Here is a 138,539-nt window from a genome sequence, read left to right on the forward strand (position 1 = left end):
TAGTGTGCCAGTGTGCAGACTTGGATGCCTGAGAGTAGGAAGTTGGTTCTGCATCATTCAGACTACCATCTGCAAGTAGCCCTTCAGGTAAGGGATACCTTGTGACAGTCTACGCATGGTGGGAACTCATGGAACGGGTAGTCATAGAATGTGTTCGTACAGTCGGAGCAGAAACAACAGGTGTGTTGTCGAGAATATCTTGAGTTAGCCGCATTCTCTATCGTGGCTGAGCTATTTGATTATCATCATGAGACAAAGACTCATTAGTTTCAGTGGAAGATGAAATTGCAGTTATACCTTGTTCAAGAAACGGAAGGTCATGAGAGGTGATATCATTCTCTTGTGCATTAGTGACTGAAGGAACCGGTAGTAGGGTGACTGGTGCCGAATTCAGAGGTTCTGACAAATTTCTCTCTGGAGAGAGTCCCAGAAACTTTTTTCTCATCGAAAACCACATGTCTTGCAATAATTTCTTGTGAAGTAACCGCATTATAGCACTTGTACCCTTTATGAGAGGAACTATATCCAACAAAAATGCATCTAACAGGTCTATAGTCCATCTTATGCTTGTTATATGGACAAATGAAAGGATAGCAGACACAACTAAAACTTCGTAATATAGAATAATCAGGTTTTCGACCAAACAACTTTTCATAAGGAGAGAGATTACCAAGTGTTGGAGTAGGCAACCAGTTAATGAGAAAGATTGCAGTTTCCACTGCTTCGACCTAGAAGGATTTGGGGAGAGAGGAGGATGCCAGTAGAGAGAGAGTGGACTCAATAATATGCCGGTGTTTCCTTTTAGCATTTCCATTCCGCTCATGAGTATGAGGACAACTGACCCTGTGTGAAATTCCTTCACTATCCAAGAAGGGGGCTAATTTCTGAAACTCTCATCCTCAATCACTTTGAAACATCTTAATTTTAGTGGAAAATAGATTTTTAGCATGTCTATTAAATTTAACAAAATCATCAAACACATCTGATTTCCTTTCAAGTGGATAAATCTAAGAAAACTTTGAATATGCATCCATAAACAAAACATAATATTTATAGCCTTTTGTAGACAAAACTGGGGCAGGTCCCCACACATTTGAATAAATTAACTCTAGAGGCTAAGAGACATTACTAGAAGAAATTAGCAAATTTAAACGATGTGCTTTGTCTAACTGGCAAGCTTCACAAACAAACTGGTCATTTACATGTCCTGAATAAGGTAAACCAAATTTAGAAATTACTAGTTTAAATGTTTTCAATGATGCATGTCCTAAGCGATGATGCCAATCTTGGAAAGTGGCTCTTTCTCCAACAAGTGCTTCAACTGATTTTTCTCTGTTATCAATGGCTCCCGGAAATTGATAGAGTCCATCTCTATTGGGTCCTTTGAGTAAAATTCTCCCCATATGATCCTTCAATAAAAAGAAATCCGGGTGAAATTTAAATACTAAATTATTATCTCTTGTAAATTTGGTAACAAAGATCAAATTCTTCGTCAGGGCAGGAAAATGATAAATATTTTTCAGATTAAACTGATAACGATCATAATTTAATGAAGAAGAACCAATACTTTTAATTGTCAAACCTTCACCATTAACAACTTTCACTTGGTTCGTACCCAAAACTTCAGACTTGTTCTGTAAGTTATCAGCATCTGGAGTCATGTGATGAGTTGCTCTACTATCAGGGTACCAAGTAGGATCAAAATTAACTGTTGAGCCATTTTAAGAAGACATACTACTATGAAACGCAACCACAGGATCTGGAGAAGTATGGTTATTTTCTCCTTGGTACAAGAGGTTGTACCGTTTGTAGCACTTGAGTGCACCGTGGCCAGGTTTGTTACATACCTGGCAGATAATTGTATTACCTCTACCTCGACCTTGTCCTCATCTAAACTAATTGCCACACCCCTTTCTTCTGCTACGACCATAGTTCCCTTTGCTATTATGAAACTGAGAATTATTTATTGCTATTCTTGCCATTGTTATTGTTATTTGCAGCTATATCGGCATTGAAAGCTTCACTGGAAACATTGTACTAAACAAGCCAAGATTCATGGCTAAGCAGTAGACCAAGAACATCATTGATGCCTAATTAATCAGCATCAGTTCTATTTGTAATAGCAGTGATAAGAGATTCATATTCACTTCCTAGTCCAGATAGGACGTAAAGAACAAGGTCTTCCTTAGCTACCGGTTCAGAAACAATAGATAGATTGTTTGCAATAATTTTTGCTTTCTGAGCATACTCACTTATGGACAGATTGTCTTTCTTAAGATTTTGTAGCTGCCACCTTAGTTGTAGCAACTTAGATCGTGAGTGAGAAGAAAACGATCTTTCTAGGGAACTCCAAACTTCGGCTGTAGTAGATAGTCCAACAACTTGGGCTAATACATCGTCTGTTGGAAATGTAACAAGCCAACTTAAAACAAGTTGGTCCAATTGTACCCATGAAGAATAGTTTGGTTTAAGAATTTTCTTACTACCATCATTGAGATCTGGAATTTCCTTTGGTGGTGCCTTGGCCGAACCATCAATCTAGCCCATTAGTTTGTAGGCCCTAAGAACTGGTAGAAGTTGAGCCCTCCATAGAAGAAAATTTTCTCCATTCTGCTTGGTGGTGAGATACGGAGAAATGTTGGGAATAGAATTCATGACTACTGTAGTAGTCATGTTCTGAAGACCAGAAGAGTTGGAGCTCATAGCTTCAAAACGAATCAGCACTGTGAGATGCCATAGGCTCTGATACCAAAATAAAATTGTAGAAGAGAGAAAATAAAAAATAAGAATTGTTGTATTGCTTGACCTGTCGACCAGGCTGAGATGGGTACAACATATGTACACAAAGATCAAAGAATAAATAGAGAAACTAAGAATAGAATAGGCAGTTGCCTATGTACAAAGATTTATAAATAATTATTCTTTCTAATTTAGTGATTGCCAAATCTGTGTAAGAGCCTTCATTGGTAACTGGAGGAGATCTCTCATTTACAGCTGCTAAAGATCCTTTATTAGCAGCTGCTATTCTAGACTGAGAGCCTCCATTGGTAACTGTCAGTCTTGTGGAGTTACCTTCTAGAGAGCTTTCCTTAATACGACAACGTAGCTCGGGCTCGTCTTTGCGACAACAGTGGTAGTGAGCACTCGGCGGAGAGGAACTTGAATGGCATTGACAGAAATCTTCTTTTCCCGTTCGGAGGGTGACTCCAGCACTCCATTATCTTCTTCAAGAAAAGTCACCCATTATCGATGAGTCAGTGACGAGGAGCTGATTTGTCTCTACCACTTGGGATGAAATCGGGGAATGGAAAGAACATGTGCAAAGTCCCAGATCTATGGTTCAGGAACCCCATCTGGCCAGCTGTTTGTCTTCGTCACACCCTTCAACAATTAACAGTAGCAACAGATGAGATTCACGAACATCGCGGTGGTCCATCCGAAGAAGCATGGACTACTACAACAAAACAGTCCTATAGTGGCGGAAATAATCGCCGCTAAATAACTAGAAAACCGCTACTATAGGTTTATGCCGCTACATTCGCCATTAAAAATTGTTACATCTACCACTATAATAAATCTATGTTTTTAGATATAATGACGGATATTTCTGCCGCTATAAATAATTTTCAGTGGTAATTTAAGGTTATGGTTAGATATAGTGACAGATATATCCGTTGCTATATGTCCAAAGATTAGTTTTACCTGCCACTGAATGTCTGAAGGTTAGTTTTTTAGTAGCGGATATATTTATCACTATATGTCCTATTATTATTATTATTTCCACTATAGCCTTTTGAATTTTCCAACTTATAACATGTTTAGCTAAGAAAAGGCTTATTATATATATCTTTGCATTACATCAAATTTGCAAATAAACTTGTACAAAAAAAAAATAATATATTAATTAAAAATATACAAGAAAATATAATCTCCATACATTAATGTGGAAAAATATGTCACAAATGTAAATTTGTCTTGTATGTTACATATAATAAATCACAATAAAAATTACAAATATTGAATTGAACTCTCTCTTTACATATGCATTCAACGCGAAAGGACAAAAAAGAGATAAATTATTAGATTCTACATAAATCAATGCTCACACAACACTTGCAAGGTTGTTTATGGGCCATCCTATGAGGATGGCATCCACCCAATTACTACCTAGTAAGTTGGCTATTGAATATAGTCCAAAACAGATTTGATCTATCTGGTTCAACAACTATTGAAAGGTGAGCATTCTGTGACAGTTTAGATGCATATGAAATTGACATAGTTTAACATGATAAGGATATAATGAGGTTTCTCTCTATAAAGTCAAATAAAGGAACTGGGTTTTGAGTAGTTCAATGCATATGTAGTGACATGGCCCTCTAGTGGCACCAACTAGATTGTTTTTCCAAGGTTTCCTAATGGCTTCTTGATGCTGAATTCATAAAACTAAAGAGTAATAGAAGACAAAACAACAGAAAAAGGTGAAAGAAGCTAAGAATCATTCTTAGGCACTCATAAATCCAAGGAAATAGAAGAGTCTAAATCAATTACCAGGAATTGGTCTCTACATATAAAAAGGAACCAAAGGAATTGGACTTTGCAAAGGTAGATAGCCATATATGATGTTGGATCGTCCATTCATCTCATCCTTCTACTCTGTAGGAACTTTATAACATTCTACTTTGTTCATGATGGAGGCCCATCCCAAGGCCCATCTCACCCCTAGGGGCGGCAGTTCCTAGGATAAGGTCAAGAGTCCAAGATAAGTCAAGAAAGGATAATTCAAGATCCATTAAGACTTAATCCAAGACTCCAAGACTTATCAAGAATTCAAGATTATCAAGACTCTTCCAAGATTATCAAGAAATCAATATTAGAATTCCAACAAGACTCCAAGAAGCATCAAGATTAGCAAGATAATCCAAGATTCATGCATCAAGGGAGATCGGACGGTGGAAGCTCAAACCAAGAAGAATTCGATCCTATCAGATTAGATATTTGGATCTATCCTAGTTGTTATTTCTTAGTTCTTTTACAATTTCTAAATGTATTATAAATACTGCTATTCTCCCAGAATTATTCATCAATTCATACTTTATAATTTCAGAATTTCTTCAAGTTCTCTTCTTCCAATTTTCGCCACCTTTTCTCTCTCCTAGAGAATTCGGTGTTCTTCGCTAGAAGCTAGCGATCACCCGGTGCTTGCATAGTCAGCCCGGTTTTTCATTGCTTCCACGCTGCGTCAGTTCATTACTATAGGTTCAACAAAGTACTTAATTGCTCTGTTTTTACCTGTATGCATGGCTCTATGTATCTTTTAAAAGCAGCCAAACAAGCCCTATCGATCTAATTAAATCTTTATGAAAAGATCTCTTAATTTTTCATTTTCTATCAGTTATTTGGTTTTTCTCCTTATTGGATCTTCAAAGTCAAAAGCATTAACCAAATAAATCACAATTATTTAGGAAACGAGACACAAAAAAAGAACCACATTACAACTAGGATGATTAGAACAGTAAGAGACAAATGGTTAAGTTTTTTTCTTTCTTATACTAATATACTACATGGTAAGGGAAAATGAACCATCAACTTAAGAACCATTAATAACAGACCTTGAGGTAAAAGGGCCCAAATTAGCAGGAAAAAAAAATTATACAATCTGATATAGATCCAAATACACTTTATATTAAAGTTATATGTTTTCATTTAAAGGGAAAAACAAGGAAGAAGAGAAAATGAACCCACTTACACACTTACAGTAGTTAGATTTGCTTTGATCTTGAACTACAATTGACTGTTTTAAGTTTTTTTTTTGTCAACCTTTTAAGTGAGTCACTATACATTTTTTCCAGCAAATAACATTATGATATATATATATATATATATATTAAGAAAACAAAACATCAAAATCAAAATAACAACTATGGAGATTCATGAATGGAATGTTTCTAGTATCCGTCTAATTATATCTTCTATGGAACTTTGTTTTTTCTGTTGGGTCATTTGCCTAATTATTGCCTTTATATTAGGCCTGAATAGAATTGAAACTCCATAACTCTATTGGCCTTGGAATTTGGGTTTTGGTAATTGGTTATGAACTTAAGCCAACCTTCCCAAGTTGCCTCCACATGACCAAGTTGATTTTACTCCTATGGTCAGAACAGGGCAATCAAATCAACTATAACACCTATCCATCAAGAAAAAAAAAAAAAAAAACACAAATGCAACATCCATATTAACATGTGAATCTTAAGATTCTCTAAATAAACAGTAACATGGTTTGAGTTTCATTGGCTTGTAGATCGTAGGCTGTAGGGGTGTCAATTAGACTGGATTTGGTCCAATCTGATTCAGTCCAATGTGAACCCATTATAAATGGACCAGGTCCAATTCAATCCAATGAATGCTTTGGACCAATTTGGACCAATCCAATTCAATGTCTGGACCATCCAATCTGTTCAAATTCACTTTGATTTAGATTGGTGTCAACCCAAATTTGGTCCATTGACACATATATTCTTATCTTATATCAATGGACCGGATATTGGCTTAATTCAACCCAATCCAATATAAATTTGTTACAGACAAACCAGGTCCAATCCAATCTAATAAATATTTTGGAGCGGATTGATCTAATCCAATATGTCTTGTTACAGACACCCATAGTAGGCTCCATGGACCAAGTGCTTCCCCCTGTACTGTACCTAGTGTGGCTACCCTAGGCTCCCACAAATATCAATTCCACTCATTTTATGAGCATTTATTTCTTAATTTTCCAACATTTTCCCTTCATATGATTGTTGGTAAACATTTAATACAAATCTCCCTTCAATTTTAGTGATTCATGTCAATCACACAACACTCAAAACACATCTTCACTTCACATCTCCAAATTCCATGGACAAAATGAACATATAAATCCTTCTTGTCAATATGGATGGTTGAACAAATATAATAATAAAGTTTGATATATAAGAATGTAAAAGTTGAAAAAAGATATATGAAACTCATAAAAGATAATAATTGTTTATGAGACAAAATAATTAGCATGTGCAAGATGCTATCAATACCGCTGTTTTAAAAACAAGTGTCAAGCACAAGGATAAAAACGGGTTTATGTTATTTGATTCTAATTCTTATTCAATTACTTCCATAGCTCCCAAGATAGAGGACTATTGAGAACCATAAAAACATAAGGCAAGGTATATTGCCACCTGTTTTAGATTGAGGAGAAAATTCCTAGTTAGATATGCTTGAACAATTTCATGTGCATTAAAAAAAGTAGTTGATAACCATTTTCCTACATTTGAACACGGCTCAAAATCAATTCCAATCTCAAACTATAAAAGGGGCACATTTGAAAAGAAATTGAACAAGCACATCAAATATTTTTTGTTCTCATTATACATACTACCTAATGCAAAACACAAAATACATATAAAGACTTAAAAGAAATCATGTGTTTGGTTTTTGAATATTGTTTCAGTAAAGCATTTCATATTAAAAAAAAACACTTGATCATACAGTGATAGTTCTGAGTTCTACTTCATATCTATCCTTTGTTTCACATCGAGAACTCCCAAATGAGATAATGTGTCTTGAACTGAAGTGTTTGAAGTAGTAGGATCTTACTGCACACATAACCGGGTCAAAAGATCCATATATAGATAGCAAGTATTGTGTTTTAGGGTTAGAAATAGATGAGTGTTTGCATCATTATGAATTCTGATGCATGAGTTTACAAGATGATAACAATAATTAAACTAAATAAATAATTGATATATATCATTCATATACATTATACAATCAAACCAAATTAACCAAAATTTATCTGTCATGGGTGGTGTGCAAAGGACAAGGATAAAGAATTTGAATAAATTAATTATTCAAGGATACTCGAGAACAGTGAATTGGATTGTTGCATGGGAGAGAGGCAACTATATGGTCTTAAAGAAATGAAGTTGAGAAATTCAAATGGTTGACTAGAGATATGGAAGTGAGATTCCAATGGGCAATGTCGTAAGGTGCAAACTAGCTGGTTGGTAACTGTAAATTATACATGTTTTGCATGAACAACTTAGGGGCAATGTTGCAAGGTGAAAACTAGCTGGTTGGTAAGGTCTCTTACTGGTTATAGCACAGATTTGGGATCGAATCCTTGTACAATGGTGTTTTTCTTATACTTACCCCCCCTTTGGTCGACCCATTCAGGAGTTCTTCCACCCTTTAATTATGAGCCAACCCATTTCAAAGAGAATGAAAAAAATCTTATGTACCCCAAAATTAAAATTGTTTCTATGGCTAGGTATAAGAACTAAGTTGCCGGCCAAAAAAAAAGACTATAAGAAAATAAGTTCCACATTTTCCTAAAATGTCAATGAACAGCTACCCAATAAGTTTAGTCAGTCGTGGGGAATCAGTCCCTTGCTCCGACTTAGATACACATCAAAATGTAATTGATTGGTGGCCGGGAAGAGGTTATTCAAAGTAAATTGGATGAAGAAGTTGACTATTTTTGGGAAATTATATATATTATGGTATATTTGGAAAATTATAGAAATGAAAGAATTTTTTATCAATAAAAACTTCGGCTGCCCGGAGATGATAAACAAAACCCCCTAAAGCCCAAAAAAGGAGAGATCGGCTTCTATCAGGGCAAATCTGTGCCTACACCATTCTAACAATCTTTTATAACCTTACATTGAGAATATCTCCCTATGAAATAAAGGATACAAGTGCCGAGTTATTCTCAGTGCAAGGCAGTAAAAGCTGCCCGAATGAACTTTGCCCTGACTGAAGCCGACCTCAAAAGAGGATGGGCTTAGCTGAGTTAGCTCAGATCAAGGAAAAAAAAAGTCCTACATTTATCATAAATAGTGGAAGTTGGGAGGATGACTAGAAGGTAATAGTCATTGCGTTCTTTAAACGCAGATTCTCATAATTAAGCTTTTAGTTCTTAGTTTTCACATCAGAAATTGACATTTATAGTGTTCTGTTCTGATATTATATATATATATATATATATATATATATGGTTTGTTAACTACCCAATTCACATTTTTGTAATAGTAATAATTGGAAGTTGAGTATTAGAACTTGTGGTAATTACATGAAGGATAGAACTAAATAAAAAATGATAAATTCAATTATGAAAAGAAATGACCATATTTTAAAAAAAATGGGAACATTTTATGATTTTAATAAAATATTAAATAAGAATTAAAAACAGTCAATTTTTTTAACTAAAGGGGTGTTTGCCAGCATGTGTGATTTTGTTTTTCAAATAAAAACATCACCAAACCCAACAATCTGTTCATTTTGTATTACATGTACAAATGGCTTCAGAAGAGGATCCCTATGTACATTAAGGATACGAGGGAAACGTATCGTATCCTCATTAATTTTGGAATCTCTTAATCTATCTATCTTTCTTTAAGAGGAATCTCTCAATTTCTCAACCTAATTTCCTTGTGGAAAGATTTATTCATTTATGTACCTTTTTTAGGAATAAGCCTTTTTATATATAAGCCTTCTTTTAGGAACAAGCCTTCCTTATTAAACGCATCTAATAGTGCTTTAAATCTTCTTTATATATAAGGATATATATTCCTTCCCAAATGATCAATAGAATCTGGGGTCCCACTATTTTTTTAATCTCCACCTTCCTCCCTTGCTTGGATCACTTCTCATTAACTTCTCTTTTTCTAACCCATTACCACTATATTCTATCTTCTTTAAACAAACAGAAAATTCCCAACTATTTGACTGATCTAAAAACATTTCTTGATTGACTTCAACTTCTAGTCTGACATTTCTTGAATTGTTTTTGGTAACTGATCAAACAGGAAAACAAGATGTTAATTTCTCGACTGCCTTCAACACAGCATTTGCTTGAAGCTTAACAGAGAGACAGAGAGAGAGAGTCATATATACGCACAGACAGAGAGATAGAAAAAAAAAGAAAAAAAAAAAGACTGTCTCATCATGTATAGAAGCCAAAGTCTTTACACCATTTATGCAAGTAAAGAATATAAAGTGTTTCTTCTTTGTTTGAAGCTAAAGAGATAAACTGAGAGAGAATGAGAGGATTGACGTACCTTGGAGGAACTCTTGCTTCTTAATTCTGATCCTCTTTCTTTATAGATAATTACAAAGATGGGTGAAGTGAGAACTGAAGGGTTCGCATCATATTTTGGGAGAAAATCGATGAATGTTGGTAGTTTTGGGGAAAATGCATTCGTGTTTGGAGTTCTTTTTGATAAAACTAGTAATTGTGCACATGCATTGCACGTGGGATGTTGTCAGGATAATGATTAAAGTATGACAAGTTAAAAGGAGGTTCGAATGGAGGTTCAACTGTTCAATTAAGAGATAGCAAAGAATGACAAATTTTCAAATTAATGAATCTTGAAAAACTGTTTAAGATTTATTCCTGAAATTATGCAAGTACGATTGAGTTACCGTGGCCATAATTCACCAACAATTAATAAGATTCAGGTCTTTCCAATGTTCAAAGTATCGGAAAAGCCAAGTATATCGGAAAGGTAATTTTAAGAGACATATCAGGATACGCCTTGGATACGCATGTGTATCGGAGAAAAACTAAGGTAAGCATAGATACACTTGGAAACACTATAGATACTTTAATAAATCATAAAAATATATCAATAACACTAAATATAAAACCTCAACGAAGTCTATATACATTAAATTAATAAATTTTAATGGTTTTATGAAGAAATACATTGTAGTTAATTATAATTTCATTAAAAGTCCTATGCTTAACTATAATTTATAAATTATAACTCTTAAGTTTTAATGTTTTATGGGAGGGGAAAAACCCAACTCTCCTATCCAACCATACAACATGCATTGGCACAACTTCTATGTGAAAATATAATTAATAATTATTTATTATTTAAATAAGTATTATTTATTCTTCATTTCCAAAAATTATAAAAAATAAATAAACATTATATAATATATTCAAAAAATAATTATTAAAGAAGAAATTTCAATTGCTTTGTGGATATGATATATCATCCATAGAATTATAATGTAATCAATCATTTTGATCAAATGATTAAATATAATTAATTAATTATTTTTAATTCTAAAAATCTAAAAATAAAAAAATAATTATTAAAGGAGAAATTTCAATTAGTCTATGGATATGATAGATCATATAGAATTATAATATATTCAATTGTTGTAATCAAATGATAAAATATAATTAATTATTATTTATTTTTTAATTTTAAAACTATAAAAAATCAAACAAAATATTAAAGAAGAAATTTCAATTGTTATATGGATATGAATGATAAATCCATAGATCTAAAACATATTTAATCTTTAAAGGTAGAGAAAAAAAATTACATTTTCAAATTTTTTTGTTAATTTATATTTTCCCCAAATATCTTCATGAAATTTCCATAAATCTACTGATAACACAAAAAAAAAATTGTGATTTTGAATGTAAGAAATGTAGATCAACATAAATTTAAACATTCAAGAAAAATAAAGAAATCACAAGATATTATAAAAAATTGAAAAAATTTACCTATTTTTATCATATTTTTTCAAAATTTGAAAAATCTTCAAAAAAATTAACGATTCACATTTTTTTCTTGCAAACTTTTGCAAATCTAGCACTCTAGGAATGAAGTTTGGAGTTTTAGTTTTTAGTTGTATCTTTTTCGTCAATACGCAACCGATACACCCCGATACACCTTTAATATGCCCCCGATACGAGTCCGATATGCACGAAAAAAGATGAAACGTCTAATTTTCATGTGTATCCTGTATCTATTTTTCAAAGATATGATATTGGGCATATCATATCGAAATTTTAAACCTTCGGTCTTCCTTTATCGTAATCATAGCCACCAAATATGAAGGCTAAAATTGTAATAAATGAGGCATAACAAAGCACCTCTATAACAAAGAAATGAAATTGCCTTCTTTAATGTGTTAATTGGGGGGAGGGGTGGCAATAAAACAACAGTTATTTTCAGACTTTTGAGGTTCTTGGCACATTATCCATTGTACATATTCAACATATTCTTCAATCACCAATTAATATAGTTAATAGTTACCTATAAAAAAAATGATACTCTAAACTAACCACTTCCAATACTTTAGATAATCATCTATAATGATGGAGAAATAAAAAAAAGATGGTGTCGCACAAAATTAGTGGACAATGGTTTAACTGGAGAGTGAGAGGTGCTTTTGTGTACTATGTATCTAGTTAATACCGCTAAAGGGTAAGACACCATCTGATAACATGTGAAGAAGCTGACTAAAAAGCTTATTACTATGTCTTTTAGAGAATAAGCTTTTAAGGAACTTGTGAGCTCATGAATGGTTGAAGCTGAAGTTGGATAGATTATTATACCCTTGAATATTTTATCCACTAAAAGACAAAGTAATAAGTTGTTCAATTCAGCAACTTCAGCTGTTATCAAACAACCCCTAAGACAAAAAGAGAAGTTTTATAAGACAATCATAAGAGCAACATTATTATATGGAACATGGTATTGGACAATCAAGAAAGAAAGTGGTTAAAATTATGGCATTAGTTGAGATGATTGAGTTGCAAGACTACAAAGGAAAGAATCAGAAGTGAGCATATAGAAAAAGACTTTGGAGTAGCTCCAATTGATGACAAGATGAGGGGAAGTTGGTCATCCATATTGCATCAATGAGGAGTGACTTGGCACAAGTATAAGGCTCTAGAAAAGAAAGAGGAAGACCAAAGAACATATCCTCCAAAGTGGTAAGAAATGATCAAAAGACTGTATTTAGGGTCAGTTGAGTTGAGTAGAAGATGAACATGGCCTCTTTTCTCAAATGGTAACAAACAGAAGATGAATTACTTCCAGACATCAACCTGAAAATATTGCAAAATGCAAATGAAAATTGCGGCCTGTTGGCTAGATGAAAATATGGGCATACAGAATTTTATGAATCTCCAAAAACTATATTAAGTGAATTAAAAGTTTTCAACATGATAACCAAATATCAATAATGTATGACAACTAATTGACTGTAATACAGAAGATGTTTGAGATCATGAAATTGCTTTAAGAAAAAGATGACAAAATGAATAGCAAAGAAATAAAAAAATATGACATTTTGAATTCCAAATTTCTCCTATGAAATAGAGCATCTGCAATCGTAGGGATTAAAGGAAGAATCAAACCCATCTCTCTAGCATATTCAATCATTCCAGGAAATACTATATCAAACCCAATTGGAACATGCTTCTTCTCACCAGTCAATGAAGGAAGATTGGAAACAATAAAATTGATACCTGTCAAATAGAAACCAAATTCAATTTGAATGAACACAAACAAAACATGAATGCAAATTACTGATGGATAGAACAAGTAAGCAAAGCGGCAAATACTACCTTTCTTTATGTAGTTGTTACCAATGTTCCATCGTTTTAGTGCAAGAACACAAGCCAAAGTGGATGATAAAGCATCCTTAATTACTAAGGGATAGGAATGAGAGAAACACCATGAACCATCAGGAAACTGATTCTCCAACAACCACTTTACACATTCATGGAAATAAGGGGATTGAGGGGAATTTGGATAAGGAACCATTGCTACTCAAGTACTGTCATATGCAGAAACTAAGAGCTCAATCTTGGTAAACAATCCCCCGATTCTTTCTTTATGCTGGTGGAAGTACTACAGTATGATTCAACTTCAGCTTGATTGATACATTTGATGCACTTGAACATGAAAAAAAAAAAAAAAGAATGGAACAGAAAAGTTAGGTTGCCATACCTTAGTGGCATTGCTTGCTCTATTACCTGTTTTTTATTCCATATATATATATATATATATAATGGAAAAAAAGGACAAAAAATGGTACACAAGAGAATTAAGAGACAGAGCATGTCAATCAACATCAGGACAATGGTGTAGAAAAGTAACAAAGTCCAACATAAAGAAACCACACAGGACAAGTAAACTGCCCCTTTTTTTTATAGAAAGTAAACTACTCATTGAAGCACACTAATCAATGCATCAATGGCTTAAAGTTGTTTGTAAAGCATCTTAATTTATAAATGAAAAGGAAGAGGAAAACTAAGATAAAAAATTCCAAATGCTGAAATTCAATAGGACAAGGTTCAAAAGCACAAAAGTTCAATTAAAACCAGGATTCATCTGAGCCATGTCGCTTTGAGTTTAAATTAAAGAGTCCTAAATTTATACATGAAAAGGAAGAGGAAAATAGAGATCAAGAATCGTAAATGCTGAAATACAATAGGACCAAGGTTCAAAAGCACAAAAGCTCAAAAGCTCAATTAAAACCAGGATTCATCTAAGTCATGTTGCTTTGAGTTTTAATTGGAACTTGTGAGCCATTTGGGAATTTTTCAACAAAAGAACAGATATGTAGTAATTAATTAAAGGAGTCAATATAAGTGGGTGAAATTGGTGATAAATGTTTGAATACGAATTCAATGGCTAAAATGCAATAAGAAAAACTTGACTCTAGATAATTCAAACTGAATCATAACCAAACAAATATTTCCAAAGAGAAATTCAATGATGATGAAACCTTGAATGGATTTTAAATACCTCTAATCTGTTTTGAACAATGAGGATAACTAAAATAAAGAAAATAAAACTGTAAGTACTAATGCAACTAAAAAAACAACCATATCATGCCTGAACATTTTAACAGACGCAACAAATTGTATGATTCTATTCTTTGGCACCATGTAAACACATTGTAATCCTACCCTAACTGAAGAAGCAAGAAAAGAAACCATCACCAGCATCGAAAATGCTTAGAAAGAAAAGAAACCAAGAACACAAATTGACACAAAACAACATGGTATGTTGCCTGTACATCAGCAAGAATTACTCCAACACACACAAATAGAGAAAGATAGATCAACCTGAATGGGTCAAATTCTGCCACCTCTTGGATTTTTGGAGGAGATTGTTGGGGTAAATGAGAGACATCATAGTAGAGAGAGAGGGTTGAAATTGCAAAAGACAAACTTTTACGTGAGGGAGGGAGGGGGACAAGAAGAGCAGAGACTCAGAGTTTCAACTTTGTATTTTTTGTTGAATCAAGTCATAAACCAAGTTGATTTCAATTGAAAGTTGAAAATTTATAGTGGCATTGCTACTGGCATATCAATTGAAAGTCAATTCACAAGGCAAGCATGACTCAATTTCTCGTCTCCATTGTTAGGGTCTCTCTCACTACCTTCTCCACCCTCCAAATCCAGAAAGCCTCTAATAAGAACATATCATGATCAACAGAGCAAATGCTATAAGACCCAACATGGCAGTAACCCCCCAAAGAGGTATGGCACTGGAGAATGCCACGACGATTGAGTGTTGTCCCATTGCCATTATTGCAGACGCTGGTGCTGTTGTTGTGGTTATGATTGTGCTTGCCGAGTTTTCTGTGCTGAGAGTACCAATTGTCCTCATTTTCTGCAATCTGATTTACAGGAGGGAAATTTCAGAGATTCAAGAGGGAAGAATGTAAGAATGGTAGAAGTGGAATAGTAACTGTTCACTTGTGGGAGATAAATCATGTGGGAGTGTCGATCTCTTTGAATGTGGGAGATGAAACTAGTTGTAGGAAAGGTACTCAGAAGTCGGAGATAAACCACTTGTAGTGAAGGTACTCAAAAGTGGAATAGTTTGTGGCAGATGAAACCGTTCAAGTTGATGGGAGAGAGGGCATTGTTTTCTGGTTCCTATTACAGTGAGAGTAAAAGACATATATGCCCCCTATATGCCTATGCATAGACAAGGGTAGAACTTGTCCAGTGAAAACTCCAGAAATAGGGATATTTGCTCTTTTATAAGTAGTATAGATATAGATTTGGTTGGCTAGCTAACGTTCAGTCTCCCAAGAGGAACGAATGATATTCAGTTCCCTTCTTCCCTTGATATCCTATTGAATTGAAATACATGATGGTAATAATAGGTTTTGATTATTCACTATACACCTACAATAGTTCAAAACTTCCATACTTCCCTCCCATGGGCTTTCGATCATAAATCGAACTGATTATATTGATTCTGGTTCAGAGATTACTAATTAAGACCCTAATTGAATATTGAGTTAATAATGTATAAAGGTTTTTTATTTTTTTGTAATGTTTATTATGTTTTATATCTAATAGGATAAATTTGATAGATAATATATAAGATAATTTTAGTTAGAACCACCACATGTGTATTAACATAGATAATTATACATGTCAGTATAATAGGGTATCGTCAATCATCTGTTCTTTGAGTGCTGGTTTACTCAAGTTATATTTTTCACTACTTCGTGGAATATTAACTAATTACAAAACTTGTTTTGAGGGTCTTGGCTGAACTGTTTGCTTGCTCTAATGGATTCTTTGCTGGATTGCATGATGATCACTTTAGTTATAGAACTAGAAAGGGGTTACACAGAATGAGGGGTAGCATGCCCCCAATAATCAAAACAAGCGATTACACTTAGAGGCCTAGGAATGGATCTGATAGATGCTTTATTGGTGTGCACATAGTTAGATAGTTAATTTGCACCAATATTTCCTTCTCTATAGATGTGATGATAATCATTCCTTCTAATCTCTCCCTTAAGGCCATGTTTGGTTTGAAGGAAAAGGTAGGGAAAGGAAGGGAAACATAGGGAAAACTATACAAGGTTTGTAAAGGTTTCCCTACCTTTCCATTCCTTTCCCTACTTTTTCCTTCAAACCAAGCACAACCTCAAAGCTTTTCACTCTTCACTAATTGGACGCACTTTCCATGGGGGGCTGGAAATCCTTTTCAGATTATCAATAAATAGCTTCGAGTCTCCTTCAATGATGATGTACCTGTTAGGAAAGTTAAGACCAAAATTGTGGGCCTCCCACGCAACCCATGCTTCAGCTACATTAATTGTAGTTTTGCCTAGCTTGTAAGCCTTGAAATCCAGAATATGACCCAGGTGATCCTTGGCAACACAACTGAGCAGTCTCCATTGATACACAAGGAATCAAAATTAATTTTAATAGCCTCAAAATCAGGACTATTCCATCTAACAGGAATAATTTCCTCCTTTCTCAAATTACTTTTATCTCCATCATTCACCCCTTGGATATCCAAAAATGTATTATAAGCCCTTTCAATGATAATAGAGGGTGATATATTCCTAATTTTAAAGACACATTCATTGCGATTCTTCCAAAGTTGCCAGAGGAGGAGCACAAATTTCTCCTTTCTATAGGAGTCGCTCGGGTCTATTCCATTATTGCTCGAGATGAGATTCCACCAATCACAAATATTACCATTAAAGTCATTGGGAATCCAGAGGGAGTCTTTAGCAATATCCCACACTTGTTTAGCAATAGGGCAACTTATAAAAATGTGATCTGTGTCTTCCTCCTATCCACACATCACACAGGAACCATCAATATTCAGCCCTCTCAAAATTAGCATTTTCTTTGTGGGAATCTTTAGGTTGAAAAACAAGAACAAGAAATATTTGTACTTTGGAGGGGTTTTCATACCCCACACTTTTTTGGAACCATTCCAATTTCTAGGGTTATTGCCATTCATTGTGCAAGCTTTATTGTAGGGTGATTTAATTGAAAAACTATCATTCAGGTTGGGTCTCCAAATTTGTTTGTCTCTAGTATCACTAGACGGGATAAAAATTGCCTTAATTTTATTCCAAGTAAAACATGGACCAAACTACAGGTTTTTGCTTTGATCCCATGTGAGTTTTTCCTTGTCAATTACCTCACTAACTTTGAGATTAATATCAGTAATGGTGTCTTCATTTACCTCATTAATAAGGGGTCCCCAACCCAGTTATCCAGCCAAAATCTGGTTAAGTTACCATTTCCAATGATAACTCCTATACCACGTTTAATAAGGTTTCAAGATGAAAGGATGCCTTTCCATGCCCAAGAACAACCCTTCTTGCTGTCTAGGTCCCAAAAATCCTTCTTCCTTAGGTATTTCTATCTCACAACCTAGACCCAGAGATTATCCTCTCCATTCAAAATTCTCCATCCAAGTTTGGCCAAGTTAGCTTGATTAGTGCACCAAAGATTCCTTAGTCCCATTCCTCCCCAATGTTTTGATGTACAAACTCTGTTCCAGTTAGCTAGATGAATAGGTTTTCTATCATTATTACTTTTCCGAAGAAACTCTTTGCTTCCTGTCCATCTCCTCTATGGCAATTTTGGGAATTTTGAAGGTCCTCATGATATACTGAGGGGTCATACTTGTCGAAGACTTGAGGAGCGTGATCTTTCCTGGAAGAGACAAAGTGTTTCTTTTCCACCCTACAAGTCTTTTCTTGATCTTCTCATTTAGGAAATTAAAGGTCTTCTTACATTACTTGTTAGAGGAGATTGGGGCTCCTAAATAAAGATCACTTTTATTGCCTAGTGAAATTTTTAAAATTTCTTGACAGAATTTTTCAAAATTCTTAACTTAGTGAAGTTAGGATCCTGGCTAGAGGCCTTCGCAAATTTATCCAAAATTTCTTTGATAGTCAAGCAAGCTTGAACGTTGGCCCTTGTAAAGATTAGACAATCATTTGCAAATTGAAGGATTGGGATGCATGGGCCATATCTTGAGGATTTACACCCAATGAGATTCCTATGACTATGGGTCACTTCCCGAAGATTCCTTGTTACGGAGAGAGCGGGTCTCCTTGTCTAATACCTCAAGAGGGAATGAGTTCCTTGGATGGAACACCATTAATAAGAATCTGGTATGAAACCGATCGGATACATTCCAACACAACCAATCCATTTCAGGTGGAAACCATATCTCCTAAGGATACCCTCAATAAAACTCCAATCAAGTCTATCATAAGCTTTCTCCATATAAATCTTACAAGCTATAGCCCTAGCCTTGCCTTTCTTATTCTTCATTGAATGGAGAATTTAATGGGAAATTAGAACATTGTCAGTGATTTGCCTACCTGGGATGAAGGCACTCTGGAAAGGGGAAATGATGTTGTCCAAGAAGGGCTTAATTCTATCAACAAGAATCCTAGCAATGATTTTATAGATAACATTACAGAGGCTTATAGGTTTGAACTTGTTAACTGAGTCCACATTCTCAGACTTCGGGATGAGAGTGATAAATGTTTTGTTTAAAATTCTATTCATTTTTCCCAAGTGAAAAAAAATGCTTTAATCACATTACATATAGAATGACCAATGATGGACCAAAATTTTTTAAAAAGAACATTGATCCCATCATGCCTTAGGGCTTTCAAATCCTTCATGGAGAATAGAATCGATTTAATCTTTTCATCAGTCACTTCTCAGATGATGGAACAATTTTGTTCATTAGAAATGCATAGGCTTATTACCTCAACAAATTTATCAATGCCCTCCACATCCACAACTTTGAATCTGTCTTCAAATTTATTACATATATGTTCATCAATCTTCTTTTGGTCTTAGATACATTGACCTTCATCATCTTAGTGTTTAACTATTTTATTTTGGTTCCTTCTTATAGTTGCTGATGAAAGGAAGGGTAGGATCCATCGTATGGATGCCAAAACTGTTGTGGAATGGGTGGGCGAATTTCAAAAATTTCCTACATTCCTTCCAACTGGAAATCCCATTCCCTGATTTTAAAATCAAAATTCAAGGATCCTATTTGAACCAAACCAAACCAGATTTGAACCAAAAGACAAGGGAGGGATTATACCTGATCCAGAGAAGCAGTATCTCCCAAAGTTGGTGTTCACGCCCAAAGAAGATTCCAAGATCAGCTCCCACTGAAGATGACACAGTGATGAAGGAGCCGAACCAGCAGTGTTCGTCCCACGAACCAGGCTCTTCTGAAGAACTCGGTGGAAGACTGTGAGCACCACACGAACAACCAAGAACCTTTCTTGATCTTCTCTAACTGAAAACTCGAACTGGTAGAAAAGGGTGGTGGTGGCTGCTAGAGGAGAATGATAGAGAAGAAGATGGCGAACTGCTATATTCTTCTCTAGGGTTATCTGAGATCCTATCTCAAAAATGCAGAGATGTCTGCTAGAACTCCTAGGGTTCGAATTCAAGTAATTCGAATTAGGGTTTTTCTCCTCTTTCTTAATGATTAAGAAAACCTCCTAATCATATCAGGAGTTGCCCTTATCCAAATATGTATTTGGATTAGGACTCTTCTTAATCTTATCTGCAGATTAGATCAGCTTTTGGGCTTAACCTAATCTCAGATCTGCCCCCTTAAGTGACTGATCAAATCAGCCCAGATCGAAATGGGCTTTAGGCCCAATATGTATTAAGTGCTCAATTGTCTTCCAACCTGCTGCCCAGTTGGGCTTCTTTGTATGGCGTGGGACCCAAGCATTGATCTACACACCAGCCACATGGGTTCGGCCCAGCCTCTGTTACAAGGCCTAGCCGAATTCACTAGAAAGCCCAGTGAACCCCTTGAGCCCATCACATGGACCCTATGGGCCCAACACTTACACTAAGTGGTCCCTGGGCCAAGCCATCTTATAAAAATCCAGGGACTGTGGGCAGATGCAAGATTAGCCTATCAGGTATTATCCTAAATGGCCTTACACTCAACCTCTCAGCCCATAATGATCAAGCACTGCTCGACAAGAGAGGACCTCTCCCTCGGCTGCAAGGAACAGTGTTGCACTCTTTACTCACATGGATCCCGGGAATTAAAACCATTTGCAAATAATTTAAAACCATATATAGGTATATATCATATATACAAATTTTGCAAAACAAATTCCAACGATTGAAATCAACTGCTGGCAGTTTGGTTTCCATCAGAGAGATTGCATCCCCGATCATTACCTTTGTCCGACAAAGGGGTTGATCCCGTCACTATGATCACCCACTTAGATGAATTCTCAGACTGTCCCAACATACCCAGGTTTTGACCCCCCGCTAAGGATCTCACTGATTGGCATATCAAAGACAGCCCGATCCGACACCTAGTGCAGTACCATAATCGGGTCTAGGGGTCAAGTGTAACTTGGGTCCAGGGCAATATTGGAAATACTAGAAATCTGGAAATCTAGTCTGGTTCAAGGGTTCAAGTAATCCTACACTGCGTGTGCCTTGGGTCTCACCTTGGTAGTTGAGACAAGCCACCCTAACAGTTGGCAGCACACCAGTGTCAGCCTTGGCAGGATAAATCTCCCCAAACTCATCCAATGGCTGTGAACATTTAAAACTAACACAAGTTTCATTAAGTGTCCAGTTTTTGGGTCTTACACAAAAATATACCACACAACATGAATCAAACATGTACTTTATTTATTTACATTAAAATATCAAAAGTACATCAAAACTGATTGAAGCTAAGGGCATACAAAAACTGTCCAATGGTTGAGGTATCAAAAGTACATCAAAACTAGACTTTTGGGCCTAGTATATCTCCTCACGGGCTAAAATAGCATTCAACCTCTTATGGAGAAGTTGAGACAAAGCATTTTGTCTCAAAATATTTTATTTTAATTGGAATATGTTACCAAACTTTTTTTATTCCACTTTTTCAAATCTTGAACCAAAATGTTTCTTTTTTAATGAATTGATTAGTCCTAGAGCCTTCGAACTCAAGACTCCAAGCCCTCTGAATAACCTGTTCCAACTCTAGATCGAGACACCACATGGCCTCTAAACGGAAAGGTTTAGGACCTAAATTCATGGAGTCCTTTGTTTGAAGGAGCAGGGGAGAGTGATCCGACTCCAAGAAATGCAAATTTGTTAGGGAAGCCTCAGGAAAGTAGGCATTCCAAATAACATTAGAGAAAACCCAGTCCAGATGCTCCCTCACATTCTTGTTTTTCCAAGTAAATTGCATTCCTTTCTTGTTCAAGTCAATGAGACCACAATGGTTAATACAATCATTGAAATCTTTAGTTTGGCTAGGCGAGACATTCTCGCCTCCCCATTTGTTATCTCCCATCCTTAAGGCATTGAAATCCCCCATAACACACCATGGGTGATTCATGCCATCTGAGATATTATTAAGCCATTCTAATACTATTTTTTGTTCATTTCTATTAGGTGGTGCATACACAAAAGTACAAAACCAAGATTGGTTTTGATTAAGGTCATCAATTAAGGCGTACACCATTCTATCATTAGAAAAGATAATATTTAAATTGCATTGCCTTTTGTTCTACATGACCCAAAGCCCACCAGAAAACCCAACTTAATGAATGTAAGTGGTGCTTCTAGAGGAAACCTGGGCCCCTGTGGTGGAGGGGATATTATAAGAGATGGAAGAAATGATTTTATTTGTGATTTCACTAACACTTATGGAATTGATACTAATTTAGTTGCAGAAGCTATGGCCTTGTTGGATGGTTTACACCTGGCGGTTGCCCTTGACCTAAATAAGGTTATGGTGGAATCCGACTCCAAACTTTTGATCAATATCCTCAATGGTGATTGTACATCCCTGTGGAAGCTTTGGTTTTAGTTGTCTCAGGTACAGGAGCTTAGGAATAGATTGGACTTCTTCTTTTGTGTTCGCATTTATAGAGAAGCTAATCAATCGGTGGATGCTCTTGCAAAACTTGGTTGCTTAACTTCTCAGAAAATTGTTTATGATTGTACAGAAAATCTTCCTTCACACATACAAAATTTGGTTACTACAGATGGTCCAGGTCATCCTTTTTTGATAATTCGTTGATTTTAGGTTTCCCGGACACTTGTTGTTTATATGAGTTGGGTTTCCTCTGTATAGTGTAAGGGCTTCACGTCCCCCCCTCCAAGGTTCTTTGCATATGAATAAAGCTTTGGTAGCCACCCCTCCACGGGAGTAAATTTTGGGGTTCAAAAAAAAAAGAAAAAGAAAACCAACCTGACTCAACAATAACCAACTCATCAAAAGGAAGGGAATTAACAATATTCTTAGCTCTTTTTGGACATACCCTAGTCTCCATTAGAAAACATACATCTATATTGTGAGATTTAGACAGAAAATAAACTTGTCGCCTAAGGAGAGGTCTACCAACCCCTCTAACATTCCAACAAAGCAACTTAATTTCTCATAGTGCTATTGTTCAAGACTCGTATTGTCCATCATCGATTCAACTTGCTTCCCATGGTCATTCATTTTTTCATCAAGAAGGTTATCATTCTTGAAGGAGTTCCCTCAGTCAGCATGTCTTGCCCTTCCTAGTCCTCGTCTAGAGCATTCTCATCATTCACGACATCTCCCTCCCATGTGTCCATTCCTTCATCTTCACTCTTCCCTTCAATTGGATTACAATTCACTACTTTGTTGGGGAACTTCTCCACATTAACATTTTTAATGATAGGAGCCATTCCTTTTTGGATCCAGACCTGTTTCAGATTAGGGGGATGCATTGGTTCAACAACCACATGGTCTAGGTTAATAAATCTTGCACGGCTACTGGATTTAACCCATTCATGTCTCAGGTTCTTAGCCTAAGACCAGCTTTGAACCTTGTAATTCCATAATTTATTCTTTCCTTTGCTGCAACCAAACTTTTTTATCTTCAGACATTTTCTTAGTATTGGCCACCTTCTTTCGTTGAACAACAGTCCATTCATTTTCTTTCGGTTTTTGGAAATTCGGACAATTAGTAGCCTTATGTCCTCTCCAGCCACAACTCAGACATAAGTCAAATATGTTATCGTAGAAGATTCTGATGGTGTGCTCCTGTCCACCAAAAGTAAGAGGAATCTTCAGTTTGAATGGTTTAGAGAGATCCACACGCACATAGACTCTTGGGTAAACCATCCAATGAAATTCCTCTGTATTGGAGTCAAGCTTTATAACCTCCAAAACATCCCAAAGCACAACCTCCAAGTCATCCCTGAACCAGCAATCGAGTGGTAGTCTAACCCAAAGATTAACATAATCGAGCTTCGTTGAGAGAGGATTGAAGCCACTCCTCCACTTAAAAATAACAAAGTATTTCCCATTTACAAACCATGGACCTTCTTCAAGCACAAGGTTGTAGTCATCTGAGGAGGCACAGGATATCAAGAAGAAGCCATTACCGATCGACCTGATATCTATTTTTCCTTTCAGACCCCACTCCATCATCCGATTAGTTATAGACTTAATGGGTTCAAGCTCTCCCAGTATTTTCCCGATCAGGCATTGGGACAACCTATCTGAATCACCCTTTCGATCCTTCCTGATCTGATCTAGGTTCACTGGTCTGGTCACCATTGAGCTCAGTGTATTGGTGCAACTAGACCCCTGCTCCCCTCGACCACAAGCTTGATCTATTTGCTGAGCGAAATTGAGGCATCTCTTAGCCCTTACTGGACTCGCCTTTTTCAAAGGAGCTTCTGAGTTTTCTATCCATGATCTCAGTATCCACTGGGTTAGAGCTCAGAATGTTAGTCAATTTCCCTTGAGTGTTATTTATACTTATTCGGCTTTCTCGCTCTTGTGTTCCCGAGCCAAGCGTAACGTTAAAACTATCCTTGGTCTCCACGCCATTATTATTGCTCATGCATGCTCTCAGGGAATAATGTTTGAGAAGAGCCTCCCTAAAATTAAGTTTGGCCAAGTTGGTTGTGATAAAATCATAGTTTTGCCCTTGTCGGTTCGCCTCCTTATATCGACTTAATGGTTCGTTTGTAGAATTTCTGCATGAATTTCCCATGCACGTGGTTATCATCAAGACTTTGGAACTACCATCCATAGAGTCTATCAGATGAGTACTGCCCCTTTCTTGGATTTATTCTCAAGACTATAAATCTCCACAGCAAATTCAGACCCACTATAAGAATCAGACACCTCAGATTTAATATTTCCAAATTTCGAGAAATCCTTATGAGTAGTTTCATCATTATTGGAAGGACAATTCTTAACCACAACTTCACTATCTGTGGGTAACTAAAGAGTTACTTTGGAATTAATGGCTTTGTTTCCCAACGATAGGAGGGGAATCGTCGCATCACCTCTCATAGATTCAAACATAGGGGAGAAGTTGTCTTCAATGGATTCGGTTTTGGAATTCTTCTGGTGACCTCACATGGGCTTCTCTTTACCAAAAGGACCCAGAATTTGTCTTTCTGGTTGGTTCTCAAGCTCATACATCCCATAGAGAAGATCCTCTCTTCTCCGAGGCCAAAAGAAACGGCAAACACCCTTCCATAGGGAATTACCACAGGACAGGCTAATCTGTTTGTTAGGGAGCACTTTAACCAAATGCAAAGTAGTGCAACTTTCAGTTTCAACTTGCCGCAAAGAAACCTCCCCGTCATTGCCTTTATTTTTCTTAGAAAACATGCCTTTGGGGAATCTGATACCAGCATTCAGTTCAATTTTGTCTTCCCTTTTGTTTCTATTATTGTTATGGAGGCAGTTTCCAGATCTGCTACCGTTGTAAGGATTTTTCAAGTAATAATCCTTAGAGATCTTTGGATCCAAGGATTGAGCAGACCAGTCATTTAGAGGGCGTCCGGTAGCATGTTCATCTCATGGATGGACCGTTTTGGTCCACGCCACGGGATGAACTCACTGTTCGGTTCGCTGTGGACGGTACCGGTCCATACTATCTCATGGACCAGCCCTGTCCACACCCCAATTTAGCGCCAACGGCATTTTATCGTGGGGGGGGTTGGTCCACGATTTGTTCTTGATATCATGCTTCACGCGCACTCTCCGAACCCAACATTTTACCGTTGAAGACCGCCAAAGATCCCTGCTCCACCACTATTTATTGTGTTCTGCCGAAGGCCTCCACCGTTGAAGACCTCTGTTGTGCTCTGCCGAAGGTCTCCATATCCAAAGACCTCTGTTGTGATCCACCACAGCTCTCCTCTGTCCAAGCTCTTCACCGTTGGTATGTGAAACTTGATCAGAGATTTGTTAGAAATAGTTAACTCGAAGAACTCCAATGCCAATATTGTTGATCTAAAATGGAAAAGGCATTGCCCTTAAGCCTTAAGGGATGCCCTTTTCTTTCAAATATTTGATTATACCTTTCCTTCCATATTCTTGCAATGCAGAACCAACAATGGATTCCTAATGCATATGGCTCTGGAGTCTAGTTTGCATGATATTCCCCCATAGTCCTCTCTATCTTATTGATCTGGAGGATCATGATGTTTTTCTTTCTCATATATGTGGATGTGCTTGTTAGGATGTGGACTCATTTGCAAAAGTTGTTTGGTGTAGGCATTCTTTGAACCTTGGAGGCAGTCCACTATAAGATTTCTACTTTCTGAACATTTGCATAATCCTATATTTCTTTATATCATTTTCATACAAGGATGTACAGAGGATAACAAGAAGCCAACCACATAAACCTCTGTGGAGAAACTACTGATTTTTTGCAAGAGAAGATGGGGAAGCCATCCAGAAGAAACTAGAATAGCATAGGTGGAGGATGATCACATGAAGTTCTCTCTGACATCAAGGTGGAGGGAAAATTTAGTTTTCATTAGAAGCTAAATCCTTATGAACGATTTAGCTTTGCATAGGCTTGTTTCTTTAGTCTTTTATTTCTAATCTATGTTTTGTCCTTAATTATTGAAAAAAAAAAAAAACAGAGTGCCCATCTAAGTTCATTCTTGTTGATGAGTATTCTATTTGTCATACAGAGTGCCTATGCAAAGCCCAAAGCCCGACCCAAGAATGAACATTTGCACAATCCTATATTTCTTTATATCTTTTTCTTATATAAAATAGCCCCTCTTTATCTTGCAGTATGCTTGAGCAGAGAGCTTATTCATCTGGAAAATATGTTTTTTAATGAGAACCAAACATTTTTTTTTCATATGGAGTATACACAAGCACACACAGATAGTCTGTTTTTCATACATGCAATGTGTTCATTAGCATTTTTTGACCACTTGACACAAAAGTTGTCTGCATGAGCATCTTTGAACATGGGAGTAAAACGACATACCCAATGCTGGTCCTAGCTGTCTGGTGTCTTAGGAGGGGTGGATTGGACAAGAACCTAGGATGGTTGTGATAGAGTTAGTGTCTTGGCCTTTGTGGAGATAAATTATTTATTTATTTTCTACAGGTTATGAGAAATTTGCTAGCAAAAGAAGTAATACAGAAATATGGATTGCTTTTATCCTTTGGAGCTATGAATAAAATTATTTTCCCATGTATTTTGGGTTAACCATTGTGTGTAAAATTATTTGGAATCCAGACTGCTAGGTGGTTAGCAGTCTCAGTATGTTTCTATACTTCCATGCTCCCACTACATTTTTCTTCACTTGTTAAACCTGTTGATTACAACATTTGAATATTGTTAAACCTGGAACCCATTACAATAGTATTGTAGAGGCTGGTTGGCTCTTGCATTTTCTTTTACTTTGAAAGACAATCTTGTACAAGATTGGACTCCCCCTTATTATGGCTCCATCAAGCTCAAGTTTGATAGGTGTTCCATGAGAAATCTAGGCCCTTCAAGTGTATGAGGAGTTTTTAGGAATCATGAGGTGAGATCTTAGAGGTTTATTTTCGAAAGAAAGAACTCTTTAAAGGAAGAAATTCTGAATAGGATTATGGGAATGGTTTGCTCTTGGTTGGAAATACACTCTTTATTTAGAAATAGACATATTTCTTCCTTTTTTGATTCAGACTTCCTTTTTGTAAGGAATTTTTAGTTATTTTGAGGGATGGGTGTATTGGGTTGATGGTTTATCTCTGCATAGCTTCTCATTGCACAGTCTTAATTGTATTTTGGCCCTTTTTTATTCTTTTTGAAATGAAATACTTTAAATTGAGTATTCAGGAGTTATTTTTAAATTTGTTAGTGTCTAAATAATAGGGTAGGTCACCTTAGTGAGTCATATAATTTAAGTGTGTTTCAGAGGTTTGGGGTTATTTGAGATTCCAACTCCCATGTTCGTGTCCATGCAATACTTTATCATCCATGCATACTATAACTTTGCATTTCTCCCTCTTTATCATCCATGCATACTGTAATTTTGCATTTCTTACTCCAACTGACCTACACTTGCAAATGCCAAGTTAAAATCATCCATGATCAATGTACAAAGAAATAGGCTGAACACTCATCCGATATAGGGTTAAGTAAATATCAACAACCAATATCCATTGCACAAGCATAAAATTATTTTACAAGGCATTCACTTAATGTGATAATTTTGGAATATTCACTCACCCAGAGTTTACCAAAATGGTTCAAGTTTGATCCCATGGTAATCGATAAAATTTCATGTTTTCCCTATTCTTGTATACAAGCTATCATCATCATCATCATCATAGCCTTGTCCAACTATTGTGGGCCTTTAAATTATATCTCACTACTTCAACCCATGTCCTCTTCATAATCCTGTGATCTATATAATCATTGAACAACTTTTTCAACCAGAATGAGCAATTTCCCCTCATGCATTTCCAAGCCTGGGGATACCATCTGGTCTCAAAGCATTTTCTGACTCCATCTTCATTATCATATCAATTTCTCCATGGAGGTCTTGGATCCTTTATGTTTTTGATCTTCCACTCTCTTAGACTCTTTAATGCATTAGGAGGCAGAATATAGAGAAAACCCATTTCTATCCTATTCTAGTAGGTAGGAACTATTATAAAGAAAAGAAATAAGAACTACTACAAACAATAGATAGGAGGTTCGATGAAATTGATTCAAGTTGTTAGAAGTTGATTGTTTCACATAATCCATTTCTATCCTATTCTACAGACATATATGGCCTCTCAATCAGAAGTATTGCATGAAGATAAGACCAATGAGTCTACCACATGGAGTGAGGCCGAAGAACGTATATTCATTGAATTGATGGTAGATCAAGTGAAGGATCACAATAGACCAACCTTGACATTTAACAATGATGATTGAAAATATATTGCTGAGAAATTCAACAACATTCATAACGAGGCATATGCCCGTGACTAGTTCAAAAACAAATTCCATCACTTGAAGAAGTGATTTAGCAACTTCCAATAGATATGCAACCATATAGGAGTTACAATAGATCCACTGACAAAAAACCAACTGATAGTGAGAGTGTTTGGGACTTCTTGATTACGATATGACTATTATACATCCCTTTTATTTGTGTTTAATTGAGGGGTTTTAATTAATAGGATTCTAAAACTAAACAACTATACTTCATGTAGAAGTATAAGTGGGAAAAGTAGATAAAGAAAAAGGGTCGCCCTTATCTGGATGAGTTGGAGATCATCTTCTCTGGAACTAGTGCTACAGGAAGCACATCTATTGGGAATGTTGAAGCGTCGTCAGATGAAGAGAATGACTATGTCACACAAACCCAAGATCCATTTGTTAATCACTCTCCTAATGATGTTAATATGTCTTATGCATCCATGCCTGAGACCCTACTTGTTGATTCTGAAATTGATACTAACCAGAAAAATGACAGACTTACAAGGACTGGTTCTCCCCACCTCTCTCAGGAAATGGAAGAGGACCAGGCAGGGAACTAATTTCTTACATGCAATGGGTGCATGGGAAGAGTTCAGCAAGGCTAGAGTGAAGTTACTAGAAATTTAAATAGATAAAGAGATAAAAAAGGATAAAGAGAATGAAGAACAATGCAAGAAAAATGTATCTGCAACAGAATGCATGGATGTTGTGAATGACTTTCTAATGATCGGAGCTGTTAGTGTCCAACAAGTTTTAAAGGCAGCTGAGATATTTAAGGAGGAGTATTAGAGACAAAGTTTATGACATTTACATTTGAATGTCAACTTGAGTGGTTAAAGAAACTATAGCTTTTTGCTTATGTTTTAAGTGCTTGGATATCTTATCAGTATGGCTTTTTGCTTATGTTTAATTTTTTATTATGATAACTTTTTTTTATTATGTTAATTATTTTAACATAAACACAGATTATGTTAACTTTTTATATGTTCATTATGTTTCATTATAATGTGTGCATGTTCCTAGGATTTCTATGGACATCAATGAAATAGATGACAGCGCTTTCAATGAATGGGATGAAGATGATGACGAGTTCATTGAACTTGTTTTTGTTAGTGGAGTAGTAAAATACTACAATTTATACTTTGTTAAACAGCCATATTGCACATCGAGGATGAGTGGGCATGCATTTGTCATGGAATGTTTGGACGACTTAAAGCATCCTGACAAAGTGTACGAGACATTTAGGATGGAGAGGCATGTATTTAAAAGTTTTGCTAATCTCTTGAAAGACCATGGCCTTTTATCCAACAGTCGGAATATCACAATGAAGGAATCACTTGCTATTTTTCTTATGATTGTTGGTAACAATGAAAGATATCGGTTAATTGCAAGTAGGTTCCAACCCTCCAAAAGTACTATTAGTACTCACTTTAGGAGGACTTGCAAAGCAATTTGTAGGCTTGGGAGAGAGTTCATTCAACCACCACCATTTGAAGAAGTGCAACCATATATCAGACATTCGGAGAAATATTACCTGTGGTTTCAGGTATTTTATTACATATATCTATATATGTCATGTATTTTTTATATATTGACCATGTATATGACCACTTAGGATTGTATTGGGGCAACTAATGGTACCCATATAAGTGTGTGGGTTCCTTTACACCAACAAATCCCATATAGTGGGAGGAAGTCGCATTGCACTACAAATGTGTTGGTTGTATGCTCGTTTGACATAAAATTTACTTTCGTTTATGTGGGATGAGAGTAGACCTGGCAAAAAGTTGACCCAACCAACGAACCTGACCCAACCCAACCCGAAAAAATAGGGTTAGGGTCTCATATTTAGCTACCCGAATGTGAAAATGACCCGACCCAAAAAAACTAGGTTGGGTTGGGTTGGGTCATGGGTCAACCCGCTGACCCGATTGCCAAGTCTAATTCGGACTATTTATGCATTGTTAGAAGTTTCCACTCTTTAGTTTTTTTTATTTAGTCTTTAATTTTTATGGTTTACTCTTTAAATTGTTAAATGTTCAAGTTTTTTATTTTATATTTGGAATTTTAAGGTTAATTCTTTTAATTTTGACTTTTTTCATGTAATTTTTCTTTATTTTTTTAAATTTCAATTATTTTTTGGGATGACCCGAATTGACCCATGGGTCAACCCTAACCCGAACATTTTGGGTTTGGGTCTAGCATTTGACAACCCAACCCGAAATTCAACCCGACCCGTAATCAACTCGAAGTACCTTGACCAAACCCGAATCCAACCCAACCAACCCAATTGCCAAGTCTAGTTGGGAAGGATCTGCTCATGACTCTAGGGTATTTGCAAAACCTATTTCTTGACCACATTCAGAATTCCCACATCCTCTCGCAGGTAATTTATTTCAAAATTTTTAGTTAGTACAAGCCTATTTACCTATTTCTAATGCATTCGATTGCATATGGCTTTTGTAGGGAAATATTATTTTGTGGATTCTGGATTTTCATGTGGGTCTGGATATTTAACACCTTATTCTGGTGAACGATACCATTTAAATGACTTTAGAGGGCAAAGAAAAAGATTTCGGTCAAAGAAGGAATTATTTAATTATAGGCACTCATCACTAAGAAATGTTATAGAGAGGTGCTTTGGGATATTGAAAGGAAAATTTCTTATCCTACAAAATATGTCATCTTTCAACTTACGCAAAGATACATTTTAATGGAATGTTTCATCACCTACAATTTTATTAAGAAAGAAGCAATTCACGATAAAGACATCGATCGATGGGCAATGGAAAATATGACTATTGAAGATTCAAACAAAGCCAATGAGAGTGATTTTGATGAAGAGAATGAACAAGCAAATATACAAATAACCAATATTAGGGACAGTATAGAAGATATGATGTGGGCACAACATGAAATTGAATCATTTCAATTTTAGTTTTAATTTGAATTTTAAACAACATGGTTAACATATTGGATATGTTTGAAACATTTTGAACTTATTTGTGGTACATTGGATTTGTTTTCTTTGTTTGTGTGAAATAATACTATCTCATTATTATATTTGTATTGATAAATTGATGTAGTGATGGTCGGACATATACGCACACCATTGTGCTCATGTGGCAAGGGACCAATAGAAGTATTCATGGAAAAAATCAATGCCAATTATGGATGGTGGTTCTTCCGTTGCCCAAATTTGGAGAATCACCCAAATTCATTTTATTGGGTAGATGAATTAATTGAACATGATGCTCAGGTAGCCCCACATAGAGATTATATGACCCATCATCAACATGTAAGACTTCATGCAATACGAAGGTAATACCGAATTTCACAAGTCGAATATTATGTTGCTTGCATGTTGTGGGTGCAACATACTTTGCACTATTCTTCTTTTTTTTTCTTATAATTGTTGTTCTATTATTTTTGTTTAAGTACTAATTGTAATATTGGTGGTTTATCCATACACCATTCCAGGAAACCTGTTGACCAATATTTTGATGTTATGTTTGCATTACAATTAGTATGGGAACCAATGGATTATTAGTTTACCTGAATAGTTTGATGTTATGCTTAACTTGCAATAATTTGTTATTTACTTTGTTTAAATATTAATTTTTATTTTTAAATTAATTTATTACAGTTTTTCTTGAAATTAATATTTTTAGTTAATATTCAATGGTCGAAGCCTTTTTTTCAATTTTTATGCATCATATATATTATAAAAATTGGACATTTATGATCGATTGTATAGATTACTTCATAAATTGTATATGAGACACATAGAATCAAAAAGTATGGTGTGGACCAATCCACACCACGCTTACAAAACACCACTATAGGTGTGGACCGGTCCAATCCACACAGTTTGCCCACAGTTGATTGGTCCTTGCCACAGGGTGTGGTGTGGACCGGTCCACACCACCCAATTTCTCGTCCATACTATAGAACACCCCCTTTAGTCTTCTCCGATTGTAGGCAACTTTCCCACATTCACCCAATTTGCTTGGGTGTTTTTCCTTCCAGTGAAGTAAGGCCTCAAAGAAATCATTCCTCCACTTTTTCTATCTACCCTTGATACCCATTCGAAGGTGTCAAGGAGAATAAAACATGACAATAACACCGAAACACAAACATGAGAATTGGTAGGGAATAAACTAACACAAGAATGAGAAGAGAATCGGAAAAACTTCCCTTGAGTCAGAATAGTACGAGGCTCGAGCTTGGCTCGCCAAGGTAATACAAGGCTTGAGTCAGAAACTCGTAAGCTCGAGCTCAATTTGAGAAAAAAATGTTTTATAAAAATAAAATATTTTTTATTTGATATTTAAAAAATTAAGAATTATAATAATTAATTATTATTATATATGTAATATTAAGAATTATAATATTTTTATTATATATATTATTTCTATTATTATTATTATTATAACAATTCAAGAGCTTTATTAGTAAACGGGCCTTTAAATTGAGTTCGAGTTCATTGAAACTGAACCGGACCGAGTTTTTCACAAGCCGAGCTCGCCACCCCATTACCCGTACCTTGTTCTTTTCAGCTCTCGTAAAAGGCTGATGCTCAGGTATGAATAATTAAAAGGCCTTTTTAGTTTTTAATGTGAAAATAAATTGGATCGAACACGCAACCTTCTGATCTGGAGTCAGACGCGCTACCATTGCGCCACGGATCCATCGTTGTAATCCTTTGATCTGTTTTCAATTGTAGACATCGTTATAGAAAAATAAACGATACTTATAATCAATTAGTTCTTTGATGAATATATCTCTCAATCTCCAGTTTAACTCTTTTTCTATTACCCATGTAAATAGGAATTACAATATTCTAGCCCATCTGATAGCGCAGAGGGCTAAATCCATCGACCAGGATTACTTTTATTTGGCAGATTACCCACAAGGGATCCCAGATGTTATGAACTTTGTTAATATCTTGGCTTTATAATATGGTTTATCATTCAAAAATATCAAGTCAGACCTAATTGTCCCAATTAATTATCGATTCACAACTAACACCTTATCCCATGCCAAACCGGACCCATTGACAGCTTACTCCCAGAACCGATCGACCTAATTATTAATGGGACTATCGGGTCTTTTTGATAGATATGGGACTATAAGGTCTGATCTGATTATATTTGAACCTGTAATTTAAAAGGGTCCGTTTGGTTTGTAGTCGGACTCAGAATTAGAATCAAAATCTTTTAAAATTGAAATCAAAATGGTATATTTCCATAATCTGATTCAAACAAGAATGAGAATGAAAATTGGAATCAACAGGAATGGGATTTCATTCATAAGGGAGGGTAAAGAATGGCCATTCCCTGAAATGGGAGAATGCCATTCCAGTAAAAACGGAAATGAGATTCTGATTCTGTCCAACCAAACAGTTGAAATCGGAATAAGTCATTTCAATTCAAATTCCAGACCCATTTTCCCACAAACCAAACGGGACCTTATTTTTATCAAATCGACATATTTGGACGTGATTATAAGTATATCATGATAAAAGTAGGTTTTAGATGGGGATTTTTTTTTTTTTTTTGTAATTTGCTAATATATATGCATATACATAATCGTATATTCATATGTTAGTCAGATTAAAATAATTAATCATGGATGCTTGATATATCAGTTTGGTTTTGTCAGATTTTCCCGACCCATTGACAGCCCTACAAGTGACTTGTAGAGGCACTTTCCTCTTACGCATTATATAGGCCAGCCCATGAGAGGGTGCAATCTGGGTGGGCTCAACTTTACCCATTGAGTTATTGACAGTCCATGCTTGGGCTTTATATTTGGGTGGGTGCCTCTAGGTAGTCGAGAGCTGGAACGAGAATGACCCGACCCGAGCGTATCATGTCAATTATATTCTATTCCGAAGAATCACTTTATGAAATGACTTGTGACTTGTGAGCAAAGAGTGATCTTCAAACAGTGAGAAAGAATTAGTTCTAAAAAGATTCCTAATTTTTTAGAGTGGTTATAGTGCCTCTCTCTCTCTCTCTTTGTTTTTAGTGCTAAGTACAAACATTAGAGCCAAATTATAAACAACTGTTTTTCAGATTTTAACGTTGATGGGCACCAAATTATTTTCCCTGTATAACCATTTCCAGCTCCTGCTTCCTTTCTCCACGTTTGTGTCATCAATACTTAACGTCTTTAAAAGCCCAAAGGACACACAGAAAGATGCCAAATGAACCTGATCTTCTTCCTAATCCTACATGTTCTTCCCAAAAGAATAAAGCCTTGGGTCCCACCATTGTTTTGAATCTAATTCTCTCTTTACCTAAGATCTACATTTACATTTTGAAACATTATTCCTTTCTCCACTCAAATCTTGGGCACTAATCTCTTTATACCATCCTTCAGTCACAAAACTGGATGTGCTTTTTCCTTTTTTGAAAAAAAAAGAAAGAAAGAAACTGTATGTTTTTGTGTCCTCTATAAGTGCTCACCTTCCAATTTATTGCATCCCACTAAGAGCTTTCACTCTTCAGCTACACCTCTCCTCTTTTCTGAATTCCTCAGAGAAAAATCTTAAAGAGAACTTGATGTCCCTGTAAGTTTTTCTTTTCACCCTTTAATTTCTACAAAAAAGAAAAAAAAAAAAAATCTCTGCATGGTTTCTCAGCAACAAACTGTTCAATGGTTTTGCGTAGTTTGTTGAGTGTATGCAATTTTTTTTGTTTTTACATTGAATTAGCGTGGAGATGATTTGTAACGGTTTGCGTTGCTGGTTTGACAAATTACGAGGAGCACCAAATCCGAGAAAAATGGACAGCGAAAGAAGACCAGAAGGTGAGCGACTGCGTAACATTCTGGTTTCTGAAAATCGAGAGAGAGAGAGAGAGAGTTAGCTTTTTATTAATTTCCTCCTCCTATGGCGTATGCAAAAATTATTTGAAACATGGGTTTTTTTTTATTCTATGAAATTGATCAGTACAAGCAGATACTTATACATCACCAACCAAGAAAGAAACCACCAGAAGTACTGAAAATTATTCGGCATCGACTACATCCAATAATGCGCTGACCATGGCTTTACTCGGAAACACTGGCAACGGCGTGAGCGCCACTGGCAATAGCATCCTTAAAAAGCCTGCCTTCGAATCAAAACGCAGCTCGGGTTCAGTTACATCCACTTCTGAAATGAATGATGCTGTTGTAGATGGCAAACTTGTGAAAGTTATCGACACTCCTGGTACCCCCTATAGTAGCTCGATCTCTTTTGCTTTAATTATTGATCTCTGTCTCTGTCTGTGTCTGGTTTCTTTGATCATGCAAGAAAACCCATTATTTTTTCTAAGTTGTTTTTACCTTTTTTTTTTTTTTCTGGGCTTTCGGATGTATGCTTGGAGTTGGAGTGTTGCATGATAAGCAGAAAATTGAGCTGACTGGATGAGTTTTTGCAGGGCTTTTTAACTTTCTACTTAGAGCTGATTTCGTGGTCAAAGAGATTGTAAAGTGCATTGAATCGGCAAAGGATGGAATCCATGCAGTTGTGGTGGTTTTATCAGTGAGGTCCCCTTACTCAAAAGAGGAAGTAACTGCAATTCAAGGCCTGAAGATTCTTTTTGGAGATAAAATTTCTGACTACCTGATCTTTGTTTTCACTGGTGGGGATGAACTTGAAGATGATCAGACATTGGATGATTATTTGGAGGATGAGTGCCCTCAACCTTTAAAGGTTATGTTTCATTTCAGAATCTCTTTTCTCAATTCCTTTTGGTTCTTGTATTAATATTATTTGGTTCATCATTGCTAATTGCCTTAAACTATGTTTGGTTTGACAGAAAATAAGATAGAACCAAGAAGTTGAGGGAGGGAAAGTTCATTCTTTCTTCAACCTACTGTATCTCTCTTTTTTTATGTCAAAAGAAACACAGGATTAGTTATTATTACGGTGACTGTAGTTGCAGGAGTCAATGTTAAACGAATCAATCATAGAGGAATTAGACCTTAAGAGTGGAAATTCTTGATCCATATATTCAACGAGTCCAGATCTCCTGCCCACGTTTATCGCAGCCACACATGGAGAACATCTTATCCTCTGCATAGTATTATACAGGGGAGATGTTCCCAATTCACGGGGTAGTGTGTTGTGGGTAGACGTGAGCAGGGTACTTGTGGGTAGGAGATCTGGATTCATATTCACCCCGCTTGATTATTTGTCCAGATTGAGTATATGGTTGAGACTCGGGATTTTCTACTCACTTTTCCTACCCACTCTCTACCCGCTGTGAATTGGAGCCACACATCTCTAATTCACGATTAATTCACAGCAGGTAGAGAGTGGGTAAGAAAAGTTTGTAGGAAATCTGAGTTCATATGTTGATCCAGATTCTAATAATCAACAGTAGGGTTACTGGAGTTAAAGGAAAAGAATAATACGTCACACTCCACCATGGTTTTCAAACCGCTATTGACCTGGATGGTTGGACCATTCGGTCCAAGAACCGTGCAGGCAATCAGTTTCGTTTTATTCCAAAACTGGTCTTTAAAAAAACGTTAAATCGGTTAATGACCCGTTGACCAGTGCGGTCAAACCGTCGATCCATTCAATAGTTTTTGACAATTTTTTTTTTTTTAATTTTCATTATCAAAATAGACCATTCAATCGAACCATCGACCCAGAAACCGATGGCCAGAACGGTTCCGTTTCTGGATCGTTTTTTAAAACCATGCACTCCACACTCCACAACGAATTAAAAATGAAAATTAAAGGAATCTTTTTTAAGGGGTCGGGATGAAAAATCCTCTACATGTCTGAAATAGATGGGATATCATCTAAGGAGATTCCTTTGCTTTTGCTAGCCTGAATACATGACATGAAGCCTTTATACCTATCATCGTTTGATTAATTTGAGAATTTCTTGGAGTTGTCAAGGCATTAAGGTTGTGTTTGGTTTGTTAGAAAATAAGAATGAAATAAAAAGTTGAGGACTTGAGAGAAAGCTTTTTAGGTTTAATAACTTTCCCACAAGTTTTTTGTACATCAAACCAAACACAGCCTAATTAAAGATAAATATACAGAAAGTTGAGGAAAAGTTCTAAACAAACTTCCTAAAATTCTTTGTGAACTTTCCTTCAACTTTTAGGCTATCTTTGATTTGCAGGAAAACGTAGGGAAGATTATCACCCTGATACAGATTCTGGGACAAGAGTCATAGAGTTAGAAAACAATGCTAAAGAAAAAAAAAAGATTAGTAGAGGACTAACTACTCATGTGGTAAATCCGATTTAGATTTCTTGTTTAATTAGGAAATTATATCAGTTTAATTTATAATTGCTGAACTATTTCATTTCATGGAATGAGACCCACACTATTAAGTCTTCATATTTTCTTTGAATTAAGAAATTGAATTAAAAAGGTTAGTAGAGGCTTCACATCATATGAAGTGGGTAGATTTTATTTTATTTTATTTTGATAGGTAGCCATAGGTCTGAAGTGAATATTATTTTTTAAAGAGTGGAGTAATTATTTCTACATTTTTTAAGAGTGAAAAAAACCACTCTCTAGATATTCTTTCTTGAAAAAATAGGTAACCACTCTCTAGATATTCTTTCTTTAATCTTTCAAGATTAAAGATTAATGAAGAAATAACATTTTCGGTAAACATATATAGTTTCATGTTAATTTTATTAAAAAATAACTTATTCTGAAGCATGAGAGAGGGAGAGAGATTTACATAAAACAACATCAGAGTATCTAGACCAGCAACATCCTAATATCAATAATAATATGAAGAAAAAAGAAAAGAAAAATATGGCTTAGCGATCCCAACAAAATGTGATCCGTGTGGGTTTGCCAGGGGTGCAACTCGAACAGGTTGGATTGGGATGAAGGTCAACCCAATCTCAACCCTAAAAGTGTAAATCGGGCCTGGCCCTACCTGAAGTTAGCCCAAGTTTATCAACCCAAGCCTAAGATGAGCTTAACTCAATACAACTTCAACCAAACTCAACTCTAAAAGTGCAAACCTCTGGTATGGGCCTGACCCAACCTAAGGTTAAGCCCAAGACTATCAACCCAAGCCCAACCTGAGCTTAACTCAACATAACTCAGGTTGGGCTTGAACCGGGCTAGGGCAAGTTGGTCAAGTTTGTCCAAACAAAGAAACTACGATAAATTTTAATTCTGGTTTTATCTTCTAAAATCAAATATAGGCACCCAAATTGCCATTTGGATCATTTGAAAGGTCTTGTAAAGGGCTTTTAGATACATCTGGTTAGGGGTGATCATTTCTAACCGAGCCCACCCAGCCCAAAAATTTTTATGCTGGGCTGGGCCTACGTTCTGTGTCCTGACTCGGTCCATGCTCACAATATTATAACATAATGTATTTAATGGCATTGGCCTGGCTTGGCCCAGCCCATGATCACTCCTACATCTAGTCTTTTAAAAAGAATATACAAAATACTCTGCTCAATTTAATATAGAGAGATAAAAAAAATGAAAGGAAATTTTAGGATTTATTTGATTCACAATCAGAATTGGAATCAGAATAATCTATTTCCATAGTTTGTTTAGTTCAGACAGGAATAGAAATGGGAATTAGAATCAAAAGGAATGAGAACTCAGTCCCAAGAGAGGAAGGGAATAACCATTCCACCAGGATGGGAATACGATTCCGATTCCACCCAACTAAACAGATGGAATTGAAATAGCCCATTCCGATTCCAAATCGCTATTCCTGATAACCAAACAGGGCTTCGTAGATTTGAGGACCCAAATACCCAATCACCCAATTTGAAACTACACCATATTTAGCTTTTAAATTAAACTTCATTTTTTTTCTTACATTCCCACCATTTCATTCATAATTATACACTGCGAAGGATCAGCTAGGAAAGGAACAAAAGAGGATGTCTGTAGGTGGCCACACATATGATCCCCACACAATAGGTGGGGCCTACACCTATGACCTCAAAAACTGAGACCATCAAGTTGGACCCACAAATGGACCCATCTTTCAATTGTACTTTCCATGTATAACCTCTTATAGATGACCAATATAGAGCCTTAACAGCAAGTTTTTTTTTATATATATTTAGTAACCTTTTCACAAGTAAAAAAATCATTAAAATTTTTCAATAAAATAAATTGTATATTCTACTTGGATATATTGCAACGTAAAGTTATAAATAGAACGAATTTTCGTTATGCCTCTTAGAAATTTATTCATTTATTTTTAACTTCTAAATTCTAATTAAATAAATACTCTTTTTCGGTGATGTTGATGCAGGAGTTTCTCAAATCCTATAGAGATCGGACTGTGCTCTTTGACAACAGGACAAAGAATGATGAAAAGAAAGATAATCAAGTCAAGCAATTTCTCTCCATTGTAGACACGGTTGTGGCCAAAAATGGTGGAAAACCATACAAAAATGATTTTTTTGTTCAATTGCATGAGCGGACAGACAAGACATATGAGGAACGGCTCAAAGACGTAAGAGATAAGGTAAATCTTGAATCTTGATCCCTCTTATTCAAAACTCTGGGTAGATCAGATAGAATGACTGGTGGGCCACAATGTGGATCAGGTTGGGCAATGGGTTTTGATTACTACAGCCAAGACCAACTCTGAGCCCAATTAATAGCCAGCCAGGCTGGGCTGAGAAATGACCCATTGACGTTGGATCTTCCATGTGGCAAACGATTGTGGAGCTAGAAAGCTGGTCCTCAAACTGTATCTGAGGATATAGAATAATACAACCATCACCTTAACCTAATTCCATGGTTGAGTTTGTATCCCAGGCCCAATGCCCAGCCCAACCCAAATCCATTCTGGCTAAGAAATGGGGTTTTGAAATTTGAAATTCTGCTGATAGTTGATGAATGCTTAAATGCTTACGTGAGAAAGAAACTTCATGTTTGATTCATTAATAATGTAAGTTTTGCAGGTGGCATCAAAGCTTAAACAAACAATTTCTAAGCTACAACAACAGCTAGCAGAAGAGAAATCTGACCCGGAGCTTGCCAGGGAGACAAAGGCACTACGTATGAAGCTCAAGGACTGTGCTATTTTATGAGGGAACCTGTCATGCTTCTATGTCCTTCTGAATTCTAATATCCCCCAGATAAACTCTTTCTTGGAATTCTGTCTGATCAGTTGAGAAGGGAGAGGGAGTTGTTTTGTGGCATTTGCTGAACTTGTTGATCTTGTCTCTGGGGTAGTTTGATTCTTTTCGTCTTCTGCTGGTGTGTTTGTTTAGTAAATGCTTACTTCGCCAAATGGTGGCCATTGGCCACCTAACTTTTATCTGCCGGAACATATACATAGTGTTACATCTGAAAATTCCTGTTATCTCTCACTCACTTTTTATGTTTAAACGTTGTTAGAGAATAAAGTGGTCGAATGGTTCGTCGATATGTATTGGTCCGTATCGGCTGATACGTATTATATCGGAAGCTTCCCGATACACCTCTCCCAAGGGATGTTTTGGGGTCAGACCTGGTTCAGGGAGTAGATGGTCCTTAAATCGATCCCTCTGAACCAGGTTGAAAAAAAAAACTAAAAAAAAATAAAGGGGAGTGACAACCGATACAGTCTGATACATCCCTACCAGCATATCGGACTATATCAATATTTTGAACTTTGGTTTAATGTTTGATCTTTGTCGTCACATTATAATTAATTAAATTTCAGCACAAAGTATTGGTAGGCCTGTGTTTATCGGAATGGACTTTGCCATGAGGGGGCGTGTAAGAAAATAAAAACCTATTTAGGGATCTCACCTAACACCTTAAGCTTTTAGATTGAATAGTTCCTTGAGAATCATCTGATTCATAGGGCAGTCTTTATACAAATTTATGAACTACTATGTCTTCAAGAAATAAAAAATGAAAAATGTAGAAAAGATACATCATGTGGCAACAATTCAATTACCCCACTATTAATTGTTAAAAATGGACTGGTGCATGGAGAAGAAGACTTAGAGATGGCAATTTGACCCATCCCCGTGGGGCCTTGCCTCGCTCTGCCCTAGTCAGGGTAGACTTTTTGACCACTGATTGGGGTTTGGGGAAACCCAAAACTCTTGTCCACCCCACCCTGACCCCGGCCATATACACACACACATATATAGTATAATATGTTATATTATACTATATTATATTACATAATGTAAAATAGTTCTAGGTAGGTTTCAAAAAAAATAAAAACTAAATAAATTTGTAAGTATACAAATACGAATTACCGAAGCAAGGTAGGGAAAATTTGGGGATCCCCGTTCCCGTCCTCGCCCCACCCCATTGCCACTCCTAAGAAGCCTCCATGCAGACCTAGTGGTTGGATATTTTGGCAAATTTGCCCTAATGCCCTTAAACCCTCTTAGGATGATACCAGACAGTGTTTTTGAACTGTCATTCACCTAGATGGTCAGACCGCTTGGCTCAGAAATCATCCAAGCAACCGGTTCCATTTCACCCCTAACCTGTCCTTTGGCCAAAATTTGTTGACTTAGTCAATGACTAGCTAACCCAGGCAGTCAAACCGTTGACCCATTTGACCTAGACACTAGTTTTTGCCATTATTTTATTTTAATTACTTTTTAATTTGGAACAACCCATCTCTTCAAATTGGGTGGTTGAACCACTGAACTGGAAACCAGTTGCTGAAGCGATTCCAGTTCCAGGTCGGTTTTTAAAACATTGGTGACAGATAACAGATTCTCAAAACTGAAGAGATGGTGTGCGTTGCCTCTCCCTGCAATTTGTTCTGATTGAGATCAAGACTTTATTAGGGATGTAAGGTAACTGTACCCGATGAACTTTTGGAACCCAAGTACAGGTATTAGGTATTGAAGCTGAAGTTGCAGAAGGCCAAAGATGGCGTGAGATTTCCAATCTCCGGAGGTATTCTCCCAGAGAGATTGTTGGAAGATAACACCAGCCTCTTAAGCTTGAGTTTCTCAATGTCAAAGATGGTGTTGCAGAAAAAGTACAAATCCTCAAGCAGTCAAGTTTCTAATGTGAAGGTATAGGACCAATGAATTCTTTCCGATCAAGGCCAAGGTATTGCAGCTTTGCCAATCTCCGGTGAAATCTTTCTCATAAGGGAATTGATGGTGCGCAATCCGGCTGGTCCTAACTATCAATAATCTTGTCTCTGACTGGAGCAAAGGGGAAGCCTGAAACAGAGAAGATGAGAGAACTCCGGGGGGAACCCAGTGTGATAACTCCAAAGCTCAATTTAGTATTCTCTCAAAGGCAAGATAAAGACCAGATAGCGCAAAGTTCACATACCTTGTTGTTTGGGAGTAGGGGGCCTTTTATAACCACTTCGCGCACTCACTTCGAGGCCTCTGCTAGGTCGGGTATGATTACTTTTGTGTTTCTGCCAGTTCGGGTGTCATCCTTTCTACTAGGACAGAACCGACACTACTCCTGGTCAAAGCCGTCTCTATAACTAGAGATGGCAGTGTCAAGTGGTGGTGGTAGGTGGCCGTTTGAAGTGCGGCTGTCAAGCGTCAGATCCCAAGTCAGTCAAGTGCGCCACCCCTGGGTACGAACTTCCTCAATGTCAGGCATAGTACGGTTTGTTTAGTTTGGCATCCTAGAGGCGAAGTGCTGGAGTGGTGAGCGAGGCAAAGTCTTGAGTTCGCAGGTATGTCCCGAACTGATATGGGGCAGGTCAGTTCGGTGAGGTGTGTCCCGAACTGCTATAAGGCAGGCCAGTTCGGTTAGGTGTGTCTCAAACTGCTATAAGGCAAGCCAGTTCGGGTTTGGCTCGTGTCCTAAGGGAGAGTTCAGGTTCCCAGTAGTGAGTTCAGACTACTGGTAGGTAGTTTGGACCGCTGGTTCCTTCGCGCCTTAGGCGCGCTATTGTGTCGAGCTATTGCCTTTGCCACGTGTTGCATAATTACGAGGTCGGGCCAAATCTTCCTTCATCAATTGCCCCCCACTCCTCGTGCTAAGGGTCTTGCCCTGGCGCGGGGAGTTTGCGAGGTGGTAGGTGGATTTGTCCCGTACTTCGAATCTTGATAGCGTGAGGTGTGTTGTCAGGGTTCTTCGGGCTTCTCAAGCACAAAAAAGGCGGGAGATGCGCCTACCTACTTACGAATGCTAACAGACGTGGCAATGCGCGCTTATTTCGAATTTCAAAAAAGTGTGTCGCTGGGAGACGTGACAGCGGGTCTTTTCGATTTTGAAAATACGCATCGTTGCCGTTTCGAAAGGAGAGGAGACGTGAAAGACGTGCACCGTCGTTTCGTCAGTTTCAGAAAGACTTGCGCCGGCTTTTCGTCAGTTTCAGAAAGACGTGAGACAATCACGTCTCGGTCTCAGGGGACGTGCAGTCAACGCAAATGCGGGCCGTCGGATTTGGCTCTGATCTCCACTGTTGGTTCTCGGTTACTGTGGGTATAAATAGTAGGGAACCCCAATCGCTTTGTCACTTCTGCGCTTTTGCTTCTTGAACTCGCGTCCAAGTTTCAGCTCGCGTCCAGGCCTTTCAGCTCGCGTCTAGGCTTTTCAGCTCGTGTCTAGGCTTTTTAGTTCGCCTTTGAGGTTTTTTGCTTTGTTCCAATTTCCAGAGTCTTCAAACATTTTTTCGGGTGAGTACTTTTTTGGAATCCACCTTTCTCCTTGATGTCTAGCTTGGATAGCTCAGACAGTTCTTCAAGTGGGTCTGACGTAGGTTCTATGAACCGAGTCGCATCCTCCAATGGCCTTAGTGAACCTGAGGTGGAACTTGAGGATGAATTTGAACCCGTAGGCCGAGCCGCTTCGGGCAATTTGGCGTCTACCTCTCGTCGAGGTCGGATGCTAGACAGGTTTGGTCCTTTGACCATGACACCCGAGGGGCTCCAATCTCTTATTATCTCTTACAATTTGCCTGGGGGGTACGCCTATTTCATTCCTTCGGGTAGCTTTTCTTGGGAACACGGTCCTAATGAGATCGTGATATTTCGGGAGTAGCTCGCTACTCTCGTTGAGGTCATAAACCACTTCGGCGTTACCGTTGGCCAGCTTCACCCGAACTCTATTCGCAACTTGGTGGAGACAATCTCCCTCTTTTGCGAGCAAGGCTTCCCTTTAGATTTGGAGATATTCTCCTCCATTTTAATGCTCAAGAAACAAGCGGGTTCTCTTCCCGGGAGTAGGCGGGCATATTACCTGTCTCATCGCCCGGGTTTTAAGCTTTTGCACGAACTTCCCAACAACGTCCCGACGTGGAAGCGGGACTACATCAGGGTGCGAAGTGCACAAGGGTGGCCTTTTCAGACCGGGTGGGGGACAGCTGCCCCTGATTCCGGCGTCACTCTTGATAAAGAGACGGTGAAGGGCCTCCGGCAAAGGGCACGGGTAGGGCTAAAATGCCATCAGTACCTGACGGAGGCTAAACTCATTACAGTCGGCCTGAGTTTGAGTAGGTTCCTTGCTCAGAGGTTTCTTGTTTTGCTTTGTTCTTTCATTTTTTCTGATGTCGAACTCTTTTTTGCAGGTGTAATGGACTCAGAGAGGACTCGCGGCGGGAACCTATTCCAAGGCATGAAGAGGAGGAAGCGGGTCGCCAAGCGAACTCGTACCGAGCTGCCCCAGGAGGCGGAGCCTCAAGTTCCAAACTATACCTCAGATCCGCCCAAGGAGCCCGAGGTGGCTCCTTCAATGCAGGAAGCGGCAGGGGCCCCTTATGCCGAGACAACTCACACAGGTGACCCCGCCTACTCTAGTGCTCCTGCTTACTCTGGGTCCGCTCATACGCGAGCTGGTCCCTCGGGCTCGGGAGCTCAAGGGGAGTTCAGGAGCGTGTTGTCGCCGAACTACGATCTTCAGAAGAGTAGGGTGGTCACTTTCCCCGAGGAGATCGCGGCGTTGACCGATCTTCCCTTGAACCAGATCGCCTGTCGTGCCACAACTCATGCTATGGTGGTGAGTCAAATTTTTTGTCGGTCCTCTTTGTTTTTATCCTTTTTGCTGTCGTTCTCTTAATTAGTAATTCCTTTTGGTAGGTGAACTCTTCTATTCACGCCTTACCAGCCCAGGTAGAGAGGAGCTCGAGGCATGCGCGAGCTGTAGAAGAGGTCTTTCGTGCTACCGAGGCAACTACCTGAGCTGCTGAGATGGTTGCTCATGCTTCTGAGGAGGCTGCTCATGTTGCTATGGCTATGCAGACGAGGTCTCAGAGGGATGCCGAGGCCATGGGGGTGGGTGTGAAGCATATGGCAGACCTGAGGCTGGATCTGTAGCATCAGGTCGAATACCTTCAGGAGGACATAAGGAAGAAAACGCAGATCTTTTCCCAAAGCATCGAAGATGCCAAGAAGAAGGCCGTTGAGGACTACATCATCTCGCCGCGCTTTGACGATCTGATGGTGGATTCTTATAGAAGGGGATTCAAACTAAGCCGATGGATGATCCGGAACACGTACCCCAAGCTCGATATCAGTGTCATATCCACTTTGCATATAACTCAGGAGATGGCCAATGATGCTGATGGCGAGCCAGATTCCGAGGGCGAGGCAGGACCTTCGGGTGTCGTTGAAGTGCCTTCTGATGAAGAAGAAGTAGCTCCGAGCTTGTGAATTTTTTTTTTAATGTACCCTTCCTTATCTTGCAATTGAATGGACTTTTCTTTTGGTTAAGTGTTGGTTGTTCTTTCTCCCGAACTGGCATATTTGCCGAACTGATAATATGCCCGATCTGTTTCTTGCCCGGGTTATTACACTCACGCGACCTGTTTCGGAGTTTGATACTTAGTCTTCGCTTGGCCTGAGTCTTTTGGTCGACTTTCTTTGCTTGCCTATGCCGAGGTTCCTCCGTTAGCTCGGCATCCTGGCCCTTGGGCTATTGTAGTGATTTCGTTCATTTCGCTTGGCGGACTATAAGTAGTATCGCCTTAAGTTAGCGATGTTCCACGCTCGGGGAACTTGTTTTCCCTCTAAGGTTTCAAGCTTGTATGCCCCCTCGAGCGCTCGTTTTACTCTGTAGGGCCCTTCCCAATTTGGTCCAAGTTTTGCCCACGCCGGGTTCGGGCACCATAATCTTACGGAGAGCCAGGTCGCCGACTCGGAAGCTTCGCTTCTTTACTCTGGCGTTGTAGTACCGAGCTACTTGCTGCTGGTAGACCGCTGTCCGGATGTGCGCGAGGTCTCTTACCTCATCCAGTAGGTCGAGGTTGGTACGCAACTCGTCTCTGTTTGTCTGATTGTCATATGCTTCTAGTCGTAGTGTAGGTACTTCGATTTCCGCTGGGATTACTACTTCAATGCCGTAGGTGAGGTTAAAGGGGGTCTCTCTTGTGGTGGTTTTTTCTGTAGTCCGGTGAGCCCATAAAACACTTGGTAGCTCGTCCGCCCACAACCCTTTAGCTCGGTCTAGTCGTGCTTTCAGTCCGCGCAGGATGGCTCTGTTCATCACTTCTGTCTGACCGTTCGCCTGCGGGTGTGCGACCGATGTGAAGTTCTGACGAATTCCCATATTCTAACACCATTCTTGGAACTTGATATCCTCGAACTGCTTGCCGTTGTCGGAGATTAGTACCCGAGGTAGCCCAAAGCGACATACTATGCTCTTCCATAAGAAGTTCTGTATGTTTCGGGCTGTAACTGTTGCCAGAGGTTCAGCTTCAATCCATTTTGTGAAGTAATCTACTGCCACCACTAGGAACTTTCTCCCACCTGTTGCTGGTGGGAATGGCCCCAGGAGGTCGATCCCTCATTGCGCAAAGGGCCATGGGCTGGTGAGGTATTTGAGGTCGGAAGCAGGCTGATGGTGGATGTTGGCATGCTTCTAACACTTGTCACATTTCTGACAAGCTCGACAGCTTCTGTCTTCATCGTTGGCTAGTAGTATCCTTGTCAAAGTGTCTTTTGGGCGAGGGCTCTGCCCCCCAGGTGTCTGCCGCACAAACCTTCATGAGTGTCGCGGAGTACGAGCTTGGCTTCGGCAGGTCGCAGGCAACGCAAGTAGAGGAGCGTGTAGGACCGTCGGTACAACTGTTCGTCTATTATGACATATTTGGCTGCCTGACGCTGCACCCTCTTGGCTGCATTGCGGTCCGCAGGGAGGGTTCCATCTAGCAAGAAGCTCGCGAGTGGGTCAATCTAGCTCGGCTATGCTTTAAGGACGGGAGCGACCTCCTCTGCCCCACCGAGAATGCTAGGCCAAGGTAAGTTCTCTATGTACACTGTTCTCATGGCGTTCTGACTCGTGCTGGCTAACCGAGATAGGGCATCGGCCTCAGTGTTCTCTGACCTCGGGATTTTCTTGATGAAGTGTGACTGAAAGTTGAGCAGAGCTGTTTTTACTTTCGCCAAGTATGCGATCATAGAGAGCTCGCGTGCTTCGTACTCACCCGTAACCTGGTTGACAACGAGCTGGGAATCATTGCAGATGACTATGTGCTTTGCTCTTACCTTTTGCAATAGGTTCAGCCCGGCTATCAGTGCCTCGTACTCTGCTTTGTTGTTGGATGCCGTGAACTCAAAGCGTAGTGCGTATTCCAATTTTGTGCCACCCGGGCCGCATAGGACTATTCCAACCTTGCTGCCCTGCTGGTTCAAGGAGCCATCTATGTGAAGGATCCAGGGCTCCTCATCCCAGTTCGCGCTTGGCCTAACCAGGAGAGATGCCACACTGGCTACTACTTCACGGGGTTCATACTCTATTGGCTTGGGAGCTCCGGGTTCATCCGAACTGGGGATCTCGTGCTCAACCGGCCCAGGGGCTTCGAGGCTGAATGTGCACTCGGCGATAAAATCCGCTAAGGCTTGGGCCTTAATGGCAGTCCGTGGCTTGTACGGGAGGTCGTACTCACTGAGCTCGATGGCCCACTTCGTCAGCCGACTAGAAACCTCGGGCTTGAGTAAGACTTGTCTCAGAGATTTGTCAGTCAAGATAACGACGGTGTGAGCCTGGAAATATGGGTGGAGTTTCCGAGCTATAATCACCAGTGCGTACGCTAGTTTTTCTATCTGCGGGTATCTCGTCTCTGCTCCCTGCAGAATTTTACTAACATAATAGACGGGTCGCTGGACCTGATCTACTTCCTTTATTAGTATCGAACTGACCACCTCATCGCTCACCGAGAGGTATAGTTCCAAGACTTCACCCTCCTCGGGCCTGGCTAAGGTTGGTACAGTGGGGAGGTAGGTTTTCAGCTCGTCGAACGTGAGCTGGCAATCTCGGGTCCATTCGAACCCTTTGCCTTTGATTGCCTTAAAGAAAGGCAGGTAGCGGTCTGCCAATTTGGACATGAAGCGGCTGAGGGCGGGTATGCGGCTGTTTAGCCTCTAGACCTATTTTACTTTTTGGGGTGGTCTCATATCTAAGATGACCTTCATTTTGTCCGGGTTGGCCTCAATACCTCGCCGGTTGACAATGTACCTAGAAACTTACCCGAGGTCACACTGAAGACACATTTGTTTGGGTTCAGTCTCATGCTATATTGACGCAAAATTTGGAAGACAGAATCTAAGTCTTTTATTAATTCCTGCGAGAACTGCATTTTGACGACCATGTCATCTACATTACACTCTATTTTTGTGCCAATTAAAGGCCGAAAAAGCTTATTTAAAAGTCTTTGGATGGTCACCGAACTCGATTATGAAGTTGTTTTTTTCTCATCAAACTGGTCCATCTTGATTTGGTTATAGCTTGAGTAGGCGTCCAAGAAGCTTAGCAGCTCATGTCCCGAGGTCGCGTCCACTAGGCGGTCAATTCGGGGCAGGGGGAAGCAATCTTTTGGGCAAGCGCAGTTCAAGTCGGTGTAATCGACGCACATGCGCCACTTGCCGTTTACTTTTTTCACCAGCACCGGGTTGGATACCCAGCTCGGGTAATGAACTTCCCTTATGACATCCGCTGCAAGAAGATTTTTGACCTCTTTGTCGACCACCCTCCAGCGCTCTGGGGCTAAGTTGTGTTTCTTCTGTCTAATGGGTCTAACTACAGGGTCAGTGTTAAGTTGGGTCAATACCGGGCACATCCGTCGTAGACCATGCAAAAATATCTAAATTTTGAAATAAGAAACTCACCAGTTCAGTTCGTAGAGGCTCTTTGACGGAAGCACCGATCTGTAGCGTTCGAGCCGGATCTATAGTCGAGGTCGGGATCGCGACCGTTTCCTCTGTGGGCGAAGCTCGTTCCTCGCCCTGCTTAGTAGGTCGCTCCAGTTCGAATCATCGGCCACCTTGGTTTTTCCCTTCAAGGCGGCAACATAACACTTGTGGGACTCAAGCTGGTCGCCCCGCGCTACCTCCACACCGAAGTCCGTGGGAAACTTCATTGCCAGATAATACAATATAGATTTTTGTTTCTCTCGTTTGGATTACTCTTTAGGCGAAGTGGCCATTTTACGTATGGGGCGTCCTTGATCGCCATCAAGATCTCAGTCCGCCTTATGTTTAACGGCATGTAATCCATCCGAACTGCTAAGGGAGCTCGGGACGGCTGGCTTGGCTTTGCCTCCCGGGCCTGGTTTCTTCTGTCGCCTGGGTTGGAGGGCTCACCTTCTCTTTTTCTTTTCTCGACCCCGCCTTCGGTTCTTTGGTTGATTTCTTCCTCCGTTCTCATGAACTTGTCCGCGAGCTTCAGGAAATCGGCCACGGTTGTGGGTTGGCTAGCCACCATGTGCCATTTGAACTCCATGTGCGTTACCCCACTCTTGGCCGCCACGAGCTGTACTATGGGGTCTAATCGCGGTATCTGCAGGCATGCTTCATTGAACCGCTTGATGTAGCCCCGGATGGATTCTCCCTCCCTCTGGATTACTCCAAAGATGCTTTCCTCGGTCATGGGGCACCGTTTGCTAGTAATGAAGTGCGCGGTGAAGACCTGCACGAACTGGGTCTAACTTCTTATTGACCCGGGGGCTAGGTTCCGGTACCAAGTGCGGGCCACCCCCCTGAAGGTGGTGGTGAAGGCCACGCACATGCATGACTCACTGGCCCTAGCGAGGTGCATTTGTGACTGGAAAGCGTCGACGTGGTCATTGGGGTCAAAAGACCCATCATACTTGTCCAAAGATGGAAGCTTGAAGTCTTTGGGCATGGGGACTGCTAGGAGTTCTGAAGCGAGGGGGGAAGGAACCGAGAGAATTGGGACAGTTTTTACCTCATCCGATCTCGTCTCTTCCTTGCCTCTGAGCTCGGGTACGACACGGGTAACAGTTCGGTGACTTCATCGGCGCCTTTGTTGAGCGGGCCTGGTGCTGGCACTGCTGGCCTCCGTGTTGCCGATCTCGATGGGCCCGGAATGTTGGTCCGCTGCTAGGGCGCTGAACCGGTTCTCCATGAGTGGGAACTCAGGCTTGAAGCGCTGAGGTGCATACTTTGTGGGCAAGGAGCCCGACCCACCTACGAGTTGCGAGGCGGGGGTAATTTTTCTTTGGTTTCGGTCTAGGGATGAGGCCTGGCAATTAGGGGGGATCTGGAGTTAGGAAGCTTCTCCTCGGTGAAGGCGTCCACCTTGAGGGGAGGCTTTAACCGGCCTCGGAACAGCGTGTCGAAGTGGAAATAGTGACTGGTTTAGGGGTAGCTGAGGGAACTGCTGCTGATAATGGTGTTAGGAGAGGTGGTGTAGTACCTGGTGCTACTGGAGTTGATGCTGTTGGAATTGTTGCATTTGGACTTGCATTGCCCGCATGCATTGCATTAGGTCGTCCAGCTGGTTCTGGCGAGTTGCCAGTGGGACAACAGTTGGCTCAGCGAAGGTTGCTTCGATGGGGAGTGGAAGAGGGACATTCAATGTAGGAAGGTTCAGGGGTGCCACTGATTGTGGCGCATTCAGGCTGGGGATCCCATCCACTGAAAGAGGGATGGTGAACTGCCCAATGCACACCACGGGAACTTGGGGTTGTTCCCCGGTGGTGTTTGTTTCTGTGCCACGTCCGGCATTGTTGGAAGAAGAGTAGGTAAGGGAGGTAAGAAAGATTTAGAGGGAGGCTTTTAGAAGCGTTCCCACAGACGACGCCAATTGATGGTGCGCAATCCGGCCGGTCCTAACTGTCAACGATCGTCTCTGACTGGAGCAAAGGGGGAGCCTGAAACGGAGAAGATGAGGGAACTCTGGGGGGAACCCGGTGTGATAACTCTGAAGCTCAATTTAGTATTCTCTCAAAGGCAAGATAAAGACCAGATAGCGCAAAGTTCACATACCTTGTTGTTTGGGGGTAGGGGGCCTTTTATAACCACTTCGCGCACTCACTCTGAGGCCTCTGCCAGGTCGGGTATGATTTCTTCTATGTTTCTGCCAGTTCGGATGTCATCCTTTCTGCTAGGACAGAACCGCCACTGCTTCTGGTCGGAGCCGTCTCTATAACTGGAGATGGCGGTGTTAGGTGGCGGTGGCAGGCGGCCGTTTGAAGTGCGGCTGTCAAGCGTCAGATCCCAAGTCAGTCAGGTGCGCCGCCCCTGGGTACGAACTTCCTCGGTGTCAGGCATAGTACGGTTTGTTTAGTTTGGTGTCCTGGAGGCGAAGTGCTGGAGTGGTGAGCGAGGCGAAGTTTTGAGTTCGGAGGTATGTCCCGAACTGCCATGGGGTAGGTCAGTTCGGTGAGGTGTGTCCCAAACTGCTATAAGGCAGGCCAGTTCGGTGAGGTGTGTCCTGAACTGCTATAAGGCAAGCCAGTTCGAGTTTTGCTCGTGGCCTAAGGGTGAGTTTGGGTTCCCAGTAGTGAGTTCGGACTGCTGGTAGGTAGTTCGGACCGCTGGTTCCTTCGCGCCTTAGGCGCGCTGTTGTGCTGAGCTGTTGCCTTTGCCACATGTTGCGTAATTACGAAGTCGGGCCAAATCTTCCTTCATCAGGAATTGTTCCCGAGTTTTAAAGAGATCCAGGTCTGATATCATGGTCAGTTTGGCCAGAGACGGAGGCAGATTAACAGTGAGGGAATTATTAAAAACAGGTATTGTCTATACGAGATTGAAAAAAGGTCAAGCTCAAGAGGGATCTGCCCACAGATATCAATGAGTATATATGGTGCGGCCAACCAGTTGGATGCGCCACGTCCAAATGTTTCAGTTGAACAAGTTTTGACAGATTCATGGGCAATGGCATTTGTGAGGGTTGGTTGCAAGTGAATCCGGTGTGTGGGACCAGTAAGGTGATTGCATAAAGTGTATCAGATTCCGGCCATTGAGTATGAAGGCCGGGAACTCTGAGGTGATTTCTAAAAGGTTTTAGGAATCATGCCTTTCGGAGATTGTTGATGTGATACAGAATTGAAACTTCGAGTTCGAGGTAACTGGCAGCAACCAGCAAGGCTAAGAAAGCTGAGCTCTGATAAGTGACCGATTTCGAGAGGGATGGAACCAGTGAAAAAGTGGACATGAGTGAGCCTCGACTTCGAGAGGTTGCCAATGGCGGATAGGATTTATCCAGAGAGAAAATTCATGCTGAGTTCAAGGCGGGCAAGATTGGGTAGCAATGTGAAAGTGAATTGGCCAGGGGTGCCTATGAGATGCGAGTCATTCAGGTTTATCTCAGCAGCATTTCAGCACTGTTGCAGATTTGTTGATGATACCTCCAAATCCCTACTGCAGATACCTTAAATCCCACCAGTAGACCCAAATAAAGAAAAGGTAATTCCCCAGTCTAGCATTCAAAAACAGCAGATAAATGCTCCAGATCCTCACCGTGTCAACATTTCAAAGTTATCTAATATCGCCCTTAAGCTCAGCACCTGGTCCACTGAGGCATCCAAGAAAATAAGTGTCATCAGCATATTGGAGATGAGTAATACAGGGACCCTCAGAACCTACTTTAAGCCTTCAATCCAACCCAATTGAGTGCCCTTCTCCATTAGCAAACTCAGCACCTCCATAACTATCACAAATAACAAAGGGGAAATTAGATCCCCTTGCCGCAGCCCTCTGGAGGCATACTAGCAAGTTTTTACCTCATCATGGTGAGAGTAGCATACTAGCATATTGGGTGCTGATAAAGAAGGAATTTAAGTGGGAAGGAGCAAGATCAACTTGAAAGACTAGCTCTTGATGGCTGCCTTCTTCCATAGAGAGTAGCAGATTGCTCATGCTTGGACAGCACCTATGATGGGAGCAAAAATTGAACTTTGATGGCTTTTGACCATCAGGCTTAGGTGTCTTTTCAGAGATTATACTCTTAGGTTTGGTAGGTGAAGTTATTACCGGAGCAAAATATCTAACTGTCTCCAAGGTCCAAAAGTAGCCTACTCTTCCAGTTGTGCTAGTTTTATAGCTACTTGGATTAATGCCCACCTTGGATTGGATTGGATTTAAACACCCTGGGTCGGATCAGTATTTGATTTGGATTGGGCCAAATCCAATCAATTGACAGCCTAGTTTTGGCTCTCGGTCAAGTCAGATTTGGACATTAGAATATTAGATTGCATCTCCAGGATTGAGAGAGAATAACCATTACAAGTTTTCAAATGCTATCCCATTTGTGCAGACATTTTTTCCCTTTAGCTTTAGGCTGTGTTTGGTTGCATGCATTGATGCAAAACCATGGCAGTGCAAATGATTTGAGTGTAAATGAAGTAAAATAAGGCATGAAGCAGAATAAAAGTAAAATCCAGAACAAAATTAAACAAGAATTTGCAGTTTTTACATTTGCACACTCGTGCATTTATACTAGTGCAAATAAATTTGCACTGCAACCAAACACAGCCTTAAAGTTCAAATTAGGAGTACAATTCATTTTTCTATTGAATATCATTTTCCAAGAAAAATTATTCGCTTTTCCCACATTCTAAGTTCAACCAAACACAACCGATATGTAAATGAAAATTTGAAGTCGATGTCCATTTGTTTTAATTTTCTTTCGAGTTTAGCTTCACCTAGCACAAGGTCTTTTATTAACCCAGTTTGGAATATTAAATTCCCACCAAGAAGTCAATTGTTCATCTAAAAGTGCCTTCTACAAATTACCAGCTTCAAAAGAGGGGTATCATCGCTGATTTGAACTGCATTTGACTCTGCTGAAAGATGAAAAGGTCTATGGATCATGTGTCCCTCATTTGCCCAAGCTTGATGGTTTGGATCGTCACTTGGTTCAGAAAGTGCAAAGAACTCAAATTTTGCTGCAATTAGGAACTGGGTGATCGGCTAGAAATGCCAATCTGTTCAACAGAAGGATATGAATGATGTAATGAAGGTTGTCAATGCCTTTGAGAGATTGTTAATGGCACTAGCCTGCTATTTTACGGTAGCAGATGCACTTGGTTCAATAGAAGTGTCAATACAAGACCCAAAATACTCAACTCACTGCTTACCAATGATTCAATTTGCTACCACACTGATCAAATATAGATCTGTTATGCCAAGGAAATGATGCTAAACATTACAATTCTATTTCATGCTTTTCTTATTTACTTGTACAACATCTTCTGATAGATATACCCAAGCCCTCATACTCCAAGAAAGGAAAAACAAGAACAGGAAAGAATAAAGAATACGGCACAATATATGCCAGGAGAATACAGATGAGCATACTCTGCTTAGGTAATATGACAAATATGTGAACCACCGCATCAGCCTTTACCCATGTTTAAGGTATTTTGATGAATGTCTGAATCCCCATAACTGCGGAGTCGGGAGCAAACAGAAGAATTATTTAAAGCAGATAAGATTTAAACCACAAAGACATGATATCTAAGATCTGTAGCAAAATATCAGGAGGCGTGTACAATGTTGGCCTTTACATGAACCTATCTGCCTATTACGGTCATTTTTGAAATTTGGATCTGTTTAAATATCCAAATCACCATTCTATTAAAGATTAGAATCAATGTCAACATAAAAAAAAAATGTCAGTTCATCAAGATTTGCAGCCTAACTAACGGTTTTGTTGGCAACCTGACAACATGGGGTAAAAATAGTTAACTGTGACTTGCTCAGTCTTCAAGTCCAGTAGACAAATTTAGATTGGTTGGATAGGAGAAAGCATATTAATAGTGAGGCACAAGCAATTAATCCATTCTTGTTCCTTAAACTTGTTGATCATGCAATGGTTTCTCATTACCTCCTATTGTGCTTAAGAAGTCGAAGCAGGAATGACAAATGGTGAAATTTAAAGGTGTAATGTGTAGGAAAAGATTGATAACACAACCAGTTGATAGATTGTGCCACTCATCACATCCAGAAACAGGTTTCTACAAATCATTGATTACCATGTCACAGTAAATTGCATCTGGCATGTTCTAAGGATTTTGCCATTTGGTTATCCCAAACTACATCAAATTGTATAGAGGTTTTCCATCAGACAACGGAGGAAAGTTGGTATATTAGGATAGTCAATACCAGACTGTAAGCAACAAGTGACAAGCATCAGATACACAAAACAGTCAACTATCAATAAAGATGCCTGCTGCTGGACAATTCTTTGAATGGCTTGGTATGGTCAAATAACAAGCATTTCATCACTTTGCAGTAACTCCATGTAGTCACAGACCACAAAACTAGACTGACCATAACAGATTGTTGACATGCCAACATGAGTTTGATGAACCAGACAGCATGACAAGAGACAGCCGTACAAATAAAGGACCATTAGAAACTAGCATGTCTTCTGATCATTTACATGGTAGACAACCTCTAAACCCATAAAAAATAAAATAAAAAAACAAGAAGAAGAAATCACCTTCATACAGAATGCACCTACAGTATAGCTGTGGGTGCCTCATACATACAAGTTCCAGGCCCTTACTCCAATGTTGGCAAGGTTGACAACTAGTCACAATATATGGATACCTACATTATTAGCTGATTGGAACAAACACTAATTTGTTTACTTCGATTCCCTTCACCACTAAACATAACATTTCCCTTTTGTCTAGCTACAGGACCAACCATTGGTTCAAATTAGAGGTGATTTGGGGAGGATCAAGGTTTCCCTAGAGTCTACTCCATATCAAGTATAAGAACAAACCCATTTACACCTGGTTTCCTTTTCTCCAACAGCTACCACTTGAGACTTTGGGTTTAGAAGAGGTTTTAGAGACCATGAGACTGCAAGATAGGCTTCCCAAGTTTCTCAGGGATGCATTCTTATTCCAAGAAGACCTTGATCAAAGGATTTGATCTATTGATCCATTCTGTTCTCTTACTTGTGCTTCTTTCTTTGAAACCCTAGATGATCCTCTCCCATCTCCCCAATCCTTTTTCCAATCAAAAACCTTTGGATGGCCCTACTAAAAGATCAAAGATTTTGCTAAAAGCCACATTAAAGATAATCAATACCTGTGATATGATCCAACAAAGATAGAATATTGTGCCCCTGAATCCACATGCATGCTTCCCTGAAAATTTTCAAGAATGCCATCCACATATTCCTCTCTTTTTCTTTAACAACATGGTATGAAGCAACCTTTTCCCTCTTTTTGGAGTTATTTAAATATGGATGTATTTGTTATCTTCTAAACTGCTTTCTCTTTACACAAATAGGATAAACTGCCGTATTGTACAATACAAGCAATCGTTTGTGATGCTTGGTGAAAGAGGAATATTTTTTTTTTTTGAAGAGTTAAAGGAAAAATTTTATTAATAAGGAAAGGAAGTACAAACTAAGAGGTGACAAGATGACACCCCACCAATACAAAATGACTAAGAAATAGATCACAAAACTGATCAATATTCAAGTCTAGATTTCAAGAACTTTCAAAAAATTCTCCCCCAAATCTGATATACTGGTTTGATCAAATTCAGGGAGCACCAAAACCCAATCCAACACAAGAATTAGCAAAATACATTAAACATGCTAAACAACCATTTTTGTTAGCTGAAGATGTTAAACTTGAAAAATAGTTACGTAATTCTCTAAACCCACAATTTAAAAAAGTATGTAGGAATACTATTAGATCGGATGCTTTAAAAATTTTTTAATCATATAAACAAAATTTAATTTATATGTTATCAAATCTTAATTCTAAAGTTGCAATTACTTCTGATATTTGGACTTCTAAATTTAACATAAGTTATATTTGTGTTACCGGTCATTTTATTGATGAAAATTGGCTTTTAAATAAAATAAATTTAAGTTTTACTAAGCTTGAGTGGCCACATACTGGCCCAACTATTGATGCAAGTATTTTAAATACTTTACATGCTTATGGAATTGACAATAAATTATTTTCTATTAGCTTTGATAATGCCAGTAATAATGATTCAGCAATAAATATTTTAAAATCTCAATTAAAACCACGTTTAAATGATAAACTATTTCATATCAAATGTGCATGCCACATTTTAAACTTATGTATTCAAGATGCTTTAAATATTATCTCTACTCATATTTCTAAAATTAGAAGTTGTATTATGTATGTTAAAAGTTCTAGAGCAAGAAAACAAGAATTTAAATATTTATGTCAAAATTATGGTTTAAAATAAAAACATTTTATATTAGATGTTAAAAATAGATGGACTTCTACCTATGCTATGTTAGAAAGTTATATTTCTCACAAACAAATTCTTAGTGATTTTTATAATGCAAAAATGCCTACTGATATTATATTTGAGGATGACTGGGAAATGGCAATTTGTATAAGGGATTTTTTAAAACATTTTTATGATGCAACTAATGAATTATTGGGTATTTATTATCCAACTAGTTGTAATTTAGCTTACCAATTAATGATAATTAGTGATTGTTTTACAAAATATAGAAAGAATCCACAATTTAAAAGTATTGTTGAAATAATGGAAAATAAATTTAAAAAATATTGGGAGAACGTTTCTCCTCTTTATTGCTTAGCTACAATATTAGATCCTAGGATTAGGAAAGATGGTGTAGCTATTTTACTTGGAACATATTGTGAAAATATGAATATTGAAATTGGAAATAAAAAGGAAGAAATTAATAGTTTATTATTTGAAATGTATAACTTATATGAATCTGAAGTAATAGGGAATAGTAAAAATTCAACAACTTGTACAGCCACATCTTCCACTTCTGAACTTGAATCCAGTAGTGGAAAAAAAAAACTTTTTTATTTAATAAGAGGTAGAAATCCATTGCCTTGACAACAAGTTCATTTACTAAACTTAATTGTTTTACAAGCAAATTTTTCTACTTTAGGTGATTCTTCCTTTACCTCAGAGGGAACAAATAATTTTGATATTTTCACCTGGTAGAGTAAACATGCAAAAAATTATCCAGTTCTCGCTGCCATGGCACGTGATCTACTAATCCCTCCGGTGTCTACAGTTCCATCGGAGTCTTGTTTTAGTGCAAGTACTAAGGTGTTGGACGACAAGAGAAATTGTATGAATGATGAAAGTCTAGAGATGTGCACTTGCTTTAAAGATTAGTTAGATGCTAAAGATAGATTACAAGACAAACGAGGGCATGACACTACACCTGATGTTTCACCTGAAGCACATGACCAAAGTCAAATTCAATAGGAGAAAATGATGAAGTTAATATTTTTTGTATACTCAATAGTTGTATAACATTTTTTCAAATTATTGTAAATTTTGTTTTAATTTTATTTAATTTATTTGATATTTTTTAATAACATAATTTTTTATTTTCAATTTGTAACTATATTGTATTTTTTATATTTTATTAATTTATTCCATTTTCCAATTTTCATATTTCATTCATCCAACCAGTGCATGCTTTGTATCATTCAAATTTAAATGAAATAAAATTCCTATTTTTCTTCCAATTTATTGTTCACTTTGAGTCTTTGTCTCTTTGACTTCTTATTTGGTTATGTATTTTTTTTTTCATTTCTTTGTTAGATTTCTTATTTTTTCAAATAGTTTCCAAAGGAAAGTTAAATATTTTAGTTTTACTTAGCAAATAAATAAAAACATCAAAAATGTCAAAAAAAAAATCTAGCCCAATTTGGCCCACACCTAAGGCCTGGCCTGTGGCCCAGCCTAGGCCTGTGGCACGGCACGGGCCTATACGGGCTTGGGCCACGACCCCCGACCCACGGGCTTGGATCGTGGGTCGTGCCGGGCCGACCCCCTAATTATCCTTGGGGAGGGTGGCACAGCCCGTTTTACACCTCTAGGAGGTCCCATGGTGCTTATTTGTTGATGAGGGTAGGAGTAAAACAAAATATATGCAATGTAAAAGCTTAATAACAATAGGAATGCAAATCAAGGTACAATTAGGATTGAAGACCAAGAGATAGGTCAATATGACCTTTTCCAGTACCTTGGTTTGATAATTCATGATAACAAACCAAGAGATGGGTCAATATGACCTTTTCCAGTACCTTGGTTTGATGATTCATGATAACAAACCAAGAGATAGGTTACCCATAGAACTAGAGCAGGATGGGAAAACTGGTGGGTACATCCAAAGTCCTATGTGATAGGAAAATATAACTTGGATTAAAAGGAAAGTCCTTTAAAACAGTTGTAAGGTCAGCAATACTATACGAAGCAAAGTGTTGGACAGTCAAGAAACAACATATCCAAAAATAGGCCCCAATAAGTGGTATAACGAGAGAAGGTAGACTTAGATGACCATCTACAGCACCCGTAAGGAAAAAAATAATCAATTACAAGTTGAAAGTGCTAGAAGGGCTAGCGGCAGACCAAAAAGGACATGGATTGAAGTAATAAGAAATGTTTTGAGCATTCATAATTTAACAATGGATATAGCATTAAACAGAATGGAATGGTGTAACAGGATTGATGCAGCCAACCCATATAGTTGGGATATGATGATCCAATTTCATGTCCATGAACATTACATGCAGGGAACAATGAATCAAAATAAAGAAAATCAATTAAGAACTACAAAAGAAAATGTTAAAAACCATGCAAGCATGAAGATTGATAAAAATGCCTGGAGACTCTCATATGTGAAAGGCTAAAAGAATTGAAAGGTACTCAGAACAAAGATAAACAAGGCACACCTCAACGTTCTTCAATTCAAATTCTGGGCTATGTGCTAAGCACAAGTTCCCAAAGGTTTCACAAGGTCCACTTGTTCCATGTAACCTTTTCAAAGAAAAATCCAAGATTAGTTGAAAATAATTTGCTAGATATAACAGTAAAAAAATCACAGGTTTCACTTTAACTTTCCTTAATTGGAAAGTTGGTGCAACTTTTAAAATTTGACTTACAGATCTTCATCCAGACATAAAGCAAAGTTTCCACCCCCACCAATGGCCAATAGGTCATTCAAACACAGGTAGAAATACCGATTTGCACCTACAAGAATCATGACGTCACATTAGTACAAAATAAACAAATATGTTCTTGCTTATCCTTGATGACACAAAGATTCACAATTTTCACCTATTTGAAAGTTCTTCTTTATTTATGTCAGTGGTATCCTTACAAATGTAAACCTTAAAAAAAAAAAATAGCATATCTATTGATAAGCAACAGAATCATCATAAAATACAAAAGACTGAAATGACTCATTTAGGGAGGGCTAGAGCTATTCCTATAATCAAATATAGAAATGTGTTTGCACCTCATAGTTTTGGGCAACAACATCTGCATTGTCTTTCTTAAATTCCAACAGCCAATGGTAGTCTCACCTTTTGTCTTAACTATCAATTAGCAGGATGCCTGTGTGATGGATAGGCCTAGTGCCAAACAATCAAAAGATCACAACCCACCATTCAATGCAATCTACAACAGACATTAACTGGAAAAACTCAAAAACCCACCATTTTACATGAATGCGGGATGGTGGAGAAAATTGTAATCTTACAAAGTTCTAAAACACTTGAGAATTATATGGTTGGAGGCCATTTGATCAAGTGGATTTTTGGTGTAATCCCTCTAATGTGGGAATTACTAATTAGTAGGTCATGATGCTCAGAGTATTCAACTTATAACCTTTAATCTACAGCTGCTTAGATCCAATCATGATTCAAAGAAGGAAAGAAAGAGATGCCATGACTAATAGAAGATGTAAGAAGAATTTTGTCTCAAACCTGAAAGATAGGAGTTGTGATTAATAAGGAGGAGGATATGGTTAAGGCCTTCATGGATCATTTTAAATCTATTTATGGGAGGCCCTTGGATGAAAAGCCTATAGTGGAAGGATTGGATTGGCCTAACCTGAGTAGGGAGTGTAAGGAAATCTTAGAAAGGAAATTTGAGCTGGAGAAGATCAAGGAAGCTGTGTTTTTATGGATAGGTCAAGGTTCTAGGGGCAAATGGTTTCATAATGGCTTTCTATGAGGATTGCTGGCATTTGTTGAAATGGGAATTAATGGAACTTTTTAGCGTATTTTTGACAGGAAAATTGTCATTCCAGGGCTTAATGCTAATTTTTAGCATTGATCCCAAAAACACTAGAAGCTGATCACTCTAAAAGATTTTAGACCCATTAGAATGGGGACTAGAATCCATGAAATCATTGCCATGGTTTTGTCTTTTAGGCTTAAAAATGTCCTTCCCTCTATTAACACATCAGATCAGGGTGCCTTTGTGCAAGGTATACAGATTATGGATCAAACTCTTATAGAAAATGAATACATAGAAGAGAAAAAGAGAACAGGGAGAAAAGGAGTGATTTGTAAGCTAGGTCTACAGAAGGCCTATTATTTGGTGGACTGATCTTTCCTAATGGAAATCTTGAGGAGAAAATGAGAGATATTTCACACAAATGGACAATGGATGGGAATATGGGATGCTAATGACTTTGGGGATAGATAACATAGAGCTAATGACTTTGGCATTACTTAGGAAGTGGTTATGGAGACTACCAATGGACAGGAATAAACTATGCCACAAGGTAATTTTAAGCATTCACACACAAATGGACAATGGATGGGAATATGGGATGCTAGATTGTCTGTTAAGGCTAATTGAGCCTCTCCTTGGAAGGCTATTCGTTCCATTCTTCCATGTTTCCTCCCTTCTATCATGTATGTTGTTTCTTCTGGCAATAAGGTAAAATTTTGGAAATATGTTTGGTTAGGCCGTTAGGGCAATGACCTTTCAAAGACCAATTTCCTTCATTGTATACAGTGTCTTCTTTTAAAGGGGAATTTGTCTCAAAATTTATTGTACCCTCAGCTTCACATAATGGCTTTGACTAACACTTAGGTTTTCAAAGGGGTATTAGGGACTCTAAAATTCTAAATGTGCTAAGACTCCTTCAAATCCTCGATGGTGTGTTTCTAAATCCCCTTAAATCTGATTCTAGGAATTGAACTCCTTCCTCTTTGGGTTATTTCTCTTGTGCCTCATTTTTTAAGGTCCTGTCCCAACTTTTTATGTTTGTGTAGCTTTTCCCTTTGAAAGAGGTATGGTGTAAACTAGTTCCACCTAGAGTTGGTGCTTTCTATGAAGAGGTCTTCCATGAGAGAATTAACACTTGAGACGTATTGCAGAAAAAGGAAACCTAAGTGTGACTATCTTCATCTTGGTGTATACTTTGCAAAGCAAATGGTACGACATGCTATCACTTGCTAATAGGGGTGTAACTCAGGCAGGTTGGTTCGGGTTGAATATCAACCTAGGCCCAACCCTAAAGGTGCAAACCTCGGGCTTGGGCATGGCCCAACCCAAGCTTAACCCAACACAATCCGGGTTAATCCTAGGCTCAAGTTGGGTTGACCCAAGCTTAGTTGGGTAGGGAAGGTTGGTTGGGTTTGAAAGAAATTATGATACATTTTTATATGATTATCTTTCATTGGGATTTATAACCAAATTTAAGAGCATAATTGATTGAAAATATGTACAGATTTCATTTACAAATGCGCATGTATATGTTTTAGACATATATACATAGGAAAAAGGATGGGTTATATAAATATAATTCATGTATGCATGTATTTATTAGTAACTCCACTAGTGTGATCTTGTCTTACACTGCCGGACCCAAGCCCAAATAAAGGAGGAGGGTGCATCAGGTTGAAAATTGGCACTAAAACTTTTGCCAAACTCTCATCCCAATTTGTCTTTCCATGCTCATACTAGGGCATTCTCTAGAAACGATGCGCTACACCCTAACCCAAGTGTAGTATAAAGTGAGCAAGGTTTGAAACACTAATAATTTAATACTGGATGTGGCTTTAAATAGAACAAATTGGAGAAGCAGGATTCATCATTCATGTAGCCGACCCCATATAATTGGGATAAGGCATGGATGATGATGATATCGCTGCTGCTTTATTTTTCACGGAATCTACAACAACAAACACAGGAAAAACTTCTAGTGTAGCTACTGGCTTAGCGAGATCCGTTGGGTATCAAACTGCTTGTTTTGGTCGAGATCCAGATTCTGAGAGTAGTGATCGAGAGCTTGATTCTAACACTCGTGAGCGTGACCTTGCGAACAGAAAGAGTGAACCAACCGAAAACCATATACGCAATAAGCAAAGCAAGCACCAGTACTAGAGTCAATTGTTCCAAATCGAGAGCCAGCCCTAATAGCAACAGAGGCAAGGATGGCAAGAACAAAGCAAGCAGTAGACCAAGCAGCTAATCCAGTGTTGGATCAAGACCCAACATAAGATAAAAACCTAGCCAAAAGACCAATAGGAGCATAAGTAGCTAATACGTCAGAAGCACGCACCAGTCACATACCCAGTAGTAGGACCTGCACCATAAGCTAGGGTTGCAAGAGCAAAGCAAGCCATATGTTGATCCAGTATGGATGAGGCATGGATTCATGTAGCCGACCCCATATAGTTGGGATAAGGCATGGATGATGATGATGTATTTGTTCGAGCAAGCTCGAGTTTGGTCAGGCCTAGGTTGGATTGGGCCGAGCTCAGGCTACACAAGGCCTCAACCCAAGTCTAGGCTAGGCCCAAGTTTTTTGGCCTAGGCCCAACCCATAGCCCGAAAGTGTAGGCTGAGCCGAGGTTAGGCCTGCCAAGTTGCACCCCTACTTGCTAATCTCCTATCCATTTGTTACTTTAGAAACAATAATAGAATGCATCACTATTAGAGTGGCTCATTAGATCTTTGGAGAGCTTCTCAATCTTCTCAATAGATAATACTTTTTTATTGGAAACGGTAACTTCTTTAATACAAAATTAAGTGCAGCTGTCAACCCCTAAACAGGTGTTGGGTCCCCAATAATCTTTATTACAAAACATCCAAGAACATGCTTTCCCTCACAGTCCCTTATTTAGCCAACATATCATCTTAACCATTAGCTGATCTCCTTGTTCATTTGAAGCAAGCACCAATCTCCCTTGTTATATTGAGAATTTCCCTTATGGGCTGTCAATAAATCTAGGCTCCCAACTTACTTTATTGCACTCAATCAATTAACAATTTAGAGTCTCCCTCTATCTCAATTTGGTGTAAACCCAATTGTTTGGCACATCTTACACCTTGAAGCAAGGCCATCCGTAAATGTCCTCGGCTGAGAAGTCTTTAAACAAATCCAAAGTTTTCAAGCATTGGATAGTCATAATGGTTATTCTTTCTACAATTTCCTCCTTGGATTTCACCACTGCTTTAAAAATCCAATTGTTTCTTTCTTCCCAGACTAACCATAGGATAGCTGCTCTAGTGGCTCTCCACATTAATCTTCCACGTCTCTTCGGTTGCCTGAAAAAGCTTGGGTCAAAAAGGCTTACCATTGTCCAGGGGAGGTATCCACCTGCAATCAAAGGTAGAAGAAAACTAGGTCCAAATAAAGCACACAAATAGACAAAAATGCCTAAAAAAGCTTGTGGCTCTCCACAGATTCAGTTATACTAATAACCTTTTTTCCATGCCAAACATTCTCAATCAACTGCTTCATGGTCAAGCATGACCATCACCAACATAGACCCTCCTACAATTCTACTTCCAGTTTTCTTCCCTGATTGGTTGCACTTAACCCATCAACTCAAAGGATCAGCTTTTGCAGCAATGAGCATTACCTTCTTTGTACATTAAAGAACCTCCCAGTCACAGAGACTTCATGCTCCTCATCCAACAAAGATTTCCTGTCAACATATTTTTCTGTGAAAGCCCAAAACATCAATCCCAATTCTACAGTCTAAGCTAAACTACACTGCACAAACCTCTCATGAAAAATGTTATGGGCTAACAGTTTCTGCAAGTTAATATGAACTGAATTTTGTGAACACTCATACATACTTCACCATGTGTATACATAAAAAGTGCTCTGTAAAGGATATTCCTACTACCAATTGTGGGAGGGTGAGGCTTAGTGCCAGGAAGGTCTGTATAGAGGACGGATAGTTGGCCTGTGGCGTCAGGGAAGACTTTTTGGTATGGAGCAAGGCTCTCAAGGGGTTACTAGGGTTTCTCCTCAAACATCCAGGTGTCCCCTCTTCGTATGAGGCTCTCTATATATAGGCTCTTGTTCCGTGGATATTATCAGATCTTCTATCATTGAGAGGTTCCCTCTTATGCGACATGACTAACATTGATTCCTAGAAGTTCGGGATCATGTTGATCGGTTGCCCCTTTTAGGCTAGTCAAGGATTCACCATGTGGCTTTTTAAGACTGCAGTACTCAGGTTCTCCTTTTTCCCACCATATGTCCTTGAGCACGCTAGCTACAGTGCCCTTCCTTATGTTCATGTTTAGTGCTTACGTGCCATAGCATCCTGCGATGTGTTGCGCTACAATGGCTGTTTGATCCATTGCAGGCCAGTGCTTCTCTTAATTATGGTTTGGAGTGGGTCCCACTTGGTTCTAAGATTTAATCACCCTATCATGTAGTGGACAATGGACACCTTCGAATTCCATGTTCCTACACCAACAATGTTGCACAGTTGATCACAGTGGCTTTTCAACAAAAAGCATGTTTATTAAATTCAATCTATTGGTTCCATAATGTAACCAAAAGTAAATAGATATATAGAAAAAAGAAACATTCTTCCTATAAATCAAGTAAATATCAATACTGTTTGCCATTTTCTGCAAGAAATATTGTGAATAAAAACAAAGTTTTAGATGAAATGATTACCAGTTGCCCTGAAAAGCCTTGGTTGCCCATATATAGTAGTGAATACAAATGTTTGGTTTGTCCCCTGGGAAAAATGTTATGAAAGAATTCAAGGTCAGCATGCCAAGGAATTACATATAGAACAGGAATTCCATACATGTTTACATGCAATCAAAATGTCAACTTCACAAAGAGAGAACTGAGATGACTCACTTGATATTTTCTTTTAGCAGTTGGTGTTAAAGGGCATTGTAGAAGCCCACCAAATACAGCACCTTGCATATCTCCAACAATCTAGATAGCATAACATTGTTCACATTAATCCCCACCCAAAAGAGCAAGCAACCTAATACTTCAACATACCATCATTAACCTCTAAAGAGTAAAGGCATTTGACAGTATGAAGACTCATTTCTATTTTGCCATTACTTAAGAGCTTTCATTAGAATATGAACATGAACTTACCAGAAGACAAGGACCAGAAAGATCAGCACTCTTACGAAGAAGAGTACGAAGTGATATTCCATGTTTTGACGTACTGCCCTTCAGTTGAATGAAATGCACAATTATGAACTGAAAATAACGAAACATGGCCAACGTAATTGCACGCAATAATTTCGTTAGCAATGCATACCTATACAAGAGGGCCCATTGGCATCCTTTCACTATATTAGGAAGACATGCCTCAAGAAATTCGTAAAGGTCAGCAGTTATGAATGAAGAACTATCCATTAGATTGGGAACAGGGTCTACAGGAGCATGTGAGATGGTAGTTTCTTCATAATTATGAGAGCCATTGATGTCTCTTTCTGAGGCATGGCCTTTGTCTTCTTCACAAGCTTTTGGCATTTCTTTACTCTCAGATACAGGTCCGTATTCACCATTGCAATCCAGAGGCTTATCTTTCCGGGAAAAACTCTTGCTTCTCCATTTTGCCGCAAGTGATCTTAGTGGTTTGGCATCATACCAACGCTTGCTAGATTTGTGGCCTGGCCTGGCCTACACATTCAGAAACTTCACGTTACAACCAACTTCCAAAATCCAAAATTCACAAGCAACAAATAATAAGAAGCACAACATAAACCATGAAAGCCTAGAAGCTATCCAAACGATCATTAGGAGTTTAATTTCAGGCAGGTAGGCAGAAAAGAAACCAGAAGTGAGAAGACCATGAAGACAAATGGAACCATAGGAATATCAAATTACAGTGTGAGAATCTACCTCTGAACAAAAACTTCTAAAAAACACTTCTATATTAACAACAGAGAAGTAGACAAATTAAGATCTCAAGATGCCCAAAAATGTACAAACAGCAGGTAGAAGGAAACAATAAAATTAAAATTCAATACCTACAACCAAGCCATAATCGTTTACTTGGGCAGTCATAGAAGATTATAGAAGCCAACCAAGAACTTCCAAATAACTGGCAAATCATTTAAATAGAATACCACAAATGCAAAAGCTTCATCAACTAAAAAAAGCACCGCAGCGAAGAACAAACAGATATCCGGAAATGAAGAACAGATCAGAAAACACAACACAAGTTTTCCGATTTAGTTTGATTATCAACAACATCCTCAACCAGATAAATAGAGAACTTTAATAAAACAGATCAAAATCATCTGGGATTTGCAAGTCAAATAAATCTTGTTTCGTTACCTGAGGTCCGGCTTGAACAACAGGAGAATCACTAGTGGAATGAAACGATGAAGACGGAGATTTGGCGAAAAGAAAAGAGAGCTTGTCTGCAACTTTTCCTTTCAATGAATGCATGATGTGCTGGGGTGCCGTTAATGGAGGAATTCAGGGATTGTAGACCCTAACCAGAGATTCCTCGGAATTATAGAATCTCATCTAAGCGGCGCTATGATTGCCATGAATTAATAATTTGTAACTTTTAGCTTAGTTTAATTTAATTCAATAATATTTTTTGTGCGAAGAGAGAGAGAAGAGTCGGTGGACGATGATGATGAGACGAACCGCAACAAAGGAAGAAGAAAGGTAGGTGTTTAATGTTTGGTCGTTGGCGTGAATGTTTTGTTTTTCTCCTACGCAAGAAACAGAGGAAGGAATGGACCTTTCTTTCCATCCGCTTTCCTGCGTCGTCTCTTCCGACTCTCGAGTCCGTTTCTGCTGTTCTCCACTTCCCAACCTTGACACGTGGCAAGTTCTTCCTACAAAACCCATCCCTACTGAGGATCTTGTGAAGGTACCGGATCTCCTACTAACGATGTACCGGCACGGCCAATGCGGGTTGGAGGTAGAGCCCAGCACAAGCCCAGGCCCGTGGCCCGGACTGATCATTTCATTTGCTTTTTTTTTTCTTTTTCTGTATTCATATTATATTATACCTGTTCATGGGCCGGGTATCCCGATGGCCCAGCCCGCACCCTGGTCGGGCTTGGTCATGTAATTAGGCCCGCTGACCTGACCTCGGGCCTAACACGGTAAGTCCAACTATGTTTCAGGCCGGGCTCGGGATTTGTCAAAAAAGCCCAGCCCGAGTGCGGCTCGGCCTGACTCAGCATTATATATATTTATAAAATATATAATATATATTTTATATATTATATAAAATATATAAATAATATAATATTTATATATATTTATAATTTAAGATATACATTTTTTATTCTTTTCTTTATAATCTCTCTCTCTCTCTCTCTCTCTCTCTCTCTCTCTCTCTCTCTCTCTCTCTCTCTCTCTCTCTCTATTCATCTGCTTCAGTAGTAGTAACAGCGGACTAAATTTTGGGCTCGGGCTCGGGCCCAAGCCCGTGCTTCGGGCTTTTTATGAGGGCCAGGCTCGGGCCTTAGAAAAATCTATTAATACAGAGTGAAAGCCCAACCCGGCCCGGCCCATGAACAGGTATATTTCAGACTTCAGTACAAAAAAATAAAAACTCACTAAAAGTATAGGTGTATCGGCACGGCCCACGTTTTTGTGCCGGCACGGCCCATGCAGATTGGGGGTAGGGCCTAGCACAAGCCAAGGCCCGTGGCCCGTAGCGAGCCTTGGGCCAGACTCGTCCATATTATTTCATTTTCTTTTTTTCTGTTTTTAGTACAAAAAATAAAAACTCAAAAGCAAAAAATAATGAACAATTACAAATTCAATGATTATAACAACAATTTGAAAAAAAAATCATTGTAAAATTTTATTCGATATGAATAATCAATTCATACAATAAAATATAAAATGATTAAATAAAATTGAAAAAAAATAGGAGGAAATTAGAATGCTATAAATAGAAAATAAAAATTTACAATAGAATTGAAAAAAAATTACAAATAACTTACAAGGTACAAATAAAATTGATAAAAATCTCAAAATTTACAATAATCTAAAAAAATTCTTCAAGTCCCACTAAGTAGTATATATATTGGGTGATGTGTCATGTCCTTTATCCTACAGTCTATCTTCTGCATGCAACCAATCTTTTTGGCTAAATGCACATCTTCAATGTTTTATCTATCATCTGGCTCCTTCTCTCATCTAGAACTATATTTCATGTATTAAAACAAGATTCTAATGCTATTGTAGACTAAGGTGGCGTTTGATAAATCTGAAAATTCAGATCTAAAAAGTTAAAAAGATATTAAGTGTCTGAAATCTGAAAATAGGCATATATGCTTTTTTACTTTTTAGAGGATCTGAATCCATAAGTTTGTTTGTGTTGGACCAACCCTTTACCATCTGAAATTTACTAATTTTACTATTTTACCCCTAGAACATACTATTTGTAAATGTTGAGTTCAATTTGCGTTATCTCATAAAAAATAATTTTCAACCTCAAAATAATATTTTAATAATACAAATAAAAATAATAAATTATTAATTATTAATTAATAAATGGAATGATTAAAATTAAAAAAAATAATTAATGACTATAAAAATATTAAAATAATTAGTAATTATTAATTTACACAAATAAAATTTAATGAAATAATTAAAAATTACTAGTTAATAAAAATAATTAATAATTAACACAAGTAAATTTAATAAAAAATAATTAATTTTTAATAAAAACTATTAAAATAACTAATAATTTACAATTAAATATTTTTACTCACTAAACCATCGTTGCTGCATGTTGCAGCGACAGTGGCGGTGGTGAAAACACAAGGGAGGGAGGGAGAGAGAAAGAGAGAGAGAGGGGGGAGGGAGAGAGAGAGAGAGAGAGAAGACAGGGGAGAGAGAGAGTTGTCGTTGCAACTTGCAGCGGCGGTGGCGGTGGTGGGAACACAAGGGAGGGCGAGAGAGAGTGCGAGGGAGGGAGGGAGGGAGAGAGAGAGAGAGAGAGAGAGAGAGAGAGAGGCGTTCTTCCTCCCTAAGCGAGAGCGAGAGATGCATTCTTCCTCCCTGTGAAATGATTAGGTTTTTTAGATTTGGGGGTAATCAAGGGTAGCGCATGTCATTTCTAAAAACATAGAAGGGTAGATTCGACCTTGCACCGACTCTAAAATGCATCTGAGCACGTTAAGAGCCGACCCAAGGTCTATTATTGTCAGATCTGAATATAAGATTCAGACCATGTCTAAGAGGTAAAACCAAACAAGGGGTGAGGTCTAAAAAGCACCATTTTCAGATTCAGGCCTCCAAAAAGTGCAATCAAATGCCACCTAAGGCTACAACTTGGGCCAAGTTGGCCCGAACCCAACCCAAAAAAGTTGGGTTGGGTTGAGTTGGATTGATGCTTGGGTTAGGGTTAGGATTGAAATTCATGAACCCAACTTTACTTTGGGTTGGGTTAGGGTTGAACCATTGAGCAACCCAACCCAATCTGAACCCGACTCTATATTACATGTCATATATAAATCTATGTTATAATTTGATACATCATACATTGATTTGTTTAGATGCATGATAATTGTATAGCCCTCACCACATACTATCATGTCTTTCTTTAAAATAATCACTTCACCTAATCCTAATCTGAAAGACAAGAACCCTAATGACATATTTTATGTTTTCTAATATTTTATTCTTCATCTCCTCTCTCTTGTTTGTCACCCATATCTTGATGTCCATAAAATATTTATCATAAGTCATAAGTCATAATAAATTAGTCATTTCAAACACTTATTTGTTTTGAATTTTGTACTAAAAGAACCAATAAATATATCAACAAACAAATGCTAATAAAACATAGGATTAATATATGTAGTGAAAGTTGAGTTAAGATTTGAGATTAAGAAATTCTATGAGATTTTTAAGGGATGGGAAAAAGGTTGGGTTGGGTCTAACTCAAGGTAGCCCAACTTCGAGTTGGGTTGGGTTAGGGTTGAAGGAATTTCGTTAGGGTTAGGGTTAGGTTTAGGTAGGTTGAGTTGAAGGTGGCGTTACGTTAGGGTTAGGATTGGGGGTTCAAAACTTAGGGTCAGGCTAGGGTTAGACCCAACCCAACTTAACCTAGCCTAACTTGCCCTATTACAAACACCGAAGGAATTAGTAAATCATGTGCCATAGCAACAAGCATAGGATAATTATTTTTATGTGCTTTCCACAAGCTAAAATATCAAAATTTCTTATGTTGGACATCTAACAGTTTGCAAATGTCTTTTCAAATGGCCAATGCCAACACTACTTTGATAGCAAAATTCATCTTTACATTTATTATAAATTGCACTCATGCCCTTTTCCGCTACATCCTCGATAGTAAAATAATTCCAAACATCATTGATTTTTTTTCTTAGTACCTTAAAATTAGTAGGATTAGATTGGGTTTGAAAGGTCATCCAAGAGGAACCGGCCATTTTAATAAATATTAAAATCTAAAATAAAAAAAAAAATCCAATTAACTTGGTAATTGCATTTCCGATCCTTAGAGTCCAATCTGTCAATTCGGTATTTCAACTTGAATGCAAAGCTTTTAAGTCTCCCAAATTGCCAACTTCAACTTGAGACACTTGGTCAAGCCTCATTCTTATTGAAATTAAAAAAGTAAGAGAGATAGATTGAGAGAGAGAAAGGTTATGAGAGTATAGTAGTATTAGAGATTGATAGTATGAGAGTATGAGAATAAGAGATTGTATTTGATTGTTGTTGTGATGAAAATGGATGAGAGTTAGGTATTTATAAGGGTTAGAAATAACTGAATTTATCAAAATATCCTCCTAAATTAGTTGTTTATAGTTGTTGAGGGGGGTATTTTGGTCATTTATAATGTTTATTTATCACTTTACTTAAAATGCCCTCTTATAAGCTAGTTGTTAATAGCTATTAAGGGGCATTTTAGTCATTTTATTGCATCCCATTTGGTACAATACATAAATACCCCCCAAAAGTAGTTGTTCATAGTTGTTGGGGGTATTTTTGCCATTATGCCCCCTTATAACTATAGGAGTCCACACAAGCCATGGGCCAGCACGACCCATGGTCCAAAATCCCTTGACAAGCTCGGCCCCAAGGGTCACACCTCTAAAGTAGAGGTGTAATGTGGGTCATGCCATGCCAACACAGTACGATTTTGTAGGTCTTCCACACTTTGGTAGGGCATGTCATGTGGCATGTGGGACTAGGTGGCTCATGCCTGCCTGGCCCAGAACCCTTCAAAGGTCATGCTCGAAACAAGCGTAGGCAGGTCTATACCATGATAGGTTGAGCCATACGCTTGGACCAAGTTCAACTAGGTCTTTTTTCTGTTTGTCTTGTTATTTTTCCATTTTTACTAAGTAAAAAATGATAAAAATTTAGAGAAAAATAAAACTTGAACAAAAAAACACTTAACAAAATGCAAAATGGACAACAAGTTCAAAAGAAAATTGCAAAAAAATTATTTTATTTGAATTTAATGAAGAAAAAGTAAAAAAAATGAAAAAAAAATATAATAGAATTGGAATAAATTAAAAGATTAATATAATAAAGTTTTACAGTGGTATTGACTATTAAAAAGTCACAAATAACTTTTACATAAAATTAAAAATAAAATTTACAATAATTTTGAAAACATTGTACAACTATTGAGTATACAAAAAAAAATATTATTGGCTTCATTATTTTCTTCAAGTTCCATCCCCTCCATCTCCTTAATCTTGATTTAGATCATATGCTTTTGGTGAAATATCGAGTGGAAGTGTCATGCCCTCCTCGATCTTGCAACTTGTCTTTAGCATCTAACCAATCCTCCAAGCAAATACACATCTCTAGGCTTTCATTGTTCATGCAGCTTCTCTTGTTACCCAATATCCTAATACTAACACAAAAACAAGACTCTAATGAAACTATAGACACCGAAGGGGTTCATAAATCGTGTGCCATGGTAGCAAGAATTGGATAAATATTTTCATGCACATTTCATTAGACTGAAATATAAAAATTATTTAATTCATCCAAGTTGAGAGAATTTACTAAATTATTAAATTAGTTTGTAAATAAAAATTAAGTTCATTAAATGAACTTGATGATGTAGTGACAACTGACTTTTGCCTTTTTAACTCTTACACTATACAAGAACTAGAGGTTTCTATAGTGGAGGTTGTACAAGTTTTTCTTATATCCTAACAATTGAGATTCATATGCATTATACATTTCAAATAATAAATTATTCACTACATCTTTTTTGTTTTAATTTCACTTTTCATATTTTCATAACAAGATTCAAATAAAACATCTAAGTCATCTTTTTCTAATCCTAGGATGTAATATTATAGATAAGCAACATAGAGGAAAATATTTTTCCAATATTTTTAAATTTAACTTCCACTACATCAATAATATTTTGAAATTTTAAATTATCTTTATATTTTAAGAAATTACTAATTATAAATAATTAATTAACCAAAATACAAGAAAATAGGTAATAAACACCTGAAAATGCAATGGTTGTATCATAAAAAATTTGTAAAAAATATTGTATACAAATTGCAATTTCCCAATCATCATTTGTTATAAAATCGTAGAACATTTTCTCATTATGGAAGTTAAAAAGAATTAAGAATGTCTTTGTATAAAAAACAACTTTCTAACATAAAATAGGTGGAATTCCACGAATATCTAATACAAAATTTTTATATTTTAGACCATATTTTTGACATAAATATTTAAATTCTTGTTTTTTTTTTATACCAAAACATCTAATGTACATAATACAATTTCTAATTTTAGAAATATGGAAGAAATAATATTTAAAGCATCTTGAACACACAAATTTAAGATGTGACATGCATGCACATCTAATATGAAACATGGTTTTAATTGGGATCTTAATATATTTATTATTGAGTCATTATTGTCAAAATTATCAAAACTAATTGAGTATTCGTATAGTAATCTTTGACAAAATTATTGTACATAGTTATATTCTTGTAGATGTTCTATTTGTTCATGGTCCAAAGTTGCCTTATCTCACTATTTATTCATGTCAAAGATGTATTTTTTGCATTTAGACAAACGGAAGAGTAGGAAATCACAAAAAAAAAAGGGAAATATGTAAAAAAAAAAATTTGGAAGCATAAACAAATTAATGAAGGAATTTTAGAGTGCCCACTTGTTGTTGTAACACTACCATTATTATCAGTTGTAGGTGGCATATTATCATCATGACCCAGAAAGAATTTCATTTGCTATTGGAATTGTTGTGCCTACATTTCATCCTATATAATAGCTTCATATGCATTCTCATTGATTCTGAAAAATGTTAATGCTGTCTATTTATAATAATCAAATATTTTGACAAGTTATTGATAAAAAACCAGCCCCTTACTACTTTTTATTTATACATAGTTTAAACCATCATTGGAATATCTTAGTGATCATATTACTTGTTAGCTTGATATAGTGAAAAATCAAATCCACACTACTTTTGATTCTTTTAAATCATTGTTGATCATCAATTCATTAAGAAAGGCCAAAATAACACTAATACCCCAATCCCCATTGTGCGGTTGATACAATTAAAACAATACTCTTGAAAAATAATTATCAAGTGCTTAAGACTTAAATGATTGCAAACTCTAAAGAACCCATAGGAGTGCAAGTTAAGCCTAAGTAGTAATTTGAAAGTTCATTGGTTAAGTATTTCTTTAATAGGAAAAAAGTTATTATTTATTTATTGTTTGATTAAGCTATTTGAAGCACATTCAAAGAATTTTTTTTATCATTCTACCCACAAACTCTCCCCACATCCCTGCCCACAAGATACTATCTTCATGTATTAAGAACATCTCCCCATGAATGATGAGGAGATACTCCCAATGTGTGGTTGTAGTGTTTTGTGGGTAAGAATATGGGAAGAGTTTGTAGGTAGGAGATCCATGTTCAACCAAATTTATAATGGAGTGATTGATGATGCCTCATAATAGTCTTGAATTTCAGTGATCAATGGTACCTCAAATCTCTAATGGAGTTGGCCCTTTCTATTTTCTTTTTTTCTTCATAATTGAATCGAGTTAATCCCATCTAAACTCTTTCTCGCACAAGGAAAATATATCATTAATCTCCTAAAATGTTTCACATGGTGGAAAGACCTAATAATGAAATGTTTTGTGCAACTCAAAAATTGACGTTGACCACGAAACTCCAATATCCTTTGATTAATGCTGCAAATCTTACAATAACAATCTTAGTCTTCCATGATGTTGTGTTTGGTTAATAAAAATAAGAGAAAAATTAAAAGTAACTTGATGGCCCATCCAAAATTTTGGCAAACGTTCAACCTAGAACATCTACACAAAAAGCATTCTCTTACTAAATTTAAGTCAATGGAATTTAGAGAGAGAATTTATAAAACCCTTAGTGGGTTCTAGGTCATTAAACCAGACTAATAGGGTATGGGAGCTTCTTTGCAAGTTTCTAATGCTAAATGAATGCTAGAATGGATGGGCTTTTGTAATTATGAATATAATTAACACCAAGAATTAGGTGGATACAACAAATTTAATCACCTATGAAAAGTTGAATGCTTTCTTCATTATCACCACTTGAATGAAGATGGAAAATCTAAACATCTAGCTATAATGCTCACTTATCATAAGATAAGCGTATCATAAGAATTTCAATGTAACCTTTGTAAACTCACTTACCTTCTGCCGCCTGTTTTCATCAGAACAACATAAGAGACTCATGTAATTTATTGTTTTTATAAAAAAGAAAGTAGTTCATTGTAATACAAATTAAGATTAAACATATCATATAGTGGGTAGCTGAAGTCATCTTACTGCTTATTTTGAAAAGTTGACTACCAATCTTAAGTTGAATTGAGGTTAAGCAAGCATTTGCCTACATCCCTACTAGATTCTTACAACAAACAAAAAAGTTAAAACACAACTACCACCATTACTAATATTTAATCTTTTATTTTAATGTTCATGTTTAAACCTTTCATGGTTTGTTTGGCTATTACCATGTCAAACCGCTCAAATCTACTTAAAGCCATTGGAGCCTCTAAAGTAGGGATGTAAACGGTATTCGAATATTCAAATTCGAATTTGAGATTTGATGTAATTGAATAGAATTTGGATTATTCAAATTTTATTAATGGTCAATTTTGAATAACACATTTTTACCAATTAATTTATCGATTCGAATTCTAATTTCATGTCAAATACAAAACAAGATAATATGTAGTTTTAGAACTTACATGTATCAACTAGGGGTATTAATAGGTCGAGTTAAACGGTAAAACCGACTTGACCTAACCTTACTGGATCAGGTTTGAGGCAGCTAAATAGGGTTTAGGGTCGAGTTAGGGTTCTAGAATTCTAACCCGAGTTGGATTTGGGTCGGTGTTAGGTTTATATTGATCCGACTCGTTGGGTCATAATACCTCTTTTATTATATACAAGAGACTACCACAGTAGGGGTATTGCTGTAATTATATACAACTTACTCTAACCCATGAGAGTGGAAACCCTAAAGCATTTTTCCTTTTTACCTTTTTGAAATTGAAAGAAACTCTTTGAAGAAACTATGAGAGTGAACTAACACTGTAGAAGCACAACCACACAGTCTTCTTTTAATCACAAAGGCAAGCTCAAAGGTCAATCATACATTAACCTCACTACTAGAAAATTCATCTATAGAGGCGGCCATAACTGCCTCTTAAAGCTTAAAAAATGCCTCTAAAGGAAATAGGAGGAAGCCAGGTAAGTGCCTCTAAAAGCCTTGTCGCTAAATGTTTTACAAGTGTTTGGTTAAGCATTAGAGGTGGATTATAAATTTGCCTTTAAATTGGATTTTTAGAGGCACATACGACTGCCTCTATTGCATTGACGCTAAAAGTCCTGTATAAAGACAGTTAAAAGTGCCTCTGAAGTTCAATTTAGAGGCGCATTCGAACGCTTCTAAATGATTTTGTGGCAATTTTATGTGCCTTTAAAAGAAATCTAAGAAAAGGAAAAATATGTATGCTTTAATATTTAGAGGCACTTTTGGCTGCCTCTAAAAAGGTTCCAAATTTAAAAAAAAAAAACGTGCAATATATTGTGAATATTTCTATATAAAAACTCTAATTGATACACCTGTATGAAAATATATTCAATCAAAACATAAAACCTGTATGAAATATATATAAAATCCAAAAAGATACACCTCATCCATAAAATTCCAATTGACTTCCATCATCATTTTAAGAACAAAAAACAAAAAAAAAAAAAAAACACAACATTCAGTCCTCATTATATTCATTCTTCCTTTTGAGTAGACGACTTATTTTTTTAACAACCTACAAATCAAATATAGAGTAGTACAAATGAAATTCCTTTTAACATCTAAAAAAATGCTCTTTGTAGTCTTCATTCAATCCTTTCTTCCTCTACAACTTGCAAAAAAAAAGCAACAAAAAGAAAAAAAAAACAAAGTAAATAGGTACAATTTTTGTAAATTAATAGTCATTGACTATCTAATCACATATAGCAACAAAAAATGAAATAAAAATAATTATACGTAAATTTGTAATATTTACCAAAAACAAAAACCAAGCAATAGTATCTCCAACAGATATTCCAATTGTCTTATGATGTCCATGGGGTCTTATTAAAGGCTCCTCATGAATTATCGGTACCTTAACATATACCTTCCAAAAATCTTGACCCAATTCAGTATCTCCTACTTTTTTACATGGGTCTTTGCTTATAACAACTGCTTTGGACATAATTTCTTGCTTTCTTAAACTCTTCAAAAAAACCTTAATCATATCCTACAATCAAATTTTTTTATCAAATCCAAACTGTCAAAATAACATAAGCAAATAAATTTATTTTTCTTCAACTTAATTACTAGATGAGAAAACATACTTAATTGTAAGAGGTTCTTAGACATTTTAGATTTGTTTATGCAACAGAGGCTTTACTTGCTGAACATGGAAAGTACATTTCAGATTTTGGCATTTGCCATCCAGGTCTTTGGCAATGTGAGTCACATTTGCCAACAGAGGCTTTACAATATTGTATCATATTCTCCATGGGATTCTTCCTATTTCACCCAGTCCTTAGCTCCCCTGCAAGTGTTCTTTGGAAAAAGAAAAGCACCATCAATGATCACTTCATGATAACATCATACTCTTGTTTCCCCATACATCATCTATCTTATTTAAGGAATGGGTTTCTGTATATATTCGTCTATGTGAAACTCTTCCCCGTCCCCCCTGCCACCCTAAAGCTATTATCTTACAGGCTATTGAGATTTGTACATGAGCTAAGATCATCAGGAATTGGCCCTTCAAGATTGTTGTTAGCCACATTTCTGTTAGAAAATATTGCACTGGTAACTGAATTGAATGATATAAGACAACTGTATCCGATAGAAAAAATTCAAGAAGTTTAAGCAATTGTGTTGATCAAGACATACAGGTCAAACAGGTCAGTGAGCTTTCCAAGCTCAGGTGGAATTTTCCCTGTGAGCATGTTGTCATTCAGTTCCCTGCACATGCAAACAATAGAAAAAGATTATCATCCCAAATGCCTGGTAAAACATGATACCTAGTTTTACGAACAAGATTGAAAAGGTACAAGAATATTAGATAGTTAAAAGGAAAAATCAATCTCAGAGAAAGAAAAAAAAAGATTATGATGGAATAAACCAATGGAATAAATCAATCTCATTGCAAACCGAGGACGAGGAGTCGAGGCGGTATGGAAAGGTATACACAACCAATTTGGGCTCTAGATTTTTCACCAAAAATAGCTCGTGTGGGGTCCAGCTCGGAAAGCCAGTGGTCCAACTCATGAGAGGGCTGAAACACAACAGCTTCTGGCTTTCCAAGGTGGGCCCCTTATGATCATCCTATTTGTTGAAAAATCACTAGCCTCCTATTTCAGATTGGTCCGATGTACGGCTGTGAATATGATTTTGAATCTCATCGGCATATTCTCTGTGTTTCAAGTGAAGAATGTCAATCACCTTTTCTTAGATTGTTAGCCTCTTCTTTCATCAAATCATCAATCTTATGCAGTTGTATGAGAATCAACAAAATAAAATTATTACACAATTATAACATTTGTGCTCGGCAATACATAGCCAAATTAAGGAAGCAAATGAAGATGAATTAAAAGAGAGATTCTCATTATCACCCTACAAGAAAATAAACCTGTAGCTATGGGCAAAATCATAGCTATAAATCCACAAAATAGTAGCTACAGTCGCGGTGGCTATAGGTAATAGCTACGGATGCTATCGATGGTATCAGCCATAGCTAAAACTAACCTATAGCTAGGCTAAAGCCCAATTCAATAATTATATGTGAAGTTTTAACTACGGTTTTTTAGTCAACCGTGACTACAAATTTGACTCTATAGCTACAATTTGTTTTACAATCGCAGCTAAATATTGTTCTATAGGTACAGTTTGAAGTGCTCGAAGCTATAACATTTAGATCTGTAGCTACGGTTTGGAGATCACCGTAGCTAAAATATGAAGCTATCCCTACAATATACTTTGACCGTAGCTAAAATTAAAAAACTATAACCGCAGGCTAAGATTGTCGGTAGATAAAATAAGAACCTATAGCCACGGTTTAAGCAGTCTAACGAAAAAAACATGAATCATAACGAAAAAAACATGTATGGTTGATGACATTTTTTTCCTGTATCAAATAAAGGCACAACATATTCCATTCATAATAAAAGATGAAACTTGAATGCAAAATTCCAATAAAATATTTTATAATGAAAAATGAACTACATCTCAAAGTGTTTTAATACATCCATGTGTTTAAAATCTATTACAAATTCAAGGATTTTGAATACATGAAACTCAATCCCCCCCACCACACACACCAAAAAAAAAAAAAAAAACTTGGTGTGTAAAATTTGATCAAATTGGTGTTCAGCGGCACATGTGAAGTATCTCCTTTAGCATGTTTATCCTATAAGAAAATAATAGAATATAAGTTAGAAATCACATTTTTAGAGATATAAAATCATGTATAAAAATCTAATTATTAACAATGCAATATAAATTTACCAATTTCATTCCAAGCCTAATGTTTAAACAAATTAGAAGTACAAGAGATATATCAAGCTAAGCAGATTTAAAATGGTTGGGAATCAAACCAGCTGATACCCATTTTGTTAAAAGGGGTTTAGGATATGTGACCACAATGGATTTGAGAGTTTTGATGCTTTGTGTAGTTCAAGAATTCTTGTTGATTTCAAATGGAAGCCCGATTTGAAACTAGTTGAGCCCTAACTGGTTTGCATAGTTCATCTTCTTCAGACTTTGTCCTAGAATTGCTCCACAGTCATTCGTCTTAAGCAAATGGTAAAAAGCTTTCTGGGTTGTGGACAGGATAACCAGTGAGCCTAATAGGGGTCCATTGTATCTTCTTCCAAATTCTGTTATGTGGAAACATGATTTCATATTCCTATTGGACACCATTTGACTCTCTTAGTCTAGAAGTTATCCTCCATGGATCACACATCTACCTGAATTGGTTCATGTTTGTACCCCAAGAGGTTGAAGGCTTCAACACCACTTTTTTAATTAACAGAACAAATAGTCATAGTTCAATTAAAGAAGAAAAGCACGTATAAGACCATGTGATGGAAAGAACCAAACATGGTATGGATACAATAAATAAATTGATAAGTACATAATAAAGCTATGAAAAAATATTGGAACTAGTTAAACTGGTTGGAAGGTTCTCAGTTCAACTGCTGGTTTGACCTAAGCCAATGGGTTTTAAATATATTTCCGGTGGTTCACAATTCTAACCTGGAAAGGTTCCTGATTTGTATACTTTAAAGAATGTAAGAGCCAAGAAGACTCTATTAGATTAATTAAGAATGAAAAAGAAAATCTTGGATAAGAACAAGGAGATTAACTAAAGTGGATGAATTACTTACAGACTTGCTAAACGAGAACTACATTGGAGTAGAATAAGTTTACATAGTATCACCATGCTTCCTATAAGATTTTAAAGTGGGTCTCTTTGTAATTTAGATGTCAAATTGCTGACATGAATCCCCATAGCCATGTTTTCTATAGGCATGTTCCGTATGTGCAATAAATTTAAGCAAGGATATAATTAGACATTTACAGTTTAGCTCTCATTTGTTAAAATTACCATTCAAAATGATGAATTGGTGATGAGCGATCGTACAAATAAGTCCCCAAGAAGAATTAGTTATCATGCAATTAAGGTTCCTATAAACAAGAGGTTATATGTTAACCTCTTATAATTGTTTTCTACAACAAATGAGAAAATCTCAAAAAAAAATCAATCTGAATGAGAACCTAATCATAGAAACATCTGACTTCCACATGTTTTCTTCAGACTAGAACAACCAAGAGCCTTTAGATATGGAGGGGTATGATGCATACTGAAAAGTTGAAGCATCTTACTAATAATAAAGGTGTGCTACCAAGCTGTAAGCTCTTCCTCAATGACTTTATGCATTAGCATTTAACTTGTTCATAGAAGATAAATTATTTTTCTTATATTAAATTAAGGTGCAGAGAAATAAACCTATAAAAACCAAATTTTAATTAGCTTGCAAGACTATATATAGACACACACAAATTTCATTCTTGAATTAGATTTGAATCGTAGGAATGGATCAAAAAATGAATTCCATAATCAAAAATTCAAAATTCCTAGTTAGTTTTACCCATATGTGTCGGTAAAGACCATGGGAAATGGAAACTTATGCTCAAGAATGACTAGAGTTTCAGGTTATCTAACTAAAGAGTGGTATATTAATATATCCAATTAATTCATGTAGCGTGGCTAGTTAAAGTTGCATTCTCAACCATATCATCCTGCACAAGAACTTAATTGGGAGAATGTTGAGATTTAGAAGGGAATATGGGTTACCACTTGAAATAATGTCTGGCTAGCTATATAGAGGCAAGCACAACAAGATGAGCTTCCCCTAGAATAAGACAGCTTTGCAATTAATACTGTAGTTGGTGCATGAAAACTGAAGTCCTTATAAACTATATTTTTTTATGCCATATAAACTATATTTGATCCCATTTATTTAAAATCAAGTCATAAAACATCATGAATCATGTATGATCATTAAACCAAAGCCACATGAGAAGGAAAAAGGTTCCAAAAACTCATTATAGATATTCATTGATGATGATAAAGATGTTACATTAAATAAACTTCATTCATGTCTATAATACATAAACAGATAGAGAGTGTGATCCAAGAATTCTAATTTGGAACAAAGTGCTAGACAATTGACAGAGATATGCTCTTTATTAGACCCTAGTAGTGGTTAGTGAAAATGAATTATTCATAGTGAGCATCTGCAATAAGTTTAATCCTATTAACAATTTACTGAAAACAAAGTGAACACAGTAAAGCTACAGCTCATTGAACTAAGTCACTAAGTTGATTAGCAACAACCACCACCAACACCAAAACCTGCTCAACCCTTGAATCCAGCGCCACTAGTGGCACCAAAACCGGTACAAAATCAATCATGCCTAAATTCAAGTTCTGACATGGACATAGACATAGGAAACGACCCATAGGACTCGGAGGATGTCTATTTTTCTAGTTTTCACGAAATGCTAAAACGATTTAGTGTGAGAGATTTGTCCTACATAAGAAGACAATCATGCGAAGAGCTGTTCTCATGAGATGATTGTACTCGCCCAATATTTTATGAGAGAAGAGAGCTAATGATCTATTATTGGAAGGTCAAGACTGTTCTATAAATCCAGATAGAGAACATAAAAAGCCAAACTAGGCCAACACTTAAATCACTTTAAGTCAAATGTTTCATTGGTGTAATATACACTAGTCTAGTTTATGTTGGACTAGACATTTCAGAAAATGTAATTCTTTTATTAGATTTAAGGTTCAAAGAAGGTCATTACATTATTTGATCCAATGGTGAAATCTAGGCCTGACAAGCATGAGAACATGAGTAGTAAATATGGTGATTCAAATTCTTCAAAAGGTATCCATTGTCAGTTAGCACTGTCAAGAAGAAGCAACAATCACACAGCATTATAAGGATGTTAGGGGAATCAATCCAAAAGGAAACAAAAACCCTTAAGATATAGACACAAAGATGAATCCTACAAAGCCTCCAATGCCCTTACCCTTGGTCAAATGATTTTGCCTAGCCAGCTCATTCCTATGAGTGATTAAGCTTATAAACAAACCAAAGTTCAAGGGAAAACCAAAACCCTAAAATAAGTTATGGAAATTTGAGTTAAATTGTTGAAGAAACTTAAAAAAGAGGAAAACTAATTAAAATGAAAATCAAAAACCAAGGTTTTAGATTTTCTCTATCATTAAATAATTTAAAACTTTGCATCTTTAAAGGGAATATGAGGAGAACATTTAAAATGGGTTTTCTAGTAATAAAACTATTTCATTCAAAAAGAGAAAGAAATGGGCAAAGAAATAAAAAAGAGAGGGTGAGACGAATTAGAGTGCAAAGGAGGTACTAGAGTTTTAGCAGCAAACTTTTTCGACAAAGATGAATAAAGAATTTTATGTTACAGTGTCCTTTTAGAGAGGGGCATAAGCTAGGAAGAGTGGGACACTGGAGTGTGAAGAAAATCCATCACTATTGTTGCAGATTTCAAGGAGTGCCAGACATGGGTAGAAGTGAATAATCCAATGAAGCCATAAATTTCCATTGGCACACATAATCCATGTCAAGCTCAATTTGAACCTAAATCTGAAATTCAAAAGCCAAATTTTAAAATGTACAAATTGAAACTTTTATTGGAAATAATGCAAAATATGAGGTAACCCGTTTCCCCTTAACATTAACTAACAAAAATTAGATGTTGACTTAGTAACTTATACATACCAAAGCTGGTCTACCATTAACAAAAAGAATACCCCCTTCAACATTGAATCCTATTGGGAAGAAACTCCATTGAAAAAAGGATGTAAATTTTCTAGCTGGAAACAAAAATTAATCATAAGCCAATTATATATATATAAAAGGAGGAATTAGAAGATCATACATTTAAACCCTCTAATATTTTGGAAAGATAGAACAAACAAAAAAAAGGTACATCAACAATTTAGATTAACCACAAGCATGAGTTCAAAGAAAAATTCATGAGAGTATTTAATCTATTAGGCAGAATAGACCAAGAAGTAGGTACAACTTCTGAATCTCAACCCCACATGTTGGACAAGTTTGAATTTTCAAAATATAAGGAGTCCCGAAGCTTTAACCTAAATGTTAAATGAAGCTCATTCAATTGCATACATAGATGGAGAGAAGATGGCCACACGATCCTGTTATTGGGAACAAAATGAGGAGTTTTCCCATCAAGAAACTATTTACCCTTATTAAGAAAACTCACCTTCACTATTTCTGCATTCTCTTTGCCGTTCGGAACATTGGGAACAACATTCTCCTTGTTGGAAGTGGCACTTTCTTTCAGAGGTATTGCCATATTCTTGTTCATCTAAAGTCAGAGAACCCTGCCATTGCTACAGTCCCCTTCGTTGCTGCTCCATTTGTATAAAGATTGAGAGAATCAACATAGAGTGAGTTGATTTCATTTGAAATCTTTGTGGTTGAATTTCAAATTTTGGACCGCCTTTATCTTGATAGTTTCTAGTTTTGAGCATTGTAAAATGGCGAAGGAGAACAGAATAAGGGTTTTTTTCGACAAGAGGAAAGAGAGTTATACACACAAGAATAAGAAGAAAAGAAATGGATTCAATGACTGAGAACAAGAGCCTAAATTGGTTCTTTGAACCCACGCGGGAGAGTTGCCCGCGCCTTTTCTAAAGCTTTTTAATCACAATGTCAGGGTTCAAATCGGAGTGTGCCATGTGGCACAATTACGGAGGCCTATGCAAATTCACATCTGGGCCTCACATAAAGATCAATAACCACAGACAACTAAATTCGTGGCTATAGCTATAAATAGCTTTTAGCCACGAAAAAAATGCATTTTGATACGCACAAAAACCGTAGCTATAGGTCACTTAAACTTATAATGACGGGTACCTAAAACCGTGGTTATAGATAGCTATTAGCTACGGACAAACAACTTTTAACCATGGACAAAATGCCCATAACTAAAGCTCAATTGTTAGCCACGGTTAGAAGAATATTCGTGACTATATCTTAATTTTTAGTTACGGTTTTCATGTCCGTAGCTAAAGCACAGTAGCTATAGCCCCATTTTGTTATAGTGTCAAGATCCCCTCTGACCTTCTGATGATAGTTTTCCATGTAAGGTTGATGCTATAGTATTGGTTTTAGCTCTCTGAGAATCAATAGTATCCTCCAAGCATTTCATCAAACTTAGTGTAGATGAATGGCGTAAAGCAAGTGCTTCTTCAACATATTTGATAATATCATTAGTTCCATTCATTTCCACTGGACCTGCTTCTAGAAGTCTACAAAGAAACATCTCCTCCCATGGACATGATGGAATTGAACCTAGAAAACAAAAGCACTGACAGTCAATTAATATTATTTGCTTGAAATGAACTACATGCTCAACTCAGGTAATTGCCTCTATGTTTTTTTCTATTACTGTTCCATGTTTAACTTAGTCCTTTTCACATACAGATTTCCAAGGTTTTAAATTTTGCAACGTATCAGCTGATACGGGCCGATACATATCATTTTGGAAGAGTTTCGGTATACAGAACATGTACAATTTGATTGTTTCGTATTTTTTCGTCCGTATCAGCTTCGTATCGGATCGCTTCGGATATGTATCAGCCGATACAACCCGAAAACGCACTGATACATGCCCGAAATGGGCCAATATGCATTATGTATCAGCTGAATTTAATTTCCCTCACCCTTTTAAATTTAAATTCAATTTATCTCTTCTCTCCTCTCTCATTAATATCAATTTTAATTAAGCCTTAAAGTTTGAGACATCAATAAATGCTAATATAATTTAATTAAATGCTCATTTAAGTTACCTTTAATTATAACATTTAATATGTCATTAAATGTTATTTAAGTGAAATAACTTGTTAAAAATCACAAACCAAAGATAACAAGTTTCAAACTCAAGTCATTTGGTTACAACAATAATTAATTAACCATTATGCCAACCTTAATTACTTTTAGAACAACATGTTTTTTTATACTTAAAGTAATCTTTCTTGCCTTGGTGGATGTTTCTCAACAATTGCTATAAATTTGATTATTAATATTTATATAATAATAAGATGAATACAAGTTATATTTACTTATTAAAAATTAAGGTATATATTAAATTGTATACATAATAAATATTATCTAAATCTATATACAATACATATTAACTAATAAATGACTTCAAAAAAAATATTAATTAATAAATACTAGTATATATATACACACATTTTAGTTCTTCTATTATTTTTCAATGGTTACTAATTATATCCTGATACTTTAATAAATCATTAAAGAATGGTTTTATGTTTAAATAAATTAATTATACTCACATAAAACCTATTTTTATTATTGTTCATATTTTTAAGGATTTTTTTTTGGATTTTCTAGTGTATCAATGCACATCTTGATTTTTCGTCCATATATATACATTTCCAAAGCGTACTTTGATACGTCTCTTAAAATTACCTTTCTGAAACACCTTGCGGATTTCCAAAACTGGTAGTTCAACTGATAGCTACCATCTGATGTAACCGTTTTCGGCCACGTACCAATGTTTTGTGATGTAAAACTTTTTGGCAAAGTACCTCGTTATTCGACCCGGTGGTGGCGTGCCTTAGTGACGAGCTATTTGGTGGCGAACTCCCTCGGGGAGAACTGCTTGGTGACTAACTGCTTGGTGGCGAACTGCCTTGGTGGCGAACTGCCTGGGGGCGAACTGCCTTGGTGGCGAACTCCCTAGTGGCGAACTGCTTGAGGGCGAACTGCCTTGGTGGCGAACTGCCTAGTGGCAAACTGCCTAGGGGCGAACTGCTTGGTGGCGAACTGCCTGGGGGCGAACTGCCTTGGTTGTGAACTGCCTGGTGGCGAACTGCCTTGGTGGCGAACTGCCTATTTGTAGACTATGCCTCTACATATATTTGTATTTGTACTCTTTCTAGACTATGCCTTAACGAAACTTTATGTTTAATGATTTATGCACCTATTTACAACTTAATGCGTATATCTGGGTGATTTAAGTTTATTACTCGATTATTCTTTTCCTATAGTCTCTTTTTTGCTAATACCAAACAAAAGAGCAAGAAGTGTGTGCCATTACTACGAAAAATGATAAGCTAGTATGTGTCATTACTATGGATAATGTGAAAAATGATATCATCTGCTAGTATGTGTGATTGATATGGATAATGATATCATCTAAACAAAAATGGCGGAAATATTTGAAACAAGGGGATGCATCATTTACATGAAACAAGGGGAGATAACAAAATAGTATTGTCAACGTTCTTATCTTGTGCTGATTATTTCCCTACTATTGCATCTATGTGATTATATCCATATTGTATAGCATAATGACAGAGGGGAGTTAAATCTATACTCTCTATGAGAAGCTTTTAAATGTTATTATTTTTTAATCAATGGTTTTTCATCATCAAAAAAGGAAAAATTGTTGACCCTATATGTTTTGATGATTACAAACTCATTGAGAATGCTAACATTTATGTAAAGATTTTGTAGTTGTATTAAGTGTTTCCTAAGTTTGAGCTGAAGAAAAATTATTGAGATCACTAATGGTTCAAGACAAAGAGGAGTAGGTTGTATCAAATGATAGGACAAATTATTTTCCAAGATTCACAGTTGACCTACGTTGGTATAACCAAAACCTTAGAGACCATGGTTAAATGACTAGGCTTTCCCTAAATTGTGTACTTAGCATAACTATGAAATTTCTAAGTGATGAGGCTTATGAGGTCGACTCCCAAATCTAATGAGTCGCTTACACAAAATTTCTAAAGTGGACATAATTATTAGTGTTATTGAGTAGTTGACTACCAATGACAGTCAAGTCTGGTATTCGACCATGTCTATTAGTCAAAGCATATTGATCTAAGTAGTTAACTAACAAGGGTATTCTTCTTCTTTTTCTTCTCCCGCTGCCGTCATAATTGACTCTTTTCCATACCACCACCATCTCTCTCTCTCTCCTTTATTTCCTACTCCCTTTTTTCGCTTTCCCTCCTCTCTTCCTCGCATTGATGTTGCATTGAACATGGAAACAAGTTCAGTTATGGGATACATATTTATTTATTTATTTATTATCTTTGTGTTTATCCAATATATGGTTATGTCTATAATTTTCTTTTCTACAACTATAAGTACTCACGGGATAAATGACTCAGCAAACATGCAACGCTAGATACTTAAAATAAGTATAAGTGGTTTGAGAAAAGACCTTCTAAACACTAATAAATACTCAAAAATAAGAACTTATAAAATAATTACTTATTTTCCAAACATACCCTACAAATTTTAATAATGTTAAAAATGTGAATTTTGGCATCTCTCTTTATTATTAGTTCACAATTTTTGTTGTTCAATGCAATTTCTACACCATTGCATTTGCCTACACTCATACCTATAAAATATATGCATGTATGGTATCCATAATAATTGTACATACAAATATGAGGGCATTTTATGTTCAGATTAGTCAGGTTTCCCAATACCTCAACCCTAATCCTAGCCCAAACTTCAACCTAATGACCCAACCTAGGTTTGGGCTAACACAACCTAAGTTTCAGCTCTACTCCTTATGGATGTCCAGTTGATTTCATGCATTAGTACATATTTAACTTGGCATTTTCTTGGACGGGGAAAACGAAATCATTCCAATAGCCTATCAAAGTATCTTCATCAACTAAGCCCTATTCAAAGAGTTTCTTTTGGTAATAACAAACCCCCAAACAAACCTCCATAAAAATAGCTTATAAATTTTTAGACCACGTTTGGTTTAATTCTAATTCTTACTTAAGATGAAATTCTAAAATAGATGGGCAAAAATAGGCTGAATGAGAAAATATTGCTATGAATTAAACACTTTTTTTTTTCTTAAAAAATGAATTAGAAAGTGTTTACCACTTGGCATAGATGTTTTGTAAAGGTACTTTCATAAAAGTGTTTTTTATAAAAGTATTTTTGTAAAAGTGCTTTTATTAGAGTACTTCCATAAAAGTACTTTCATAAAATACTTTCATAAAAATGCTTTTATAAAAGTACTTTCGTAAAAAGTACTTTTATAAAAATACTTTCACAAAAGTGCTTTAGTAAAGTACTTTTGTAAAAATACTTTCGAAAAGTGCTTTTATAAAAGTACTTTCATAAAAGTGCTTCCATAAAAGTGTTTTCATAAAAGTACCTTCATGAAAGTGCTTTAGTAAGTATTTTTATAAAAGTGATTTCATGTAAAAGTACATTTATAAAAGTGCTTCTATAAAAGTACTTTTATAAAAGTGCTTTCACAAAAATAAACATCTATGGCAACAGTTTCGTAAGCAAAGTCTCCCCAAAGAATGAAAATGAGCAAGATTGTACATAATTATTTCCCATGAGTGCAGCTTCTGTCAAGGCAAGTCGGTGCTCACATCATTCTAACAGTCCCTTGCAACCTTGCATTGGGAATATCTCCCATCAAATAAATCATACAAGTATGGAAATATTCCCAACATAAGGTTGTAAAGGCTGTTAGAACCGGCTATGCTCTAACCGAAGCCAGACTCATTTTTCATGTTGCGATCTTCTCTATCTAATGAATGGGGAGTCCGCTTTGAAATCGTCCGCCCTGCACCCACCCCCCGAGTATATGCTTCAACAGGAATCACACAAGGGTAGATTGATACAATAGAAACCTCTGGTAAAATGTCCGCCTGTAACCCAGCAGATAAAGTACATTACATAGTCCGTTTTAGGGATTGGCAACTTACCCATTTAATGACTTTGGCACTGGACGTTCCCGAAATGGGTACTATCGGGTCAGGTGAATTCAATAGTAGACGTATGTTGTCATTCCAGCTCTCCTTCTCCTTTCAGGGCCTATCCAAAAGAGAATCCAGTACCTCTTGGTCATGAATATCTGAATAGGATGAACCGGCCCCCGTGGATTATTCAGTTTTTGTGTTATGGGGCTGATTTTTCATTCTAAAAAAATGTGGTCATGAAAGAATTTTGTAACCAAACATTCTAATGTTATTCATTATTGCTCATTATTGCCTAGAATGAGCAAGAATTAAAAAAAAATGAGGCCAGAATAATGAACCAAATATGGCTTTAGCATTCTTTGTGGAAATGATAGAAAAATGATAGGCCATATGTTCCCTTTTTTTTGTCCTTTGAGAGGGACAATCTTTGCCTGCCTATGGGCTTTTACTCTTGAAGGGATATTATTCTTCTCAAATCATCCAATGTGTTCTTGATTTGAATTTACTTTTGTTGTAGCAAGTTGGGCATAAGAGGTGTAAACCATATTCCAAAATTTGAGTTTGAATTCAAGATTTGACATAATCGAATCGAATTTGAATTATTTGAATACCATCGGCGGTCAAATTCGAATGAAGCATCTTTACAGATTAAATAATTGAATCGAATTTGGATAGGAGACAATCCGATTCGATAATATATATTATATGTATATATCCATATATATATTAATATATTAATTTGTTGGAGTACAATGATGATGACTTTTGGAAAAATTTCTTTTATAATATTATTTTAATAATAAAGAATTGAATGAAGATAGAGAGGCTATGATGATTTTTGGCCAAATAAAATAATATTTTAATGCTTATTATATTTTAATAATAAAATAATTGAACTGATGCAGATGTTATGATGATTTTTGGAACAAATAAAGTAATATTTTAATATTTTTTATCAAAAGGCCTACATCTTATTAATTATTTTGTACTTTTCATTTCAATCACTTTTGATTTATTATTCATCTTTCTTCTTCCTCGGTTCTTACTTTACAACATTTTTCTTCTTTTCTTTTGGTCCATTGTAACTTGTAAGTTTTAATGTTAATCTCCCTTTCTTCATTCCTTGTTTTTCATTTTTTACATATAAGTGTTTTTTTATTCTTTGTTTCTTTTGGTCCATTGAACTGACACTTGTTATAACAACATCAAATAGATGGCTATGATTCAAAAAAATAATAATAATTTGTTTTTTCTTTATTTTTTGAATATTAGATCGCTAAGAAATGAAAAAAAAAACTTCCAACCAGGTTAGTATTAAAAATGTATTTAGAATTCGAATCAAATTCGAATATTCGATTATTTAGGCAAATTTGAATATGCATCTATTTAATCGGTTTCCAATTCAAACCAAGCCTGATTCTCGATTCGAATTCGCTCCATTTACACCCCTGGTCCAAAGTGGCCCCCGCTCATTGTTATCCGGGTTCGGCGCGGAGTTCGACCCGACACCTACATCCCGACTCAGTTCTCATAACTCGCAAGTATTGCTCTTAACAGATGACAGACACTCGAGTCGAGAAGTCCCCCAACGACGAGCAAACCACCGCCCATTACCTCTAACTCTATCATGCGCGGGAGAGACATCAAACCAGACCCACGCTGTATCCACGCCTACACCATCAAAAGATTCAAAACTGCCAACGGTGATCCCTCGCTCTACAACAGTCTCATCACTCTATACTCCAAATCAGACCTCCCATCCGACGCTCTGCGTCTCTTCCATCTGATCGAATCACCCAACGTCGTCTCATGGACGGCCTCGATTTCTGCGCATGGAAACACCCTATGCTCCCTTCAGCACTTCATATCCATGCTTCGTTGTCCTGTCCTACCCAACCAGAGGACTTTAGCTGCCCTCCTCAAAACGTGCGCTTCCCTCCCTTGCCTTCCCTTCGGCCTCCAACTACATTCCCTCTCTCTCAAACTCTCCCTCTCTCACCTCCCATTTGCCGGATCTGCTCTCGTCCACCTCTATTCGAAATGCCGGCTTCCTGCGGATGCTAGAAAAGTGTTCGACAGAATTCCCCAAAGAGATGAAGTCTGTTATTCTGCAATCATTGTGGGCCTCGCGCAGAATTCTCGATGCATCGATGCGTTATCCGTCTTCTCTGACATGAAATCTGCAGGCGTTGTGTCTACTATGTATAGCGTATCTGGTGCACTTCGTGCGGCCGCAGAGGCTGCCGCGCTTGAACAATGTAGAATAATTCACGCTCATGCGGTTGTTACTGGCCTTGATTTGAATCTTGTTGTTGGGACTTCTTTGATTGATGGGTATGGAAAATCGGGTCTTGTTATGGATGCACAGCGAGTCTTTGACGGAATGCTGCCCGATGCGAACATCGTCTTATGGAATGCAATGATGGCTGGTTATGCACAGCAGGGGGACAAGAAGTCGGTGCTTGAGCTATTTAACGGGATGAAGGATCAGGGTCTTGTTGCTGACGAATATAGCTTCCTTGCGATCCTAACTGCGTGCTGCAATGTGGGGTCGGTGCTCGAGGCACAACAGTGGATTAGTTGCATGAAGTCAGATTACGGGGTGGAACCAGGACTCGAGCATTATACATGTGTGGTTGGTGCAATGGCTCGAGCAGGCCAGCTAGAGGATGCCGAGCGCCTGGCCATGACCATGCCATTCAAGCCTGATGCTGCAGTTTGGCGAGCCCTGCTTTCAGCCTGTGCGGTCCATGGTGCAGTTGACATGGCTTGGACCATGGGACGGCGACTCTTGGAGCACGACCCACGAGATGACTCTGCATATGTGATTCTTGCAAATGTCCATGCAACTGCGGGAAGGTGGGCTGAGGTAGCTGAAGTGTGGAAGTTGATGAAAGATAGAAGGGTGAGGAAGGAGGGTGGTCGGAGCTGGATTGAGGTTCGTGGGGAAGTTCATGTGTTTTTATCAGGTGACAGGAGGCATGAGAGAACAGCAGAGATTTACGCCAAACTGGCAGAACTGATGGAGGAGATTAGGAAATTGGGGTATGTGGAGGTTTCGGATGCAATGTTGCACGAGGTGGAAGCAGCAGAGAAGAGGGCGGCACTCTGGTATCACAGTGAAAAGTTGGCTGTGGCGTTTGGGTTGGTGGTTGGGGCGGCACCACCGGGGAAGGCCCTGAGGGTGGTGAAAAATCTCAGGATTTGCAGGGACTGTCACGTAGCTTTCAAGTATATGAGTAAGGTGATAGATAGGGAGATTGTTGTGAGAGATGTCAACAGATATCATAGGTTCTTGCAGGGGAGTTGTACATGTGGAGATTATTGGTAATTTGAAGTGGTTATTTACGAAGTTTTAATCACATGAAGGAAATATCACTGCTTTAGTTCTTTAACCTGAACAGATTCTTCCATTTCTAAAGTGCTCATATATATTACATCAACAAAGCACACATAATGGGATTTACAGAGATGGAAATTGGTTTCCATTTTAGTGATTTTGATTTCTGAAATAGACATTGAAATCAACTATACCGGGGAATACCAAGGCTCTATTTAGGAGGGGTGCAAACACTAGTTGGGGACATATATTCACTTTTGTTCAATTTTGCAGGTGTGGATAGAATGCATTGTGTATTGAAAATGACAGCAAAAATGGATAAAAATTTCCAAGACATGTTTGTATTCAAATTGAGAGCAAAGTTTGCATCCAAAATATTGATGCAAACTTTTGCACTCAAATTTGGTCAATGTAAAACAGTGAATTCCAGCCTTGGAATTGGTGTTTATACCCATCACAACTAAGACACAGATGGGTGTTACAACACCCAAAGAACAGGGAAATTCTAATATTCTACAATTTACCCTTTCTTAGATGATGACGATGATGATGAATTTTCCCTCTACATTTTCTTTTTTTAGGTTTTGTTTGATATAAAGTATAAACAAAGTTCAAAGTATCATGTTATCGATTCACAAAATTTGCATATGGAGAGTATTTAAACTTTTTTTTTTTGGTTTGGTAATTACTAATTTGTCAGTAGGCATGTAATATCAGTTATTAATATTGAAATCACCTAACCCTTCGTAGTTAGAGGTATCGATGACCCTGAAAACCAATATGTATTAGGCCAACCGCCAAGCTACGTTTTAACAGGTCTATTGGAAATTTGAGCTACCTGGGTTCCGGACAGGCCCACACTCACATACCAGCCCAGCTCTGATAATATATGCCCCGACCTGCTTCTATACCACTATTCCAGAGTGGGCTGTGTTCATCTAGGCTTTGCCCAGATGGGTTATTAAGGTTAACAGTATTGCGAATTAAAGGTGCCAACTGGCTCAATTGGCAAGGTGAGTAGGTGACCACCTCTTGTAAGAGCTCATCAACCTCAACATAACATGCAAAGATAAAACAAAAACTGAAAGTGAGTTAAAAATTCTTTATCAGCAAAACCTTGAAAGAGACCAGGGAAAGAAAAGGCTGAAGTGGAGAATCAGGCATTCAGGCACTAAGCTTTGCTCCAAAAGAGGTAGGTTATGCAAATGGTAGTATGTAATGGTGGAAGAACCCTGTTAAAAAAATGTCTGCAAAAAGATTAAAAAAAAAAAAAAGTTCTCAACATAGACGTTTTGAACAAGGCATTGCATAACTCCGATCACCTATATTGAGTCATAATATCAAGGTAAATTGTCATCAGCTATGAAAAACGCGTTAAAGAACACAGCAGATTGCAGTTTCAACACCAGGAAAATCATCCACCAAAACCCAATCAGCCTAATTATGATGCAATAGTTGGTCTGCTTCACAATTTTGACAAATGCATTGGCTCTAGTTTAGTCATTTTCTCTGTTACTCAACAAAATGATAAATCATTTTCCCTGTTTCCCTGGAAATTTTGCTACATCAAATAAGAAAAATATCGGCAACATATCACTCCAAAGAAAATAAAGAAGGCAGTGAGAATCTTTGCTCAATTAAAGTAAGAACTGGACAAGGCAAGAGATTCCAGCACTATTTGAAGATCTATTATTTTGCCCTCGTATAATATCTAGAGGAAAAATGCAGCAAGCTTGAGATTGACTGTATTATGGTTGATTTTGGAAAGATAGGAAAGCTAGAGTCCGCAGTGGAACAGAGCAGACACCTGAAAACCTAATACATCATATAAATACTAGGGTAGCTCACCGGGTCCACAGTAGAAAGGAGTTCAGAGATTTCAATCCAGATGATATAGTTAAAATGTGGTAATGTGCACCTTCCTCTTCCATATCCGAGTATATTGTTCCTTAGATTTGGTCTCCTCTACCCCAAGGAGTAACAAAGCTTAACTTTGACCACTGCTCATTGGAAAATATGGGGCAATCAGCAGTTGGAGCCATATTCAAGAGTCATGAGGGAGAAATCCTAGCAGCTCTCAGTTAGCTTTGGAGATTCAATTCGAGCAGAGTTGCCATCCCTACTCCATGCAAAGGCATGCAACTGATACAATCTTAACGTTCACGCAGACAGGGGGTAGAGCAGACTCATTGGCAGTAGAGTTGGCTTGATGAATGGTGGGGAAAGGCTGTTTTCTTTTTCGTCATTGTATCAAGGAAGCTAGATAATTGGCATAGTTGTCAAGACATCAAGGCAATTCTAATTAACAATGGAGTACCCAGTCGCATTTATTAGACAAAAGAAAGTTTTATACTAGTTCCCTAGTCTTTACATACCAATCAGCATGCATAAGTTGAAAAAAATAGCAACACCTATTTACTAATAAAGATCAATTTTCCTCTCAGAACAAAGCAAATCATCATATCTAAAAGACAATGGCATTTTAAATTAATAAATTTTAATATTCCAAACACAACACTATAACATAATAAGTATTTAATAGAACAATTCCATGTCAAAAAATTATTGACTAAAGATGGCTATAATTTTATACTAATAAAATAATTAAGAGAAACAAAAAGGGGAAAGAACAAACGACAGAGTGCTTGGATCTTTTATGTTTTAATATAAAGTTCCTAAACAAAGCATTAACAGTATAGATAATATAAGGATGTATTAATAATTCAAGACACGTAGGAATAGAATATTAATATAAAGTGGCAGTTACAATAAGGTGGATGCCTTGTGAATTTTGTCACCTAGGCAGGATGTCATATTGCCTAAGTGGGCATGTACTGTCTAGACACCTAGATGGGTACCCTTTTTACATAAGACATGGCTTTCAAGAATGTCACCAATGAAATTTGCTTTGTTGCCTAGGTAGGCACCAAGGCAAAGCTAGGTGACCAGGGAGCACCTAGAAACCTAGATGCCACCTAGCCAATGAGTTTTGAAAATATAAATCCCCAAGTCCTAAATCAATCCCAAAATCCTCAAGATGTGGCTAGTTTCTTCAGAGGAAGAATAATGTGGAGGGCAGTGAGAGCAGCTCTAATATGGCTCATTTGAGAAGAAAGAAATGGGTGGATCTGCAAAAAGTAAAGAAAAAAGAAGACGTAATAGACAGCATAAAGGTGAAAGTGACACATTGGGTGAAAATAATGAAGATATTCAAAGTGTTTTTGGTAGATGACATTCTGAGAACCTGGGAAGTGGTGGAAAAGTCCTCATGTGTAAAGGCCATGGTTATTCTTGGAAATGGAAATTTCCCTCACACAATAGAATAAAGCTGAGCATTGATGGAATCTCTTTGGGCAACCCTGAACCCTCAGGAGTTGGGGATGTTTTTAGGAATGAAGATGGTGTGGTTGTGGCAATGTATTAAGGGTCAATTGCACATGTAGATTCATTAAAAGCTGAAGTTCTATATCTTTTACAAGGGCTGAGACTAGCAAAACAACATGGACTGAAACAGGTGGAGGTGGAAGGTGACTCAAAGTAAGTTTTCTCTTGGATGAGCTGCAACAACTCTGCTACTTGGATGTACAGGAATATTTGAAGGGAGATTGGTAATTTAGCTAAAGAGCTGGAAGCTACATTCAAATGAGACAAAAGAATTGCAAATGAATTGGCTGATGTCCTGGAAAATCAAGGGGTTTAGAGGGAATGGTTGTTTTATGCAAATTTGTAATATGGGCTAGATGTAATGGGCAGCTGGAACCGTCTCCAGCATTAAATTGTAATGTCAACTTCCTTAATTAATGAATGAAATTTCTGTTGCTGATAAAAGTATTTCCTTTTTTGCATAATAAGAAGCAATAATCTACAATGACAATTAGCAGTAATACTCATCAAGTGACTAGAGATTTCATATTAAAACATAGAAAATCATCATATTCATGAGAAGACAGCCATTTAAATATATTAATTTCAAATTACATTGCAATATGATAATAAGAATTTAACAAAAGCAATTAAATTAAAAAGAAACAACCACAACAACAACCAGGAAACATCTTGAAGTCCATGACATGAGGTCTTTACCACTGATATGGATCATCATAACATGAAATAAACAACAAAAGGAAGGGGCAGAACCCCACCTATTTTATACCAAAATCCACCTGTTTTAACGTGGAGAAATTAAAAAAAAAAAAAAGGGAGCAGAGTGACCATTTTAGCACCAAAATCCCACCCTATTTTAGTATAAAAAATGAGCAAAAAAGAAATTGGTGCAGCTCCTGTTAGCACTGAAATAAAAAATAGGTTAAAAGTGTTATATTAGTAGTGTTACAGTGCAGCAAACTCGTAAAAAAATGTTGTAGTGCAGAAAGTGTATCTTAATACAATAAGCCATCTAATATTAAAATAGTATAAAGTGTCCACCAAACCATTTTGGATGCCTAAGTACCAGTCCCAACACCTAGGCAGGCACTTAAACAATTAAGCAAACACCTTGTACAAAATCTTTTGAGCGACCCTTTGTGGCAATCATGGAAAATTGTTAGTCGCCTTGACAACTATGGCTGTGTGGCACCTAGGTGAGGTAATTGGTGGCAACATCTTTTTCAACTGGTTCTGAAAATCAGATAATGAACTACGATTCCTTGACCAGGAGAGTGGCAAGATTGTTTTGTACTAGGTTCAGCCCTTTCAAATTATCTTTGTATTGGAATGAACAGAGAGCTCTCCCTGGGTCAGTTTAATGAGCTACTTTTCTCTTCACCAAGCACAGGGGCCTTCTAGTGCCCTAAGCACAAGATGCAAGGCAAAACACATGCCTTATTTAAGCAAGACAGTTTTTAGAAACATTTGAAAAAAAGAATAGTGACACATAAAACTACAAACCTGAATTTTAAAAGAAATTAGTTGTTTTAAAAAGCCTATTTGCTCAAATTAAAATATATAATCATAACATATACAACATAGTAAAAGTGAAACTGTGGGAGTGAAAGCAAACATATGTAGAACATACCAAAGTGCTTACCTTAAAAAATAAATAAATGACAAAGTGCTTCAAGTCGTCAACGATTCAAGCATGTGAGGCTTTCAGTATATTAATTTATCACCTAGTCACATTACTTCAAAAAGTTGGTGCGATGTTCAACATCTAACATTCCTAAACCTAGGAGATACGCCCTATAAGGGCTATTCCAGTTGTGTTCCTGACCTAAGTTTTACCTGCATACTCAAAACATTCTATTTTAGGATTAAGGACCAGATTAGTTGTATTGTTATTTGATAGTTAATATTAGTTGTATTGTCATTGCTTCATTAGTGGAAATTTTGCAATTTGAGATCCCATTTGCAGGAACTAATGTTTTAGGTATTTGAAGGGTCATTATTTTTGTTTATTTTAAAAGCTAATAGACCATTATTAGTTCACAAACAAAAAAAAAAAAGGAAACTTAGAAGTTGATAAACCAATACAAAGATGTCAAACAAAAAAAATACAAAACATTTTTGAAAAAAGCACACAGCTGGACTGAGGAACAAGGCACATTTGCTTTTGAGAGGGGATGTGCCTGGGTTCAAGTCAGGTGCAGGTCTTAAAATGCGCTTTGTCTATGGACCTAGGGATGCCTTTTAAAAAACTACTATCTGCTCCTTTGTTTTGCTGTTTTTATTTTCATGCTATTATTAGAATCCATGTTGATCTTGTTACTGATATAAAAAAGTTAGGGCAGATAAAATAGAAAAAACCATACAGTAACTTGAGAGAATGTCTCATCACAATCCTTACGAGGTAAACATGGACACCCATCACCATCCCCTATACATGGATACACAGGACGGTTAATTTAGATCATTAGATGATTCTTAGTGGGTGGAAATGACATGTAGCCTTAAAATTGCATGTAGTGCTGATACATTCAAATCATTAACCCGCTTCTGTATGACCAAAATAATGTTAAGGACAATAGTTGGAAAAAAAAAAAAAGCAAAAGAATAAGAAACAAACAAAATACAAAACGCATGACATATAGAAAACTTTGGGTGTGGTAGATGTATGCCATTAGAAATCTTCAATCATTACACTAGGTATCCAAGTCTTATATTGGCAACTGGATTAATCACACTCCAAACTGATCTCAAGGTTGAACATATACAAACGCTGTGACATCAATTACATGGTTACAATGCAAGGGATGTATCTCAAGCAAACAAGAAAGATGAGATGTAACTTCTTGAGCCTTTTTTATGGGTAGTTGTAGCTTGAACCTTTGTCATTACATCCGTTCAGTTGATTGTCATACCATCTAGAATAACAGATTTTCAAATCAGGTTGGACGTTAAATTGATTGGAATAGGAAAAGAACAAATTGAAGAATTAACCATGAACCTTCAACGAGCCATATATGCAAAATAAACTAAAAGGAAGTTACTATTAAAACAAAACTTAGATAGGTCCTGTCTATAAAAGGTCCACAAAAGAATCATGTGGTGCAAAGTTTGATTGTTATCTATAGGATTGGCATTAGAGACGAGAAGAAATGTATAAATATTGCTTGAGGATCGAATACTTTTCTTCGAGCTTCCGGAACTCGAAGTTCAAAGCCAATTCCTTCACGTTATCACAAGTCGAATTCAATCCCAACCTCAAATTTGGTCTGTTATCCAGTTTGTGATTTTATTGAATAGTATAGAAGCTCAGTTTTATAAAGTGCAACGTGCTCTTGACTAGCAGCTAAAGCAATCACTAAATCGATTTAACATGAAAAGTAAAGGTGTTACATCCACTTTAACCCGGAAAACAAAAACCCTAAAATAGGGCCAACACCTTGCATTATATCAAATTACAGGAACATCAAAAACCCGTAAAACCCCAAAGCCTAACCATCCCAGCATAGGAACCTGAACTAAACCCTTGAAACACGAAATGGAGAACAAACCCCTACCGAGAGGGAGAACAAGGAAATATCTCTAACCTGAGCACCTGCTATTATTCATCATTTCTGAGGCGCCACAGGTGGGGTACCGAGCAAGCTTGCCTGCTGCATCTCGAGCTCATTCATCTGCTGCTCTCGATCCATCTCAATGATGAGAGGAACCACCAGGATCAGAAACGTCGTTCCTGCAATCCAAGCTGCTTTCCCAGTGCTCTTCAGAAGCTTCTTCGTTACGAAAGCTGCATCAGACGCCACTACTTTTCCTTGCTGGACGATGGATGATTGAGATATTGTGTTCGTAACCCTAGCAAGCACACCTTTCTGGCCGCTGCGATTTTTTCCTCCTTTTCTGCTCTGAGACGCCATTAGAGAGGGTGTGACTTTTGGGGAGTGGCTCGTTGTTTAGAAGTAGAACTGAAGACTGAAGCCGTTGTGGGAGAACAAGCCCTTCGATAAGCTACTGCATGAGATATTATAAACAACTGATCCCATATCGCCTGTGTTACTGTGTACCATGGATGATGATTGATGATATTTAACCAGTATGGACTGGGGACCAAATGGCATCGGTGGTCCCACTCCTTTCTGAAGAAATCTTCAACTGTTAAGCCTATTACCATCCGATCATTATCTTAACTGTGGCCTGTGGGAGAGCAAAAATCCCCGCCTTTACGGACTTTGCCTTCTGAATTTATGGGCCTAGGTCCATTTTCATAAATGGATGGGCTCAACTCTCAAAAGTCTCAAGAATGTGTATACTGGCCTACTTTCAGTCCTGGCCCAACCCATTCGAAATCCAAGACGAGAGACAGAGAAAGAGAGAGAGAGGCTAACCTTTGGGGCAACCTGGTTTAGCAAATAGACAATGACTTACCTATTGTTTGCATAAAGTATGAATAATGGACAAAGTTACCCTTTACCATCAGTTCGTCGTTAATATCCACTAGTATATGATACCATGTGACTTTTTTATTTCTTTTCAAAATTCCTAAATTATCCTTTATGGTTCAAAATATCCTCTCGTTTTCCTCCAACAACGTCGGAGTGGTTAAACTACAGGAATATTCAAATGTAGCGGTAATTTTGGCTGCCGCTGAAAGTCTTCAAAACTGCCACAAGAATTAGAGTTTTAGCAGCACTCATTAACTGCAGTTAAGGATCTCCCATATGACGGCAAAAAAACATATAGCACTAAAGATCTACTTTAATTTTTTCCACCTGCCAAAATAATTTGGAATTTTGTCCAGAATCCAAATAACATGTATTTGTTTTAAATTATTAAACGAAGTTATAATTTGATTCAAATAAGTTATTTTCTCTTCATTTGAAGTTAAATACAAAAAATCAAAACATCAATTACAAATAAAATATAAATATTCGAACGAAGATTAAATCCTGCACAAAGGATGAAAACAATTATAAATAAATATGAATCAAAATCATAAATAATAAAATATCAATTATGCAAACAAATTAGAAAAGTATTAAAATTTAAGAAACTCAAATAGCTGCTAACCAGTGCTTGTTCACACCCACTCACAAAGACCACAAGTTAATTAACTGTTATATATGGGCACTCGGCCCTTGTAAACCCCAATTTTGCTAAACCAAATTTATCGGCCTTCATTCTACTTAAGCTAACAGCTTAACTATGGATTTAGCCCCATCAAAACGAATTGAAACTTACATTGTTTATCTGATAGATTGAATGACTTGATTCATAAATACTATGTTCTGAAAATCATTCCTAGTTCTACCAAATGTCAGAACATATTCAACCATGAAAACATGGAAACCTTGACTACTGGAAGATCCATGAGGAACTAATCATTTTTGGACTTCAAACCAGTTATTAATAACTGGCAGGATAGAGAATATGAACTATAGACTGTCCAGTTAGATCCTACTAGTCAAACTTCTCTGAAAGTAAACCAACACTATTGACACATTTTGGTGGAAATGTTGCAAAGAGTAATTTATGATTACCAGAATTACACTTACCAAGAAAGTAACATCCATGCAGAACTACTGTCACTTGGTAAAGTTATATGGAAAAAGTTTTATGACAAATGATATGTGAGGGTGTACTGGTAAATGATAAATCCACTGCAGGTGCTTCATGTCCTGAATGAGGGAGGAAATTAATGAAGAATGGTGAAAGCAAATTTGTTTCATTTTCTTTTCTAGTTTGACAAAGAATGCTTTTCTACAACATTGTTGAAATTTCTGTGAATTCAAATTAGTGGCACAATCTGAAGATAAGAAGACAAAGTTTCTGCTTACTATATCATATCTTACCACCTTAACTAGGTTTATTTCAAAGAATGATAAGATATGACAAAACATGTAGAACACCCTATCTTTACCACCAACAAATTCTAGACTTTAGACCTGGGATGAGGATTTAAACTAGAAGTATTTTCCAATTATCTTGTAATACATGAACGCAGGTGGGGACACACCAGTAGCATACCACAAGTAGGTCAAGAATAAATTGGTAATAAACTCTAATATGATTGTTTGCTTCAACACCTTTCTTATACAACCTTACAGGAACTAAAATAGTTTATATTTTTGAAAATCGTATTCTCGGTGAATTCTTGGACGTTTAGCTTTCTGCAAGGTAAATCAAGTCAATCAATCAGGTGATTGGCTTTACTTTTTTACATCATCAAACTGATAGAGTGTTAATGTTTTCTGGTCCCAACTCTATTGGATCAGCTATAGGAATCCTATTTCATCATTCCATTCATTATAGTAGTAGTCAAGTGAATGCAATCAAATTGATTATTCCATTCATTCATTTCAATTGATGCTAGAGATCCTTTATAAGGAGTACATCAATGTTTTATAGTCTTCTAAATTTAGGTAATATGAATCCTTTTAATAGTCAAGGAGAAGATGTATTGAAGTAAAGGAAACATGGTTCTAGGATATGAGCGTCATAACTCAGCAATCTGAAGTCTTCTCAAAAAAAAAAAAAAAGGAATTCAAATATGTTACATGAACACACGATACCAAATTAAGTAAATATGTGCAAATTCAGTAAAAAGGTAAATACATGCAAATATCATCTTAAATTGATGGTCCAAACTGATTACAACATTCTTTACTACAAATAACATCTTTTGGGTTATTGTGCTAGTTAATTATGTATTGGCACTAAGACTTTACCACTACAAATAACATCTGGTTGGTGGTGTTGTCCTTCACATCACTAGTATGCATGCTTTGCAAAAAAAGTGTGTTCTCCTTTGAACTATATGCAGCTTAAATCAGGTATTAAATACATGGAAGCGTCTCCCATACCAATGTAGTCCTTCAAGAGAGTGATCAAAGAAAATATAAGATTGGTGATGGATCATCTCTTTTCTTCGGTGTTAGCTTAATTTAGGTTGCACCTTGCATAAACCAGTAAAAAATACACACCCACACCTAGAGTTGGGCTTCAACTCAGAATAGTGCACATAAAATGAAGAATGAGAGTGAACTATTGCCCATGTTTTCTATTTGGTTCATCTTAATTTTGATTTTAGACTTGAATGTCTAGCCATTAACCAGTTGCGACAATCATTGAGAACACCCACTAAAAGATTAGGAAGCCTGTCCAAGTCTGAGAACACCAATTCACCCATTCTAAGATGGTGTGTTAATGGCCTGACCCCTTGAATGTATCAATCGGCTCAACTATGTGGTTCAATATCTAGTTTGTGTGAATAATACTCAGTAGACCATGCATTATGATTTTTTTCTACAAATTTAATTAAGACACTAACCAAATAGGTTCAGGCTTATAATATCCAGATGGTGTGAATAATACCTAACAGGGCAAGCATTATGATTTTTTTCTACAAATTTGGCTCACATATTGACCAAACTAGTCCAGACCCATAATAAACATATATTTTAGGATTAGGCATTGATCAAGCAGGTTTAGACCTGTCGCAAACATGTCAAGGGTTTAGGTTCAAGCATGTAACAAACAAGTCAATATTTGTTTCATAATTGTAATAAATAGGTCGAGCTCTGGGTTCAGTCCATTAACAGACATGCCTATCTCTAGGTTTAAACCTATAACAAGCATGTAAAGGCTTTAGGTTCAGACCATCTAACAAATAGGTCAATCACTAGTTTAGACCTACAATAAACAAGTCTACCTTTGGGTTCAATCCACTAACAAAAAGGTCTACCTCTGGGTTCAAACCTGTCACAAACATGTCTAGGGTTTGGGTTCAGACTTGTAACACCTAGTTTAATCATTGGGTTCAGCATAGGGTTCAAATCAATAAACAAGCAAGCCAATCATTGGTTCAGACCTATAACATTTAGGTCAATCATTGAATTCATGTTAGATAGTGTATGCTCTAATCTCCAATCAGATCGATGTACAAATACATTTATTGTAAATGAATAAAAGCACATTATTGTTTCATGTTGATATTGGTATATTTTTGTGAAATTACCCCTTAAACTAGACATTTATGAAACTCATGTTAGTTTAAAATGTTCTCAGCCATTGGATAGACTTTGAAAGTTTATCCTGCCAAGACTGACACTAATGTGTTGCCAAAGAAGTTGGGGCAGCTTGTCTCAGCTGTTAAGGTTCTACTCAAAGCACATGCAATGTGTGTTTGGATGAAACATTGAACCCAGATCACTTTCCAGTTATGTGTTGGACCTTGGAGATTAATAGACAAAACTGGAAAGTTACACATAACCCCTAAATTTGATTATGTTACTACACTAGGTGTTGGATTGAATTGCCTTTGACATGCCAATCAGTGATATCCGGGTCAAACCCTAGGTATGTTGGGACAATCTAAGAAGCCACCTATATTGGTGATCATAGCGATAGAATCGGCCCCTCTGTCGGACAAAGTGAAAGATAGGGTTTACACTCTTTCTAATGGAAACATAAACGGACGATAGTGAATTTCAACAGTGTTTTGAAATCTTATTTTGCAGGGTGAGGCTATTGGACAACTTGAGGTGATTGGTAGGGACAGATCGAGTCAAATGTGTTTAGATGGGGCAGATCTGAAAAGGCCTTGATTCAGTCAATTAATAGCTTCGAAATGGAATCTTTGTATGATCGAGGGGCAAACAAGGGTATGTTGGGCTAAAATTTCACAAGTAGGTATTTTAGAATATATGGGCTTGATGGCAATGTCTGATTGGTCTAGGGAGGTCTAAATTGTGGGAATTTGGGTCAATGGGATATTCCGAAATAGAATCTTGGTTTGATGGTGGAGTAAATGAGGGAATCTGGGGTTGAAACTTTATGGGTAGGTGTTTTTATGTATTCAGAGTTTAATGGTATGGTTTGATCGATTTGGATGTGTTAAGATCAAGAGTATTTGGGTTTTGAGTGTTTAAGCTAACAAGAAAGGTCGAAATGGAATCTTGGATTTGATGAGGGAGTAAATAAAGGAATTTTTAGTTAAAATTTTATGGATAGGTATTTTGGGAGGTCCTAAATATGATGGTTGTGCTTGATCTAATGGTTGAGGTGTAAGTGAGGGTCGATCAGGGCCATCGGATAGGTATCATGCATGTTTAATAGTGGATCTAAGGGCTCTCGGGGTGAAACTCGGGTTTTTTAGGTTTTTGGGTGTTGTAGAGAGATTGGAAGGATCTAATCAAGAATTTGGGGTGAATTGGGGTTTTGGCAACGAATCAAGCAAAAAGCAGGTGTTGACAGCTACCATTCTTTGTTGTGAGGTAGGAATCTACGAAACAACAAAGACCAGAAGAAGCACACAAAGATTTTTACGAAGGGTAGGTTGGAAGAGGAGTGAGACGATAAAGGAGGATTGAGATGAAAAGGAATTCCTGTGCAACACTGCTTCATCATGTTTAGGTCGTTTTATTTTTAGCAAGGTGACTCTTCCTAGGTATCAAGAACCTTCGGAGTTAGGGTACATTTTTCGTAAAAGAAAGAAAATAAATAAAAATCAGCAATAAAAATGTGAAAATCAATTACTTTTGGCAAAGTGACCCCTCCTAGGCATCAGAAACCTTACAGAATCAAGGCACATTGGTCGCAAAGAAAACCATGTTAAAGATAAAAAGATCAATCACCAAGACTAAGTAGGACAAAAGGTTCAAAATTCTTGCGAAGTGTAATCACAAAACACGAACAAATACTCTTTAGTTTGTTTTACAACATTTTAAAAGATTTTAATAACATATTTTGCGTTTTAATAGAGTTCATGAAATTGATATGCCATAACTACTTTTTGACATAACACAATGTGAAATAATTGTTACAGAGTTTCAGACAATTCTGTAATGACACATGGTACCCTTACTGTTTAGCTACTGTCTTGCGATGCCCTTAAGTTTTTTTATAATTGTCATCGTCGTTAAATCAAGACGAAAAAGTTGATTTTACATTTTTGCACTTCTGTTAACTCTTACTCAGATCGAACCCTTCCTTAATGAGGGATCTGAACACACTCCTCCGATCTTCCATTGTTGTGAAACTTTTCCCAGCCTTCTTGTTTGTGTCTTCTCCCGTTGTCACTTGTAATTCACATAGGTGTGTCTACATCCCCTAAATGGACGAGAGAAAGGATTTCTCAGAGCAACCCCCGGTTCCATCCTCACGCCACCTCCATCTCTTCTTTCTGGCAGAGATTATTTCATTAAAGTTGCCAGGTTCTCCTGCTTTAGCAATGAGAACCAACCAAACAAGCTAAAATCTACAATTTCAGCTCTTGAAACACCACTCTTTAAAACCATTTAAAGAACCAAATATTGTGCTTCTAAAAGCATCGAAACTGAAAACATTTGTACTCGATGATGCCTTGCTAGTTTTAGTAATCTCTAGTGCAAGGTAACCTAGAGTCCCTACCACACGGGTAGTTTTGGGATCAGTTCCACGATCGTATAGTCTTGCGAGCCCAAAATCTCCCAACCTTCCATTAAATTCACTATCTAATAAGACATTGCAGGACTTGACATCTCTGTGAACAACGACCTGCTCCCATCCTTCGTGCAAATAAAATAGTGCAGACGGTACTCCTTTGATGATTCAAAATCTTTGACCCCAATTTAGTGTGGTTTCTAGTTGGTTGAAGAGCAACTTGTCTAGACTTCCATTTGGCATGTAATCGTACAACAGAGCTCTTCTTTACGCCGGCAATAGCCCAAGAGTTGTACCAAATTCTGGTGACGCAGCCGACCCATGCTAACAATCTCAGCAACGAATTCTCTAACTTCTTATCTAGATTCATGAGAGACTCTCATCGCCGCAACTACCATTTTGGAGGTGGGTAACAATTGTTTTAGGGATCATCTTCCAATTGAAAAAAAAAAACAAAAAACAATTTAATAAACCTAAAGAGCTTTGGGAGTTTAGATCTTGGTGGAGGCAGAGGATTTCTAATTGAAAACCCATTTGTCAATGTTTCAGGGACCATCTTCCAGTTACACAAAAAATAGAGATATGGTTTAGGACTTCAGATTAATAAACCTAACGAGCTTTGGAACTTCAGATCTAAGTGGAGATCTGGTTAGGTTTCGACAGCTCTAGGGTTAGATTTTGACATAAAAGCAAAATAGTGGGAGTGGCTAGAGTACCTCAAGAGAGGAGTTGTCATCCTAATGATGGTTTCAAATAAGAAACAGGGAAGAATAACAACAATGATGGGGGTTTACTGGTGAGATGTACATCAAAAATAGGCAAAAACATTAAAAAAGTACCGTTGTTGTGTATTTATTGTTCTCATCAAGAAGATGATAAACAATGACTGAAGAAGGGGGGAAGAAGGAGTGTCGTTGTTGTGGGTTTACTGTTCTCATCAAGAAGATGACAAACAATGACTGAAGAAGGGAGGGCAAATGGAAGAGAAAGAATGGCGACAGGATGATAAAATGGCCCATTAGATGCTACCATTGGAATGAACATTGGTGTAAGGTGTGTCCGGAAGTGCATCGTTAAACACTTCGGAACACCAGTTTAAACATTTATAATTTTATTCCAATTTTCAAACAACTACTAACGCAATAAAGTGATGAAAACGAGACGTATCCATAGGGAAGCACGGGAAAAATAACTACGTACTTAGATCTGGGAGAGAGAACACAAAGGGGAGTTGCAGAAATATAAAATTAATTAATTAAAAATTTGAAATTCATTAAAACCAAATTCAAACAGTATTAAGAATAACAAGTACATAAAAATAAATAAATAAAAGAAACAAATAAATAAAATGAACGAAATAAAATTTTCTAAGAATCTGATCAGAGGTAGCAGTCTCTGGATCTCTCCTTCGACCTTTGAACTTCTTGAGCTAGGCCTTCCGTCTTACCTTGTCGAATTTCAGGTCTGCAGAAAAGAAATAAAGTACAAATTAAATCTAATAAAAGTAAAATTTGAAGGAAGAAAACTGAAGAAAAAATGGTTGGGATTCAAATCAAGAGGTGGCAGTAGTGGTGTTGGCGAACTGCAAGTAGGAACCCCTCCTCTTGCCTATGCATCCTCCTCTTCCTCTACCCTTGAACTTCTCAAGATTAGCCTTCCTTCTTACTTGGGTGAATTGACCAACCCAATCTATAGGGCCCCTAAGACCCTTTTTATAGAGAATGGTGGACACAACTGGAAATAGGGAGGAAGATGGGGGGCGACAATTGGGATTTAGCAAAGTTAAAGATGCCCTAGGGTTTCTAATGGATGAAAAAGATGGTTTTGGGGTGATCCTATGGCTGAAAATAGAAGGAGAGGGCACCCAATATTATGTAGGGCTGAGATTTTGGCGCCTAGAAATGGAGGGTGTAGATTAGAACATCAAGGGTTGGAGGGTTAAGATTAAAAGAATATGTGGTGCCCTAGATTGAATGGTTGGGATATAGGATGGAGGGAGTGGTTGAGATTGAATGGTGAGGATTAGCAGAATAAGTGGCACCCTAGGGTTTAGAAGCTACAAAGGAGAGCCCTAAAATGGATGGTGGAGATTAGAAGGAGTGGATGATGGAGATTTCACATCTGGGGTGCCTAGGGTTAGATGAGGAAAATATTAGGTTAAAAAGGCTTCTTAGGGTTTTCGAATGATAGGGGAGCATGGTAATATAGTAGGATGGGCGCCAACTGGGTTTAGCAGATAGAAGACACCCTCCTGTTCTTAGTTATTTACAAAAACAGCCCCTCTCTCAGCTGGACTTCACACCAGCTTCCCAAAATTTGCATTTCAGCCATGAAAACTTCTCAGTTTTCTACATAATTTGCACAGACCCTCAAATGTCACATAAATGATTTTAACTAGGAAAATGGTGCACTTTGACTACTCTAAGGCCAAAAATACCTCTGAATTGATGCCCTTAAGGCATCAAAATGCAAGGTTATCAATGCTAGAGAAGATGGGTTCTAGGGGAACTAAGACCAAATGGGTATTTTTGATCGTAAAAGGGTAGTTTGAGAATTATGGACAAATTTATCAATCATGTGGTGTCACATGCAAATGGGACCCGACGGTCAAGTAATGGCAGGGGAGGACTTAGACAATTGTCAAAAAACTTAAGGGTATCGCAAGACAATAGCTAAGCAGTAAGGGTACCGCCTATCAATACGCTAAACAATAGGGATAGTTTAAGAGACCAATGGAATTTGTAACATTGGGTTAAAGCATACAAGTTGACATGACCAATGGAATTTTTGACATGGGTCAAAGCATAGAGGCTGACATAACCAACGAATTTTATGACGTGGGTCAAAGCATAGAGGCTGACATGACCAACAGAATTTCTGACATGGGTTAAAGCATAAAGGCTAACATGACCAATGGAATTTCTGACGCAATTCAAAGCATAAAGGTTGGCATGACCAACGAAATTTTTGACGTGGGTCAAAGTATAAAGGCAGACATGACCAATGGAATTTTCTGATGCAGGTCAAAGCATAGAGGCTAATATAACCAATGGAATTTCTGACCCGGGTCAAAGTATAGAAGCTGACCTAACCAATGGAAATTTTTAACATAGGTCAAAGCATAGAGGCTGACATAACCAACGAAATTTTCTGACGCAGGTCAAATCATAAAGGCTACATGATCGATAGGATTTCTAACGCGGGTCAAAGCATAGAGGCTAACATGACCAACAGAATTTCTAACATGGGTCAAAGCATAGAGACTGACATGACCAACGGAATTTTCTAATGTAGGTCAAAGCATAGAGGCTAACATGATCAATAAAATTTCTTACGTGGGTCAAAGCATAGAGGCTGACATTACCAACGGAATACATAAGTAAGCAAAAGGACATGATGTGATGGTAAAGACAAGATAGAAGTTGGATATGCAATGAAAAGGTCAAAACATATCCTCAAACTGTAGTACAAGTAGGTATTCAATTATAAAAAATGCACAAGGGACATGAAATATAGGAATGATAAGAAGGAAAAACTTTAGGGCTCAAGGGCAAAAGTGCCTTCAACCTTAACTCATATGAGAGTAATTACATCTAAATGGGCTATGTTAGGTTCACATCAGAGGAGAGTGTGTATCTTTTCTTCAAGGTCATTACTCAAAACTCAATGAATTCAAAAGCATGCATGGTGGAATTTTAAGGTGTTGAACCAAGGATTCGCTACAAGAAATGCCTTTATCGCAAGGGGTCTATCCCACTTTTTCTTTTTTGCTTTTTTTTTTTTTTGTTTTCTTCTTCTCTTTCTTTTTTTAGTTAACAAAAAATGGTAGGCTATGAAACTGATATTTTAATGGAGTGAGTGACGACTATGATCCTTCATTGTCAGCCAAATAGGTTATTCCAGTACTGATCTACCGATTTTTCAAAGATCAATGAGGTCTTGCTCTTTATGAAAAAATGTGGTATGAGATAGAGGCTACAAATGATGGGTTAAAAAGCTCAAATAACAATTAATATAGGCATCAAATGCTCGAATCGCCACTTTATGGATTCAACTCAAGGTCTACTCTCGTAATCATATTTTCATCTTTTTTTATTATTTTAAAAAAGCTCTATTCATGAACATATGGATGGAGATTACTCTTTATATTCTTCATCAACATGATTTGTATCCTTTTATTGATCAGGGAAGACTTTATTTTGGGACGAAAAGTAAATGGGTAAGGAAATTCAAAACTAGCATTTAGGTGTCATCATAAAAGTTCTCATAATGATAAAACCATCTTAATTGCCCCAATTTCTTATAACTGATTCTTGATTCTTCGTTTGTCAATTCACTTTTGCTTTAATCTTCCTTGATAACAGCCCCACTTTACTTGAATATTTCATTCTCATCAAAGCTACAAAAAATTCATTCCTTTTTTCTTTCTTTTTTCTCCTTTTTTTCTTTTCATTTTTATTATTTTCTATACTTCTCTTCCCTTTATTTTCATTTTCTTCTTTTTTTTTCTTTCTTTTTCTCCTTTTTCTTTAAGTTCTTGCTCGATTGTTCAAATTGTATTCTATTTATTTTGATACCCACTCACTATGAAGTGTTTATTGGGAAGAAAATGTTCATAGAAAGGTTCAAAGGGAAAACTAGGGGATTTTACTATATATTATCAGGATTGAATGCATAATGTCAAACAAGTGGCCAATTATGGCCTCCCTTCATTTCATTATTGATTGCATGTCACATATTGAAGAAGTGTATATTGAGCATATTATATGTCAAGCAAATCCCCCTAGGGCACTCTCATTCGACTTCCTCTTTTTTGTTTTTTTTATTCTTCTCTTTCCTTTTTTATATTCTATTTTTTATCCCCTTGATGACCCTTGAAGTGCATCTCATGGATTTAACTAGTTTGTCGAAAAACTAGTTTAATGCGTAAGCTCAATTGGTTAACTAGTGATTTTCACGAATTCAAGGGATCGTTGAGAAAAGAGAAACGACTGAGGATGGCCTTGAGGTGATTGGCAGGAACTGGTTGAGTCAAATGTGTCAAAATCGGGTAGATCTGAAAAGGGATTGATTCGGTCAATTCAGAGCCTTGAAACAGAATCTTTGTATGATCAAGGGGCAAATAAGGGTATTTTGGGATAAAACTTCACAGGTAGGTATTTTATAATATCTGGGATTTAATGTAATGTCTAATTGTCTAGGGAGGTCTAAATCATGGGAATTTGGGTCAATAGGATGTTTCAAAACGAAATCTTGGTTTGATGATAGGGTAAATGGGGGAATTTGGGGTTGAAATTTTATGGGCAGGTGTTTTGATATATTCAGAGTTTAATACTATGGTTTGATCAACTTAGATGTGCTAAGATCAAGGGAAACTGGGTTCTGAGTGTTTAGGCTAACGATAAAAGTTGAAATGAAATATTGGTTTGATGAGGGGGTAAATAATGGAATTTTAAGTTGAAATTTTATGGATAGGAATTTTGGGAGGTCTTGGGTCTGATGGTTATGCATGATCTAATGGTTGAGGTATAAGTGAGGGTCAATCAGGACCATCGAATAGGTATCAGGCAGGTTTAACAATGAATATGAGAGCTCCCAGGAAGAAACTTGGGTTTTGGGGTGTTTCGGAGATATTGAAAGTGTCTCATCAAAAATTTGGGGTGAATTGGGGTTTTGGCGGTACGTTCGCGTGCTTTTCACATGGGAATTCTAGATGATAATAATGATAGTATAGTGTATCCAATTTTTTATATAAAATTTATGTGTTTTTATTTTATATTTCTATTATTAATCAGATGCAAGTTACAAAATCCAAATATGAATACATAAATTGCTCACCCAAATATGTGATAAATGGATTGAATTCTAAAGTTTCAAGTATCATTGATAGGCCTACCTGTTTGGCTAGATTATTCTTTTTGTAGTGTATCTTTTTGGTGTATCTTTTTTTTCATTTATCAAAAAATTGTAAAATTTAAATAAGGGGATTGAATGAGGAGAAAAGTAGTAGCTCAATTTACAATTTGAATCTTACAATTAAATAGGGACTAAATTCAAAATGAGTATTTTGGTTGAAAGAAAGTTCCATAATGTTATTCATATTTTTAATAGAATGTAAATATAGAATTCTTTTTTTGTATTTTGGTGTGTAAAAATAATTCTAATATGTTACACCTACTATTTATTTAATATGATAAATATATGAGATTATACATGTGCATGAATGCTTTTTTGCAAAATTTATGTATTTTTTATCTTTGAATTTTTATATTTTATTAATTTTTATTATGTGTTTATGGAATTAAATGTTAACATATTTAACCAAAAGTTGAACTATTTATTATTAATTTTTATATTTCATTTTTGGTTAGTTCTAAACTATGTATTTAATTTTAATTATAAATAAAAATAAATCTTCTTTATTATACTTAGTTTTTTCAAATTAATTAATAAAACTATCATAAATGTGTCTAAACTTTTATATATTTTTTGAAAATTTTTAGAATTGAAAATTTTTATATTTACTTCCATTCTAAAAATTTTTTTACCTAACTATAACTTCGTAGGTTAATCAATTTGATTCGGATGTTTGAATTGCTTGGCCACCACTTGTATAAAAAATGGTTTTGTTTTTTAGACAGTTTTAAAGTATATGGTATTATATTGTAAAAATATTGGCATAGATCTAATTAGTAGAATTTATTAGTGAACAGATAAAACTATAGGATTTAATAAAATAAAATGGAATTTAATACTTTAAATATAAGTCTTAATGAGAGGGATTAAATGAGGTGAAAAATAATAATTGAAGTTACATTTTTAACCCTTACAATTAGAGGTGGATTAAATACATAAATATAGGCATTTTAGTAGCCATTAAAGTTGGCATTAAAATGACTTTTATACGCTTTCTCAAACAAAGAAGTAAAGGGTAATTTTAGTCCAAAAAAATTTCACATTGCATTCACACTTTTATACATAGTATCGATTTATGAATCGGTTAAATCCTTTGTATCAGAGCTTTGATGCCTTATCAAGTTAGCTATCTCTTCTCACTTTAATTCTTCAATGGGACACTTCTACCACTTTGTGCAATGGAACCATGTAATCCTCTACCACTAATTCCGTTTCTACCACCTTGCATCCACACTTTTATTAACTTTTATTATTTATTTATGACATTAAAGGTTAATATGTTTGTCCCAAAATTTGAACTATTGATCTTTGCCAAACTATTAAATAATTTTATTTTGGTTAATTCTAAATTATGTATTTCATTTTCATTTCCAATAAATATAAATCTTGGTTATTACAAATATTTTTCAATTTTATTAATAAAAATATCATAAATGTGTCTAGTTTTGTTCTACATTTTATGTAAGCTTCTATATTTATTTCTATTTTAAAAATTTTATTACTTAACTACAACTTCATAGGTTGATCAATTTGATTTGGATGATTGAATTGCTTAGCCACCACCTGAACTAAAAACGTTTTTTAAGTTTTAAAGTATATGGGTTTATATTGTCAAAAATATTGACATAAATCTAATTTAATAAGAAAAAATGGGAGTTAATAATTTAAGTATAAGACTTAGGTGGCGTTTGATAACATGTTCATCTCATGGATGGACCATTTTGGTCCACATCACGAGATGAACTCCTTGTTCGGTTGGTCGTAGACAGGACAAAACCCAGACTATATCCTGGACCGTCGCCCGTCCACAACCGAAAATCTCGGCCGCACATATATCTTGTGGATGTGGTTGGTCCACAACATATTCACACTCTATTTTGATACAATACATTTTTTCTACATATTTTTATTTTTTTTATTTTATATTTTAAAATAATATTTTTTAATATGTATTTTAACATTTTATCAATAAAATAATATTTTTCTAATTTTAATTCTAGTACAAGCCTAATAGTGCTCCTTCTCCACTCTTTTTTATTTATTTAAATATTATTTTTTATATTTTTTTTCAATAAAATAGTATGTTTTTAATATTTAAAATATTTTTTATTCTTTAATTATTTACTATTGCTTTTGTTAAAATTAATATTTATTAGTTAATAGTAATTTATCAATGCCTTTTTTCAATGCATTTATCATATAAAATGCAAAAATTGGACATACTCAACTATATATATCATTCATAAAATGTATATGAGATGCATTGAATAAAAAAGTATGGTGGGGACTAGTCCACACCACGCCTACAGAATGACACTATGGGTGTGGACTGGTCTACTCAACATAGTCTGTCCACAGTTAGAACAACTGTAGATTATGGTGTGGTGTAGATTGGTCCCTGCCACAGGGTGTGGTGTGGACCAGTTTACGCCCACTAAGTTCTCATCCACACTACAAAACACCCCCTTAATAGGAGGGGATCAAATGAGGTGGAAAGTAATAATTGAAGTCATATTTTCAACCCTTACCGGTAGAGATAAACTAGATACACAATTATGGGCATTTTAATAGCCATTATAGATAAAATAAAATGACTTTTATACCATTTCTCAAACAAAGAAATAAAGGATCATTTTAATCCAAATGATTATATCAAAATCTTGTTTGATTATTCCCAATCATTTCTAGGATACTTTTTAAATTGTAACAACAAAAAATTACAACTCCAAGGAAGAAAATGAAAAATTGATTTCAGAGATGAGAGATCAAACACCAATCATTAATTAAAATTGAAGGGATGAGAGATTCATCATATGGATAGCCGAACTCTGCAGGTAGGTGGGTTAAATTTCAAAAATTGCTCTCTCCCATGTGGGAATCACATTCCCTATTTTACAAAACTGCATTTTCAAATATCAATCTTGAATCATAAACCAGACCAGATCTGAAACCAAAAGGTAGGAGAGGGAAATACCTGATATGGAGTACCAGTAACTCTCAACGATGGTGTTCACGCCCAAGGAAAATGAAAAAGACTGCTCCCACTGAAGATGACACAACGTAGGGTGGAGCAGAATCAGTAGGTGGTTCTTCAGCAAGAATTCGATGGAGGGCGAGTGAGCACGACTCCAGATCAGTTTTTCTCCAAAAACTGGTATCAAGAACCTTTCTTGATCGCTTCTACAGGTGGACATCGAACTGGCTATGGTGGCAGCAATAGGAGAAAGCAAGAGCAAAAGATGGCGTCAGTCCAACTGGAGTTGTCTTCTCTCTTGAATCTGTAATCTGATTGGGGGAGAACTGTAGTTCACCCTTCTCCTCTATTTATAGCCTTAAAGAGAGCTTCACCTAAAATCATTAGGAGTTTCATAATCCAAATCTTGTATTTGGATCTGAACTCTCTTTAAGAGATAAGGATAATCCCTTATCTTATCTGCAGATAAAGATTAGCCCTCCTAACCCCATTAGTAGTTTCCTAATCAAAATCTTTATTTGGATCTAGACTCTCTAAGTGGATAGGAATAACTCCCTATCCTAGTTGCTGATATAAATCCCAGAACCGCCCCTCTTAAATTAATAATATTAAACCAGTTCGAATTGGGCTTTATGCCCATTAAGTCCATGTGCTCTCTTATCCTCCAAGTTGCTGCCCAGTTGTGTATCCTTGTATGGCGTGGGACCCAAACATTGATCTATACATCAGCCACATGGGTTTAGCCCTACCTCTGTTACAAGGCATGGACGAATTCATTGTAGGAGACAGTGAACCCCTGAGTCCATCACTATGTGCTCTTAATGGGCCCAACATTTACACTAAATGGTCCCCGGGTCAATCCACCTTATAAAAACCCAAGGACTGTGGGCAGATTCAAGATTAGCCCATCAGGTATTAACCTCAATGGTCTTACACTTAACCTCTCAGCCCATAATGATCAAACATTGCCCGACAAGAGAGGACCTCTCCCTTAACTGCAAGGAACAGTACTGCACTCTCTACTCACATGGATCCCGGGAATTAAAACCTTTTGCAAACATTTTGCAAACTTTGCGGGTTATGGCCGGCTTGGGGTTTTAGGTCCACAAGCCAACACAGCACGGCACAACCGAGTGGGCCATACAGCCCGTGCCCCACGGGCTAGCATGGCTTAGCCCACAACTTGGCCCTACACGACCCATATATATTATTTATATTATATATATAATATTAAATAAATTATAATTATATAAAAATATATAGCATATAATATATTAATAAAATAAATATTTTTTAATTTTATTATACTAATTTATTTAATTATTGCATATATAAGCAATTTTATACACAAAATTCATATAAAATTAAAATTTTAAGTTTTTTATCAATTTTTTTAAATAAATAGCTTTGGCCCGATGCACGACCCGACCTGGCCCAAGGGACTCCCAAAATTTCACCGGGCAGGGCAACCTAGCTCGTGACGGCCCACACTTTGTGCGGCCCATGGCCCAGCATAGCACGCTTTACACCTCAACGGAAGAGGAACAGTAACAAACCTGCTCCCCAACATTGGATCATAACAACATTACCCAATTTGGTTTGAGCATACCCACGGAAAACACATTTCTTGGCCTTATGATCCAATTTCTTGTGATGAGGACCAACAATGTGAACAAAGGAGACACATCAAAAAACTCTCAAAGGTGCCTTAAACCCCATTCAGGAAAAAGCAAGCTGAAAGGTGCCTTAAACCCTATCTAGAAAAATCAAGATGAAAGGTGCCTTAAACCACAAAGTGCGTGAAGGAACATAGTTAAATAGATACATGGTTGTGAGAACTATATCCCCTTAAAAACAAATAGGAGCTGAGGCACACACAATAAGGTTCTTTGCCACCTCGATAATATGTTTATTCTTCCTCTCTACTACCCCATTCTGCTATATGCACAACTACTTTAATGAATCACACCATGCTCCAAAAAGTATGACGACAAGTCATTCTCAAAGTATTCTCTAACATTATATGATCTGAAGACTTTAGTCCTTACTCCAAATTGTGTGAGAACCATCTGTTAGAACTGTCATGCCAAAATGGGTACTTCATCACGTGATCTCATCAGATATATCCAAGAATACCGCGTACGATTTTCCACAAAGAAGAGAAATTAACGGTAACCACCCATGAAAGAAATGTGGTAAGGACTCCATACATCAGTATGAACAATATCAAAAGTAAGGAAACTTTTTTATTACTTGTTTAAAAGAATGTCTACAATGCTTTCCTAACTGACAGCTTTCACATTCCAAACTAGACAACTAAACAAACTAAAACAACTTTAGAAATAAAACCTCAATGAAAAGAAAGAAAGATGACCCAAATGATTATTTTTAGAGCATAACCTAACTCACAGACTCTGATCTACTACTAATGTTGCTACTAACATGATGGCTCTAATGTCTCAGAATCTCATCCAGAAGGTAGACTCCATTCACCTCACGACCACTCCCAATCGACCTCTTTGATTCCAGATCCTACAAAACACAATTACCATGAAGAAAGATCACTAAGCAATTCAAATGTGTTATCAAAGAGATTACTAAAAGAAGATTAGTGTGGAGTTTATGGACTTGTAAGACGAAGGATAAAGTAATGTCATTAGTCACTCTAACTATCAATTTCTTAGCAAAGGGAATAAGGGAACCATCTGTTGTGGAGACTCTATCTCTACCATAGCACAACTAGTAAGAACTAAAAAGGGTGGATATATTGGTCATATGCTCAGATGCTCCTAAGTCTATAACCTAGGGAGGTCCATCCTTACTTGAGGTGGATACATGATTTGCAACTACAATATGAACTACTTATATGAGCAAAAGAAGTAGTATGGTTGGCTCATGCACTGTTCTATCCACCTGAAGAACTAGAACTAGTTGAATCCTTCTTACTCATAAGCTGTCCATAATTTTCTAATTCAATCCTCACTATTGTTGTTGCAATGGACTCCAGATTAGCCTGGGAGAGGGGCCTTGAAGGGTCTCCTATAATTGCCACATATGCATTTCCCTTCTTGTTCTTAATCCGAGCTGGTATGAGATGAGAATAAAGCTTTCAACAAGTGTCTCTAGTATGCTTGGTCTTCTTGCAATAGTCGCACACCAAGTCCTTATTGTCCTCCGTCCTAGCCTCACTACTCCTTATGTCTCCATTTTCCTTAGATTTAATTGTATTAACCATTGTGACTGATCAATCACAGGCAGTCTCAATATGATATTCCTCTTGCTCTCCTCCCCAGAGACAAAGGCATAAGCTTGAGAAAGAGTCACACTTTCTCTAGAAAGGAGATGTTGCCTGGCTAAGGGTGTCAATGAACTGGCAATGTCAAATTCAAGGTTCAGCCAAGAACTCAAAAACCCTATTCTTTTCTACCTACCCCAAATAGGTTGGTGCATCCTTCATACTCTCCTAAAGTCTCCAAGTGGTTGATCTATTGCTAAAGAGTTTTCAACATGAAGAAACAGGTGGCAAGAGGTCTATCTCTATTTTTTGCACTAATTACCTTATTCCTTAACTGATAGGTTCTATCTACATTTTGTTTCTAGGAATAGGTTTCAATCACTCCATCCCAAATCTCCTTTGTAGTATTAGCCCATAAAAAATGTTTACCAATGCAAAGCAACATAAAGTTACACAACTAGGTCATCACCATGTAATTCTCTTGTACCCTATAAGAGAGATCTATATTAAGTTTCTTCTCCTCCTCAATGATGTATCCCAGTTTCCCATGAGCACCAATGGCCACCTTGACTGATTGTACCCATTCTAGATAATTTGTACTATTAAACTTCATTATAGTAATAATTCCAAACCCAAAAATATCACTACTACCTCCAACACCTAGACCCATGTTATCGGTGGACTTCTGCTTGGAACTCCAACTCTCCATTTTACTTCAAATAGTTTAAAAGCATAAAATAATTAGGTAGAGAGTTTCCAAGATCAAATCGATCACAAACACAAAGGTAACTGACCTTTTTGGACGAAGAAAACCCTATTCGGAGATAAATCTCTCTCCTTCCACTATCTCCCGCCAAAGAGAAAAGTGAATCGGCCACTCCAGAAGGCCCAAAAAATCATAGAAACCTAACCACCTCCTATAGAATACCTAGAGAAGTCCAACAGTACCTAAACGCCCAAGATCATATCAAAATTGAAGAGTTCAACTTGACTAGGACTCTTTCCCGCACTCCAATTCTTCCTGATTTTGATGCCAAAACATAGATCACCCTCTTGATGACTAAATCACACCAAAAAATCCAGGAACTAGGCAATCTGAAGTAGATCAATCAGCCCTTTATCTCGTCACGCAATCAGCCGATCTAAGACTGCATGGAAAAAAAACTTAAAGAAACCCTAGCCGAGCTCTGATACAAAGTAAAAAGGTACTGAAATAAATAAATAAATATGTAAAAGAAAAGAATATTTCTTGAAGAAGAAGAGAAGAAAGGATAAAATGATGAAAAGAGATTTGAGAGAGAAAATAGAGCAATGATGTGGTTGCCCTCTCATCTATTACTTATAGTCTAAAATAATAAAGAGTACAAAGACCAATATGCCCTTATAAGGCGGCTAACACATAAAACAATTAAATAACTACTCAAAAAGGACCCAACAAGAGTACTATGGTCCCTACTTCCTTTCTAAACAATAAATAATAAAAAACTACCACTATAGACTACACGATTTGTCTAAAACCTCAACAAATACCTTTAAGTATAAGAGTTAATGAGAGGAGATTAAATAGGGTGGAAATAAATAATTGGAATTACATTTTCAACCTTTACAATCAGAAATAGATTAAATATACAAATATGGCCATTATAATAGCTATTAAAGCTGACATTAAAGTTATAATAAATTAACTTTCATATCCTTTTCCCAAACAAATTAATAGAGGGTAATTTTAGTCCAAAAAAGTTTCACACTACACACACACACACACACACACACACACACACACATATATATATATATATATATATACATGTAGCTATGCTGAAATCATTAACCAAAAAATATGGAGTCTTATGTATATCTGTCATCTATGCTAACAGCATATCAGTCAGTCATCAATGTTGAATTGATGTCATATGTACAATAAAAAAAATTTGTGATGGTGATGTGGACATGAGATATCAAGTATGTATAAAAAGAAATAAAGTTCAGACCAAAAACAAAGGAAAAAGCGTGAAGTTCAATTCATAATAGACAATTAGGAATATATGAGCCTTGAATGATGGGAGTATCTAATCTTCTTACTACCAGGTTCTAAACCTATGCATTGTTAGACATGATTCAATTATATTTTTGCTTAAGATATATGTTATAATGTGCATAGTGGTCCATGTGACTCACACTTGTTTGCCTAGATGTGCCCACTATAGGTGTTGCTGGGGATTGAATTTGTCTAGGAGGATGAAACATTGTACCAGCTCTTGCAAGATAATGAGCTTATACCCTACTTGCACCTCTCCTTACAGGATTATAAGCCCTGCTAGGAGCGGCAATTGGGCGGGTTAGGTTGGGTTTGGTTCCGATTAAGCTTTAACCCAAACCCATCTGACCCACTAACCTGTAAATGACCCGGTTAGGAAAAATTAAATGGGTTAGGTTCAACCCAAAACCACCTTAACCTAATCTAACATGCCCAACCCATTAATCTGATACACATACATTATACAAAAAATATAACATAAATTACAGAAGAAAAAATATATAACAAAACTATAAAAACATAAAAGAAAAATTATAATAAAATATAACAAAATTATAAATAAACATAGAAAATGAAGAAATAACAAATATTATAAGAAAATATAATAAATATTATAAACAAACATAGAAAATAAAAATAACAAATTTTTTTTATGTTCAAACTGAGCTTTGGGCTTTATATAATGGTGGGCTCGAACTAGGGCCTAGTTAATAAAGAGGCAAAGCTCGACCCAAACTCGACGACACACAACTCATGACCGGGTCTATTTGACACCGATTGATGAAAACTCTTGCATAGAGGTGCAAATCGGGTCATGCTAGGCCCACCTTTGTCCTATAGCATGTGAACCATGTTGTGGCCCAATCCATACTTCCAGGTTGTGTCGGGCTTGGATTTTCACGCCTACGTGCTAGCACGACACATCATGACAAAGTGGGCCATGCTATCATGAGACCGTGGCCCGGCACAACCCATATATATATATTTATTTTGTATTATTATATATAATAATTATATAAGTATATACATATATGTATATATGTACATGTAATAATTATATAATAACATATAGTACATAATATATTAATTTATATAAATTTTTATTTTCAATTTCATTATACTATTTTGTTCCAATTGTATTGTAATTTCTTAATTTCATTTTATTATTTCACATATAAACAATTTTATATATCAAAATTCATATAAAATAAAAATTTAAGATATGTTTCAATTTTTTGTCTATTTTATTAATTTATTTAAAAGTTGCCATAATTTTTTTTAAATACGCCTCTTATGGCTTGGCCCAAGGTTTGGCTCAAGGCCTAGCCTAGCTCGTAGCACAGCACAACCCAGCTCAGGCCTGCCTGGGCTCATGCCATGGGCCCTACAAGGCTTGACCTATTAAGGATCCTAGAGAAGGCAGGCATTGCCCATTCGGCCCATGGGCTGGCACGGCATGACCTCTTAAACATGGGCAGCCCGCAAAATCGTGTTGTGTCAGATTGGCACAACCTAATTTACACCTATACTAAGTCAACTGAAAAGTAATAGAGATATAAGAAGAGGAAGATCCAAAATTTATCTTATCTTCACATGCTCCAATTGTTGTTTTCAATTCTTTTTTGATGTTCAGATGAGATTGATTAGTAATAAAGGAGCTGGTGTTGAATGAAAAGAATGACTTCACTATAGGCTAGAAAGAGAGTAGAATTACATAATTAGATATAGAAACTTATAAGGGACTTAGAAAAAGAAACAAGTACAAACAAAAAAAGACATTAGATATGGCAACTTCTAAGCATACCTCGATGGTCAAGTACATGTAGAGTCAATAATGAACAATAAATATTTGCCATGAATCTCACTCTAAAACCCCTCCAAACTCACTGCATAAATCACAAAAAAAAAACATGTTATTATAGTAGTAGCTATAACCCTAACTATGGTTGGGGTTAGGGTTTATAAACCTTATTTGGAGGAAAAAGTAATTGCATTCTTCCTTTACATGTGGTCACTAGGATTTATAGTGGTCACCTTCTCTGGTCTGTTTTACTCTCAAAAGTGAAAGTAAATATGGAGGAAAATGTGCTAGTAGCGATTCTTTATTCACTTAAAGCTTTGTTTGATTTCACTCATAATAATTACTTATTGAAATAAGTACTTAAAATAAGTGGTGGGACCACACAATAAGTGGAAAATAAGCACTTATTCCTGTTTAGCCAATAAGTTAGGAATTTGTGCTAATTTAAAAAATAAGCACTTAAAAACTAAGCAAGTTTTGAATGCTTTTTTAAGTACTTATTAAATAAGTGCTTGGTCAAAATTTTTGGGATGACCTAGTCCCTACTAAAATATTTTAATCCCCAAACTACCCCCATGAATGGAGAAAATCCTTATCTTCTCCATTCACGTACATTGAATAGGGCAACGATGACTATAACTCATAGAAACTTACTAGTAGGTGGGTCATTTTTCATTTTCTAATGTTCTTATTGCAATAAAACCCAATGTTTAATTGTTTTTTTTGTGGTTTTTTAATGCATGGACTATGCTTTGTGTTTTTTTTTTTTTCAGATTTGAAATATTCACCAAAGTCTCATAGGCAACCAAAGGTAAGGCCTCTTACACCCAATATTTTGGTCGTAGAAAATACATTTCAAAAGTACTCTTCAATAAGTGCCTTTTAAAAGTGCTTTGATGCATTATGTTTCATTTTTGTAACAGTATTTATTATTTGCTTTTGTTATTTTTCATTATACTTTAGTATATTATTAATAATTTTTAAACTTATTATTATTATTATTATTATTATTATTATTATCATTACACATATGGGTTCACATGGCACTCCACATGCATTAATGTGAATCCTTATGTGTTTTGAAGTGGTGGTGTGACAAATTCCTTTGAAATATAAAATATAATATGCAAAAACCAATACTTATATGAGTATATTAAATAGGGACTAAAGATGTCATTTTTGCTAAAATAAATACTTATCGAGGAAGTGGCTTGCCAAACTTTCTCACTCCAATAACTATTTAAAATAAGTATAAGTGGTTTAAAAAAGGGGATGCCAAACAACATTAAGTACTTATTGAAATAATAAATATTTGTGTGATAAATACTTATTTTTCAAACCACTTAATCATCAAACATAGCCTAAATCTATTTGCCCTCATAAGTTCCATACCTCTTTACTTAACGGAAAGGTAATGTGGTTATTTAACCTTTTCCATCAATATTTAGCAGTTTTTCCCTACAGGGATAACTTAAGTGATTATGCAAATGTTAGGGTAAATTCTTTTCTATTTACTAAACCATATAGGTAGGCTAAAAATAAAGGCTAAACTATAAGGACCCCCTTTGTACTATGGTCATGAGACAAAGACTCCCTTCTCCGTTAACTCGGCTAACAAAAGTGGTATTTGACAAAAATACCCTCCACACAATTTTTTAAAATTTTCAAAATGACAAAAATAAACACCCACCCTTATTCACTATTTCTGAATAGATTTCACTTTTGAGTTTTGACTTAAATGCCGCCTGAAACCAACTGAAAACCCTCATGTAATCCATCCCAATTCCTCTGAGTCCAATCTTTGTCGAGTTCGCACAAATATCATATCAGATGTAGAAGAAGGAAGTGAAATATCTCATTGTTGTTGTTGGGGAAGAAAAATGTACTATGTCACCATCAATGAAGAAGAATATCTCTTTTCGTCATCATTGGAGAAGAAGTCCTCTTTTTGTTGTCGTAGGTGAATAAAGCTTATTTTTTCGCCATCTCTGGTAAAGTGAAGTTAACATATTGCATAATAGTACAAAAAACAGAGAAAGAAAATTGTTTTGTTTGAATATAAGGTATTTTTTAAACCAATCATAGGATTCTTCGATTTTCCTTTGCTAAAGTTGTTTGTGTTTATTATTTACCTAGATGCATACTTGGAACATTGTCTTTTGGGTCTTTTTGTATCGATGAATATTTCCTTTTAGTATTATATTGTCTGAAGTGGTGTTTCATCTTGGAATAATCTTCTTAAGGTTTGTGTTTAAGTTTGTCTGTAATAGTTATTTATTATCTTTGATTTAATGTGTTTTAACAATTAATGTGTCTGTATTTGATTGCCATTAACATTGTTTTATGAGACTATAATAATGACCAGTTATGTGTTTGACCTTGTATTACTGTGTTTGATCTCAATAAAATAATGTTTAGGTTCACATTTTTGTAATAGTTGCTTTTGGTATATGTTTTTTAACTTTGGGTATATATTTGATATTAGTAAAATCAGTACTAGATAGGGATACATGGCCTTGGGCATACCATTTGTTTATTGTTATCTTTGGGTATTTAATAGTTCTTTGTTGTTGGAGCTTGAGAGTCAATGGTGGGTTAGAGGTCTTCATATCTCTACTTTATTACCAACTTTGTCTCCTCATCCATGTCAACATGAGAGCTAGAGGGGCAAAAACTAAAGTATTTACAAATAAGTGTGCCAAAGAATAACAATAGAAAATATAGTGTTGTTTCAACTCCTAATGGGCTAACTGGCAAAGGGGTAAACAAAAAATAGGGGAGAGGGGGGGAGTGTTTCAACCCCCCTAAGTTGCTTATATATGATAAATTATTTCTTAGCTTATTGAGGTGTAAATAAACATGAAGTTGTTTATGAATTTTAGCACTAGTGCTTGTGTGAAGGTTTTTCACCCAAATGTCAAGTAATTTATACAACATCAACATACATCATGGTAGTTACTTTTTGAACCTATCACCAATTGTATACACTTGTGGTGATGTATTTGTTAGCATAATGTTGATGTTGACCTTATTATAATTCAGCCTGCCTTTGAATTCTGTTAGTCTGATAACAGGCAAGAAGAAATAAGAAGAAAAAAGGAAGAAAGAAAGAGAGAAAAGAGGAGAAAAGGAGAGAAGAAAATGTTTTGAATTAGTCAAAAAAGTTTCTTCTCCCATTCGATTAGACATATTTTATATTATTAATATAATGCAAAAGATACATGTGCCCTTATTTAAGTGAGGGATACTAGTTCTAATATAATATTACAAATCAACAACCTCAACATAAGTATAAAGACAAAAATACCCCTACACTAACACTCCCCCTCAAGCTAGTGAATATATATCATATAATCCCAGCTTGTTACATATGTAGTCCACTCTTCCCCGACTCAACCCTTTTATAAATAAGTCTGCCCACTGGTTTCTTGTGTTAACATATGCAATGTCTATCACTCCATTCAACACATTTTCTCTCACAAAGTGATAGTCAAGCTCTATGTGCTTGGTTCTTTCATGAAACACAGGATTAGAAGAAATATGAACTGTAGCCTGATTGTCACAATAGAGCTTCATTGGAGTGTTAATATTGTATCCTATCTCTTGTAGAAGGCTCCTTAGCCACACTAATTCACAAGCAGTATGTGTCATAGCTCTATATTTTGCCTTTGCACTATTTCTCGCCATGATTGTTTGCTTCTTACTTTTCCATGTCACCAGATTACCCCTAAGAAAAATGCAGTAATCTGTGGTAGACCGCCTATCAGACATAGAACTGGCCCAATCAGCATCAGTATACCCTTCTATTTCAAGTTTTCCACCACTTTTGCATATCAAACCACAACCAAGGGCCCCTTTTAAATACCTCACAATTCTTAGAACCACATCCCAATGAGAAACCAAAGGTCTCTTACCTCATCACCCGAAAAACAAACCACACAAGAAGAAAATCAGTCCACACAAGACACCCACTCACCATACGAATCAGCCCTCTTCTCTTCATCGATTAGGGGAGGGCTTCTTAGAAACCACAACAACTGACCATGAACAACACAACTGGAGGCATAGAAACCTCCAAGGGAAGAGGGCGACCACTCCTTTTCAACCATTTCCCTTATCTCCAATCGATGGCAAAGAAAACCCTAGATTGAGTGCGTAGAGAACATAAATTTGGGCAGATCCGAGTTACTTAGTTGAGCTCTAATATCATATTATAATTCGACCTGCCTTTGAGTTCTATTAGTCTGATAACAGCCAAGAAGAAAGAAGAAGAAAGAAGAAGAAAGAGAGAGAGAAAGGAGGAGAAAATAAGAGAAGAAAAGTCTGGTTCGAATTAGAGAAAAAATATCCTTTTCCCATTCGGCCATACATGTTTTATATTATTAATATAATGGAAAAGACACATGTGCCCTTATTTAAGTGAGGGAAACTAGTTCTAATATAATATTACAGATTAGCAACCTCAACATAAGTATAAAGATAGAAATACCCCTACACTAACAGACCTTTTATCATTTATTGAGATACAGTTATTGGTGAAAGATCTTGGTTACTATTCAATTAGTGAGGTATATTTGGTGTGTCCGGAAGCGCGTCATTAAACACTCTGGAACACCAGTTTAAACATTTATAGAATTTTACTGATTATCAAACAACTACTAATGTAGTAAACGGGTGAGAATAGGTCGTCTCCATAGGGAAGCGAGGGAAAAATTAACATTTTCTTAGATTCAGGAGAAGAGAACGCAAGTGGGAGTTACAGAAATAAAAAATTAATTAATTAAAAAAATGGAATTCATTAAAGCCAAATTCGAACAGTACTGAGAATAGCAAGTGCATAAAAATAAATAAATAACATAGACAAGTAAATAAAAGAAACAAAATAAAAATGTGTGAAAATCTGATCATAGTTAGCAGTTTTAGGATCGCTCCTTCCACCCTTGAACTTCTCGAGCTAGGCCTTTCGTCTTATCTGGCCGAATTTTAGATCTACAGAAAAGAAATAAAGTACAAATTAAATCTAATAAAAGTAAAATTTACAAGAAGGAAAAATGAATTGGAAATTAAAGAACATAAATTAATTCAAAAACTAAAGAAAAAATGGTTGGGATTCAAATCCAGAGGTGGCAGTAGTGGTGTAAGCAAACTGCAAGTAGGAACCCCTCCTTTTGCTTGGGCGTCCTCCTCTTCCTCTACCCTTGAACTTCTCAAGATCAACTTTCCTTCTTACTTGGGTGAATTGACCAACCCCTTCTACAGGGCCCCTGGGACCCTTTTTATAGAGAATGGTGGACACAACTGGAAATAGGGAGAAAGATGGGAGTGGCAAGTGGGATTTAGCAAAGTTAGGGATGCCCTAGGGTATTTCATGGATGGCTAAGATGGTTTTAGGGTGATCCTATGGTTAAAAATGGAAGGATAGGGCACCCAATATTATGTGGGGCTGAGATTCGGGCACCCAGAAATGGAGGGTGTAAATTAGAACATCTAGGGTTGAAGGGTTAAGATTAAAAGAATATGTGGTGTCGTAGATTGAATGGTTGGGATATAGGATGGAGGGAATGACTAAAATTTAATGGTGAGGATTAGCAAAATAGGTGGCACCCTAGTGTTTAGAAACTATAAAGGAGAGCCCTAAAATGGATGGTGGAGATTAGAAGGAGTGGATGATGGAGATTTCACAACAGGAGTGGCTAAGGTTAGCTAAGGAGGAAAAGATTAAGTTAAAAAGGCTCCCTAGGGTTTGCTAATGACAGGGGAGCATGTTAATGCAATAGGATGGGCGCCAACTGAGTTTAGCAGATAGGAGGCGCCCTCCTGTTCTCAGTTATTTACAAAAACACCCCCTCTCTCAGTTGGATTTCACATCAGCTTCCCAAAAAGTGCATTTATACCATGAAACTTCCCAATTTTCTACATAATTTGCATAGAAACCCTCAAATGTCACATAATTGATTTTAATTGGGAAAATAGTTACACTTTGACTACTCTAAGGCCGAAAATACCTTTGAATTAATGCCCTTAAGGCATCAAAATGCAGGGTTGTTAATATTATAGGAGGTCGAATGTAGATCTATATGATGGATTGGTAAGGAAGAATATATGACCAAGATATACTAGAGATGTACAGGGTCCATAAGGCTTGTAGACACATTCACATATATGTGACAAGGTGTAAGAGGGTTGATGTAGGATTGTCACATGCACCAATGTCATAGATATGTCTTTTACAGGTTGGTTCATCTAGTGCTGAGCCACTACCTCCACCACCACCATCAGGTTTAGCTAACCGTGTGAATTAAGTTGATCTTGGTGTTGATGCTGCCTTTTGGTTTGAATATGAGTCTGATAAAGAGGGTATCTTGATTTTCACTTGGAATGTGAGGTGGAAGAAGAATTGGAAGTTGAGTATGATGTTGATGATTTTTTTGAGGACGAAGTTGAGGATGGTGATGTCACCAAGGTTCTTGATGACAATGTTGAAGCAGTTGTTGGGTGAGACATATTGTCTGATTATGAACAACTAGAGGAGTTGGAGAGTTTATATGGTTCTGGTGATGAGGAAGGACCTCGATTTGATGTTTTTCCTGAGAGGCAGATGGAGAATCCACAATTGGTTGTGGGTATGATATTATCCAGTTCTGCAACCTTCTGGAAGGTTTAGTCAACTATGCAATCATGGGTGGGTTTGATTTCAAATATGCGAAGAATGAAGGTTCCAGAGTGACAACCATTTGCAAGATAGTAAACTGTGAGTGGCGTGTGCATGCATCTTGGTTGAAGAGTAAGGAGGCCTTCTAAATCAAGTCATTCAGGAGTATACACACCTGTGGATGTGTGTATTCAAAAATAGAAGTTACATTTACATGATTGGTAGAGAAGTACAAAGACAAATTCAGGGATGATCCTAATTGGAAAAGTAGTGCACTACAAAATGAGACACTACTACAGTTTAGGGTTGAAGTTTCTAAATCCAGAGCTTTTCGTGCAAAGAGGCGAGCACTTGTCGATATTGAGGGTGTACATGTTGAATAGTATAGCAAGCTTCGAGATTATTATGAAGCAATTCTGAAGACAAATCCTAGAAGTGTAATCAAGATTAGGTTCTGTGAGGATTGTACAGGCCAAATATGTATAGGGGAAATTTCAAAGATTGTTTGTTTGTTTGATAACAACGAATTATGGGTTTAGAGATGGTTGTCGCCCCATCATTGGGCTTAATGGGTGCCATATAAAGGAATCTCATTCGGGACTGCTTTTACATGTTGTTGGGTTGGATGGGAATAGTGGAATTTTCCCAATAGCTTTTGCAATTGTTGAGGTTGAGGTGAAGAATTCTTGGGCTTGGCTTCTGACATTATTGAATGACTGCATTGGACTTCCAGAGAAATGTGGTTGGACCTACATCTCTGACAGGCAGAAGGTATAATGATTTACATGTGTAAATTTAAATTTTCTTATATTTATTAATCAGTTCTCAAGCTGACAATATAATGCACAATTTTTTTCAAGGGTTGGTGGAATGTTTTCAAAGTTTAATGCCAAGGGCTGACCATGGGTTTTGTGTCAGACACATGTATGCCCACTCCAAGGATAGGTTCAAGGGGAAGGATCTAAGGGAATGCCTATGGAAGGCTGCAATGTCCTACACTATGTCAGAGTTTAATTGGTATATGGACAAGTTGTAGGGCCTGAATAATGATGCTTACCAGTGGTTAAGTGTTGTGCCTGCTAATCTATGGTCTAGAGTTGCTTTTGGACTTATAGCTAGAAGTGGTTAGATATGCAACAAGTTCTCTGAGTCATTTAACAAGTGGATTTTGGATTGTAGAGACAAGCCAGTAATCATACTGGTTGATGCTATCTAGAAGTAGATGATGAAGTTGATTCAAATAAGACAAGAGAAGTTGATAAGGGATAGGGGCCAATGTGCCCTAATGATAGAAAGGGGTTGGAGAATGAACATGCACAAGCTAAAAATTGCTTCTAAGTATATGTGAGGAATGGAAATTTGAGGTTGAGCATTTCAAGAGAATAGTGGTGGTGAACTTACAGTCTAGGGCTTGTAGTTGTAGGGCTTGGGCACTAACTGGGCTGTCTTGTTTTCATGCCATTTCATGCATTCAGTCACAACATGGCAATATTTATGACTATGTGGTTCCACTATACACTACTGAGAGGTGTCTCAAGGAATATAGTCATTAAGTTTTACTAGTACCTGATGAATCCTAGTGGCCAAGGATTGAAGGTGTTCCAACCAACCACCATTTGGAAAACAACCTGGTAGGCCAAAGAAAGCAAGGAGGAAGGGGCTGGATGAAGTAAGTTCTGAGGTCCACGTGTCGAGAAGGTTAATGAAGATGAAATGTACAAATTATGGTGTTGAAGGGCACAATATAAAAAGGTGCAAAGATCAAAGAAGAAGCAATGGAGGACCACCACCTCAGGTAATTCATGACATTTGTAGCTCTCTTCAATGGCTTGATAAATAACCCAAGTTGATATGATTGTTGTTTTGTGCAAAGGTCAAACAAGCATGAGGATTCAAGGTAGTAGTGGGAGTTCTACATTGTTATTAGAATCCCAATCAAGTCAAGTTAATCTCCATGTGTCTCATGATGGAGATATTGCTATGGGAGATGTAGAAGTATTGCCAAATGAGTGGCACAACAGCAAGTTCCGACACATCAGGCTCCAAGACATCAAATTCTTTATCAAGTAAATGGTCTCACAAGTAAATTGTTTTCATGTGTTTGTTTTTGGGTGTTATATCTTTCTAACCTAATACAGGAGCTTTGGTTTTTTGTTGCAGGGTAGTTCATCAACTAATAGTTTTAAGGACAGGGGTAGTGGTAGGGGTGGACCTCTACCACAGAATCGGGTGTCTTCACTAGTACAAGGTGGTTATATATCCATTGCAATTTGATAGTTAGTATCTAAGTAATATAGCGAAATTTGTTTTTATAGGTTAGTCAAATAATCACCACTCATGCTAGAGGGAGTGGTTTTGCAAGCAGGCCTTTACCACCATCCACTCATGCTCCTTTGCATGTTTTACCACAAAATGTTCCAATACATCAGGGCTGGGGTAGTGGTAGGGGTGGGCCTTTACCAAAAAATTGGGTGTGTTAATAGGTACAAGGTCATTACATATCCATTGCAATTTTCTAGTTAGTAGCTAAATATTATAGTGAAATTTGTTTTTATAAGTTAGTCAAACTTTCACCACTCGTGCTAGAGGGAGTGGTTTTGTGGGTAGGACAAGGTCATTGATACCACCATCCATATCTATACATGCCAAGAGTGGGCTAAGTGCTCTAATGACACCATCACAATCAACAATTGGGAACACTCAGGTGCTTAACTTAATCACTCGCTACCTTGCGATTTGGCTTTGGTACCCAACTTACTCCCCTAACAAGGGCTTATCCAATAGTTGAAACATCCAGACCTAACTTTGCAAGTTAGTGTCCAATTTAAAACACAAATCATTCATATTATGGACCTTTTTAGTATTGCGATTCAAGTTATTTTCATAAGTTAAACTCACTGACACTTGTCTTTGAAGATTAAACAGCTGATGAAGCATTAATTGAGTATGCAGAGCATTTAGACTTGACATTGTCTTATCTGTTTTAAAGGTAAAATTTGGTTTACACTTGCTTTAGACTTGACTTTATCTTATCTATTGTTATTTGAGGACCTGGGAACATAGATTGAGACAGAGGTCAAACCTTATATGTGTTTAAATGGGACCGGCTTGAGTTAGGATAATGTCAGGTTTGGTTTGGACTACCTAAGGGGTTGCCAAGAAAATACAAAACCCCAAACTTTTGGACCCACAACAACCTGCAACTCAATAACATGACAGTCAACTGAGTACTTCGAAGGCCACTGTCCCACCAAATGTACTTATTGTTTAATGTCTTATGTGCATAAGAAATTGAGTCATGATATGTTGAGTAGCAATATAGTCAACTTGTACCTTGAAGGCCACTGTCCCACCAAATGCACTTTGGTCCGCTTTCACAGCAAGCCTATGTGCTTCAAGGATATCATCTCGTGAGGCAACACCATCAAAGAGTTTATCTTACTTAGAAATTACAAAAGCACAACCCTTAAAACTAGGTTAAGTTGATAAGGTGTAATACAGTTGAGGAGTCGTATTCTTTATTTCTATGTTTGCACTTCAGAATATGAGGAATCTAACCTAAACAGAAATTATGGATATTTTTATAATCAGGTGTTTACACTTTGATTTCTATTGCAATTGGTTTACACTATAATTCAATAGAAAATAACAGTAAATAATCAGATGTTTAACAGTAAATAATTAGAGGTTTGAATCTTTGTTTCTTGGATAAAGTTTTCTTGTTGGATTAATCATGTTCTTGGAATTTAAGGTCAATTAGTTACAAAAAGTTGGTTTCTGAATTGCTTATTTGTGGCTTTGATTACTCGGAGGTTTAAATCTTTGTTTTACAGTATAAAGTTTTCTTGTGACTTTGGTGTTTAACAGTAAATAATCAGAGTTTTGGCTATAATTTAATAGAAAATAACAACAAATAAGCAAATGTTTAACATTAAATAATCATAGTCTTGGCTATAATTTAACAGAAGATAATAGTAAATAAACAAATGTTGAATAATAAATAACCTTTGCTAACTTCTAAGCTATTTTCCTAGCAAATGTGATGGAATCATTCAGTAAATAATCACTAAGATCACTAACTAAAGTATTGTCCACATAGAAGAAGGCATGTTAATTATCAGAAAACCCATGAAAGTTAATGACCATACATCATTGTTATCTATCACATGGTTACAGTTTGGACACGTTCTTGTTGGATTTGTTTTCCATCTAATGTTTATAGGATCACATGTTTGCATATGCGTTTTTATTTTTGAAGTTTCTTAAATAAGGAAGTTATTCAAACCGCTTGTCATTTAGTTCCTTTGATTATACTTTAGTATCTTCCTTAGGGGTGATGTACTAATATGTTAGTACATCATGTTTGTTAGATTTATATGGTGAGTTATATGCATGCATGACATTAGTTTTTCTCCAATGGTGCAAGAAGCATCATATAGAGTTCATCAAATTTTGGACAAGGGTAATTGAATTTGAATGAAGTTGTAGCCATTGATATTCATTGGGCTAGAATGATGGAATGGTGGAAAAACTTATGGGTCAATTGGACATTTTTTTTTTATTTTCATGAACATACGATATAGGTTGGAATATCACCCAATCTGGCATTGAAGCACATAGGGTCAGGTTGTTGAAATTTTTTGTACATAGTAGTTAAGTGTTGTTTTTTTTTTTTTGAAATATATAAGCACATAGGATTTTTTTGAAATATATAAGCACATAGGGTCAGCTAGTTTTTTTTTTTTGGAAACATATTAACAATGGATTTTTGAAGAACAATTTAAAGTGACCCTAAAGTAGATATGCCATTCCTTCCATAATCATCATCTAAAGTTCATCTTTGACATTTTCTTTACAAGTTCATCTTTGATGTTTATAAATCTTTGACATTCTCTTCGCAAGTTCATCTTTGATGTTTATAAATCTTTCATATTTTTCATAACAAGTTCATCATCTAAAGTATATATGTCATTTCTTTCATAATTATCATCTGCAAAAATGGCAATGACCTCTTGCCATCCATAATAGTCAATCAAATCAGCCATGGCAGCCATTAAGAATCACTTTGTGTGGTTTGCACAATGAAAGGGAATTGAATGGTAGAAAGAGTCGAATCTATGGCAGCAAATGATACAAGAGAGGCATTTGGAGTCCATTCACAATCATATAAATCATATGGGCTACTCTAAAGGATTGTGGGCCAATTATGGCCACCACTTATTTCTCAAGTACGTGAAGGGCTGCACTTAAAATTCCAAGATAATAATGATCATGATATATTGTTAACGGCCATAGTACAATCCAAACTAGGAACTTGTTTAGTAACACATATTGATACTGGTTAGCCACTACTAGGTTTTGATATGATCGGTACAAGTTTAGAAATGGCAAGATATAACTTATCTTCACATTATTATATAAAATACACAACAAATATAGTAACTTATCTGCCATCATAACTAAAAAAAGTCTTAAGTTCCATCCATAAGATAGAAGTCATAATTCCAGATGTATAGTGATTAGCCCTCCCCAAAATGTAAACATGCAAAAAACCCATTGTTTCTTCTCTTTTCTTATGATACCCTACTTCCTAAACATAAACATTAGAATGAAACCTAAAAGAACAACTTTTAAAAGGCGCACAATCCCAATTAACATTCGATCATACTTGCTCTCTGGTATTTTCACCTGGTCGTTCAACTCAGCTAGAAACTTCTCCAGCTCCCTCACACAACATGCTTGGACATTATCATTGCACATCTTTGAAGTCACTTCTTCTAAGTGGTTGATGGGAATGACCCATTCAAAAAAACCACAAGGCTTGACATTCGTTTGTTTTCCTTACATGGCATGAATACCTTTTTAATACAACTAGGAATATTGGTCATGTTGCAAAGAAAGTGATTTTATCATAAGACTTACAATTTTGCGAGGGCATGTATAAAACAACTTTTGTGGGTTCAAATCTATCTCAAAAACCCTAATGGCACACTTCTTTCGACAATCACAAAACTTTGTTTCAAACCTCGGATTGCTTAGTGATTGCAAAGTGAATGTTGAGTGTTCACACATTTGTATAATAAAACTTCATGAAGATTAATCTAAAGAATTTCTTTCATTTTATTTAATGAGAATTAATCTACAATTATTGAACAATGAGCTCCCTTAACATTAATCTTCATTCAAAATTAAAGGAGAAAAGTTCATTAAACAGAAGATAAACTTCATCAATATTAATCTAAAGAATTTCTTTCATGAGCAGTAAACTTCATTTTACTTAATGATAATTAATTTACAATTCCTCAAAAATGAACTCCCTTAACATTAATCTTGATTAAACATTAAAGGATAAAACTTCGTGAAGATTAACATTAATCACTTCATTAAACAGAAAATAAAAATGTCCTCCATGAACAACAAACTTCAATAAAGTTCAGTTAACTTCATGAACATTAATCAACTTATTGATAAGGTGGTGCTCTTGTGGTCGAGTTTCCAAAAGTCTAGAGAAGGCGACGGGGATGAGAGAGGAAGATATGAGAGAATGGAGGGTCCTCTTCTGGGAAGCCCTAGGTTGAGATTGTATGTCTTCATCTCCCTTGGGGAAGAGTTATTCCCCTTTTTATAGAGAGAATGCCTAGGCTGTAAGGAGGACTTAAAAGTCGTGTTAGGAAATGAGATATTTGTTTTATGTTTGACTATTAAGGGAGCATTATTGGTGTTTTGTCATGTGTCCAATGAGATTCTTCGAATACAATGTTTCATTTCCCTTAAGGATTATACAGACATGGTGCGGGTGATGTCATTAGTTGCACATAACTTGTGCACCTTCATGGACATTAAATTACTTCCAAGAAGACTATTCTACAAAAAATTGAAAACACAAAAAAAGGACTAAACCATAACACTATGAATCACTAAATGATTACCACATCTAATATTTATGCCAATACCAATGTATTTAGTTCATTAACATAAACAAAGTGAACCATATTGGAGGTCGCATCAATCCTAATAGATTAAGTGAAAAACTAATAAACCCTACCAGGTGAATGATCACTCACCGAAGTAGGACAAGTTCCTATATGTGTTGCGTCAAGGATAAACCCACATTCGCCTGTCCTCTGCCCAGGTAATCACCGAGAAACCCCTTGCCACTGAAATCTGATCGCAAGGGAGAACTCTTGCCACTGAAACATGTTTACACGGGAGAAATAAAGAAAGGTTAAGGCAACGTATAAAAATGAAGAGGGGTAAAATTGTTAGAATAGTTATCACAGGGCAGTGTGAAAATTAAACTTTGTTGCAACGACAGAATTAGAATCTTTTGGATGGATGACTAACGGATGGGGGTCTTGTCTCATGGCCATGGTACAGGGTCTTTGTCATAAAACAATGTACGAATAGTTATCACAGGGGCAATGTGGAAATTAAAATTTGTAGCAACGGCGGAATTAAAATCTTTTTTTATGGATGATTAACGGAAGGGGGTCTTGTCTCATGGCTAGACCTATTAATGGGCCGGGCTAGACTTGGGCCAGGCTTTTACTCTTAACTAAAGGAAATATGTTAGGCCCGAGCCCGAGCCCAGCCCGACCAATGGGCCTATTACTTGGGCCTGAACCTGGCCCTGATAAAAAGCCCAAAGCCCAACCTAATAAAAAAAATTAAAATTTTGCCCGATTCAATAATCAAAATAAATCAGAATTTATTTACACTAAAAAAGAATATAAATTCAAAATTTATTTACATTAAAAAAAATATAAAGAAGGGAAAGATGACGTGGAGAAGAAGGGTTAGGCTGGAAAAATAAGGGAAAGAGGTGAAAAAAAGAGATGTATTTGACTAGGGTTTTTAGATTTAATTATAGGTCGAGCTGGATCA

At 36.8% G+C, this 138,539-nt stretch overlaps 4 protein-coding genes, 1 long non-coding RNA gene and 1 pseudogene across 7 annotated transcripts; 3 read left to right on the top strand and 3 right to left on the bottom strand.

Annotated features, from left to right (window-relative positions):
• The first annotated feature begins 25,610 nt into the window (after positions 1 to 25,610).
• On the top strand, positions 25,611 to 32,422 carry LOC148865093 (uncharacterized). Its single transcript, XM_088975155.1, has 3 exons — positions 25,611 to 25,812; positions 29,884 to 30,406; positions 31,947 to 32,422. The coding sequence occupies exons 2-3, from the start codon at positions 29,891 to 29,893 to the stop codon at positions 31,947 to 31,949; spliced, it is 519 nt and encodes a 172-aa protein (XP_088831281.1). The 5' UTR covers positions 25,611 to 25,812; positions 29,884 to 29,890; the 3' UTR covers positions 31,950 to 32,422.
• Positions 32,423 to 35,266: 2,844 nt separating this feature from the next.
• On the top strand, positions 35,267 to 41,186 carry LOC148865094 (immune-associated nucleotide-binding protein 9-like). Its single transcript, XM_088980971.1, has 6 exons — positions 35,267 to 35,437; positions 35,582 to 35,676; positions 35,819 to 36,079; positions 36,291 to 36,565; positions 40,125 to 40,340; positions 40,783 to 41,186. The coding sequence occupies exons 1-6, from the start codon at positions 35,430 to 35,432 to the stop codon at positions 40,909 to 40,911; spliced, it is 984 nt and encodes a 327-aa protein (XP_088837097.1). The 5' UTR covers positions 35,267 to 35,429; the 3' UTR covers positions 40,912 to 41,186.
• A 13,946-nt stretch (positions 41,187 to 55,132) lies between these two features.
• LOC148865095 (uncharacterized) lies at positions 55,133 to 68,768 on the bottom strand. Of its 2 annotated transcripts, XM_088975156.1 has the most exons (9): positions 68,309 to 68,758; positions 67,284 to 67,648; positions 67,115 to 67,187; positions 66,863 to 66,943; positions 66,671 to 66,734; positions 60,888 to 60,975; positions 60,678 to 60,762; positions 58,926 to 58,999; positions 55,133 to 55,386 (listed from the first exon to the last, which is right to left on the bottom strand). In XM_088975156.1, exons 1-9 carry the CDS (start codon positions 68,420 to 68,422, stop codon positions 55,335 to 55,337), a joined length of 996 nt encoding a protein of 331 aa, XP_088831282.1. In that variant the 5' UTR covers positions 68,423 to 68,758; the 3' UTR covers positions 55,133 to 55,334. The 2 variants fall into 2 exon arrangements, with proteins under 2 accessions (XP_088831282.1, XP_088831283.1); XM_088975157.1 differs by lacking the exon at positions 58,926 to 58,999 and having other exon boundaries at positions 68,309 to 68,768.
• An 11,951-nt stretch (positions 68,769 to 80,719) lies between these two features.
• LOC148865096 (uncharacterized) lies at positions 80,720 to 85,855 on the bottom strand. The gene is made up of 2 exons (XR_016110421.1): positions 85,379 to 85,855; positions 80,720 to 80,951 (listed from the first exon to the last, which is right to left on the bottom strand). It is a non-coding gene; the product is annotated as an uncharacterized LOC148865096 (long non-coding RNA).
• A 6,496-nt stretch (positions 85,856 to 92,351) lies between these two features.
• Positions 92,352 to 94,669, top strand: LOC148865097 (putative pentatricopeptide repeat-containing protein At5g52630 pseudogene; annotated as a pseudogene). Its single transcript, XR_016110107.1, has one exon. The product of XR_016110107.1 is annotated as a putative pentatricopeptide repeat-containing protein At5g52630 pseudogene (transcript).
• A 6,289-nt stretch (positions 94,670 to 100,958) lies between these two features.
• On the bottom strand, positions 100,959 to 101,622 carry LOC148865098 (mitochondrial import receptor subunit TOM9-2-like). Its single transcript, XM_088979030.1, has one exon. The coding sequence runs from the start codon at positions 101,535 to 101,537 to the stop codon at positions 101,232 to 101,234; it is 306 nt and encodes a 101-aa protein (XP_088835156.1). The 5' UTR covers positions 101,538 to 101,622; the 3' UTR covers positions 100,959 to 101,231.
• Between the last annotated feature and the right edge of the window lie 36,917 nt (positions 101,623 to 138,539).

The sequence above is a fragment of the Nelumbo lutea genome, chromosome 3, assembly GCF_056320005.1.
Source record: "Nelumbo lutea isolate HS-2025 chromosome 3, American lotus-T2T, whole genome shotgun sequence".
Lineage (NCBI taxonomy): Eukaryota > Viridiplantae > Streptophyta > Magnoliopsida > Proteales > Nelumbonaceae > Nelumbo > Nelumbo lutea.

Excerpts from the sequence above, each read along its gene's own strand:
- LOC148865094 (XM_088980971.1), top strand. Across the intron at positions 35,677-35,818 it reads CAGCGAAAGAAGACCAGAAG|TACAAGCAGATACTTATACA; the intron begins GTGAGCGACTGC and ends GAAATTGATCAG. Across the intron at positions 36,080-36,290 it reads GAAAGTTATCGACACTCCTG|GGCTTTTTAACTTTCTACTT; the intron begins GTACCCCCTATA and ends GAGTTTTTGCAG.
- LOC148865095 (XM_088975156.1), bottom strand. The coding sequence starts at position 68,422 with ATGCATTCATTGAAAGGAAAAGTTGCAGACAAGCTCTCTTTTCTTTTC. Across the intron at positions 66,735-66,862 it reads CTGCTAAAAGAAAATATCAA|GGGACAAACCAAACATTTGT; the intron begins GTGAGTCATCTC and ends CATTTTTCCCAG. Across the intron at positions 55,387-58,925 it reads TTGCATGTTTACTCTACCAG|TTATGGGGATTCAGACATTC; the intron begins GTGAAAATATCA and ends CCGACTCCGCAG.
- LOC148865093 (XM_088975155.1), top strand. The coding sequence starts at position 29,891 with ATGGACATCAATGAAATAGATGACAGCGCTTTCAATGAATGGGATGAA.
- LOC148865098 (XM_088979030.1), bottom strand. The coding sequence starts at position 101,537 with ATGGCGTCTCAGAGCAGAAAAGGAGGAAAAAATCGCAGCGGCCAGAAA.